Below are 144179 nucleotides of genomic sequence, written 5' to 3'. Positions count from 1 at the left end.
CAGGGTGCCATGTGCCCCCCGGGCCGCAGCGTCATGCAGGCCACGAGCCGCTGGCAGTCTGTGTCACTGTGACACAGACTGCACCGCGCTACCCAGAACAAACACACAGCCGCCAGAGCTGGCAGCTGTGTGTTTGCTTTAGCAGCTGATGAGAGTCAGACAGACTCTCATCGGCTGCTGCTCCCACTGCCAGAGCCGGACATCTTCCGGCTCCCGCAGTGGGTAATGGGAGTGACGCGTCACTCCCATGACGCGTCACTCCAATAATGCAAAGCGGCGGACAGAGGAGCTGATCTCGGCGGCGGGACCAGGAGCAGGAGCGGGTGTCAGGTAAGTGTTTTTTTTTTTTTAATATTATTTGTGTCTACTGCGGGGGGTCTGGCACTATAAGGAGGAGACCACTACTGGGGGCACTACAAAGGGGGGGACTACTACCACTGGGGGCGCTACAAGGGGGGGCTACTACTACTGGGGGCACTACAAGGGGGGGACTACTACTACTGGGGGCACTACAAGGGGGGGACTACTACTACTGGGGGCACTACAAGGTGGGGACTACTACTACTGGGGGCACTACAAGGGGGGGACTACTACTAGGGGCACTACAAGGGGGTACTACTACTGGGGGGAACTACTACTAGGGGCACTACAAGGGGACTACTACTAGGGGCATTGCATAGGGGGGAGGGGACTACTACTAGGGGCACTACATAGGGGGGAGAGGACTACCACTGGGGGCACTGCATCGAGGGACAACTGCTGGGGGCTCTATATAAAGGGCAATAGTGGGGGTACTGCATAGGGGGAAGACTACAACTGGGGCCACTATTTAAGGGGCACTGCATAAGGGTTACCACTACTGGGGGCACTATATAAGGGGCTTACTACTGGGGGCGCAAGGGGCACCGCAGTAGCACGCACGTTCTTTCGGGCACCCTGGCTACACGCTACTCCTCTGCCAGGGCCGCCTGCATGCATTTGCCCCCCAGGCTAAAAGTTGCCAGCCAGTCCCTGCTGTAACCTATAGGCTACCCTTCACAATATTCACCGGGAGAGGATTCCTCCAGAACACTCCCCGGCAATGACTGCCGCACATGCGTGGTCAGTAGACCATGCGTGCGCAGTGTTCCCAATAGAAGAGTGAATAGACCCCCTGATGCGGTCTTTTCACGCCGAGCACATGGCAGGGACGGGATCCTTTCCGAGACCCCGTCCCTGCATGTGCTATTGAATGCATTCCGGTGGTATAATAACATACTTCAATGTGATTTTGGGTGCTAAATAAAATGGGCCCCATTGTCCCTATTTAGGGACAGTTGGTAGGTGGGTTGGACTGGCCAACAGGGGTACAGGGGAAATCCCCGGTGGGCCCCACTGCCTGTGGGCCTATCCTCCTCTTCTAGGTGTTACTCTAGTAGACAGTCAGTTACCTGGTAAAGCAGGACCAGTGATCAGCATGGGGGCTTGGTTCTCTTCTATAGAAATTACACCAAGTTATGCCTAATGGTTAGCCAAGCGTCTGTGGTGGCTGGCCACACCCCCTCTGGAGGGTGACCACACCCCTTAAGCAAGGGCCCCTACCACTGCATTCCCCCGGTGGGCCCTTCATGTCCCAGTCCAACACTGGTTAGTAGGTATGTACCGCTTCAAACAGCTCAGTACATGAAAGGGGATCTGTGTGCACCTAACAGTGGTGCAGTATTGTTGAAGGTCCCCTTCAACAAAAAATGAAGGCCACGCCCTTTGCATACTGACCGTACCTGCTCCAGTAAATGCGTACATCGCCATTCCCATCTACATGAGGTCACTCACACTGCAAAATATTTTCCTGGGTCACTTTTAAATATTTTGATCATCAGAATTCTTAGTGCTTTGAGTGTGCACCTGCATTTTCCTTTTTTACACTTTTAAATACCCGGGACATCTAACTATCTTAGAGTACTTAAAAGCGCACCAGTGTATGTCCTTAGTAATCCAATAAAAATAACTCATTCTACGCACCTATCTATGCAACCATGTACCCAGCCAATGGTGGTCTCTCTGGCTGTCAGACAAGAGACCGGGAATACGTGGCAGTAAGGGACCCAGACAGCGAGAGGGCTTATTTTTATGCTAAGTAAAGAAAGAACAAAATTAATGGCAATGCAGCTATTGAGTGTGACTTAAGAAGCATGACAGTAAAACGATTTCTAATGGTGTCCCGTCACCCAACATGCTGAGTCTAAAGCCACCCCATGTCACGGAGGAAAACTCCGGAGCTGCTCACCATTCTAAGCCAGAATGGGGCCTTTTGTTAAACCCAGCAAATACAGTTTTAGTGAAGATGGATTCTCACTTCTTTCCTTTGAACTTTGCAGCCTGAAAGTCTCTTATATCCTCGCTCCATGGAAAGAAGATGGCTTTGCCCCCTCTCCCTCTCTCCCTGGCTTGAAGAAATCCAGGCTTCAGGGCGAAAATCTGTAAACACAGCAAGTCATTAAAAAGATATTAGTTCAAGTGGGAAGGCCCATCAGACGGTATTGATCCGTAATACGGGGACACGGCCAGAGCAAAGGATTGTAACACTCCCAAGAACTGGGAGTAGGACAGTTGACTTTTAATTAAAGGGAAAGTACAACCATTCATTCTAATGATGATTGATCTGCCAGACTGAATTGTAATACTATTATTATTAGTAATTTTTTTTTTACCATTTTAATAAATTTTTAAATATTTCACTCATAAACTATTCCAATTTTAATTTTTTTTCAAAGTAAAAAAAAAAAAAAAAAATGCAAACCCAAAGTGCAGACTAATCGCATTTAACTTACCAAATCTGGACTTTTTTTTTAAAGTTACAACATATATATATATATATATATATATATATATATATTCTTAGTTTGTACTTTACTTTGTGTATTATTTTACTTCTAGATCACTTTCAATCAACAGAGGAACTTGACATAGAAAAAAAAAATGTTTAGCCTAAATGTGTCTTCTGTAAGTCCGAGCATTGGTTCGTTAGCACAATGAAGGGAAGGTGATGTGGGGGGGGGGGCGATGTTGCTTTTATAATGGGGAAAAAAAAGAGCTCAGAGACCCCCTGGACAAAGAGATCTGCAAATGTTTTCAATAGATTTACTCAATGAGGAGTACATTTTCCAAAGTTTAAAAGAAGAAGAAGAAAAAAAAAATCCTGATTGAATGCTAAGTGGGTTTTTTTTCTCCCCCCTGAAAGGCTCGGCTGAATTTAATGGGGATTTGCGAATTTATTTGTTGGGAATCAAATTTAATTAGCTTAGTACAACTCTTCAGAGACAAAGGCGCCTCAATCTGCACCCAATCTAAACCTCGTTTCTAAACCAAGGCTTCGTAAAAGTCAAAAGAAAAAGGGAAGAGAAAAGGAAAAGCTTGAAAAGAGACCCTAGGGTCCACGGGAGGGGACTGCAGGTGACTGGCACGCGTAAAAACAAGGGGCACTATTTGGCACAAAGCTCAATTGAAAGAGAATGGAAACAAATGGGGCTTTCCTCAGGTCTTACCTCCTTAAAGCCTCTGAAAGACAAAAGAGTGAAGAGGGGAATCTTCAAGCTACAAAGCAAACAGAAGTCATTAAGAAGGCGTTGGAACAGGAGGCAGACAGCGGGGCCATGGTTGGTTATGGGAATGCGTACAAATGGTACCTGAAGTGGTATTTGTGTGGCTACACTTAGTCCTGCACTCGCAGGTTCTTGCCACTGCTGAATGGGGGGATATTGGGCTTGTTGCCATTCTCTTTGTGCTCCCAGGGATGCACAGAATCCTAAGGGGCTCAATATATAGGTTCTAATTATAGGCCAGGCAGCTGGGGATCTTACCGAATCGATGTAACAAAAAAGGTTTTCTCATTCCCGTATCTAACTTGGCTCAATGCTCCAACTTCCCTATTTCAAGGTAATGTATAGTCAATATATTGTGGGATCATGATGTAACATCAGGTCCGGGTGGGATGATCTAGAGAGCCATGGCCAGAGGCGTGGGGGTCCGTGTGCGAATGTTTGACAAATATGGCCCATGTGCAGACGAGATATGGCAAAGAAGCTGGCACAGTGGGCATCGCAGGCCACATTGCACCCGGGTCCCATGTGCGCTGCACACCCTGCACCCATTATAGATACGTTACTGTAAGTGGCGTGATTTTTATCTGGACGTGTCGGAGCGGGCCTGATATAAATGAAGCCTGATCGGGTTCATCTGCTGAGCAAATTGTTAAATTTTATCGGCTGCCTCGAGAGACCGTCCTCTGATTTGGCGCTCACTGTATGGCTTTGCTACAGGTGACGGATTCATTTTAATAACATTAAAGGTCCTAGTGGAGACAGATATGTTGTAAACTGAACTAATATCCCTAAGACTATGACACTCTGGGAGCTGGTGACACCACGGAGACATAATGAAGACACGAGAAGATAGCCCTGACGTCCTACTTGGCGATCTGGCCCAATGGTCTGGTCTTATTTGTTGGCTATAATTTGTATAGCTGTCAACAGGTCTAATTAGAGTTGCTTGTTCTCCCGAGCTTTAGCCTCTAGTACTATGGACCTTGCCACCATCAAATTTCCTCTAATGTTTTATAATAAGGAAGCTACATTATGGACAGTGTCGGACTGGGGCATGAAGGGCCCACCGGGGGGATTGCAGTGGTAGGGGCCCATACTTAAGTGTTGTGGTCATGCACCAGTGCCACCATAGATGCTTGGCTAGCCATTAGGAAAATCTTGGTGTAGTTTCAAGCCCCCATGTTGATCAGTGGTCCTGCTCCTTACGGTAACTGAAAGTCTAATAGAGTAACAATCTATAATTTGAGGGAGGGGGTTGGGGCACAGAGACAGTGGGGCCCACCGGGGATTACCCCTGTGAGCCAGTCCAACCTTGATTATGGTATCTGTTTAAGTTACTCTTCAGCCTGCAGGGTGGAATCAGCTGATGAGTATGGGAAGCTCGGGGCACTGAATTCAGGAATCTCGCCGTCATCAGAGGCCGGAATGGGAGGTTTGACCAGAAACAAGGACCCTGAGGCCGGTATATTATCTGTAGTGATCTAATGTAGTGGCTCTACCTTTCTCCTGTTGACTTGACCCCAGGGACCTTGAGGCATTTGATTAAATCTAATGATCTTTGATCTTTTCCATCACTGGCATAACATGGACAATACTGGGTGATGACTATAAGGTGCTAACGTGTTTATTGAATTGTGTATCAACTTTTAGATGACTCTAGACTGCAGTTAGAAATTGTAGACCAAATGGATGCCTCAAACAGGAGAAGCAGTCCGACAAGGGACAGGAGTAATGCAAATAGGTACAGCACTACGGAATATGGTAGTGCTATAGAAAAAATATTAATGATAATAACGATGGAGGGGTATATTTACCAACGGGCGTTTGCATGGGCTTCCCCCGAGTGCTCCAGTTTCCTCCCACAATCCAAAAATATACTGGTAGGTTAACGAAAAAAAATTAACCCCAGTGTGTATATGTGTGTGTACATGTGGTAGGGAATATAGAGTGTAAGCTCCACTGGGGAAGGGACTTTTGTGAATGGCCAAATATGCTCTCTAAAGCGCTGCGCAATATTTTTGCTCTCTATAAAAAACTGTTATTATTAATGATAATAAAAATGATTGGCAGCTTTAACAAGCCGCACAAGTAACAAGTAAATATACCCCAGAGTGAAAAGGGTGCGAATCATGCAAACTAAGGCCCTGATTCAGAGCCGGACGCTCTGACCAGAGCGCTCGCTCTGAATCAGGGCCCACCTCCATAATTATGGAGCGTCCTCCTGGACGCTCGTATAGCTGTGGGTCACCACCCACAGCCTATACGAGCGTGCAGGATGATGGTCGCAATGGTCTTGACCATCGCGACCATCGCCACTGAGAGCCGAAGCCTGCTGTTGACCGCAAGGCCCGGAGTGATTTTGGCTCTATCAGAGCCAAAATCACTCCCACTGACATCACTAGTGATGTCAGTGGGGCCGGCTTCTGACGGTAGGCGTTCCCTTGGGAACGCCTCCATCTGGCAGGCACGCCCCCGGAACGCCCACCAAAGGGGGCGTGCTGTCAATCAACATCGACAGCACGCCCCCTTTGTTCAGACACAACGAGCGAAGGAAAGTGCTTCGCTCGTCGCGTCTCGCGCATGCGCACGACGGAGCTCCCTCCATCGTGCGCATGCGCAGTGCACACCATCGACCCACTTGCGAGTGGACAGCCGCTCGCGAGTGGGTCTGAATCAGGCCCTAAGTTTAGATGTTTTCACCATATGCTGGGCACACACTGAGGGCCTAATTCAGAGGCAGCTACGTCGTGCCCATGCGCGAAACCCGAATAACGACAGCCAAGCCGTCGTTATGGGTCTCGCACCAAAGTGGGCGTGCTGTCGATGGTGATTGGCAGCACGCCCCCTTTGGTGGGCGTGCCGGAGGCGTGGCTGCCCAAACGGAGGCGTTCCCATGGGAACGCCTACCGTCTGGGGCCGGCCCCACTGACATCACGAGTGATGTCAGTGGGAGTGCTTTTGGCCGGGAGGCCACTCCAAAAGGTAGGAGGGACGGCCCTGATTCAGAGCGAGCGCTCTCTCAGAGCGTCCGGCTCTGAATCAGGGTCTGAGACCAATTGGCCGATTTGGTAATTTATACACACTTACCAACTGGCTGCTCAATATGTCTCGGCTGACATCACAACTGGGTGGGCATTTAAATTTCCCCGCCCAGTTGAGATGTCCGTGTCGGCGGTCCCTGAAGTCAGTGTATGGGTAGTTTGCGGGTCCCCTCGTACACACAAGTGTCGGCTGTGCTGCACAGCCGACCTGATATGTCTGTGAACTGTGTCGTTCACAGACATATCTCCTGTACACGCCTGCCGATGAGCTACCGATATATCGTTCATCGACCGAACGATATATCTACATGAGTGAACTCTGCATTAGGGTTTGTTGACACTACGGGGGAAATGGATCACAACTTTAGACTAAAGATTGGAGAAGTTGCCCATGGCAACCAATCCGCTCCTAGCTAGCATTAATCAAGTACATTCTATAAAATGATAGGTAGTAGCTGATTCGTCGCTGTGGGCAATTCTTCACTTGGCCACTCTTTAGAAGGTTTGATCATCTTTCCCTGTTTTGGGGGGCAGAGAACTTAGGACCTCATTCAGAGCCGCTCGCAAAAAGCCGCCTGCTAACATGTGGGTGACCACCCACAGCTTTTGCGAGCGGCCAGGTGATGGTCGCGATGGTCGCGACCATCTGGCTTGCGACGAGACCCTTGTGGTAGGGTCTCGTCTGCCGTAAACCCCAGTGAACTTCCGGCTCTGATAGAGCCAGAAGCTCACTACTGACATCACTGGTGATGTCAGTAGGGCCGCCCCCAAACGGCGATGTTCCTTCAGGAACGCCTCCATTTGTCCAACCATCCCCCCCACCCGCCTACAAAACGGGGCGAGCTGTCGATCAACATCGACAGCCGCCCCGATTTTAACGAGCCCCAGAGCGAGTGAATTTCTCAATTGCACAACCACCGACCCGCTTGCGAGCGGGTCTGAATGAGGTCCTTAGACACTAAGGCTTGCTCGGTCATCATAAAATGGATGGTTACTTTCATTAGCAATTCATCTAAATGCACAATAAATCTGGATCCTGGAAAACCAACATACAAAAGTATTGGCCCCCTCGAAATGCGTTATAATTACACTAACATCCAGGCTGAACCGCTGCTTGCTATTGAGAAGAGCACTTGTAAATTCATGCGCTGTTATTCTTCCAAATTGTAAGTACATATTGCATTTGATCTACTGGAAACTCCATCCTTTATTCCAGTTTTCCCCAGCTGCCGGGGCCAGTGAAGCTGTGCCCAAGGGTGAAGCCACTGGCTTTAGCACGCCCAGAAAATGGGGCTGACACACCTTTGCACATTTGCAGTGCGGCTCGTATACATGCGCAGATTATTAAACAACATAGATTAGCGTATATATCGGATTTACGTGAATCGGGCCCTTAGTCCGCACCTGCAAATTTGCGCCCAGCGTTCGTGCAAAAATATGAGAATGTTGCAGCCGGGGGGATTTGTATGGAAACGACCACCTGCGGCTTCGCGAATCCAAGCGACTGCGTACAAATTCGCAGCTCAGAAGCAGAACAGTTGATTATCAGACTTCTGAGTAACCCTATGGACGTGTAGAATGGCCGCGGAAACTGAGACGCCGGAACCATTTTCACTGCGTTCCTGATCGCAGTTGCAGGCTGAGACATGCTTCGAAAACAGTCGCGTTTGCGTCTGCGTTTGAGTCGCCACCTCCCCATTGCCGCCCACAAATGGTCCCTGCCCATTAATCGCTTTGCAAATAAATCCTCTCCGTGAGCGAAAACTGAAATGAAGCTTGGCGCATGCGAAGATTACTGATTATATCTCAAACCGCGTAAACGTTGTCACTGCGGCCATCTCTGAATCAGACCCTTAGTAAGGAACAACGTGTATAAGGCCAGAGGTCTCGTCGGCAAATTGAAGGAGAGCGCTGCAAAATGTTTCATAGAGCAGTCGCTCTGCATTAGACCATTGTGGTCTGTGTACACAGCCGGCGCACACTCATCTGGCCTGCTCAATGTAATAACGCTTGTATTAACCGGCTTAATATCCCGCTGTGAAAAGGCAAAACAAGGATCCCAGACGATCATGATGTGTCCAGCAGGGTATCTGACAAGTGACTGACACAAGGAACAATGGGAAAGGGACAAGATAATCTTTGCTGCAAGAGACATCTGCAACAGATTAATCTTCCAGTATGGCGCACACACATCACAGCACTCCCAGTAATGTCATGCTGCCACACTCAGGGCCTGATTCTGACCCGGTCGCGAGCGCTGTGCGCTCGCAACCGGGTCGATGGTGGGGCATGCGCGAGACCCAGATAGCGACGGGGCAATCCGTTGCTCCGGGTCTCATACCAAAGGGGACGTGCTGTCGATGTTGAGTGACAGCACGCCCCCTTTGGTGGGCGGGCCGGGGGAGTGGCAGCCCAAACGGAACGCCTCCGTTTGGGGCCGGCCCTACTGACATCACGAGTGATGTCAGTGGGAGAGATTTCGGCTCTGTTAGAGCCGAAAGCTCTCTGGGGCTTGCGGCAACGAGACCCTACCACAAGGGTCTCGTCGCAAGCCCGATGGTCGCGATGGTCTTGACCATCGCGACCATCATCATGGCCGCTCGCTATAGCTGTGGGTGGTCACCCACAGTTATGCGAGCGACCAGGAGGCCGTTCTGAATAAAAAATGCCCGGCCCTGATTCAGAATGAGCGCTCTGTCAGAGCGCTCGCTCTGAATCAGACCACCCACAGCTATAGCGAGCGGCCATGATGATAGCTTGCGACGAGACCCTTGTGGTAGGGTCTCGTTGCTGCAAGACCCAGAGAGCTTTCGGCTCTAACAGAGCCGAAAGCTCACCCACTGACATCACTTGCGATGTCAGTGGGGTCCGGTCCCAGACGGAAGGTGTTCCCATGGGAACGCCTCCGTCTGGGCAGCCACGCCCCCGGCCCACCCTCAACATCGACAGCACGCCCCCTTTGGTACGAGACCCGGAGCGACGGATTGCCCGTCGCTATCCGGGTCTCGCGCATGCGCACGACGGAGCCGGCTCCGTCGTGCGCATGCGCACTGACCTACCATCGACCCAGTTGCGAACGCACAGCGCTCACGACCGGGTCTGAATCAGGCCCTCAGCAGATTATTTCTGCGTTCCCTGATTTGGATCGTCGACTTATATCTTTAAATCTCCTGTGCTGAGTGCATCATCCAATGGTGCACCATGTCAGGTAATAGGGGGAGTACCGTTAGTCTGTGATGATCAATCAAGCTTGGCCTTCTACAATGGAGGCGCCCTGATGGATCATTTATTTCAGTAAGGAAGATGTAATAAGCATTACTGAATGTATTAGAGCACCACATGAGGACAGGAAGTAAGTGCTGCCACACATGCTGCTGCCTCCTCAACCTGTCATACAGCTTCTATAGACGAAAATAGTGGTACTAGTGCCTCTGCCTCCGATATCGAGGGGTACTACTTAGGAGTTGTGTGAAGGTGGAGATAGGTGACAAAAACAGAATTATAGGTTGCAAAACTAACTGTTAGAGTCATATCCAATTAGCCCAAAACACTGTTCGGGCGATAATTGATCCCCGCGATCGGCGAAAAACGGTTATTTCTTTCGCCGATAATCAACGATTTTTGCCGATGTTTTTTTCATCCCTATCCTATTAATTAAGATGAATTAATAGGATAGTTCGCCCGCTAACACATAGGAGCCGCGATAAGCTCGCGGCCCTATGCGTTGTCGCCTTTTTCTGGCCGAAAAAACTGCACTTATCGTGGATTATTTTTCAGGACACATCAGGTCCCGAAACCCCCCCCCCCCGATAAGTGTCATCGTCATGCCGACTACGGGGCTAATTGGATAGCCCCGAGGGAGCCCCGGACGAGCTAATTAGCCACGTTAATTTACCGCGGCTAATTGGATATGGCCCTAATAGGTATATTTGCTAAAGTGTGGGTTTTTAGAAGTGGAGATGTTAGCCAAGCAATCAGATTCTACTTAACATTTATCTAGCACCTTCTAGAAGATAATAGATACAATTTATGGGCAACATCTCTACTTCTGAAAACCCGCACTGTAGAAAATATACCCCTAATACTTAATCTGGGTCCTGGATGAAAAATACGGAACTTGGTAATATAGTGCTTCTTTCATAACATTCGTAAGGCCCCTGGGAATAGATGCTCGAAAGTGGGAATTGGGGGGAACTGGTGTCCGACGCATCATCCTGTTTTGGAAAATATAGAGAAGCTGAGGTATGCACAACTTAGGGCCTGATTCAGACCCGGTCGCAAGTGCTGTGCGCTCACAACCGGGTCGATGGTAGGCCAGTGCGCATGCGTACGACGGAGCCGGCTCCGTCGTGCGCATGCGTGAGACCCGGATAGTGATGGGCACTCCATCGCTCCGGGTCTCGAACCAAAGGGGGCGTGCTGTTGATGTTGAGTGACAGCACGCCCCCTTTGGTGGGTGGGCTGGGGACGTGGCTGCCCAGACGGAGGCGTTCCCATGTGAACGCCTACCGTCTGGGGCCGGCCCCACTGACATCACAAGTGATATCAGTGGGAGAGCTTTCGGATCTGTTAGAGCCGAAAGTTCTCTGGGGCTTGCGGCAACGAGACCCTACCACAAGGGCCTCGTCGCAAGCCCAATGGTCGCGATGGTCTTGACCATCGCGACCATCATCATGGCCGCTCGCTATAGCTGTGGGTGGTCACCCACAGCTATGCGAGCGGCCAGGAGGCCATTCTGAAAAAAAAATGCCCAGCCCTGATTCAGAGCGAGCGCTCTGTCAGAGCGTCCGGCTCTGAATCAGGCCCACAGAGCGTTACCTGTCACCTGTGCAAAGCGAAAGCAGCCATTTTGTGGCTTCAGCCATAATCCATTTTCTCAATTTACTAGGAACTGGCGACCTCGCTGAGGCGAGAAGCACATTTTGCATCTCTAGACAAAGAGCCAAAATAATGTCACAAATTCACAGTCAATGGTTAGACTGCATTCCCACGAATACTGGTTCAGCCCACAAAATGGCTGCCTTCCATTCTCTTTATGACCAACACTTTACAAGCAAGAAGTGCAATCTATTATTCTGCATTAAGAAGAACATAAGGCCGCAAGGGTGACTTAAAAAAGAAAAAAAAAACCCTCTTTGCTGCTAAAAGGGTAAGCAACACTTTGCAGAAACAATAGTGTGAGCTCTTTTTTTATTCGATTGGCCCCTACTCCCCTCTTAGACTATAAAAATCGTCTACTGATAGCAGGTAATGGACGCGCCACTAAGGCGCCCAAGTGCCATCCTAATAGCTATATGCATATGGAAGTCAGGCATAGTGGGTCGTAGTAGTAATATCTCGCCCCCGCCCCACCCCTGATAAAAGCTTAAGAGTCCTAATGAGGGATTTCTATAATTCATAGTATGGGAATACCACAGGGGAACATTGCTAAGCTGTACTTACAGATATATTTAAAAGATTGCATCCGCCCGCAAATTCTTAAGCATTTATGGTCTTGGCAATGGTTTGCAATGCTCAGTCCTCAATTATAGGACACCTCAGAGTTCATTATTGCTCAATTACTCCCTCTGAACCATGCCAAATGTGATTTTGGCACAGAGCTCGAAAGATAAATTAGAAGCAAATGTTTGCAGTAATTCTCCACTTTCAATTCCCATCCCAATACTCAGCATTAAAGGCTGTCTCAGCAAGTCACTAGCTGTCAGTCGGAGTACCCATGACACTCCCCATCTATCTGCTTCTCCACCTGTGCATCCACGGCCTGTCTCTGGCTGGGAGGACTGTGTCTATGTATCATCCCATTATTCCGAGCATCTTCTAAGGAACAGCCTTGTACACGGTTTTGGTTTTTGACCTTACACTGCTTTAAAACTGCATGAACCCTTGTGAGTGTCAGTGGGACGTTTTGCTAAAAAGTTCCAACATTTCCCTACATTTAAGATCATATGTTGTCGCCTTGTCGGTGATATATATGTTAGGAGGAATGTACATTCGTACCACTTACATAGGATTTCTACCTCCAGAGGCATTTACTTAAGGCCTCATTCAGCAGTGCACCACCTGACAGTCGGGATTCTGCGCATGTGCAGGACAGGTCTTGCGTGATCGAACGCAGAGCAGCAGCAGACTATTAGTGTTGATAATTGGCTGCGGTTTGGGGGCGGCCTGTCTCCGCCATTGTGGGGGAGAGGCCAGGATCTCTGTCAGCACACGGAGGTTTCCTGGCCTCTTTTGGACATCTGCAATTGCCGGCCTGCATGACCCCGTGGTCACTCAGCCGGCCACGGATCACGCAATGTTGCATCCGTCATTAATGCATGCAGGAGGCATGACACCTCCTGATGCATTAACATAATAGCAAGGACGGAATTGCAAAGCTGCTTGTATGACGCTTTGCAATTCCGTCCAGTGCTGAATCACCCTCTTTGTTGGTTTGGGGAAGTTTGCCTTTTAAATTTGCTAAATTCATTGCTTTATTTTTCTTGTTTATGTCTGTGCTCTTCACTAGGACCTTTCTAATGTCATTAAAGAATATCCTCGCTGCCCTTGGATATGATACAGAGCTTCTCTACAAATGTATGTATAGCACAGAGTTCTGCTGAACCGTGTCGTATACAAGGGCAAGGAAAATGAACAACTCTGCCTAAAAGGTAATCAGGACTTGGTACAGAGACGGTGCTACCATTAGTCACACCTAAGCGGTCTCCCAGGGTGCCAATAGATAGGGGGGATATAAAAGACTGAAAGAATTACATAATATTTCTCATCCAGTGATTTTAATGCCCGTGCCGCCCTTAAGTGGAGCGCTGTTTCCTGGGCGTGCATAAATTAGCCACTGCGACGGCATTAGCAGCTTGAGTACTCGCTGCGTGCGACGAGATGTGCAATTTCTGAGACAGGTCTGACCTGCCGTAATTCTGAGTGAGGGTCCGATGTTACCGATGTATACGCAGGACTGCGAGGTATTACGGATGTGAGAAAGCGGTAGTAGGCGTCTCTACGCTGGCAGAGCAGATGCAAACATTAGCATATTTTTGCAGCAGAACTGTGTGCGCAATCGCAGCTGCTATCGCAATAGCGATCCGTGATGAATGAGGCCCTAAGTTCCATGTTCCTTGTACAATGTATTTTAATCATGGAAGGGATACATCAGAGTGGTGCAAGAAAAGGAGAGGAAAGTTTAATATAGATTGTAAGCTCCCCTGGGGAGGGGAATATCCTTTGTAAAGCGCTGCTGTATATGTGCGCGCGATATAAATAACTGGTAATAAATAATATATAATTTAGAAGCAGGTAAAAGTTCCATTCAATTGACTTTATGGTTGTCTCAATCAACGCCTACAAATCCACGTTTTCACCGGAAGCAAATGACACCGGTATATTCAGGAATGGCAGGGAAATATTTTGTAATTTTTTAGCAGTAGCAAAATTATGTATTACTATTATGTGTCTCGAAGTAACTAAACATTTACTATCGCCTGTTGATGTTCAATTTATTATTGCCTTACAAACATTCATACTTATGCTCTTAATTGTTTCTTTCATACTCTTGTGGAATTATGCCACTAATATATAAGTCACCCTGTGGTTTGTTTTTTTTAGCTCCCCTACATATTTATTTATTACAAGTTATTTATATAGCGCACACATATTCCGCAGCGCTTTACAGAGAATATTTTGGCCATTCACATCAGTCCCTGCCCCAGTGGAGCTTACAATCTATATTCCCTATCACATGCGCACACACATACACACTAGTGTTAATTTGTGTTGGGAGCTAATTAACCTACCAGTATATTTTTGGAGTGAGGGAGGAAACCGGAGTACCCGGAGGAAACCCACGCAAGCACAGGGAGAATATACAAACTCCGCACAGGTAGGGCCGTGGTGGGAATCGAACCATTACACCGTCTGTGCTGCCTAGCAGTTCAGGAAATAAAGAAAAATGAATAATAATACTTAGAATAAATTATTGTTTGTCCCCACTTCCCTATTCAGTTACAGTTGTGTTAGATCCACAAGCAAATAAATGATATTTTGTGCTACTTATATCTATGTTCTGTATAATTGTTTTTTTTTATGTGTTTTAGTAATATAAAAAAATTGCATTTATTGTTGTCTTCATTGTACTATAAAAAAAAAACCATAATATTATTTATTTATTTATTTTTATTTTACAAGGGTCCATTCCAATGAGCAGCACAGGGCCCCAGCAAACTACAGGACGGCACTGATAATAACTGAGTGTCTGCAAAAGAATAATCAGAGAAGGGAGTTGTCCCTGGATGCATGCTTTACGGTACTGCAAAATGTATAGAAAATGTTAAAATAAGAATTTTCTTGCTGCAAAGGCCATAATTGTGGTTTCTCTCTAGTTTGTAGATAATGGGGAGTATTACAATATTTGTGTTTTATGGTATTATAATATTGAGTATTTTATAATATATTTATAATATTGTAGGAAATTGAATATTCCCATATGTTCTCATGCTGGGATTTTTTTTTATAAACTAGGAAAACATATACTGTCTACAATTGTAACTACTCTAACCATAATTACCTCTATTGTCCCAAATGCCCATAATTTTATATAAGGCAATGATGAAAATTGTTTGATTGTATCATCAATAAACTGTAAATAAATTATTTCAACAAATTTCAATAAGCTTTTATTGAAAAAAAAGCAATGGTTATTATATATTAATATCAATATTATAATACCATAAAACACATATATATATATACAGGTTGAGTCTCCCATATCCAAATATTCCAAAATACGGAATATTCCGAAATACAGAATTTCTTAACTGAGATAATAAAACATTTGATTTTTGATGGTTCAATGTATCTGTGTATAAGGTGTATATGAAACATAACTGAATTTTATGTATGTACACAAACTTTGTTTGAGCCACAAACTTATTGAAAATGTTATACAAAATTACCTGCAGGCTGTGTGTATAAGGTGTATATACTGTAATACATAAATGCATTCTGTGTGTATATTTGGGTCCCATTCCCAACAAATTTCATTATGATATGCAAATATTTAAAAAATACATAATATTCAGTTTTCCAAAATATCCCCGGTCCCAAGTATTTTGGATATCGGAGACTCAACATGTATACACATATACAGTATATATATATATATATATATATATATAAATATATCAAAAGGCAGCAGCAATAAAATTGTTGTTCCTAGAACCCCAACGTTTCAAGGCTCTATCACCCTTTTATCAAAGCAATACAAGCAACTTTTTTACTATTTCTTGATGTTTAACAAGACCGCTGCCATGTCCTCTGTATTTTCCTAAATAAGTAATGAAAAAATTAAATTTTATCTGGGCTTTCCAATTATAAAAATAAAATATTGTTTTATTTTACAAAATTGCCGTACGGCCCCTTTGGCATGTTCTCCATGCAGTTTCTAATATAAGAATGGACTCCTTGCACCAAATATAAAAACCAATACTTCTGAAAATCATTTTAGATATTAATTTAGACATCTTTGATGATAGCTGGAGATACTACAACCTCAGCCATCCCAAGCTGTTAGAAGTGGTAGTTGAAGTTCAGCTACAGTTTTTGAAGTGAAAATTCTCTATTGCTATTTGGGGTTTTATCATCAGCAAATAAGAATTAATTTACAATTAATTTTTCTGAAATTATTGAGCAGATTTACTATGAACAGAACGGTGGCACAGTGGTTAGCATGTTGCCTTCACAGAACTGAAGTCTTGGGTTCTATTCCCACCAAGGCCCTATATGTCTGGAGTTTGTATGTTCTCCCTTTGTTTGGCGGGTTCCCTCTGGTTACTCCAATAAATTTGCTTCTCATAAACAAAATCTGTAATCCTAGTGTGTTCATATAAGATTCACTGGGGCAGGGACTGATGTGGATGGCTAAATATCAGTTCTGTGGAATATGTGTTTGCTATATATAAATATCTGTTAAAAATTAAATAAATAAATGTATTGATTAGGAAGATCTGTTTAACTGACAAAGGGGGGAAACAAATAGTATTTATAACTGAGACCGTCAGTTCTCTGGTAAAATCACCTAAGTCCACCCCGTACAGTATCCGTGCTTTGTCTTCTTAAAGCCATATCTATAGGCGGTCAGGCCAGTCCAGCCTTTTTATTCATGACCTTGAGCATGCTGGGGTGATATCCGCTTCATTAGCGCACGAGCCACGTCCTTGAGGAAACCCTTGCTTTCAATATACTTGATGTCCCTCATTTACACAGGTGTCTCCAATTTTTTCGTCCACCAACCCGAATGTGCGTCCACGCATAGTAAGACGAAGGGATGATTAATAAAAAAAAATCTACATTCCCGTTCCGCCATATCCTTGTTTGCTTGGTCATGCCAACAAAAAGTTTTGAAGGAAACAAAAAAAAAAATATTCTACAAATAACGGGCTTACAACAGGAAGGGACAGTGGGCCTGATTCAGATACGTTCGCAAGCGCTAGCGGGTTGGTTTGGCCACTGCGCATGCGCACGCCTGAGCCGGCTCCGACATGCGCATGCGCAAGACCCGGCTAGCGACGGGCAATCCGTCGCTCCGGGTTTCGCACCAAAAGGGGACGGCTGTCGATTTTGATCAACAGCTCGCAGCATGTTGGAGGCGGGCAGGAGGCGTGGCTGGCCAAAGGGAGGTGGTCCCGACGGAACGCCTGCCGTTTGGGGGCAGCCCCACTGACATCATGAGTGATGTCAGTGGTGAGCTTCCAGCTCTATTAAGAGTCAGAAGCTCACTGGGGCTTGCGGGAACGAGACCCTACCGCAAGACCATCGCGACCATCACCTGGCCGCTCACAATAGCTGTGGGTGGTCATCCACAGCTATGCGAGCGGCCTGGAGGCCGCACCAAAAAACCCCCAAAAAAGTCCTGATTCAGAGCGAGCGCTCTTTCAGAGCGTTCGGCTCTGAATCAGGCCCTATACCCCATGAATGTCCAGGAGGAGAGCCCTACCCTCAAACAACAAACAACACAATCTACAATTATGTCATGGCTTGATACAAAAAAACAGAGTTGACAGCCTGCACTTGGTAGGGGAATGATGGACGCTGCAGTACAGGGGAGCCATTGGATCTGCTGTAATATTGATAACAACTGTAAATGACTGGAATAATCCCCCTTCCCCAGCCCTGTGCTCTAATAATGGACCATACGAGCATTAAGTGAGATTCACTCTTTCTCCCTATAGTCCATTTATTAGTGACAGCCAGGATCATGTCAAGTTGCAAAGAGAGATATATGTAAGTATGTGAATTTAAAAGGTGATATCATAGCCCACAAGAGCAGGGATCAGCCATATGATGTCACCTCGGCTACTCGCAGTCACTCGCCTCCAAAGCTACTGACAGATGAGTAAACAAGAGCAAAATTAAACCGAGACAGCTTGATAGGTTGTGGCAGGGGAAGGACTGTAGTGTCCTATTTATCATTGCTTGGCAGGACATCTTTCAGCAACTAAAATAATTTTGAAGCCGCCCGTTGCCTAAGGGCTTGATTCAGAGACGTACACTAATGCATTCGCAGCTGCAATCCCGTGTGCCGCTGCTGTGCGGAAATTATGCTACCGGCAGCTGCGCAGATCCAAGCAAATGCGTACTTACAAGCAGCCGCTGTCGCAGATCATTTGATGATTCGCCATCTGTAAAGCCCTATGGGCACTCTGAACTGAGCCGTCGGGACCACTTCATCTGCATACGGGATCGCATACGTAGGCTACGGTATGCCCCAAAAATGGGGGGGACACACCTTTTTGCCACCACTCCCCGCTACCTCCCCCAAATGGCCCCTCACGGCCGATCACATTGCAAAGAAATCCTCTCTGTGAGCGGCACTGCTAAGGTACCTTGGCGTGTGCTCAGTGCGACCGTGACACATGCATAGTCAACCGATAAACGCTCAATTGCGTAAATATCGGAATAGCGTACATCTCTGAATCAGGTTCTAAGGGGCATATTCAATTGGGGGCGAGAATATCAAAAATCCCATCCCTGCAAGGTCTTTCCTGCACCTGCGAGGTCTTTCCTGCACCTGCGAGGTTTTTCCTGCACCTGCGAGGTCTTTCCTGCAATTGCAAGGTCTTTCCTGCACCTGCGAGGTTTTTCCTGCACCTGCGAGGTCTTTCCTGCACCTGCAAGGTTTTTCCTACACCTGCGAGGTCTTTCCTGCACCTGCGAGGTCTTTCCTGCACCTGCAAGATTTTTCCTGCACCTGCGAGGTCTTTCCTGCAATTGCAAGGTCTTTCCTGCACCTGCGAGGTCTTTCCTGCACCTGCAAAATTTTTCCTGCACCTGCGAGGTCTTTCCTGCACCTGCAAGGTTTTTCCTGCACCTGCGAGGTCTTTCCTGCACCTGCGAGGTTTTTCCTACACCTGCGAGATCTTTCCTGCACCTGCCAGGTTTTTCCTGCACCTGCGAGGTCTTTCCTGCACCTGCGAGGTTTTTCCTGCACCTGCGAGGTCTTTCCTGCACCTGCAAGGTTTTTCCTCCACCTGCGAGGTCTTTCCTGCACCTGCCAGGTTTTTCCTACACCTGCGAGGTCTTTCCTGCAGGTGCAGGATTTTTGCTATTCAATCAGTTTTTTTCTATTTTGGGCCCCGGGAGGTTTCTATTCTCGCATCTCCAGAGCAAGTCTGATTTTTTTTTCTAAATTCATTAATTTTAGGAAAAATCAGTGGGACTTGCTCTGGGACCCCGGCGGAACCCCCCCCAAGGACTAATTAAGCAATTGGAAGTTTCCAATTAGCTTAATTAGTCCTTAATTACTTACCTTCTGCATCGCTGTCTTCTGCATCCAGCGTCGGGTCTGCAGCAGCGGTGAGTATGTCAGTGTGTGACTGTGTGTGTGTGAACCCCCGTAGTGGGAGAACTACACCTCCCAGCAGCCCTTTTGCCTCCCTGCAACCTACCAGCAGCCCCCAGGACTCCCAGCAGCCCCCTCCCCAGTGAGAAGATGGAGGGGAGGCCACCGGGAGCCCTGGAGACCACCGGAGACCACCGGAGACCCCGGGACAGGTAAGTGTAATTTTTTATTATATTTTTTTTATGCGACCACTTTTTTTTGTATTGGTTACTGCGGGTATTGGGAGCGCGCATACCCACAGTAATCCAAAATTGGGCGCGAGGTTTGGCGACTGGCGAGGAATCCAATATGCTCCTATGTCCTACATTCCTACATGTGTGTGGAAGTCCATCGTCCCATTTGAGGTCCCCGCTCTAAATGAATACTCTGCAGAAATGTACGATATAGTAGACTCCAATTCCTTACAAACGTTGAAAGAATAAAAGTCAGAATTGAGAATATTAATTGTTATATCAATTCCTTAGTAAAAACAGCAAATCACTGTCCACTTAGACAGACAAAATCATTAAACGCTTCAGTCGCTGGGGGGCAGACACTATAGTAGTAACCAGGGGCGTATTAAGAGAGGAGGAGGACCATTTGAAGTCTCTGTCCGGGACCCCCTCCTCTCTCCCTGGTGGCTGGAAGCACACTAGCGCAGCAGTAGATTCTGGGCACGGGCAGGTCACCGGGGATATGGCACGGCAGCCATTTTCCTGATGATTTCCCTACTGCAAATGCGCAAAACGCCTGGAAAATGGACGCGACGCCCCATTTTACAAGCAATTTGTACAGCGCTGCTACCGCCGATACTGGATTCCAGAGAGGTAAGTATTAAAAATGTGGATGCAAGGTGTGTGGTGTGGGTCCCCCAGAACCAGTGTCAAACACACACCCATTATAGATATGCCCCTGGTACAAACTGAAATTGGCATATTTATAATTTTCACGTTTTTGTACATGCAGATATATAGAGAGTTTACATTTCCGGGTCAATGCAATTATAAAATATTAGTTGATCCAATATCAAACAGCATCAACCTACTGCTAAATATAGATTGCTTATTTTACCATGAAATACTTTTGCTGTGCAGCGCTTCCCTGAGAAGCCCTGCTGGGGAAATATTTTCCAAATGCTAGCTTGATGCCCTTCTGTAAGACTATGTTTTCGAACAATGGGTCTTCAGCAAGGATGGCAAATGCAAAGCTGCACGCAGGTTATAGATGTGATGTATGCACACGGGCAGCTTTGCAATTCCGTCCTTGCAATAATGCAAATGCGGCAGGAGGTATATGACTCCCCCTGTTGCATTTGCGATCCCAGCACTGTGACGGAGGTCGCAGGCTGGGATCACCATTGCGACTATCGGTGGTCGATGGTGGACGGCGCCGGGCGGCCGGCCAGCTGAGTAAGCCTCAGCTTACTCAGGCTGGCCGGCTTACGAGCCCAGCAGACTGCTTACGTCCATGCAGTCTATGGGCTGGCCACTTCCGGAAAATGGGACGGACACACCCCGTTTCCGGGAACAGGGGCCGACCCCGCACCAGCTCTTAAATGCCTCTGCCTGTCAATCAGGCAGAGGCATTCAAGGGCTTGCGTGCCTCTTAGCAGGACACAATCGCAGAATGGGTCCTGCGCACGTGCATGTTCCTGTTAAACGGGAATCTGCGTTCAGCAGTGCACGCTGAATCGGGCCCCATATACATTTTCATGATAGGACGAAGCAGACAGAGGACATAGAAATACTTTGAGTGTTTCCTAAGCAGCATTTACACAATCTAACCGTCGAACCCCAGATTTGACCCTGCCACTTGTATCCTCCAAAACGATTTGTTTTATTTTAATTGGGGAGCGCCCAAGCGCTGTATTAGAGCATGGTCACATACGTTCTACAACTAGGATTCCAGTAGGGGAGCTGCTGAGGTCTTATCAGAGTTTCCCCTAATGTTGTATAATGGAAGGATCGGCCTTGATATTATGCATTAATGTTGTATCAACATCTGCTCATCGATGACAGGCGGCAGGAAGATGCCGAGATTTTTTCGGCATATCGCTGAGCTGTACAAGCGCAATGTGAGCAGCCTGGGAAGAAATTGTGGTGTGGGGTTACTATCTAAGCCAGCAAGCAGGGCATGCTGGGAAACGTGAAAAAACACCAGGGATCACACTCTAGTCCAGTGGTTCTCAGGCTTGGTCTTCTAGGCAACCTAACAGTCCAGGTTTTAAGGATATACATGTTTGAGCACAGATGGTTTAGTAAAACGGAGGTACTAATTAAGTCTCCTGTGTTCAAGCATGGATATCCTTAAAAACCTTGATTGTTAAGGGGTCCTGAGGACTGAGCTTAGGAAACTCTGCTCTAGTCGAAGCGGGTTCCGGATGAAAGATCAACAGTAAAAAAAGGTTGTCAATCAATAGGTCGACACCAGATGGTCGACAATCAGTAGGTCAACAGGGACAGTAGGTCAACATGGGAATGGTCGATACAAAAATGGTCGACACATTGTTGTTTTTTTTAGGGCTAGGCACTTACCGGTACTCCCGCGTCTAGGAGGGATTAAAGATCATCCCACCCAGAGCCAGATCAGCCATGGTCTCCAATCCACTGTAAACCAGACACGCCTGGGGACTTCACATCACTGCCACACAGCACCCCAAAATCCAGTCTGGCACCCCCAGCACCATAATAAAGTTGGGAAATAACATGGATATCAATATTGGGGCAAAGATAATTGAGAGAAGAAATATTGGACTCTGGGCCTGATTCTGGGCCTGATTCAGACTCGCTCGCGAACGCTATGCGCTCGCAAGCGGGTCAATGGTGGTCCAGTGCGCATGCGTGAGACCCGGATAGCGACGGGCAAACCGTCGCTCCGGGTCTCATACCAAAGGGGGCGTGCTGTCGATGTTGAGTGACAGCACGCCCCCTTTGGTGGGCGGGCCGGGGGAGTGGCTACCCAAACGGAGGCGTTCACATGTGAACGCCTCTGTTTGGGGGAGGCCCCACTGACATCGCAAATGATGTCAGTGGGAGAGATTTCGGCTCTGTTTGAGCCGAAATCTCTGTTGGGCTTGCGGCAACGAGACCCTACCACAAGGGTCTCAGCGCAAGCCCGATGGTCGCGATGGTCTTGAGCATCGCGACCATCTTCCTGGCTGCTCGCTATAGCTATATGGTCACCCACAGCTATGCGATCTGCCAGGAGGCCGCTCTAAAAAACAAGAACGCCGGCCCTGATTCAGAGCGAGCACTCTGTCAGAGCATCCGAATCAGGCCCTCAGACGAGCGACATGCGCTCGCAAGCAGGTCGATGGTGGCCCAGTGCGCATGCGTACGATGGAGCCGGCTCCGTCGTGCGCATTCGCGAGACCCGGATAGCGACGGGCAAACCGTCGCTCCGGGTCTCGTACCCGGTGGGGGCATGCTGTTGAGTGACAGCACGCCCCCTTTGGTGGGCGGGCCGGGGGCGTAGCTGCCTAGACTGAGGTGTTCCCATGGGTCTAGACCATCGCGACCATCATTATGGCCGCTCGCTATAGCTGTGGGTGGTCACCCACAGCTATGCAAGCGGCCAGGAGGCCGCTCTAAAAAACCAGAAGGCTGGCCCTGATTCAGAGCGAGCGCTCTGTCAGAGCGTCCGGCTCTGAATCAGGGCCTCTGGTCCATCCATCAAAATATCAATTGATGAACCTGGAGCATCGATTATCATTATGCATCAATGCCCATCACTAGTCTCTCTTCTTGCAGGGATACACAAGTGATGGCATACACAGGGGTAGGTTTATTGACCATCTATTTCTAATAAATTCTAAATCAGGCTTAGTAAATCTACTTTATAGACCACTTTGTGTTGACCGAGATTACTGGTAACAATGGTCTACCATTTCCAGACTGAGAGCACCAAATGGGTGTCACATTCACAGTCGCAGTTCTCAGAAAGTGGACAGCTGCAGACTTCAGCAAAGATCGTAACTACGATTACGCACACAATCGGGCCAGATTGTTGCATTCTGCGCTCGCAGCGCAGGGCGCGTTTGCGAACCAGCCACTGTGATCAGGACAGCGATTACAGTGACTATGCAGACCCATCGCAGAGTGATTGACAGGAATTGGCGTTTGGGGGAGGTGAAACGCAGGCGTGCCAGTGCGTTTGTACGCCGTTGCATGGGCGTAAATAAATTATCCACTGCGATGCCGTACGCAGCCTGAGGACTCATAGCGTGCGACGAAGTTAGTAATTCCTGAGTAAGGCGAGAGCTTGTGCAAGTGTGCGTGACTGTACCGATGGTTTCGCAGTCTTGCTAAACATTACGGATGTGTGTAAGGTAAAGTGGGCGTCCTTATGTAGTGCTGCGATGGCAATGGATTAGCATATAATCGCAGTGAAAATGCGCGCGTAATCACTATTGCAATCGCAGTTGCGATCCTTGCTGAATTAGGCCCAAACACTTTACATCTCCAGTGCTGAACGTAGTAAATTAACAGTACAGGAAGCGATTGACAACTCAATTATTATTCTGTTACAGTCTAGCAGTGGTGAAATTATCTGTTAAGTTTAATATTGTACTTAACATTACTGTCTACCTTTACCCTTCAAACCTTTCCCATTGCTAATTGTAGCATGTGGAAGGACGACTTCGCAATGGCTCATCTTATCCCCATGCTCACGCTCATTGTTGTGCTCGCAAAGAAACTCCTCCGTAAACGGATCAAGAAAACGACACCTTTGATCGGCATGAACCAAGATGTCCTCCTAGTCCAGGCCTGGCCAACCAGAGGCTCTCCAGCTGTTGTCAAACTACAAATCCTAGCATGCCTTGCCACAGTTTTGCTATTAGGGAACGCTAAAACTCTGGCAAGGCATGCTGGGGACTTGTAGTTTCACAACAGCTGGAGAGCCACAGGTTGGCCAGACCTGTCCTAGTCCTTGTTTATTTTGTTCGAAGTGATTCCTTCCCCGATGTAGAGTGCGGGGAACAGCGTTTCTACAAAAAATGGGAACCATACATCACCACACTCCCAAAATATGTCCAATCTCAGATCCCTAGGGCCTCTGAAGCCACCACATGGTATCTGCTGTGCCAAAATGTCTGATGTTATGTTCTCAATCCCTTACTTCTTTCTATTCTCCTCTTTCCTAAGCGCGTTTTATCCTTTTGTTATTGTATTGCAAAGTACCTTGAGTGTTGTTTTTAAAGTCTTATTATTGTTGAAATGTGAGTTCTCACTAGGGACCATCGATGATTCGAAATAATCCATTGTTTATGGCTGATGTTGAATATTTTTACCATTACTGTCTAAGAGCCAATAGTTCGAGTGGGAGCCGCTAAGCCCCGCCCCTGTATTTTCAGCAGCCCAACGTTCTCCCCCACAGCGGTGGCCATCGCTTTTTATTGGCGCAGATTCTACAAATAGAGTCGATCACTTCTTATAAATGGCTTCAAATGTATTTAAAGTTCATTGCAGTTAGTTCAAACAGCCCACAGGTGTCAGGGAAAACAACGTCTTGCATATGGAAGATTAGCATAAACTGGTTACGCGTTACACTACTCGCTTCAGATTTGTGACAATTTTTCCCAAATAACGTCCTTTAGGTGCAATAGAACCATGAAAGCAGAGCTGCAGCATTCCGTTAGTGTCTAAATTACAAGCCAAAAGACATAGGGGCATATGCAGTTAGCGCTAATTATCGCGCTGGCCGAAATTCAATTAGTGGGGAAAGCATGCGCGGGTGTCCCAGAGACCCCGCGCGCAAGTCCCCACTGTCAGGTTTTACCTCGCACCTCATGTTGGTGCGAGGTAAAATCTGTGTGAAGCCGCCCTAATCGGCCTCGCGCGAGAGGCAATAACACAGTTTCCGCACTTCTCGTGGAAATAGTGTGTTCTCGCACGCGAGAGCCGATTTAACGGTGCAGGGAAAAAGCTATTTTATTGAATAGCTTAACCCCGCGTCGCAGGACTTTCAAGCCTCAATTACTCGGGGGAGAAGTCCCGCGGGTAATTGGATATACCCCTTAGAATGAGACTCTAATGAGAAGTTGCACACAGGTTGCTAAGCAAAGTAAAAAATATTACTGAACGCAAACATCTCAAAGGACTCGATTCAATTGAACGCAAATTAAATAGCGCCAGGAGGGAGCTCCCGAAGCTATTCAATTCAGTGCGCTGTTAGGTCAGAGAATGCCCATTCTCCCACCTTAAACAGGGTGTTTAATCGCGAGAACGGGCATTCTCCAGCTTTACTTCCCGGCGCGATGCAGTTTCCGCGGTGGTAAGGGCAGAAAACAGCACCGCGCCTGTACTTTTGCACCCTAGAGGGGTGCGAGAAGGAATCCTTAACAGCGCGCTGAATTGAATAGGTCCAGGCGCTCCCTCCTGGCGCTAATTAATACGCATTCTATTGAATCAAGCCCATTGGTTGGTTGCAGCTATTTTTTTTTCCACAGATGCCCCAAAGTTTATCTTTTGTTTTACTCAAACACGGTCTGTGCAAAAAAAAGTACAGCAAGCAGCCTTCACGCTCTCTGCTACAATGATCAAGTATTGTTAAGGCATTTATCACTGGGGTCAGGGATCACTATATTTTAAAGTTTTTCTCAGAGACTTTCAAGTTGCAGTCATCGCAGATGAGCCCACTGTATGAGTGATGCCTGTGGGGTCTCTGTGGTGTCCTTTCATAGGGTACGGACAGGAAGTCTGCTGGGAACAGAAAGAAAGCATCACCCAAAAATCAAAGCTTCTCTCAAATACCTTACTGATAGGACGCTCCAAGATAGTTTTTTTTGTTTTGCATGCATAAAAGTGACTTTCATTAGTGGCCTTTTACATACGAGCAATATTTCCTCTGGTAAGGACCACTCAGCATAGGGCCGGCCGGTCAGGCTAGAGGTCACACTTGAATCACCCCTTGTGAATGCCTAGGAAGGTGCCCATATTTGTAAACGACAAAATGCTATGTAAATTTAATTAACGCAGTGTAGTAATATGCCACAAAGATTAGGAAAAAATAAATAAAAATAAGACCGCAGATTAAATCATTGTAGGATGTGGTATAAAAGATAGACAGTAATTAGTTAGACAATGTCTAGACAGACAGTAAAGTTAGACATGTAAAAAGTTCAACAAGTACAAAAGGTCGACAGGGTCAAAAGTTCGACATGAAAATGATCGACACAAAAATGGTCGACAATTTTTTGTTTGTTTGTTTTTTAGCCCTAATCTTCACCCTAACCCTCCCTTTGGTGCTTAACCCTTCCTCCTGGTGCCTAACCTCTAACCCTAAAAAAATAATAAAAAAATGTGTCAACCATTTTTGTGTCGATCATTTTCATGTTGACCTTTTCGACCTTTTGTACCTGTCAAACTTTTTACATGTCTAACTTTAGAGTGTCAAACTTTTATCCTTGTCTAACTATTGACTGTCTAACATTTGGTGTCTATCTAGACATTGTCTAACTAATTACTGTCTATCTATAGTCGGGAAGCCTATGCACCTAGGCCAGTGATGGGCCCTATACAGCCCTCAAATGTATTATAAAGTGTAACACCTGTGTAAAATGTTGATCTGTTACTACAGTCCTCCGTCATGAAGTGTATTGTTTTAACTTATTCTGGAGATTAAGGCTAATGTGAGTCCTTCTTGGTGGATAAAGGGGTCGTCTACCTTTTCTAATTGGTAACAGAATGAGCATCCTATACAATGAAGATAAAGGGGCCTATTTATCATTAAATATTTACGGCATATTCCTAGAAAATAGACATTTTTGGGGGATACCGGCAAATATTTATTATCTCCCAGATGTCTTATGGAGGGATTGCAGCAGAGATCTCCGATATCTTCTGCGGTCCCTCTATTTCCGACAGCAGCTGAAGCCCCCCTCCCCCCGCATAGGTTTCTATGGGGGATGCGAAGCAGTCAGATTTACAAAGCATTCGGGAGTTTGGCCCCTGCAGCTAACGCCATCCGAAGATGGCGTAATGGTGCATACATCGTTCAATCATTCATATCTGAAGGAAAATCTGACATGTCTGAATGATGAACGATGCGCGTTCCCGATGGTCAGATAACGATATCTGACATCTGATGTGTTTGCAGTGAGATTTGGATGATTCCATTCATTTTAATGCAGTCAAAAATCTTTCATAGTTCAAATCGTTCAATCCTTCATCTGACCGTGTGTATGCTCCATAAGCCGCTGTAGCCTGTGGGTTACTTTTTGCTAAATTTACTGGGAGAGGGATCCTCTGAAACCCTCCCCGGCAATGGCTGCCGGCCATGCACGCGCAGGAATCACGACGGATGCGGAGACATACGCCATTTGATACATTCCGGCGGTATTATCACCAACTGCAATGCGACACGATTTGGGGCGCTAATAGCAGGGTCAGATTACATTGAGAATGTGATTATTGATAAATGGGAACCTAAGGGGGTTGAGGTGGACACTTTTTAAAAACATTGAGAAGGTGAAATTGGCCTATTCAGATCAAGGGCCATATTCAATTAGCTGCCATAATTTCGCAGCAGTCAGCGGAATGTACTTTTCGCCGACTTTGCGTGTTTTGTGCGCGGTCCCGCTTTTCGCCCTATTAGATTCCAAAGGACGCGAAAACGGGTCCCGGCGAAATGCAAACAGGTGAAAAGTGCTGTCAGATTTGGGGAAGTCAGCCTGACACCCCCCAAAAGATGTACTAACATTGAGAATCAATCTAGTAGTCCCTGATTAGCACCACTGAAGCTATTTGGGGTACTTAAGTGCTGTCAATTACTCCAAAATAGCATCTTTACACAAGTGGTGAAGAATAGCATTAAGCAGTTTTTTTGGTGAAAATAAAGTAGTCCTGTCAAATTTGGGGTACTTGAAAATGGGTGCAAGCATGGTTACAAACCGCTAAAGTCAAGTTTTAAGTGCTGCAAAAACGCACCTTCAGCAAACACCTGCAATAAAAAAAAAAAAACCTCCCCCATACTTGCAGACGCTTAACAAGTCTATTTCGCTAGTTTTTGCATTTGTACCCCCATTTTGTACTTTTTCAAAGTGCTTTTTTGAGGTGCTCCTTTTTTTGACAGTTATCCTTTGGGGGGCTGTCCCAAGGGTGCAGAGTGGTTTCCGCACCTTTGCACCCCAAAACCGCAATTCTGCACTTTTTTCCGCCAGGTATTCATAGGCAAAACTTTTTTGCCTATTACATTGCATTTACTTTCCGCATACGCAAAAAATGTCTTTGCAATTGAATACGGCAAATAGTTTCCGCCTGGTGAAAATAAGCAATCGACAATACTTTTTCACCGATGACGGCTTTTCACACCTAACTGAATATGGCCCCAAGTTTGGACAATTAAGAAAACAATGGGAAAAGCATCTTGACCTTCTATAAATGTAGACTATCTAAATGTTTGATGTATCTAAGTGTCAGTATCAGGCAAATGAAAGACGACCGGACATATTTAATAAAATATGAGCCAAGAGGCGCCTTACAATAGACTTTAGTAGCGAAGATTAAGAAATACTCACTAGATGCAAGTATACAAATAAAGTACCGGACAACCACCTTGGATAAAATAAAAGTCAACGTCTACCTATGACCAAAACAAGAGATGCAGCCATTGTAGACATAACCTTCTTGCTTCAATGGTGTCACTCGTTCCCAAAGAATGACGAAGCTGAATTAGTTCAGACCATAAGATTGATCTTCAATAAATGGAAGTAACCAACGCACTAATGGGACTTTAAGATGGATAGCCAAAATATCACCACAGTATGTAATACTGTCATAGGGTTTATGGCCCTGATTCAGAGCCGGACGCTCTAACCAGAGCGCTCGCTCTGATTCAGGGCCCACCTCCATAATTATGGAGCGTCCTCCTGGACGCTCATATAGCTGTGGGTCACCACCCACAGCATATACGAGCGTGCAGGATGATGGTCGCGATGGTCTTGACCATCGCCACTGCGAGCCGAAGCCTGCGGTTGAGTTTCTCAACCGCAAGGCCCGGAGTGATTTTGGCTCTATCAGAGCCAAAATCACTCCCACTGACATCACTAGTGACATCACTAGTGATGTCAGCGGGGCCGGCTTCTGACGGGAGGCGTTCCCTTGGGAACGCCTCCGTCTGGGAGGCATGCCCCCGGCACGCCCACCAAAGGGGGCGTGCTGTCAATCAACATCGACAGCACGCCCCCTTTGATCAGACACTACGAGCGAAGGAAAGTCCTTCACTCGTCGCGTCTCGCGCATGCGCACGACGGAGCTCCCTCTGTCGTGCACATGCGCAGTGCACACCATCGACCCACTTGCGAGCGGACAGCCGCTCGCGAGTGGGTCTGAATCAGGCCCTATGTCTTTACACAGAGTCCTACATGGCTGCTCTAAAATGGCATTCATTACCGAAATGTGCAATGTCCAGTCGCCATTAAGTGACCTAATTCTGATAAGTTGTACAACCTAGCTATGGGTAATGCTGGACTACAGCGTTGGACAGCTGGCACAGGAGAGCAACGTTTGGAGACAGCACTGAGCCGAAGTTTATAAATGTTAGGACTCTAATGAGGAAGTAGCAGAGGTATCTCATTGGACAGAAGTTGTGGCATCCAATCAGATGGCACATTCAACCAAAGCCTTCATCTAAGTAGCCAATCTCTAACACTACCAGCATAATGGATCGGTATCTAGGAGAGCAAGACGGGGAGGTATGCAGATGATAGGTCGACAGTCAAAAGGTCGAAATATTTTTTTTTTTTTGCTTTTTCAAAATTTATAAAGGTTAGGCACTTGAAGGACGCCGGAGGAGTCTATTAGGGTTAGGCACTAGGGAGAGGGTTAGAGTTTGGCTTAAAATACAAAAAAATTAAATGTGTCGACCTATACATTATTGACCTAATACCTGACAATCTCTTAAACCACACCCAGAGGATGAGCACCCCATTGAAGTAATTTATTCCAAAGTGAACTCCTTTAAGATTTTTAAATTAGCTTTTTGCACACACTCTAAATTGTATGTAATTTTGGAACCCATGGTTAGCTATGAAACTTCTATAAAGTTACTTCTCTTAAATAATAAAAACAACTAAAAAAAAAAGAAACTAAAAAAAAAAAAAAAAAACCTGGGCATTACATAAACAAGGAAAAAACACAATTCTGGTGCCTCTATCCGTTGAAAAATAAATCTTATCAGATAAATATAGAACTGCAGCAGATGAACAAACTGTGTGTTTGTAATTTATAGACCAAAAAGAAACAAAAATCCACACTGTCTCTATATTAAATCATTAAAACCATTTACATGTAAATAATGGATGGAATTATAAGAATAATAAATATAAACTTACTACTAAATATAGCACATAAAAAAAGAAAAATGACATACATATAACAATATAAATAAAAACAAGAATCAGTAATAAAAATACATTGATACTATGGTAGCATAAATGATTACAAATGTTGCTAATCACTGTGTTCTTCTCACAGCTGGGAACAATAAATGAGCAATAGATGGTGCAATTGTCCACAATAACGGACTGTTAGAGCTATTAAGTTTAGCAGGTGGAAGAGCAAGAAAACACAGTGTATATTATAGTCACGTATAATGATCAATAATAGCTCATACGCTTTAGATGTTTGATATACACAAAGGAACTTTTTACAGTACCGTGCTGTAATACAGGTACTTGGTTAATTCCCAGCTTTGATTATCCTTGCGTTGAAAGGTATATGTTATGGAGACATGCATTAATCCAGGTATTATTCCAATACAATAATATGAGAGTGGACGCAGTCTCTGTAATAGTGAAACATGAAGCAACCACTATGCCGGGAATTTGCGCAGCCAGGCCAGGTATAGCTGGTATAAATCTCAAACAGCAAGGTCCTGGGTAAAGACGTCTCTCACGCGTCAATCCAATACAAGAGATACACTGTTGCCTCCTGTATTGGATTGACGCCTTACCGACATCTTTACCCAGGACCTTGCTGTTTGAGATTTACACCAGCTACACCCGGCCTGGCTGCGCAAATTCCCGGCTTGAACATACGGGATACTGGACTACTGAGCTAAGGGGGGCCCCCATGTTGCTGTATCTTTAGTCCGTGAGTACAAGAAGCGCACACACAGTGTGAGCGCCGGGCGGCATATTGTTAATAGATTTGCCTCCGGCTGTGATAGATTCTGTGCCCGGCGTAACGGTTGCTTCATGTTTCAGTATTACAGAGGCTGCGTCCACTCTCATATTATGGTATTGGAATCATACCTGGATTAATGCATGTCTCCATGACCTATACCCTTCAACGCAACGATAATCAAACCTGGGAATTAATCAAGTACCTGTATTACAGCACGGTACTGTAAAAAGTTCCTTTGTGTATATCAAACATCTAAAGCGTATGAGCTATTATTGATCATTATATGTGACTATAATTTACACTGAGGATCAGTGTTTTCTTACATTACATAAACAATCCTGCTATTATTGCGGAGTTTTGCAATGCGGACATTTTTACCAAACAAAAGATTTTTGAGCAACTTCGCATTACGAAAACCACTGTGGGTTAAGAAACTAGTTTTGAGATGCGATATTTACTTAATCGCAAATGTGTTGACCAACACACTGGCATCTGAAGCATTTTGCGCATGTGCTAGGAAAGACGTGTTGAATGCGCATTCATCACAAACCATTCCCTTGTGACGTTGTTCCGTGGAAGAGTAGCTTCATTTAATTACTGGATGATGTAATGGTTAGCATTACTGCCTCACAGCACTGAGATCCTGGGTTCGATTCCCACCACGACCCTAACTGTGTGGACTTAGTATATTCTCCCCATTTTTGGATGGGTTTTACTAGGGCACTCAGTTTCGGTATACAAATCGGGAAATCGGCTGCCTTAATACCGGCAGCCGGCTTCCCGACTGTCATATCCCGGCGAGGGTGTAATGCCGGGCATCTAGATGTAGACGCCTGACATTTCCCCGACGCCGGGAGACCGGCATCCCTTAGATCCCGAACGGACAGCCGCGCGGGGGGAGGGTTAGGTTTAGGGGGAGGGAGGGTTAGGCACCCCCGGGGGGGACTTAGGGTTAGGCACCCCCCTGGGGGACTTAGGTTTAGGCAGGGGGAAGGGGGGGGGGGGGGTTTAGGCACTTGGGGGGGAGGTTAGGCACCCCTGAGGGGGGTTAGGTTAGTAAGTACTTACCTTAGTGACGATCGGGATTTCCAGCGCTGTCGAGCTTCCCGCTGCCGGGCTCTGCTCATCTGTCGGCCAGGCGCTGCCGGGAATCGAACCGCCGGCCATGTGGCCGGCGATATTTCATACCGATTCCCTCAGTTTGCCCCCACAGTCCAAAAATATACTGATAATTCTTGTTGGAAGCCAAGCAATCTAACCTTAGTGTGTATTCATGTGGTAGGGAACAGATTGTAAGTTCCACTGGGGCATGGACTGATGTGAATGGCCAAATATTTGCTATAAAGCACTGCTGAACATGTGTGAGCTACAGAAACTGGAAGTAAATAATAAACTAATCAATTAAAATATATTATATTGTGGATCCATGCACTTACGTATCAAATAATTATAATTATGGGTTCAATTGAAGAAGTGGACTGTGGTTTAGGCTCCTGCTCACTAGTAACAAGTAGGCCAAGGAATAGGAGGAGCTGGAAAATGTGGGAGGTATTCTCATATTCATGGGCTCTCCGATTCCACTCTCCTAAACCACCTTCTTATGAAAAAGCTATTGCTACGCCATCTGATGCATGCGATAAACAGGAGCAAAAACATCTGATAAATATTTGCGAAATTTGAATGAAAATATTGCATTTCTAGGATTTTTCAATAGCAAGACAGAGGTTATGTAATCTTCAAGAAATAGAAAATTATCACAATCTTCGATTAAAAATATTAATTCCCTGCTTGATACATAGGACTGATACTTCATTATGGCATTTATCATGCAATCATTTAAGCGCATTATTTATGCGATATCCAGCTTGATACATCGGCCCTGATATGGGGCCATATTTTTCTTTTTGGTTACAAGCCATTCTCTATGTAGCAACCTGAAATATATCACTCTCAAATTCTATGAATAAAGCAAACACCAAGTAAACAGACGGAAGGACATTTTCATCCACAAGAGGCCTTGTGTCATTTTTATTATATAGAGTGTAAAATGCAATTGTCAGATAAGACATCTCTCTGTAACATACTGAATATCATCCAATTGTGATTTTATTTTAACAGTTAAACATTTTAGGAATAAAAGAAAAGTTAAATTCACCCCCACTCTTAAACAAAAAAAAAACAAAAAAAAAACGGAATGTTCCCAAGGATTAAATTGTAAATTCACACACACACAAATTAGCTTTAATTCCGTTTTCTTAAAAAAAAAAAAAAAATAAGGGGGGAAATGAAAAAAGTAATCTGTACAAGAGGGGGAAAAGAAGGACTACAAACATTCAAAATCATATCCCTTTTATTAAATCAAAAGTTTTGTTTAGCACATACTGTGGTTAATACTAGTTTTTATTTATTTTCTATGATAAATTTGACAATTAGATAAGAAAATATTTAAAACAAAACAAGCAGAAAAAACAACAAACAAAAACCATCAAGAACAAACCCTGGAGTTAAAAAATAGTTATTACGATTCTTTTTTAAACTTTTTCATACTGTTAAATGTTCCACAGTGTTTGCATTAAAGATTCTAACAGCTGAATTTTCATATTAAAAAATAATAGTATTTATTTCTGACAGCACAAAAAGTAATTTCCTGTTATAGCTTGGAAGTCTGATATACAGAGGCAACTGAATAACTGATAAACATTGCTTTATAAAATGTGCCCCTGACCTGCCAGAGAGACTTGAATCACATTGCACTGCGATGCATTACACTGCCCTCTGGAAGGACGGGGGTTAACAATCATTTGTTTTTATATTAACCCTTCAAAACCCTAGGTATTATACAAAGCCTACAAAATATGTCCCTGCACCCCCCCTCCCCCTTTTATCCCTTACGCACACTTGTCTCAAGAAATGGATTCAAATATCGCTTTTCAGAATGAGCAATCATTTCCAAGTAACACAGATTGATAATTCTCTTAAAAAAATAACAAAAAATGCAATAAAATCAAATACAGTCATAATACCAGAAAATTAGACGTAAAACATTTAATGAATTTACAGTTAAGAATATTTAAATACACATTTAAAAATTTTTTAGGAGCTGTGTACATAATTTTTTTTTGTAAATTTTAGTTTTATCGTTGTGATAAGACCTCCAAGCTGCATTGTCCAATAGACAAAATGCTACAAAAAATAAAAATAAAATATTGAGACAAATATGTTGCAATATCAGCACCAAGGGGGGGAGCAGGGGCTACACAGTGGAGGAATATACATATATCATTTTTTTTCTTTTTTTTTGGTTTCTTTTTTATATTTGTATCCTTTCTTCAATAAGTCTGATCGGTTCCAAAAAGAATTCATGTTAACACTTTTTTTTTTCAAGGGTAAGAAACAATATAAAGTAAAAAGGGGGGGGGGAAAAAAAAAAAACGAAAAAATTAATAATAATAAAAAAAAAAACTCCCAGCACATTTCTATCTTTAGTATATTATAGAAACCTGATTCTTAGCAAAGTTCAGTATGGATTTAACCCTATCACTAGTGTTTTACAAACAGAAAGAAAAAGTCTTCATCAAAACGTAGGCAAATCTAGAAACTGGTTACAAATTAAGGTGGTTCTTCTGCAATGATTCCAAGGGAAAAACAAAAAAAATATATATATTGCCATCAACGGGACAATTGTTCTACTGCTCCTGAAAGGTAAAGAGAATAGGTGTGAGAGGCAGAAGAGCAATTCAAGACTGCAGTTACATTGCACTTTTTCCAATCATATTTAGACAATTAATAGTTTAGTAACAGCCACCAAGCAGTGCTAGAATACATTATTATGCTGGGACAGAATGTGCGACAAAACAAATAGTTCAGTACTTGTGTCCTTTATTAAGAAATAAACATTTAAGAATATTCTGTATGAAGTGCAGGATTGATTATACAGCCTATTTATGTCACTATTTAATGGAAGCTCTAGATTTTATTAACAGGTTAATTCTCCAGCGCCTCCCTGGGTATCAGAGTATCCAGGCATAGAGAACATCCCCTTAGCACTTTAAGCCATATCTAATTCAATTCTCTTATACAAAACTAGTTAAGTGAGAAACAGACTTGCTTTATCAATAATGTAAAACTGATATTTTCTCAGTCCCTTAACTGAAATGACCGGGAAGGAAAGAACATGACCGATGACTTGCTGAAAAGACGACTGTCATAAGACAGACGAGAAAAACGTACTTCCTGCCCAGGGATAATAAAAATATATAGACCAGCACAACGGTCTGCTCATGTTATATCTGCCCCATCCAAGCGACAATCATTGCTGAGATATACAGACGCTAAGCAGGATTAGGAAATTTGGGTGCTACCTACCTGGCTGTGGGTTTGCGTCTGTCCCAATGACTGTCCATAATAAGCAGCTTGCTGTCTGTAATACTCTGCCCATGCCATCGTGTAGTCTGGTTGAGAGCTTGGCTGAGAGCTGGCGCTGGCAGCTTGATCTGCAGTTACGGAAGTGCAGAGAGTAAAAGAGGGGAAGAGATATATATAGCTAGAAAACCTAGAGAGTGGCATCACTACATATACTATGGACCAAAAAGGATGTGGTGTGTGTGTGTGTAGTGGGGGGTGTATGGAACAAACAAAAAAAAAAAACCCAGTCCATAGTAACACTATCAGGGCCGTAGCTAGGGTAGTGCGGCTGGTGCCATCGCACAGGGCACCACAGGTCAGGGGGCGCTGTTTGGGCCTGTAAAATATCTGTTTATTATCATTCTTGCTTGTAGCTTCCTCTTATTTCATCCCCAGCATCTCCTGGCCTCTCCTATCTCTTCCCTGGCCCTTCCCCATGAAGCCATGGCCCTTCTTGAGTGCATTATGTCCCTTTGAAAAGTGAGGCGGGCGCCAATGCTCTTTCTGGCACAGGGCACCAAAAAGTCTAGTTACGGCTCTGAACACTATAATAGCCCATCTTGCAAGATAAACCTTTATACAGAATGAGGCCCTACCCCACAACTCTAAACACTACTCCACAACTCTAAACAAACACTCACTCTGCTTCTTGTAATACTCCTCCCATGCCTTGCTGTAATCTGGCTGAGCGTTCTGCTGCTGGCTCTGCTGACCTGGTGGGAAAGAAAATAAGGAATAAGCATAAGAAAAAAAAAAGGCAGCCATTAAAAAAAACAAAAAAACCAGTGTAAGGCAACCTATAATTCGAATGATAGTTAATAACCCCATATGAAACCTGGCCTGTCCTTCACATACTGTACAGCCAGACAGATAAAGTTAGCAGTACAAAGTCAGATCGCACACAACCTGCTTGTGTAGCTTCTCTTGCTCAGCCCACACGATTTCACAATTGTCAGTATGCTGAAAACTTTACATGATCACGAATGAACAGATGGGCATTAACTGCAGTCTGGGCAGAAAAAAAAAAAACACAAGCCCGGCTCACGTGACGGCAACTGGTCCTAACAGTGTTCCCACCCATTTCAGCAGCCTCTCTATCGGACTGGTAGTTAGGTGCGGACGGAAGATGATGTGGTGCCATGGGCCATCTTTCTTTATAAATTGCTCTGTTTTATATAATAGGGCAAGGACCGAGATGTAACAATGTGTTGAGTAGTTAAATACAAGTAACAAATGGATGCAAATAATTATATCCGTTATGCATGGGAACCATTCTGCAATGGAGCAGAAGAAAAGATTCTGCAGGCTGATGGTGATCCGAGCCTTGGAGCAGAGCTGAACAGAGAGGAGGCGGGTTAAGAGTTGACCACTGCCACAAGTCAGGCGCTGTCCCCTTAATGAATGACTTCGGGTCACAAAGTGTCCACCTGCTAATTCTCACATAAAGGAACTCTATCAATGGCCTTTCTTTGGGAAGTCATTGAGGGATACGCCAATTAATGGACTGCAAACCGGCGTGTTTTACCTCATTGGACACTTTATGTCTGAGAAAGGGGGGGGGTGTTTGTTAGAGGCAATAAAACTGAAAATGTTTAGATCATTTATTAGGACGGGAGGGGGAGGAGTCCGGACTCGCTGAATTTGTTCACCAGTTGGGGTATGAATGGCTGCTTGCATACAAAACGATGGGACAATAGAGCTGGAAATGGGACTCTTTCAAACAACATAGTGGGGAAAAGGATTACACCACCGTGCGCGAATTTATCCCAGCTTGCTCCCTGTGTCCTTCTCTGCTGGAAACCACTTGCTGGATCAATATTGAATACTATATTCACACAATGTGTAAGTGATTGCTTGCTTGTGTGGGGCAGAGGCAGTAATTCCGTGGGTTAAGCCAATATTTAGCCTATCCGTTTCAGGACCTAGCAAGCTACACGGCTGCCTCCACTTTGCACCCGGCACGGTCCAAACCGACCACTGCACAGCAATTTGTGCGGGCAATTTGGCCCTACCCTCTACTCCAATAAACCCTGCATTTGCCAGCGTTACACAAGCAAGTAGCTTGGCGTGGGGAGGACCATGTGCGCTCTTATGTGCTGTGGGAGTGGTTCCCAAACTGGGTACCGTGGGGCACGTGCAGGGGGTGCCACGGGTTGGTGGATCCGGGACCAAAATCAATTGTTTTATGGTCCATGTGATCGGCAGTGGCCCGCACTGGTTTTGCCTATCGTAAAATGTGAGCACACCACGTAACGTAAAGGCTGGCCGGTAAAACAAAATTGTTTTAATTTAATAATGATTATAATAAAAAAACAAAACAAAACAAAAAAACCTTCTGCCTATGGGGGGGGGGGGGGGGACATGGGAAAACAACGCTGGGGCTCTAGGGTGCAGCGATTCATGAAAGATTGGGAACCACTGTGCGGTAATAATATCCCTCCAGCATTATTCTGCTGCAAGTCTGGTCTCAAGAATAGCAGCAACACCTAATTGTAATCTCTCTATTAGAGTGAGTACCACTGCGTAGGAGTAAGGAGAAGGGGGGGGGAGGCAAGCATATATGATAATTTCACCTTGAACAGAGAAAGAAAAGGAAAAGAGACAAGTTAGGAGATGTATGACCACGTATGTCTCAGTCTAGGATATTTCCTTGTGCTCCGGCAGACAGCCATCGGCATTCAGATAGCCTAGAGAACAGAACAAGCCTTGAGAAGCAGCCAGAACACTGCAACAAGGCTGGTGAAGTCTCTCAACCTATAGCTGAATGCTAGCGCAATGGGCTTTTAAAACAAGAAAAAAAAAAAATATTCTGGCTAACGTTGGCTCGTGTTCAAGCTGGTGCGGAACAGATCCCAGCATGTCCTGTCAGCCAAAGACTTGTAGCTCTGCACCACTCGGCTAAAGAATGCTGGACGTTGCAGCTGAGGAGCTGGAAAGTCATAGGCTGCACTACAAATGACAGAAAGCCTATGCCTTACAAATCAGATTACTTCCTGTGGGGCTGTTATGTGTTTGTTTATTGTTCTTTATTTTCTTTAATTCAAAGCAAAGACCCACCTAAGAGCATGTACGGGCAAAGTCTCCACTCACCTGGAAGTTGCTGGGCAGGCTGCTGCCATGCCTGGTAAGTGCTGCCCCAACCCTGTGTTACAAACGCCTGAGGACCGCTGGAAAGGACAAGAAAACCAATGTAATTGCAGTATCTGGTAAGGAGTCTGCGCTATACTGTAGATAGCAGAGGCAGATGTAATCTGATTGACACCATTAACATCTAAATAAAATTAAATAAAGGATGAAAACATTATATTATATTACTTTTATATATATATATTTTAGACTCAACACTTCAGCAACGCAATCTATTGGGTGGTGGAGCACTTATTGAATCATTTTATGCTGGTCCTTATTAGGCGTCAGCTAAGGTCCCTTTCACTTTATTCACCATCATGGGGGCAGCACGGTGTCATAGCGGTTAGCATTACTGCCTCAGTCCTGAGGTCAAGAGCTCGGTTCCTGATGAAGCCACTACATGTGTTGAGTTTGTATGTACTTCCCATGGGCTTCCTACCGGTGCTTCGGTTTCCCTTTGCACTCTAAATAACAAGCTGGTAGGTTCACTCGGGCAGGGACTGATGTGTGCGACTAAATATTCTATCTACAGCATCTGCTATATAAATAAATGTTTCATTCCTCCAGGTCTGTTCTAATGCAATTCACACTTTACATACACAAGCGACATGAATTTTCCTATATAAACCCAGTCAGTCAGAGGAAGAAGAAGAAATTCTCCCAATGTGACAGACAGACGCCAGAATACAAGATACAGCCACTTACTTTTGATGAGGTGTCGCGTGCGCCTGGTTGAAAGGACTCTGGCCAAAGCTGCTTGGAGCGCCTATTGCGGTGCCCTGGACAAGAACAGAACACAGGAAGGTCAATAAATCCTTGACGATATCCGTAGCACTTTCCACACACTAGGTACCATTTTAAAGGGCAGGTGTGCGGAACCTTTTTTCTGCAGAGGGCCATTTTGATATATATAACATTATTTACTGGCCCAGTGCAGGCCACGCCCCCAGTGTGATGTCACATGGGGGCGGGGCTACAATCAGTGAGTACAGCAATGCCCGGAGGATGCTCCGGGAAGCTGTAAGGGCAGCGGTGTGACCATCTGAAGCGTCCTAAGGACGCTTCAGGCGGCACTGCTGTATAGATTCTGGCTGCAGGGTGACATTCTAGGCACCCTGCTAGCCAGATGAGGCGAGTAGTAAAAAGCTCAGAAGGGCCAAAAGAAATGATTCCACATGATTCCTGGGCCTGAGGTTCCCCATCCCTGTTATAGGGGGAAGTGACCAAATGGTGGATATACTACACCCCAACGTCTGCCATAACGCACCAACAAGTGGGATCATTTTGTCATAATTTAGAAACAGAAAAAAACGAGCAAACTTCTGACAAATTGCTAAATCCTTACAACAAAAAAGAAAAAAAAACCTGGTAAATAATCTTAGCTGCCAAATTAAAATAATCAGCGAGTACAAAATCTAATAAATATGTTCCCCCTAGGGACATAACAGACATGATTAGTTATCTGGCCCATGAGCGAGCGAGCGACCCTACCACCCCCAGCTGGCTCACCTAGATTATCGCACTGCTGTGTAGATCTGCCCCTTCCCTTACAAACCTACCCCAACTTTCTCATCAATGAGATGCCTGGCCAGCTCAATCTGCTGTGGGACGCCGCGGATGGTGAATATCCGAACACTTGGGTCTGTGTTGGGCGGCGGATTCCTCTGAAGCTCCACGTGGGCCCCCGACTGCTGGTTTATACTTTTGATATTTTCTCCTCCTGGGAGGAAGAAGAGGAGGAGCGGTTACAGACTGGCTTCGGTGCAGATCATTACACATTTTTTCCCTGAACAGATCTATACAGGGACCAGGGGCATTTTGGATATCGGAATATTCCGTATTTTGGAATATTTGCATAAAATTACTATTAAATATCTTGGGAATGGGACCCAAATCTAAACACAGAATGCATTTATGTGTTATATACACCTTGTACACACAGCCTGAAGGTCATTTTATATATTTTTAATAATTTTGTGCGTCAAAAAAAGTTTGTGTACATACATGAAATTAATTTGTGTCATATATATATACCCTTATACACACAACCTGAAGGTTATTTTATACTATATTTTTTTAATAATTTGTGCTTTAAAACAAAGTTTGTGTACATTGACCCATCAGAAAGCAAAGGTTTCACTTTCTCAGCATTGCTAAAAATATTCCGTATTTCGGGAATATTTGGATATGGGAGACTCAACCTGTAGCATACGTTTATTTAGTAAACTGCAAAAATACATTACGTATAGTCAGACAGATTAAAAAGAAATGAGCAAGTAATGGGAACCTATTTCTTCGGATAACTCGCTCGCTATCTCCAGTTCACTGCCTTAAGCTCTCACGGGCAGGGCCCTTCACCCTCCCGATTCTCACCATGCACTACGCTACTCTCCAGTGCTCCACCACTCACAGTCAGCGACTCTGACCTGATCAGTCTGCAAGTCCAATGGCGCAAAGACATTGAGAGCTTTAGATTTTCTTTAAACAGATGCTCACTCTTCACTGATGTTTTTTCCCACTTGCCTGTTTGAACTATTATTACATGGAGTTGTCTGTGTATCATTATAATTTTGCCTGTATGACACTATAGACATAAAAATATTTTTGAAACATCGCCGTCATGGCTCCTTCCCACCGCCGTTAGCGGGCGGTGGGGATAAACAAACCTTTGTATAAATCGGATACGCAAGACACAGCAGGGGGCGCGCTGTATGCCAACTGATATGGTCTATTCATTGCAGACCAATCCCATCAGAGAACTTATTTTTGTAGCCGTTTCTGCAGTTGGCGCTGTACTATGAAGTCCTAGCAAAAGTGCCGTTCTGAAGTACCCTAACTTCCCCAGAAGCCCGATCCCAGCTATACTATAAAGACAAAACAGCATCGGATATTTTCACTATTAACTGCCAAGTGTGACGACCGCCGCAGCCTGCAGAACGACCTGTAGCGGAAAAGTATCCTTACAAAAAACCTCCAAGCTGTACTAGAGCGGAGTGCGAGGGTCAATTTTCCGATGAGCGTTACAATGGCAGACATCTAAAGAAGATAACTTGCCCAATTTTATTTCTAATTTAAACAACACTTTCAAACATCCAATTAGATCAACACGGCAGCCGTATCACCTGAACAAGCGTTATTGGTTGCTTAATCACTATAGCAATGAGCTTAATACATAAAAACATCAAAAACAAACAGCTAAAAAAACACACAACAGAGTCGCTGGTGCCAGGCCAGGTATAAAGCTTGTGGAACACAATACTGGTGGTAACACTATAGGCTTCCTGAAAACAGCACATGTAACAAGGAGATTTAAAAAAAATATATATATAAAAAAAAAAATATATAACAAAAAAAGAAAAAAAAGATTTATTTTTGTATATTTATTAAAAACAGAAACCAATCAGGCTGCTTCCACAAAGCCTCCGGTTTCCCCGTTTCACTACGTTTAGTGAGGCCTACAACAGAGTAATTACATCAAATGAGTTCAGAGCAAAACGCACAAAAGAGAAAGGCCATAAAATATGGCCCAAAACATCGCAAGTATGTAATATTTCCCATGTAGATACAAAGACATTCTCTATCCTGACTGCATACAAGGAAACCCCTGAGGTACAGCCTCCCCGTTATTAGGAGAGGATAAAGGCACCAGAGACCACTCTCCCAATCAATTAAAGGAGAACAGAGCACAGCAGGGGCACCCATGTAATCACCTCTAACCTCCAATTTGTTGAGCCTTTCAGTACGTGAGGCCTTATCAGCATTTCAGTGAAAGCTGGTTTAACAAACTAAGATCGGGTGAATGAGGATAGGGAAGTGACTGCAATTTCACTTACAACATTTAAATAATAGATCCAGTTGAGCACCCCGTCAGTTTGTACCGTCAGCTGTAACGGCATCACTAATAAGGGGCGATTCAATTATATTTTGGGTGCCCGGCGGAGCTATTAAATTGTTGCTCGCACCCTCCTGAGGTGGCTAGCAGAAATGAGCGAAAAGTCGGCCGTTTGGGCGCCCAATTGAGGTTCCAGCAAGCAACGCGCCCAATAGTTTAAACGGATTGAGCTACTTTACCCGGCTACACATGGTGCATTTGGGCGCCAAAAGCGTGATAAGTAGCGGGCGCTTGTGACATAATTGAACAGCTCCGTCGGCCGCTCATTACTTTTGAGCTCTCCCCTACACAGCTAAAGGAGGGGGATCACTTCTCCAGTGTAAATCATTTGTGATCATATAGAAAACTGAACAGTTTACAAAAACAAGCAGCAAAGACGTCTGCCCCCCAAGTTATATGGTAACCGGGATCTATAATGGCGCGCTCATACATTGGGGGCTCGTAGTGCAATACAGAGTATAGGGTTTGCATTCTGAGTGCCACACAGCCCACAATGCGGCAGGGGTTGCCCGGGTAAGCCTATTTTCAGTGCCAGCACAGACTTCATCTATTATTACGGAGAGAAGACACCGTGACGTGAAACAGAACAAATCTATTTAATTGAATATGAGCTATATACAGATAATTTATGAACATCGATATACATTACTGTAACCAAGACTCCCCCATATACCAGGCTGGATTTTTCCCCTATTAGGAGGGAAGAGCTCGCTTGTGTTAGATTCTCCATACAAGGAGTTTTATCCATGGAAATACCTTCTGTTGTTCCTATGTGGGCTGTGGCCCCAATCCCATGATGGTCAGCAGAGTTGTCCCAATTTGTCCCTGCAGTCTGCGGAGTCTTTTCACTCCCACCTCCCCTCCCCTTCTATTTACAGGCACAGCCAGGGAAGGAGGTGAGAGGGGGGCAATCAGGGGCCCCCCAGCTGGGTGGCAAATTGTAAAGCAATTAATCATGGCAGTTAAAAAGCAGAGTGGACAGGCTGGGACGGCCAGGACCTGAATGCCCGTGACAGGGCGTTTATCATGGAAATGGGCCGGGGCCTGGGGGGGCGTGTTTCCTGCATGCTTTCATGCAGACATTTCAGTGGGGACTTCCGCACAAACACACGTCCACGGCGTTGGCAAAGGCATGCGGTATACATTTAAGGGCTCTATGGAGGAAAATGTACTGCTTTATCTAGCTGGAGCTAAGGTCTAATATACACAGTGAGAGGTTGGCAGCAGATGCAGGATGAGTTTCCTACATCACATTTACTCCAGAAAAGCCAAACTCAAATGAGACTTGCGGCAATCGCGGTTGGCTGCGTTCGTATTTTCGAGAGGAGGAAGACACGCTAGATTATTGTAGGGATTAACAATAATATAATTAGCTTTTCAGATTTTTTTTTTTTTTTTAATTTTACAAAACAGGCGTTCATAAATTGCACTGTAATGCACGATCATTGTTTATTAAGCTTGAAAAAAATAAAATAAAAATACAACACAAACATCTCCCCATTTCGGCTCTGCCAAAATCAGGAAGGGAGACTCCAAATCGTCCAAATCGCCGTCTCACAAGATGATGATAGAACGAGGACAGAACCACTATCAGGAAGTACCTTCCACAGCATTGGTGAGAGAGATTCTCCTACCCCGATTTAGAACATGGAAAACATTTATTCATCGAACGCTCAGCATAATCTGCCAACCCAACCAGTTAGGGATGTACAAATAAGTTGGTTAACGCAAGACTCCACGGCAACTGCTGGTTACAATCACCCAATATCAGAGAAATATTCAAAACAGGTCCTGGTCTGACCTCAAGGCCTAGTAATTAGTAAATGGAGAACAAGTCAATTTCACAGGGAGACTGTTCGGTCACAACCAGGGTCATGGCTATAAACCAGGATAAAATGACAAATTTGCCAAAACAAAGGCCACCATGATTTGATTGACAAATGAACGCACACGGCTTTGCCCCAAACATTTACTATCATCAAATAGCTGATCGTGACGGATTCAGACAAGATGCAGGATGCCGCTACACTACCTGCCAGTACACAAAATGACTTCAGAAAACTCCATTACTGTGTGGCTGACTTAATATTGATTGCTTTTACTCATAAGGCTCACACACCTTGTTCCTGGAAAGGTTTCCCCATTGCTGGGGAGCCTACCCTACAACAAAGGAACCATGCACAGCTATACCGCACGCTGTGATAACTGATATCTACAGCATAGCGCTAATTTGCAGCACGTACGAAGAGTTGGCCAACGTGGGCACTATACACGAGTGCCCAAGCTGCCAAACGTTGTGTGATCATTGAATTACGCATCCGTGCTTCGCCAGGCAATAGAAGCAAGGGTAGGGGGATTAAAGAACGCCAACTACCGTAAATTACTTATCGTGCCGCTATAGCTAGTATCGAGGAGAAGCAGGAAGCAATAAAGCCAATAAATATTAACATCTGGGCCCCCGGAGTGGGGGAAAGATACGCCCACTCCCTCCAGCAAACCGCGCTGGCTGGCCCAATGCGCATGGTCTCGTATGCAGCCGGACCCCCACATAAGTCGTCCGCAGGTTAGCATACAACGGCAGGTAATCCTTCCGAGATGTTAATAAAATCAATAAGCCACAAACGTGCATTTTTTTTTTTATTTTTTTTTAAAACATCTGAATGATTTTCCGTCCCATAAAACGACGCAGGATACATACCGAGGTTCATTGCGAGTATGAAACAGCGCAGGTTATAGTGCATTGGGCACTTAGCACCTTTTCTTACACCTCCCCTTTGCTCCTTAAAATGCTGAGCGCGACGGATATGGATTGACCTTTAACCTTTTAACTGCTGAGGGTTCACTGGACCCCTGCGCAGTTGGCGCTCGTCACATTCCAGTGTAAATGCCAATGATTTGTTTTTTATGAGTTACCCACATAATTCATATCTTTTATAAAAAAAAAAAAAAAAATTGTATTTTTGCTCATTTGAACATGTCCAAAAATGGGCAAAATACCGGTAAGTATTTTCTATTGAAATTTCCAGAGTGGACAGAAGGCAAATAAAATAAATAAATAAATAATATATATATATATATATATATATATATATATATATATATATATATAGCAAACAGCAGGATTGTGTTTGAATGTTTTTACACAAAAAATAAAATGAAGTAAACAAATAAATAAATATGTACACTTGAAAATAATAGAATAATTTTTTTATTTTTTTTTAGCTGTTTGGATTCAATCACTAACCATGTGTAGGGATCATTATGCAGCCCAACAAGGCCACCATTTTTTAAACTAGGCAACCAACCGCATTAAAAGGAGGGGATCCCTTAATTTGAAACGATTTGGGGAAAATGAGGCCTTGAGACACCGCGCCCCCTCCATGCTTGGAAACTTTTTGTACCTGTGCAGCTTAGGTCATTGTCTGGAGATTAATAGACAATAACTACTAAAGAGGGCTAAGGGGAGACTCCCTTTCAAACAAAAAAGTCCCCATATGCGTGCGGGCCAGTATAGGAGACAGAGGGCAGATTGTGCCCTCACCCCCATCTATAGAAAAACAATTTGTCTGTAGCGTTGGGCGTTATGGCCTGATGATCGATCACAGGTGACCACCAGGCAATACCTGAAAAGTGGACTCACTGCTTTCAAATATGGATGCACCCACATGTACAGGTGCAATTGTGAGATCAGAGGGTACGTAGCACCCTACCGCCTACATACGGAAAACTTATGTTTCACTAGACAACACACACAAAAGGGGCCACATCATTTGAAAAGTGGGGATTGACCTCTTTCTAAAGTGAGAGCCCATTATTGGATGCCAGGTTGGAGGGAGATCTTCCTCCATCTCTGGACTCCATGATACATCTGTAGTGCAGGGGGTTAATGCCTGATGATCACAATGACAGTCTTGTTTCATAGCGACACCTTCCAAATGAGGGAGGGGGGGGGGGGGTCTTCCATCTTTCTAGATGCTGTGGTTTGGGAGAGAGAGGGATCCAAAGTCTTGGGTGCGAATGATATCTCGCGATGTTTGCCATGTTGAAGCGCTGGCGAATCTTTTACGGATCGCCAGAGGAGGGGTGAGTTTTCCCTACCCCTTTGCAGTGGCCGAGGTGTAAGTTGCCTCGGCCTCAATAAGAGGCTGAGCAGGAAAAGCTATAGCGGCACGAGTCAGACACGTCCTTAGCAGTGAAGTAGTTAACTGACATTCTCTTACACGGGTTGGTTACACGTCACTACTAAACCCTTAACTACAAACAAAACAGATACCTCAGGGGGGAAGCGGTGGAGAACCAATTCGTTCCTTTGTACAAGCAACGTTTATTAAGTACAGTCGAACCTGGATAAATGGGACCTGGATAAGTAGGAACCCTCTATTAATGGGACTTATTGTGAGGTCCCGGCATTTTTGCACCAAAATTCCTCCGTAAGTGAGACTGTCAAACCTCTTTAACCGATACTGATTTTTCGCGATTATTAGGAATAATCACCTGTATAACCGAGACGATTGCTCTTAGGGCCTCTAAGTGAGATTAGTGCAGTTTATTAACCACTATAATTGAGACGACCGCCTTTACAACCTCTGTAACTGGGATTTGTACAGGTTTTGACAAGTCTCTATGTCTGTACCTGGACTTACAGGGGTGAGAACCTCTATAATACCCCTTTTACACCGGAGCTAAAACCCGGGTTATTGCAGGATTAACCCGGGTAGCGCCTTGGTGTAAAAGGGTAAAGGGGTTGGATTGCCAGGTCGAGTGTCCCGGCAATCTAACCCAGGTAACTTGCAAGGTTTAACACGGGAATAACCCGTGAAACCCTGCTTTGTAAACGGTGCGATCCGGGTCACGATGACCTGGAACACGCCGCATGCCGGCCGATTGGTCCAGCTTCAGTGGCGCTTGGAGATGTCATCTCCAAGCATCCACTTCAATGCTGGAAAAGCCGGGTCTATGCAGACCTGGCTCCGGTGTGAACGGCGCCAACACAGGAATATCCTGGGTCAGCACCGGGGAAATTCCGGGTCTGATCTGCATTGGAACCCTGTTCCAGCTCCGGGTCAGACCCGGAATTTGGGTGTAAAAGCGGTATAAGTGAGACAAACGCCTCTTAAACCAGGATAAGCGAGACACCTCTGTAAGTGAGACTACACGTGCCGTCCCTTGAGACCCCACATATCCAGGTTCGACTTTACATTGCTTTATCCTTAGGCGTTTTTCAATTACCTATTTACTTCTTTAACAATTAAAACTTGTTCACAGAGCTCTATAAATGAAACAACGCAGCTTGCGTGCATACATAAAACCTCTCTAACGTATTTTGATGCCAAAATATAATTTTTGCAGATGGACACACACATTAGTACATGCACATTCTGAGGAATATTCGCTTTGTGTCATTTTTGTCACTGCCTGCAGCGTTCACAACTGTTAATGACAGTGGTGGTCTAGGGGGGGGGTGGACTCATTAAGTGCAATGGGGTTTATGTATCAAGCATTGAAAAGCAGACTAGTGGAGAAATTGCCCATAGCAACCAATCAGATCCTCCCTGTTATGTTACAGACTGTAGTTGATAAATGCTGCTTCATACCCGATTGGTTGCTATGGGCAACTTCTCCCCTCGATACATAAAGCCCACTGTACACTATGCTGCAAGGAAGCTTTCATGAACAGATTCTAACTTTCTTAAAGCGCGAGACATTAACTAAGGCATTTAAAGTCTGTGTGAGCAAGAGACATCGGATATTTCCGCAGCCCATGGATATAACACAGAGCTCCTTCACCCTCTGCTTTGGGGACAACGGTAACTGAAGCGTTTTGTAATATGTAGAAACCCAACTCCCATGCTTGCCGCCTGTACAGTAAATTTCAGCTTCTTTGATATCTATATTTTGCTCATTACAGTGCTGGATAAAAGGCTTTCTGGCCTTCGCTGGATGATCTTATAGGAGATCCATACAGAGGGTTAATACAGTGCTCATCCTGTGCGTGACCAGAGCGCCTGGCCGACTCCAACTGGCCCAAATATAAGCAGCTTCATACACAGGTAACCAGTATTTATCGGCTATCTGTTGCGCCTCGGTCTACCTTTGCCGATAACCAGTCCGCATTTGTCTGCTGGCACAGTGTACGTGATCTCTTGCATTCCTCCTGGAGTACCAATGTTCCAATCGCCACGAGTGCGTCCTCTTCCCCGGGTCATGGCTAGGCTTCCAAAGCCGTCCCTTTCCTGCAGAGGAGAGGAAGGAGATGCTGAAAATAACAATGGCCACCTTTATTCACCAGGGGGGGGGGGGGGGGGATTTAAATTCAGAGTGATTTACGTTATGCACTGTCGGGACAGCGTTTGAGTGTGACGTTGGGCTACCGTATGTATAGGGTAGTGTGTGTTGAGAGGTGTAACATCACTCCGAATTGAATCGCTAGACAGAGGACGACGTCCCGAGTAGTCACACTTTCATGCTCTTCCAAGTACTGATCTGACCATCCCTACTAGCTGGGAGTACTCCTGTTTAGTGTCCCTATAATTCCAAAACCACTCCGTATAATTTCTGCATTGCCAGGCTGCATTCTATGAAGCCCTGTAGTTCAATATTTACACAAGTCTCATCTAGATCAACTAGTTACAGGGGAATGCAATGACATTAAATCAAATCACAATACGTACCTTACGAGACTCCTACTTTAGTACATCTAACCTTCAGTGAGCGTTTATTATAGGAGAGGCCCTATGGAAGGACCCCATCTAAGCCCAATTGTGAGTTCTAAGACTACCCCTGTACAATATTCTGCTCCAACAAGGCGTTGGGCGGTGTAAGTCTGGGTACACACTAGACTGTGTACCCAGCCCAACGTCGGCAGCAACGGGACCTGGCATCGGCACGCTTTCTAATGCGGGCAGCGACGGCAGGAGCCATGCTACATTCGGCGGCACGCCCCTCGTTAAAGACATCCCCCGTCGGCCCTGCATGTCGGGCCAAAGGAGGTTGTCGCTGGCAACCCGCAGTGGTGTGCTTTGCCAGCGACATAGTCGGTACACACTAGACATTGTGCCAGAGATGTCTGTCTGATCCGCCAGATCGGACGGCAAATCGTCTAGTGTGTACCCACCTTAACTGTGATAGCGATGGACAATCAATCTTTCTTGGTAGAACATCCCGGGCAGTTGAATGTAATAAGCGATGGCGTGTCTATGTTACAACTGAGGCCCTCGGTGTAGAGGTGGGGTGTGAAGGCGGCTCAGGCTCATCATAGCAGAGATTCCCATTAAGGGTGCAGTCATCCTATATTTTTAATTCCCTTATCAATTACCTACTGTAAAAAAAAAAAAAAAAAAGCAGATAATTTGTTCCTAGCTACATAAAAAGTTAGGGATCAATATATAGAGTTTGCACTAAGCTACAACCAACCTACAATTCTTCTCATTATTAAATATTTTATTAAGTTTACTTACAATTTTTTTTTCTTATAACAAAAGAGAAAAACAATAAAACAAAAAATTATTTTCATTATTTAACTAGCATCAGACCCTATAAAAGCTAACTGCTGATTGGCTATGGTGGTTAGACTACACTGTCTTTTGTCCCGCAGACCCGTATCTTCTCCAATAACCCTCCCGTCAGTTTTATTCTTGTACATTGGCAAGAGGGTGGCTATGAGAGAGTCAGGGACGTGGCAGTGCAGAAACTATGACACACCAACCCGTGGGCTGGCCTTAGCCTGTGCAGTGATAAAAGTTACTACGCCTAGCACATCGCGTTCATTCTAGCACCCTGCACCAGTCACAACCCGTGCAGTTCCTCTTTCCTGTCTGGGGTGTGTCTCCCTGCTCTGGTGCTTCTAGCACACAATGGTCTGTATCTCAGTTTGTCGCATCAGCTGAGTGTGCTAGAAGCACCAGAGCAGAAAGCGACACCCCAGGCAGGACTGAGGAACTGCACAGGCTGTGACAGGTGCAGGGTGCTAGAATGAACACCATATACATCTCTCTGCACCAAACGGAATTAATCATATTTTTGAAGCGCGTCCCTTTATGCCAAGCCTACGATTGGGCATGGTGTGATCTCAATATTTCCACAACAGATAAAAGGATAAAACTAGTCACCAATTCCAAATGCGGTAAATATCATAATCACGTTCCAGGATTACCAGCTACAGTGAGCCCAGAGTTCTCCCAGAGAGGGGTGGATTAAGCCCTCAGTGTGACATGCCTGCATAAAGTCCACTGCTTTTAAGAAGCTCTCACCTGTGCCGTCAGGATGAGCTCATTGATGATGTGCACGGCGTGCTGACACCGGTCAGGGAGGCCCATTATTTGCGCCACTCGCTCAGGGCTAATTCCATCATCTGCAGGAGGCAAACAAAACGAAAGCAAAGCATTTAGCCACATGTACCAGGGGGGGGAGCAGCTGCCATGCCCCTTCAAGCAGAAACAGACCAGCGTATGCCAGACTGACACAAGTATGACACACAGCATCTCTGCCTGCAGGCTAAAGGATAGGTAAAAACTAGGTGTTCTTAAGCCAGTGTTGGCTAACCTTGACACTCCAGCTGTTATGGAACTACATAACCCAGCATGCACTGCTACAGTTTTGCTATTAGGGTATGCTAAAACTGTGGCAGGGCATGCTGGGATATATAGTTCCACAACAGCTGGAGTGTCAAGGTTAGCCAACACTGTTTTAGGCAGACCTACGGCCATCAGAACTAAACAGGGGAGCAGCACAAGTAAGCAGCACTGGTGAGTATGGTGTTTAACCCCTTCCGCAATGGCGAGTAATCACCCACAGTCACCTAACGGGCACCAGAGGGATAGAAAATTACAGGAAGGTGATGCAGAGTTCTCCAAATAACAGAGACTGGTTATTCTGCAGGCAGCAGGAGCCCAGCTGTTAGATTACAGGACCACCAGGATGTCCACATTGCCGCGCTAACATTCGGCACGGTCAGTCCTTTTGTTAGCGTTGTACAATGAACTCTCGGCTATAATTGCCCCCATGATGGAACGTCCTCTTTCGCACAATATAAAGCATGAAGGCTACGTAAAGACTTCATTGTGTAACGCAACACTGTGAACGATGCGTTACCTAAATGCCCGTGCAGACCGCTAGTGACTTTCACATAAAGCAGCCTAGATATACACGGAAACTAAATCCAACCCCCAAACACACTGGAAAAACATGGTATACAGCAGAGATGAGCAAACTCTGTCCTCAGGGACCCCTAACAGTTCATGTTTTCCAGACTACCTTGGGTCTTTTTAAATATATCAAGCTAGCACCAGCTAGGAGATTTGGAAAACATGAACTGTTAATGGGTTCACACCTCGTACAGAAGGTGAACCACCTTAGCCTTTCCTTGTATGTACATTAATTAATTCATGATTCTAATGTTGCCCCCTACATGCTTCTATATTTCAAAGAAAGGTCATGGCACAACCCAAGTTACTGACAGTTAGCAGCTGTGTATAGCAACATACATTTTTACCACCTATACCACGTACAGAATGACTAAAATACAATAATAAAGAGCAGAGAATCAGACTTGATTACATGAAGCAGCTATTAGTAACATTAATACAGAGATATAGGACAAATCCAGTCCATTGACGGAACTGGAGAGGTCTCACATTGCATTGTACACCTGATGTCTGACCAGTGGAGGGGAGGCAGATTGCAGCGTCCTACACTGGAATGACTGATAAGAAGTCTGCTGTGCGTGGGAAAATATCTTCCCCCTCCATCACAAATATTGCCCCCTAAGTGCACATATATGGGACATTATCAGTAGCTACTTTATAGTAAGCTTGTGTTTTAGGTATGAATACACAACACAGTGCTCCCAACAATGAGAGAGATTGTAACGGCCACATCGGTAAAGGGTGATGGTGCGTACACACTAGACGATAGAGAAACGACTGTACAATTAGGACATTGTAATCGTACAACCGTTCATCTTCCTGTGTAGTGGGATAATGTGTCTACACTGAGCAATATGTCGTTCAGTGCAGGCACCCTCTCTCATCCCCTAACATGCCCAACCTGTCGTTACCGGCATGTTCAGGCGATGATCGATGTCTAAAACGACCAGCGGGAGCGCGCATCGCTGGTCGTCTTCGACATTCTAATGGGCGATTTATGAACGTTTAATGAGCGATTTAATGATTACGATTTTAATCGTCTAGTGTGTACGCAGCTTGAGAGTGTAGAAGTGATGAACGTCATACAACAGTCACATGCCTGCACGGCGGCCTACAGTGTTATAAGCACATAAAGGAGTAGGCCTTACAGTACCCTACAGAAGGCTGAAGACTCAACTAACCTGGTTTAAACTGAATCCTTACACCGGCGTCATTCTGAATCCTTTTGATCATCTCCCCGTTTCGTCCTATTACAATTCCCACTGCACACCTTGGTACAGATACCTAGACCGGAGAGGAGAAAGAGGGGGGCACACATGAGGAACACAGCATCAGGGGCTCAGACACAGGTCATCACATACCGCACCTATATACCGCCAGTCTCTTACCAGGCGTGACTGTACAATCACTTTCGGACCCCAGGCATGAACTCGGCTACATGCTTCAATCCACACAACAGCAGTCTGGCATTACGACTGAACAAGTTTATTGGCATCTACGTTAATAAAGGTTATGGTTTCCGGATTAATGCAATAGTATAAAACCACTTCCGAAGGGGAGACTGTAATCCCTGCAGCTCTCATGCAGTAACAGGTGGTGGTGCGGGATTTGGCCAGTACAGAGCATGTGGCCTTTGTAAGGAAACCTCTTTGTTGCACTGGATCACAAAGAAGAGCACCAGGAATACAAGGTAATGCACAAGTCCTTAGGCAACTTGCTCCAATTTAGAATGATGGTATAAGCTCTCCAGAGTTTGGACAGGAAGCTCGAGACGTTGGGTGCCCGGCATACGGCTGTGTAGACAGGGAATGATCAAGGGCTACTAGTGATACCACGACTGCAGTCCAGGGTCAGGACCTCCGTAAAAGGTCCACAAAGCTGATGACAGCCTAAAGGGGGAGGGCTTAACACTGGAAGTACGCGCCCCAAGAACGCAAAGCTTGCCTCAGCTACCCCTACTACACATGCCAGGTATTCCAGCTTGTCCCGTGGCCTGGAACACTGAGGGGAGCCACGCCAAAATGAATGACCCCAGTTGAGAGTTTAAAGGCTTTTAGAGAAAGAAAAAAAAAAAAAAAAAAAAAAAATGGAGGCAAGTGTATCATTCCTCTTTGGCACCAGTTAGAGACTAGAATAAAATCCTGGCCCCCTATAGTGCATTGGAATGGGATGGATGACTACTGGGTTCAGCAGTCCTGAATTCCATTCCTCAATCACAGGATGGAAAGAGCTACTGCACTCCAAGGTCAGTGGAAACCCAGGAGGGGGGGGGGAGAAGAGGAAAAGAAAACTAACAGGAACCATATATTCTTCTCTGGTATCCTCTATGGATGGCCCTAGTAAGCATCCAGGGACTGTACCACAAGGCAAGCCCTCAAGGCCCAGTCCTCAGTAAGGAAGACTTGCTGGGCTCTGTGGCATTGGAACCTGTCCATCGTGATAGCCAGTGGGGGGCTTATTTACTAAGCGTCAGGATCTACAACCTGGTTTATGCTCGAAAGCAGAATTTATAAAGGTTAATTATTTTACCAGCAAAACACGGCTAGCAAGAGCATTGCACTTTTAAATGACCCCAGCGAGGTGTGCCGGCATTGCTGAACACCGTCACCATGCTGCATAATCTCTCTTTGAAAAGTTCTCTTGCAGCAATTTCAGCCACTGAACCCTGAATGCCACCACGTTAGCCGAGGGTATTGGCGTTCGTAGGACTGTGCCCAAGGTCTTGGGTGTAGGACACATGCTGGATAGAAGAATCCCAGGTGCACAAGACCAGTCTGGGGTTTGCAGTTCTGCAACTATTCTGGGAGTTGCATCACCCAATTGAAGGTCACCTTAGTAACCCCAGCAGTCCTTGTAGATCCCGAGGTTGAAGGCTTTAAGAAGGCCCTGAAATCACTTGTCCAGGAGAGTCCTTGAAGGATACCCAATATGGGAGAACTCAGCGGAGAGACCACTTTCTCTGGAAGTTTCCCATTACTCTGGGTCACCCACATCTGTGTATTTGGCAGTTCGGCAGCTCACCGAGTAAGACTGGCTGTGTATGTCATGGCCACCACTATGTCACATGAGCAAGACCCTCATTAGTCCGTCACCACTCTGCCATCGCTGCTCAATCTTGGGAAGTCACAGGTTTCCACGGCTATCCCGGAAAGGAGAACTGTAACTGCACAGCACAAGGCTTCACAAACGCCTATACATACACAGTACAGGTCGAGTCTCCCATATCCAAAATGCTTGGAACCAGGGGTATTTTGGATAATGGAATATTCCGTATTTTGGAATAATTGCATACCATAAAGAGATATCTTGGGAATAGGACCCAAATATACACACAGAATGCATTTATGTGTTATATACACCTTATACACACAGACTGCAGGTAATTTTATACAATACTTTCAATAATTTTGTGGCTCAAACAAAGTTTCATATACCCCATATACACAAAGCCTGAAGGTAAGTTTATACAATATTTTTAATAATTTGTGCCTTAGACAAAGTTTGTGTACATTTAACCATCAAAAATCAAAGGTTTAATTATCTCAGTCATGCCAAAAAAATTCAGTATTTCGGAATATTCCGTATTTCAGAATATTTGGATATGGGAAACTCAACCTGTACAATACCCGTCCATGGTAACCAGCATACGACAACTTCCAGGCATGTGTATACACCGATTGCAGGACAGTAGTAACACAAATGCACGTAAGATTCTAACTTACCTCTACACTGCCGCCACCCATCCTGGAGCTGAAGTCACTGCGTACCCCTCGGAAATCCGCCTGGTCCTTTTCTCTTATGATCTCTAGGACCATATCTCTTGCTTGCTAAAACCCAATAAAAAAAAAAATGTCAATGAGAAGCAGCCCCTTACAATAACAGACCCTCCAACATGACCCGTTCCATTAGGTACAAAATGCTCTGCTCCTGGACTTCCCTTTTGATTCATGATTGCAGCCACCTGTGCTAAAACACCTGTCTCATCAATTACCTAGTTCAACACAGGTGATTGCAATCATTAATTAGATGGGAAATCCAGGAGCAGAGTGTTTTGTACCTAATGGAACGGGTCATGTTGGAGGGTAGGCAATAATGACACAGTGAGATGCTATACATTCATACAGCGGATATTTTGGGCTGTAGCTGTGATGGAGCTGCTCAGTAGGTCTATGGTCACTGACAGCAGGCATTATAAAGGTTCCTACAGTTACAGTAGGCAGCGACCTTTCCCCCTCCCTACCCTGCCATCTATTCCCCCTACTGTGCCCTAGTATTTAACCTGAATGCCCTCACAGTGCACCAGGACAGAGATTATATACAGCGCACTTTCCTGCCTATGGGGACAGTAATTCACCGTAAACACCCAACTCGCACAGTCGTCAGTAAGGCTTTCCTAAGTGTTGCTTACCTGTACTTTGTATGGGTCTCCCGTGAGCCGAAGAGGCTTGTCTGCACCGGTTGGCAATGGGCCTTCTTGTATCATGATCATTTTAACACCGGTTCTCTCCTGACACAAAAAAAACAGCAGATTTTTTTTTATTTTTTTTTTACTATTTCAGAACATGATAAAAAAAAGACTTTTTCCCAAAGAGCATACGTGCAGCAGTTAATTTTTAGCAAGTGATCAGTAAAGTATTAAGAGGAAAGTGCATATGAGCCAAAAAATCAAGTCATCTGATAATCTAAATACACTTATCCTTCTGGCTTTTTGTGCTTTTCAGCCATGTCTTTATATCAGCTTGTGAAATTACAGTTGCACAGTAGATTACAGCTGATACAGTACAACTGCTGCACCCAAGAGGTCAGCCTTAATGTGAAACTATGTTGTGCTCAAGTATTAAACACTTAGGGCCTGATTCAGAGCCGGACGCTCTGACCAGAGCGCTCGCACTGTATCGGTGCCCTCCTCCATGAAAATGGAGCGGCCTCCTGGCCGCTCGTATAGCTGTGGGTGACCACCCACAGCTATAGCGAGCGGCCATGATGATGGTCGCGATGGTCTTGACCATCGGACTTGCAACGGAGACCCTGCGGTAGGGTCTCCCTGCCACAAGCCCTCGAGTGATTTTGGCTCTATCAGAGCCAAAATCACTCCCACTGACATCACTAGTGATGTCAGTGGGGCCGGCTTCAGACGGTAGGCATTCCCATGGGAACGCCTCCGTCTGGCAGGCACGCCCCCGGCACGCCCACCAAAGGGGGTGTGCTGTCAATCAACATCGACAGCAAGCCCCCTTTGGTGCGAGACCCGGAGCGATGGAAAGCCAATCGCTCCCCAAGTCTCGCGCATGCGCACGACGGAGCTCCCTCCGTCGTGCGCATGCGCAGTGGGGAACAGCGACCCGCTTGCGAGCGTACTGCTGCTCGCGATCGGGTCTGAATGACCCCCTTATGCCCACCACTTTAAAATGGCTGGAAAAGGAGGAGGTGGTGGAGGAGGGAGAGGAAGGTGGAGGAGGGAGAGGTAGGTGGAGGAGGGAGAGGAAGGTGGAGGAGGTCCAACCAGATGCTGCAATTTATGCGATTTAGGCTTCTGATTGGTCTTCTCACTCCCTCCCCTACCTGCAGGTGTCTTTGATGAACAAATGAAACACAGAGAAGAATTATAGCAGGGCTACGAGGAAGGGGAGGTTCTATTTAAGCTCCATGTAGTGATGGAGCATTCTGGAGTATCATTTTATGGGCAGTTACTTGTATGTTTAGAAGTCTTCCCAATGAACAGTAAACTTTTGGGGACGAATTAAGCGACCTTGCTATTTCCAGCCCAGAACACTACACTGAACACTGGGCAGAACTTTCAGCTAGGTAGCAACCGTGTTGAATCCTGGCCATTACCCATTGTGACTCCTGGCCATTACGACATGGGTGAAAATCCAGATCGTCCCTAAAATAAGTATTCACTAACCTAATTCCCCCCCTTAAGCCTAACCCTCCTTAGGGGTGCCTAACCCTAACCTTCCCCCCAGTGCCTAACCCTAATCCCCCCTCTAAGTGCCTAAACCTAACCACCCTTCCCCGCCGCCTAAACCTAAGTCCCGCATAACCCTAAGTCTCCCCTCCCCCCCCCCCCCGGGGGTGCCAAACCCCAACCCTTCCTCCCCCTAGCCTAACCCTAACCTCCCGGGGGGTGCCTAACCTTAAGTCCCCCTCGGGAGCCCTAAACCCAACAAACTGCGGTTGTCCGCGCTGGTCATCACTTCAATCGGGATGCCGGGCGCCGGTCTCCCGGCGTCGGTAAAATGACAGGCGTCTAGATTTAGACACCCGTCATTTAACCCTCGTCGGGGTAAAGCCAGCCGTCGGGATTAGGTCCACCGGCTTCCCGACTGTATACCCCCATGGACCAGCAGCTGTCACCAACAGGCCAGTTCCTAAGTGGGAGACGCTTGCTGTAACGCTCCTAGCAAAATTCATTAGGACAGAACAGCACTGCTTGGTGGGCAGTAAGGTTATTCTGTATAAATGCGGCCATTACACCTTATATAGGCATTATTAGTACTGACGGACTGAACTCTTTAAGGGCTGCATCATATAAGCAGCCAGTCAGAATATTCCATACATTTGGGCGAGAGATGTCATCCATTGCAGGAACTTGCCAACAGTGACTGAACCGACAAGGCAAAGAGCACTTTTATGGAGATCCTTGTTTTTGCTCTCAAAAAGCCAATGTGTTTCTTATGCACTGTAGGTAAAAATGAAATCTACTGCACTCTTCCCAGCAATAACATTGCGGTGATCAACCCTTCATCGCACGCCCTGATAAGCCATACGCTGCTGGCATTAATGAAAGCAGTGACATTTCCAGTAGCTGTCAAATGTGCATCTAAAAGTGAGTACCGCTGGCTTATTTTCCACATTGCTCATTAAGTAACTGCAACCAGCCATTAACATCAGTCACTGTCTCGCACAGAAATCACTTTTAAGGCATAAAAAAAAAAAAAAAGTGTAAAATTGCACGTTTTAATTTTTCTGATAAATTCTATTTTAGTTGCTCTTGGTTTTAAGAAGGATAGAATATATATATATATATATATATATATAACATATATACACACACTGTTTTTTTTGTTTTTTTTTAAAGGTACTGGAGTACCAGGAATTAAGTGCTAATTAGCAGCAGACTGCACTCTTCAAAATTAACATCCTACAAAGCAGGTTCCACACTGGGCATAATTACACACTCATACCTGCTGCCTTGCAAAACTATTAGCAGAATGGTGTGGATGGAAAAAGAACAAAGTATATAGTACTGGGGGGATAATGAGGATGAAAAGGGGCCTTAGGAAGTATCAGATTAACTCATGCAGTGCCAGTGATTCCCACCAAAAAAAAAACTCAGGGCACGGGGGGGCATTTACCTGCAGCTGTTTGATGGTCTCCCCTCCTTTGCCAATGACCAAGCCAACTTTGGAAGCTGGAATGAGGATTTCCTGGACGGTGCTATTTCCGTCCATGTCGTTATGAAAACCCGGCCCATTCCGACAGCGGTCCACGATTTGACCTAGGAGGCGCTTGGCTTGCCTGCAGGGGATAAAGGCCACAAAAGGACATATAAACTCCATTAAGTATTTTTCAATATCCAGCTTGAGTAGGGACAGAAGGCCCCTGTTGTTGGAGCCAGGCCACCCTGCAACTTAATAGCTGTACATGCAATTCCTTCTGCCATCTCATACACCCCATAGTCAAAGCTCATCCAAATTGCACTTTACAGGAATCATGGTTTAGCGATGTTGAGTTTAAACATATGAAGGTTTCCATACATCTGCCATGGACTAGGTCAATTCTCCGATCCCCAGACACCGAGAGTTCTGTGAAATCCAACATGTTTGATTTCCCCGATTTGCCGATCCCAACCAAAGAATTATCGGGATCAGCAAATCAGGAATTTTTAACATGAAGAATTTCACCAATTCCCCGATGGTTAGGCGATCATTATTGGCCACCGGTCGGTGGTTGGGCTGTTCCGGTCCGATCGGGGAATCAGCGAAATAGCCGACTGATGCGTCAGGCTACACACCACTCCTCGCGAACGTCAAGGGGCTATTTTTATCGCCAGCATCTCGCTGGCCGTGAAGGGGTTAAACAGACACTAAATAAGACAACCTTAGCCTACATGATCTACGGTGACTTTACTGCATAGAGACAACGGCCATGCTATCGGTATATTATAGAAAAAAAAAAACACGGAACAAAGCAGAAACTCTAGCGCTTGCTGTGTAATATGCAGTTGCCAATAACACTTATTCCAGATCAGCGGTCACAGCAGCCTGGCACAAATGAGGGGGCTTTTGAAACGCCCTTAAAACTCCTGAGACTTGCTGGGGTGCAGTGGAACCAGTTATCTTTGCCGAGACTGGGGACAGGGAGGATTGGCTGCCTAATGCCAGCTCTGAGCTCGTGATGGGGTGTAAAAGAAAAAAAAAAAATAAGACATACAAGAATCACCTCGGCCTGCTGTGATACCTTTAAGGACTTTTGTGTTGGCTCGCCAAGCGAAAAAAAAGAAAGCACAGCAATTGTGGAAGGGAAATTGTAGCGATTGGGAATGTAAAGGGGGGGGGGGGGGGGTGAGGATGAGGAAAGAGATTATGATTCACAACATGACAGTTTGTATCAAGCCTCCGCCAACACAAAAGGAGAGAGACTACTTGTGCCGGTTACTGCTGCAGCTATTACAGAACCTTGTGGGGACAGTGTTGCACACAGCACTCACTCTATGCTCTCCGGTGCTCCCGTTAGTACGCAGGGTCTCTCGGGCATTCCACCGCTATCTGCAAGACAATAACAGCTCGTTAGAAGCTTTGCCAATTATATATATTAACAGCATTTACCAACACTTTGCTCTGTCACCATTTGCTGGATAATGTAAATGTCCCGTAAGTAAAAGGTTGGCGTCTCTTGCTGCCAAATAGGGAAACCCACCTTCAGGTGACTTGAACATTACTTCCTGTAACTTTAACCAACTACACCATGTTCTCTAGGCTATTGAACGATGTATTTAGATAATCATAGTTATCCACTTTTTGTTGCCATGAGGAGGAACACAAACCTGTTCCTGATGCAACAGTATCAAGCGCACAGCGGAACCACGTAGGGGACACGCACTCTGCTGCCGATAGAAATACATCGCTGGGTGAGCCAGAAGGGAACAGCAAACATTAAACAACGCTTTTCGCAAAAGCGGTAAAAGTTACCTGAGCGTGCGCGAGCCTTCTAAATAAATGCCGCACAAGTGTAGGCTGAGGTAGCGTCCTGCGAAAATCTAAAGTTCCAAACCAGTACCCAACCCCCTACCGTTACCCAGATCCTAACTCAGGAGAGGGGTTCTAACCTTCATAATGAAAAGCACATTGTAGCTTACAGGACCATTAATCCCACAACTGGCATTGCCAGATCTAAACTAGGAAATGTAATTATACATTGGTTCAGAGTTCAAATGGATATTCTCCGGTATATCTGTAAAAAGCACAGCCTGGACCTGGTCCTGATCCGGTGTATGGAGCAAATCCATCCACACAATGAGTTCAGCCAATCAGGTCTGCACCATATTGCACCTTCATGGTGGTCACTGCACCCGAAAGGTTACATTTTAGTTTTGGATAGAGCTACAATATAATACAGAATATTACGGAGGGGTGATTCTGCGCCGCACGGATCTCTCATCACAGAAGCAAACGTTGAGTTTCTGCATGCGCGTAGGGAGAATGGAAGCCAGTCTCTGATCGGTCTCTTGTACCCAGCCTTCCCCACCTCTCCACAATTAGTTGAACGGTTACTTGCATTAGCACGTGGTTTTAAATCAGGCTTCTGTGGCTGCCCACAACTGCAGCCACTGTGTGCATCTCAGACCCTGCCCCCTAGTGTCTCCTTACCTCCCCCAGATCTGGCAGGTTCCCTGGGGACACCACGGTCTAGTGATGCCCCCCTTCACCTACCAGGTCAGACGACTTAAAAAAAATAAATAAATAAATATTTTTACAACCCTGCCCCCAATCCCCAACAGAGCCTGAGGAACCATCAGACCCCTGGTAAGTTGTATTGTCATGTTTATCACAACTTATTGGCTAGCCCCCAAAACAAAAAGAGCAGTTTTGATTAAAAAGCTGAATTCATCACACTGGGTTGCTATACGCATCTAAGTTTACAGACAAATGGAAATTTAAAAGGCTGCGGATCTCCTGAGTTAAAAGTTAAACCGGACACTGAAATTTTGCATCTAGAAGTAAAGTGTTAATGCATGGGGGTAAACTACAGCCCTAAGAGAATACAATCTTTCATTGCCTCTAGATCCAATATAACAGGGCACTACCACACAGGAAATGCACGGCTCTGGCAGACAAAGGGACCGGACACGTGTGTGTTGCGTCACACAACTACATTACAAGCGCACGTACCAAGTGTGCCGGATACAAAACACAAACTATTTTGCGCAGTCTCAGAGCTAGATTGCAAGCTCTTTGGGCTGCACAGTTTGCGCCTGCTCAGTTTCATACTCCTGGCTCAGGTCTCCTTTTTCCTGTGTCTACACAAACAATGGCCAAACCTGCGACAAACAAGCATCTTGCTATTTAATGGATACTTTCATATGTACTAAGCCCTGTAACAAATCTTTTATCAGCCATTATAAATCTTTTTCAGCATGTTACACAGTTCACAACCTGCTGGTTAATGACCAGTTACGCAGAGATTACAAAAGTTTGTTTCTTCAACATGACTAGCACTACGAGGGAACAGGTTTCTTGCACACCTATGTTTATTATTTACTAAGCAGCGGCTTTCGCAAGCTGACACTTTATTGGCGGGTATCACCCCAAAATTTAATGCAGCGCAAATATAAAGCACAAAACCCGGCGTGATTTGCACTTAATATTAGTGACGCTATAAATTTAAAGGTTAAATCTACTTTCTAAATATATTACTTGTCTTTAAGGGGGAATTCAATTGTTTTTGGGCACCCATGACGTGATCTATTCAATTGAATGCGCCGCTGAACATGAGTGCCGCATTCTCGCGCTAAAATGCATTGGGATTAGCCACATAAAGCGACTTTTCCTGAGCAAACTACGGAGTCAAGGAGCCCAAAAGCTCTAGATGGATTCCTGCTCGCACCTCAGGAGTGATGGGCGCCCGTGGCACACTCGCCCAGCGGCACAAACAATTGTATAAGCCCCTATCATGTTAGACAGTAGCTACAGGCGCCCAAAAACAATTGTATTCCCCCTTAAAGTGGCGATGTAATCCTCTGTCAGGGGGGCCCTAAACCAATGGACACCTGACGGAGCAGTTCAATTGTTGCTCTATTCACGCCCGACAGCACAGAGTTTAGCTGTGCAAAGTGATTAAACCCGTCTAAAAAAAACTGTTTTGGGCGCCCAAACTTCCGTTTGACCGCCCTAAGTGCCAACTTCCCGCACATTTCTGATTGCTACCTCAAGAGGCAGCGAGCAGAAATCTGTCTACCCGCTTTAAGGTGCCCAATAAAAATATTGAATTGCCCCAGTGTCTATTCAAAAAAATAAAAACCTCTAAAAAAAAATTAAAAAAAATTCACGCAGACTGGACTACAGGGAACATTACATATCAAGCCAAAAATCGATAACAGAAGGCCGCACGCCACGTATTATTTACCAGGAGCAATCTGAATCTTGCATCCGGATTCCGTCTGAATTCGTGAAATCTGTTCCCCGCCCCGTCCGATTACTGGAAGAGAGAAGAAAAAGAAGCAGCTGGTTACAACAGGAGACAGAAAGCCGCAGAGTGCGACAAAACGTAGCGCAAACCCAGCAAAAACAGGAAACAGCGGACTTACTGAATCCCACCATCTTGTCAGGCACTTTATATTCTTCTGTCATCACAGTCCTGAATAGAAAACAATAATGCATAGGTCATTAAATAAAATAAATAGATATTGCCGGCGGTCATTAAAGTAACATGAAAATGACTGAGCACAATTAAATGGGGGAGGGGGGGGGGGGGGGGACAGTTTGATTCGACAGCGGACCACCAGAAACTATTACTATACTAGTTTCCCGACATCATCAAGGGAATGTAATTCAAGAGGCGCAGTTTCAATATTGCTGACGCATTCAATTTAAATCATTGCAGTATCGTTTCCATTTTACCTTTTTAGGTTGACTTACGCACGAGTGTGTACATAAACATGACAGAGGATTGCAGGTACACGTGTGCGCTACCAATACAGTCTACTAGGCCGGGGTAACGTGAAATGTAAGCACTAAAGTGGCAAGGCCCTATAGAATGGTAACCTGCAGACCAACCACAGCACAGATACTGTGTAACTTAATGTCGTTGGGATGCACTTGTTAAATAAAGCTATAACCAAAATATTTTGTTTTCTTTCAAGATATATAATATTTGGATTCGGTACCACTTTAAATCTAGTAGGACTGTTTATGTACATTAGAAACATAATAATAAATGGAGACCACTCCAACACAGAGCTGATTTTTTTATTTATTTATTTATTTTTATACCCAAATGTAATTTTTTTTCTCTCTTTTTTTTTTTTTACAGAGGGCATTTTTTTTATTTTTTAAACAAAATACAAAAAAATAAATAAATGCATTACATCATCGTGTATGGCCTCTTTGCTCTAACAGGACCTTCGCTTTGGTGAAATGAACCCTAGTCCATAAATCAAAAATGTTATTGACCGTTCCCCATTTCTGCAAGTGCTAAACATTAGCTGTGCAAAATCCTCCTATTTGCCCCCTACCTCTCAATCCGCTGCCTGTCTCATAGTAGAGTACAGATGGCCGATCAATAAACAATTAGATTTTGATCAATAAATAATAAAACCGAGCCTACAGCTTACCTTTGATGTACTAGGGCCCCTAGCTGGTTGCCAACTGTGGTAGAGAAAAAAGGAAAAGAGAGGGGGGAAAACAAGAAAAAAGAAAAGAAAAATAGTATTATTTTAGAAAAGCAAACTTGATTTCGCTAGAAAATAATTCACTGTCCGTCAGGGAAGGAAAGGGGGGTGCAGACATTTAGGCTCTGTGATAGGAATGTGGTATGAAATATGTCACAGAAGAGGGGGGGGGGGTTTACTTATGGAACAGACATTCTATAAATTGCACGGACCAGCTGGGCGAGAGCTGTGACATTGATCGCATGCTCTCATGCGGGGGGGGGGAATCAGGAAAACATACTGGTAGCCCCCTCCGTGTGTCCCATACTGCCTGGGAATATAAAACACACACACAATAAAAAAAAAAAAAAAAAAATCTTTAAATCCTCCCCACTGGCCACCAAATTAAACATGATGTAAAGATTAGGCAGAATGGTGTACACATTAATACTGGCCAACAGAGGCTCTCAAGACATATGTCTGGTCTCATAAACGCAGATCAATAGCCCCAAATAACAAGCACGAATGTTGCTCTCTATACGTAAACGCGACCCGCTGGGAGTTTAGTTTGGTTAGAGGGCTCCCCGGTTATGTAGGAAACCCTATTTATAGAGTGGTCTACACAGAAAGTGACTTCCTGGGCAGCCACTATCAGCACTAGGATACAAGCCAACAGGTGTCGTAGTTAGGAGTAATGTAGTGTAGAGAACTATCCAAACACAGGGTGTTCACACCATCAAGCAAACATCTGCAGAGCTGAAGTCTGCTGGCCAGACTTACTACAGTCATTCGGCTAGCGTCTGTACTCCATAATGGGAAGGGAGAAAATGCACACTGCTTTCTATATATCTCTGGCGTGTAACAGAGGCATCAATAGGCAAACTACAGGTCTGCAGCAATATCTGCACAGTTACACTGCATGAGGCTGTACAGGGCACTGGGTGCCGTCACATGGTAGCAGGTCTGTGTTTAGTAGAACAGGGTATGGAAGCAGGGCACTAAGCAGGGGGAGCTGTCAAGTCAATAAGGAGCTAGCACTGCCCTGCCCCTACTGGCTGGCATGTAACACTCCGTACTATCCCCATGCAGCAGAGGTGGCAAAGGCACAGTCAGCTTCCTATTGCACTGCCTTCTCTGGGTTTTGTCTTCCCTCCAGGTATTTCGGAGCTGTAAGTGATGCTACAGTTTTATTATTAGGGGGTCACTGGCGGCAGTGGGATCATTCCACGTCAACCAGGTGTGTCCATCACCAATCACAGATTTTTAAGTTTTTTTTTTTTAATTTGAGAATGTAAAAAAATAAAAATAATTTCTGCCAAATATCTCGACTGTCTGACTGTTCGTTTCCAAAATCTAGATTTTTTTTTTAATGTATTAAACTATTTACTAATCGCAGCTTATGTATTCCAGTTTATTTAAAGTATCATGGGTGTTTATTAAAGAATCGCCACGAAATTTGGAGCCTCCCGAATCCAAAAAAATTCAACCCAAACGACTATCTGCCTTATGTTTCGAGTTACAGCAAAAAATGCAAGCTTTTGGAACAAAATTAAAAACGCCAGGTTAAATCAACATTAGAGGATATCCCAATATTTTTTAGGTGCTTAACAAAGCTATATATTACTCCCACAAAAAAAAAAAAATTTTTTGAAAAATCTGCATTTTTTTTTCATAGTGGAGAAAAAAAAAGTTAGTTTTTTCAAAGAATGTTAAAAAAAAAAAAATCATCAAAAATCAGACTGGTGGACTATTTTTTTTTTTTTTCCCGGGGTGATCTGATGTGGAATGACCCATTGGTAAATGGCACATCAATTGGAAACAGCAACTAAATGGTTGTGTGTGTATATATATATATATATATATATATATATACATATACACAGCTCAATAACTTGTGTGATTACCTGTGGGGGATATGTATCAAGCAGGGAAAAGAGGGAAGAATCGATTAAACCAGTGGAGAAGTTTCCCATGGCAAACAATCAACTACTATCATTTTATAACATGTTCTTGACAAATGATAGCTCAAAACTCAACCCCCCCCCCCCCCCCCCCCCACTCCATGTTTTTTTAGCACTGGACTAAAAGAGGGCAGGTTTTGTTTTTGTTGCATTACTATATGGCAGTAGTTCTCAAACTCGGTTCTCAGGACCCCACACAGTTCACGTTTTGCAGGTCACCCGGGAGATGCACAGGTGTAATCATTACTGAATGACACGTTTTAAAAGGTCCGCAGGTGGAGCTAATTATTTCACTTGATTCAGTGATTAGACCTGGAAAACATGCACTGTTTGGGGTCCTGAAGACAGAGTTTGAGAACCTGTGCTATATGGCAATAGTTATCATTCTAGCACCCTGCACCTGTCGCTAGCCGTGCAGTTCCTCTTTCCTGCCTGGGGTGTCGCTCTCTGCTCTGGTGCTTCTAGCACACTCAGCTGATGCAACAAACTACTCAGATGCAGACCAGAGCACAAACTGACACCCCAGGCAGGAAAAAGGAACTGCACGAGTTGTGACAGGTGCAGGGTGCTAGAATGAACACTAGGCAATATTGTATACAGACATCACAATTACCCATGACAGGGAGATGAATATACATCATACAATATATACATTGGATAGAGTGGTTAAAACTTCTTTTTATAGGGTTGGTGACAAAAGTGGACTCAACGGCAATCCAGGAACAAACTGAAATACAAACAGGTAATGATTAATGTAACGCAGACTGGAAGTATGGAAAGGACCTTTAATGTTACCACCCCAGAACCCAATCAATGGTGCAATATATAACCAGCAGGTAAGGACTGGGTGTTGATGCAGGGGTGTATCTACCCATTTGCCAGGATGGCACTCGCCAGGAGCGGCAGCTAAAGGGGGGGCGCCGCCCGGTGGCGTCACCCGCAGCTACGGGGTAGATACGCCCCTGAGTGTGACCACCCCCCCTGGGCAGAGTCCTCCCTTCATTGAAGTCTCATGTAGAGTTGCTGTCTGCCGCCTATGCTGCCAGCTTATCGTCAGTGTGACCACCCCCATTCAGGTGATCATATCTCTGCAGCCAATCAGCGCCGAGCTGACAGTGGTAGCATTATTCATGTGGCTGCCTGGACTCTCTGATACAGCCAACAGCTGTAGCAGTGTCCATTAAAGTAGGTCAGGCAAAGCTGTATAAGGCGGAGGTGGGGGGGGGGCGAGTACCCATTCTGAGAGGGCCCCCCCGGTCCCCAACGCAGATCGGATCTTAATAACTGATCGGATCCAAAGTGACGTGCTGCTGCTGCTGAAGAGACAGAGACCTTGGATCACCAGTGCGACCGTGGAGCGCGCAGAGTATCTGGAAGTGTGCTGTGCCCTTATTGGAGCTCAGAAAAATGCTCCATTGACCCCTTCTAAAGATAAGGCGCCCAGGCTGGCATGCCGTTTTGCAACTAAGGAGTGAGTGCCGGCCTATCTTATGTGGTGGGAAAGGGGGCAACTGTCAAATTTTTTTTATTTTTCCAAAAATATCGGGGAGGAAGGGCCAGACCCCTATATACACCCCTGGTTGCATGGAACACGCTCTAGGTGCCAGCTACTGCTAGAGAACATACAGGTGCAATGTTCACTTCAATTAAGAAAAAAAAAAAGAGGGCATGAAGCTTCTGGGATTCAAGTGCCCGCGCTGTAAACACACTTGAGATACAGTTTACCGTGACTAATGCCCGGGGGATTAGTCGTGATGAACTGCATCTTCCAACCTAAGCGCAGGGAGCGATGGTGTTACTGCAGGCTGTAACACCGCGACTTGGTTCAGGTATTAATTAGCACAAATTGCTGCTCGCACCTCGGGAGGGTGCGAGCAGAAATCCGCAAGTCGTGGAATTACAGCGCAAGCCATTGCATAGCTCCAGGCACTCATCCCATCGCTTAGAATTTAATTCCCCCTTAGTTACAAGCATGTACTAAAAGGAGAGTCCACGAGCTTTAATTGACAACACACGGTGACATTGGCCATTAGACGCCATACTGCAACATGTACAGCCCCAGAATAGGAGGCACGCGCCACAGTGCAAGAACCGAAATCATGTTGGATAATTAATGGGTTAGCTGCTCAGTTAAATAACAAAATACTAGTGTAAAATAAACAGGCGGTATTAAAAAGGCACAAATGAATAAATAAAATTCTCTTGTTTTAAATTATATATAGGATTGTAATGATTATAGCCTTTTTAGGACAGGTTAGCAGGTGCATGGTAGGTCACTTAGAAAAGGCAGATGTTAATCCAGTCAATGCTGCCGTGAACGTGTGTCCACAAACCACTACCTTGCCCTCACTGGTCCTCCGGGTGAGTTGGTGGTCTTCAGTCCCTTCAGTCTAACTTTTACAGCCGCAGCAGTCACATCCGGCTCGCTGCGGCCAGTAATGACATCACTCAGTACTGGGCACTTCCCCACTTTGAACACCAGATGGTTCCAACTGTTTTCCTGCTGTAGCACATTTGTATTTTACCCAACGCGTTTCATACCACTATGGTACTTTTCCAAGGAGCAAAAGGACTGAAGACCATCAACTCACCAGAGGACCAAGTAGGGACAGTGAGGGCAAAACAGTGATCTGTGGGCCTGATTCAATAGTGCACTGCTGAACGTAGATTCCCGATGTTCGGGAATCTGCACAGGCACGTGACCCATTCTGCGCATAAACGGGTATGCGATCCCGCTCGCAGACTGGCAGTGATTGACAGTCTGCTGCAGTTTATGGGCGGAGAGGGGGCGGACACTAGAGTGTGCCCAGAGTCTATAACGCATGGGCAGGTCCATGGGAAAGTGGCCATGGCAGCCATTTTCCCTGTACTGCTCACAACGGCGGGAAAATGGCCGCGGCGGCCATTTTCCATCCGTTCTTACAGCGCTGACACTGGCGCCGACGTGGGACTGCGGAAAGGTAAATAAAATATGGGTGCAGGGTGTGTGAGGTGCGGGCCCCCCCTGGACTTAGGGGCCTGTGTGCACCACACACCCTGCACCCATTATAAATACGCCCCTGTATACACCACAACACTTTCAGGGGGAGAGTGAGTGAAGAAATTACCCATAGCGACCATTTTGTAGAATGCACTTGATAGATGCTAGCTAGAAGCAAGTTCTGCACCTTTAAGAAGGCCAGACCTGATATATGTGGACAATTGAGCAAGTGCAGAAAATAAATTATACCTGATACCCAAATGATGACCGAACAAAGTGACCAAATTTGGACAATCATATTGGACAATCATATTGGACAATCATATTGGACAATCATATTGGACAATCATATTGGACAATCATATTGGACAATCATATTGGACAATCATATTGGACAATCATATTGGACAATCATATTGGACAATCATATTGGACAATCATATTGGACAATCATATTGGACAATCATATTGGACAATCATATTGGACAATCATATTGGCTTGCACTTTTTTTTTTTTTTTTTTTTAGAACATTTATATACTGTTCAAGAATTGTACAACCTCAACAGTAATAAATGTAACTCCCTCACTGGAAACTGTAGGTGCATCCTGTGTGCAACGCGGCTAACTGACCTGTGGTAGAAGTTATAAAAAAAACGACCCTTTGTCCCCATAATACTTTGTATGCCAGATGCCCTTCCTAGCGGAAATATGACTTGCAGTGTAAAAATTCTCTCATCAGAAAGAAAGCCCGCTGCCCCCCCCCCCCCCAACCGCCACCCCCTTAAACCACAGCATGACGTGGCTGGCACTAGACCTTCCCAAGTAATGCTATGGGCAAAGATGTCCCCTCAAAGCTTTGCACCAAATATAAAACACAACCTATACACTTTCCTCCTGCCACACGCAGCGCATCCATCTAGCAGTGTAATCATGAAGGGGGACGGTTGGGGGGGGGTCTCCTCTGCCCGCAGTGGCACGAGCATGCAGTGTGTACCACAGAAGACCCCATTGAAGGTACGAAATGCGTTAAATGTTTCTCTTTTTGGACTCCAGGATATGTCATCCACCCGCTTGCCGCTTACTCCCAGAGCTCTGGAACGACGCACTCACATTACCACTTTTGGATACATTAACAGCCCCTTAGGTCGAGGTTGAGATCGTACTAAAACTGCTATTTGAGACATCAAATTAATACATTCACCTCCTTCAACTATAATATTAGCTTGGAACTAGAACAAGAATTCATTTTAAATATTTGATGTGTGTAATATTTTTTATTGAATCCATGGAGTTTTTCTATGTGTAATGTTCAATCTGTTATTTCTGTTCACCGTTAGAGTATATGTGAGATAACTGTGTTATTATTTATATATAAAAAATTATTTGCTATGAAAACTGAAGAATGGTACGATCTGTTATATATCAGCGCAAGGGTGTTTTCTTAGTGTTTTTAAGTGTGACACCTATCTTTTAGGTGTACTTATATATGTGCAACCGCAAGCACATTGACTCTCTGCTGCTGAAGTTAATGCAGTGGTTCCCAAAGCTTCCTGCCCAGGACGACTCCGGATAAGACCCAGGTAGAGGAGCTGTGACCGTCAGAGAGGGGGACATCACTGAGGACTTGCCGCCGATGCCCCGACCCAGTCTTGTGGAGAAGCCTGCCTATCGCTGAGGAAAAAGACACGTGGACCCGGACAGCCCCAGCAGTGTATTTGACAGACCCAACCAGCGCCTGGCCCAGCGAGGACCCCTGGAGACAAAACAGGGCACTGGGAGGGAATAGAGTCCCCAGAGTGGAGGATTTTCCCTGTTGTGCCCGGACGGAGACAGCACCGGAGTGGAGGGAGAGAGCATCAGTGGACCACTATCTGCATCGTGCTTTGCATCCCAGTGTCTGGATATCGGAGGAGGCAGAAGAGCCACAGCTTGGGGGTGAGACATCTGGTGCCCTTCCTGTATCCTGACTCAAGGGGGTATATATTTACTAAAGTGCAGGTTTTTAGAAGTAGCGATGTTGCTCATAGCAACCAGATTCTAGCTATTATCTTCCAGAAGGTGCTAAATAAATAAAGTATAATCTGATTGGTTGCTATGGACATCTCCACTTCTAAAAACTTGCACTTCAGTAAATACCCCTTAGTTGTACTTCTAGAACATAAAGAGAACTTAAACTACAATAATATTCATGCTACAGTACTTTACCTACCAATTACTAAGCTTGCATGCAGACCTCAACATACAATAGAGCCACGGCTTATTGCACTGTCCATAATTCCCATCTGCCTTACCTAAACCCTCCTGTCATTGTAACCCATGTGCTATAATCATTGCACAACATAACAGCTTAGGAGAGGGGGTCTTGCTTCATTTCCAGGCAGAAGTCTTGGGGTCGATGCAACTCAACGCGAAGTGTGTGATGTACAGTTCCAGAAAGCACGCGGCCGCCGCCACCTCGCGCCCCATAGGAAAATTGGCGGTATTGGGCTACCATACTAGACTGTAATGTGTGCGTCCACACATCGCGCTGAGCTGAATAAGTCCCCATAACGACATAGGAGGCAGGGACTCAACCCTCTATGTTTGCTCGCAGCCTGTACAGAGAGATAATTATAACATAGGCTTTACCCTGCATTATACACAAATGAAGAGCTACAGATTGTGAGGTTAGAATGCAAATGAAAGACAGAAATTAGACATCGAAGGACAGGCAGCACCAATACATGGGAGGTCATCTCGGCAAGACATGCAAAGGCCTGGGACAGAACACTAGTTTTTGCTTAAATAAGGACCAACAATCCTGTAGTAGAAGTCTTATATAACTAGAGCTACTCATAACATTGGTGGGTTCATAACACTGCAGCCATAGGGGCCCTAACCCTCAAAATACATATTATGCCATCCGGAAGTAGAAATGCAGCCAAAAAATATAAAACCCTCACCTACTCCTGCGGCATGCCAAGTGTCCTGCTCGGGGCCCCAGACACGGCTGACCGAAGCCGAGGTTATTACACAAGAGCGCGCCTATTGCACCCTGCATTTCAGGCTACAAGAGTCTGAAGCCAGGGCAAACAGACCAGCGATATCCAAATCTGGATCTCACCCCCCCCAACAGCTCATGTATTCAGGATTTCTTTAACCGTGCACAGGTGTCTTTAGGTCTACATGGCTGTGCCAGCACTGCAGCTGTGGCACTCAGCAGCCGTGTAGGGGCAAATAGGAGTTGAGGTGCAGTAACAGATAAGGTAAAAAGTTATAAACATTACATATGGTATAGCGGCTGCCTAACAATGGTAAATTATGTATTTTGTGCGGGCAACCCCTAGTGTTCATTCTAGCACCCTGAACCTGGCACAACCAGTGCAATTCCTCTTTCCTGCCAGGGCTGTCGCTCTCTGCTCTGGTGCTTCTAGCACCCTCAGATAATGCCCCAAGCTGTGAAGCACCAGAACAGAGCGACACCCCAGGCAGGAAAGAGGAACTGCACGGGCTGTGACAGGTGCTAGAATGAACGCTAATTATCATTAGACATGAGAACGTAATCTGCACTGCAGTCAGGTCTCTCAGCTAGCCAGGGCTGATCAGGTGCTTAGCAAGCAACTACAATATCACATAACCAAGGTTTCAGGACCACAGATACATGTGAATGTTATTAGTAGCTCTTTGATATAAAACAACTCTGACGGAAATGACTACAATCCATGCTGTACCCTCCCGGAAAAGTGCCTCGCCAGACATGTTTGCTAACGAGAAATAGAAGACCTTCATCCGCCACATGCAAATAGACAAGAGGGTGCGAGTGCAAAGGAGGGGACGGAAGACTAATCCGGTCATAAAAAACGGCTGGGGTTTGTCCCTTTCTAGCTTCAGACAGTGCTGCAACATGCAGAGAGTTCAGACATCAGACAGCAAACAGACAACCCCGCGCAGGCCAGGAGGGGCTACTTACGATCATTCACAGGTGCCAGTTTTTTACAATCCGGCTGTTCTGTCACACAGAGAAGAGACGGAGGGGGGGGGGGGGGGAAGAAAAAGAAGGAACACACAGGACTCTTATTGAAAGATAAATTAGTGAGGCATGCGATAAGCACTACAGGTAATAAGAAAGTCAGGTTAGGGTGTTTATGGTGGAAATCACAAATGAAACCAGTAGAGCTAAAATCTCTGATTGGTAGAAAGTTGCCGCTGTCCAAAGTATAAAACGCTCTCCAGTGGTTTGAATGATGCTGTTGCCTAGAGGCAGCAATTCTGTACAGGGAACCAGTATTCATGAGACTGCAGCCTTTCAATACAAGAAAAACCATCAACATCGATAAAGCAGGACGTTAATAAGGAAACATCGATATGCTGCGCTCTCTAATGGTTCAGAACACACAACTGCTACCTTTACTGTGTGCAAATGAAGGATGAACTACAACTCCGAGCTAGCTAGGATGATTGCTTTGGTATACAAGTAATGAGTAAAGTTTATCTGTCATTTGGAACTATACAAGTCATTGGGGGTAGTAAAATGGTTTTATCGTGCCTGATCTTCCGTCTATAGTGATAGGAGATCTGGGAGTGATAGTGAACGGTCTTTGGATACTCATGCATTTTCATGGATAATGCGCCCAAGCAGATAGGGTTTAGCCACATAAAATGGATAAACCCATCTAGAGTCCTACTTATCGTGCCCAAAAAGCAGTTTGGGCACCCGAAACCAGGACTTTTTGTCGATTTCTGCTCGCCACCTCAGGAGGGTGCGAGCAGAATTCTGTGCGCCTGTGCTATTTGTACCCGATCAGAACAACAATTGAATTGCTACGTCGGGGCACCCATTAGTAACAGACGTGGGTGCAAACAATTGAAATCACCCCCTTTATAATAAACGAGTAATACTTATTCAAGCAAAACACCGTAATATTGCAGATAAGGACTGAGCAGCATTTTAAGGCACTAAAATGAGCCCTACCGTAACCCTATCCATTCACAGGATCATTGTTGGGTATGTTGGAAAATTAGCCTATTGCCCCCTGCTTGCCGTCATTTCATACCACAGTACTAGGTCGCAGTGATGTCAGAAGCGACGCGGCCGCTGAACCAGAATAGCTGTCTCTAGTCCGGTCTTATATACGGTCTGGCTGAGCGACAATCCTGCCACTCAGCTGTAGGTCCAGCTGCGAGATGACCCCGTGTGTGGCCAGCTGTATTCTACAACCGCAGCTTTGCAGATATATAGTGGCTGCATAAGAATCCTGCTTAAAAAGTACAAGATGCTGAGCAGGCCATATACATTCATTTGCTTCGGTTGACTTTTGTTACAGGGCTGTAACACACAAAGTTAACATTGCAGTGTATACACATAACCACAGTCAGCGAGCGGCACAGGCTTTTTCAGAGACGTGACAGTAATCTGCAAGCGCTAATGAGTTTGTCTTCGTTCATCTCTAATAGCTGGAGAACAACCTACTGATTGCACCTGAATGCAAAACAACCCAGGACGAGGAGACAATGAGCAGGTAGCACCGGAGACAGACACAGAACGGTGACTTCTCAGATATTTTCCAGCCATTCTGAGACCACAAAGGAAGCAGCTAACATTCTGCAGAGTTAAGGTGAAGGTCCTCTCTGCCTCGCCAAGGCCTCATTTGGAAGATAGTGACATTTGCAGAGCAATCAGTTTGCTTCTGATAAACGTCTTATTTATATTACAAGTACCAGCTGTTCCGTAGACGCGTTCACCCGCCACGGGCTTGGGCCTCGGAGCTGCATGAGACTTCCCCGGTGCCACGCGGCTGTGTAAACCCACAAACTCAAAAATCTGCATAAAGATATAATGGGATCAAATGACAGAGCAGATGTTATTTATACACCACTGCAAGCAGCAGCCAGGGGCCAAAAGGTGAGTAAACAGCAGCACAGGCTCCCAGTGTGACGGAAATGCTTCAACCTCATCCAAGGCAGGGAAATTGTAGCTGCACACCAGCCTAGCTCTTTGGAGGCTCTACAGCTACTTCACTACAGCCTGTGGCTGGCAGGCCATGCTTTGTCTTGTAGTTCAAGACCGTTCATTTATAAAGGTGCCACGGCGCCCCGCAGCGGCAGACGGCAGGGCGGCGCCCCGCGACGGCGCCCCGCAGCGGCAGGGACGGCGCCCCGCAGCGGCAGGGACGGCGCCCCGCAGCGGCAGGGACGGCGCCCCGCAGCGGCAGGGACGGCGCCCCGCAGCGGCAGGGACGGCGCCCCGCAGCGGCAGGGACGGCGCCCCGCAGCGGCAGGGACGGCGCCCCGCAGCGGCAGGGACGGCAGGGACGGCGCCCCGCAGCGGCAGACGGCAGGGACGGCGCCCCGCAGCGGCAGACGGCAGGGACGGCGCCCCGCAGCGGCAGACGGCAGGGACGGCGCCCCGCAGCGGCAGACGGCAGGGACGGCGCCCCGCAGCGGCAGACGGCAGGGACGGCGCCCCGCAGCGTCAGGGACATACAGGACACACACAGGTAGACAAAATAACTGCAGACAAGAGAACAGTAGAGATGGCTCTGATCATGAAGAGCTTACATTCTAATGGGACAATGGTACAGCTGAAACAGAGGAAGCCTGGGACAGCTGTGAGGATACATTAGTGTGGGCTGTATAGTTTATAGCATATAAGACCTGTCCCGGCAAGTCCTCTTTATTAGATACCATTAAAATTGAACTATAGTGATGTTTGAGTAAAGAAGTACATACTAAGAGACGTCTGATCCGAGGAAGACACAAGGATGTCTCTTTGCCCAAACACAAAAATATTCCACAATAAAATTGCTGTGTTTTTGTCCCTTAGCGCAATAAAAGTTTGTAGAATGAGCCCCTCCAGCTGTTCCAAGTTACAGCCATGTTGTTGGCTATCAATTCACTAGGATCACCAGCGAGGCAAATAACACAAATGATAAGAAAAGATATAGTGGAATATTCCACCTTAGGGAGCGCATTTAATATCAACCATCATACCATGTATCAAGGATATTACATTTATTAACACTACAAGCATAAATAAAATCACTGTACAATCACACACATAATATTACCACTACTTGTCACCTATTAATTGTGATTATTTGGACAGAGCTTCCAGGTATTATGTGAATTGGAACTTCAATATATATGTCCCTTTAGATTTTAAATGGAAGTCTCTTTTTTTCGCTGCATGCTTTATACAGGGGAGACGCTGCTCCTGCCTGCGCTATATGCTCGATATCACAAAACGGCCCGGCACTATAATGCTCGACCTCTTATATGTTTCTTTTGCCGAGTAACCGCAGTTGAAATTAGGGCTTGTACGGGGGGGTGGGGGGGATGTTTGCGCTCTTACCCCGATGCCATGCGTCTTCATGAAGTGCGGCAATGGTGTCACTCAGCCAATATCCACGTTTTTTCCCCTGTCTTGGAAAGCACCCCAGTCGTAAGTGTGTACAGATGGTGACCAGAAGTGAAGTCCAAGCCGCGGGATTAGTGAGTCCTTATGCGTTTCTCCGTCGACAGTAAATATGACTCATCAGAGAAAAGAACCTCTGAGCAGGTGCTCTCCCTCTTATTAACAGCACGGACAGGTTACTGAACGGCGCCAGCAATAATTGGATGTTAAGGTGCATACACACGGTCAGATGAACGATTTGCAAACGATTGAACGATTTCAGCCTGTATTAAAATGAATGAATGAAATCGACCAAATTTGACTGCAAACACATCAGATCGTTATCTGACACACGGGAACGCGCATCGTTCATTCTTACCCACGTTACAGATATTTCTTTCAGGTACGAACGATTTTTAAAATCGTTATTGTTCAGATCTGAAGAAAAATCTGACCGTGAGTATGCACCTTAAGGGTCGAGCATAGCGCAGGCAGGAGCAGCGCTCTCCCCTGTATACAGCATTCAGCGAAAAGAGAGAAACTTTCATTTAAAATATAAAGGAACATACAAATATATTTTGAAGTCCCAATTCACATAATACCTGGAAGCTCTGCCCGTATAATTTCTACTAAGGACTATAACAGTTAATATGTGAAGGGTCGGTGACAAGTAGTGGTAATAGATGTGTGAGTGTACAGTGATTTTATTTAGGCTTGTGGTTTTAATAAATGTGATATCCTTGATACAGGGTATGATGGTTGATATTAAATGCGCTCCTTAAGGTGGAATATTCCACTATATCTTTTCTTGTATTCTTGTTCAAGTTAATCCAGAATTAATGAAAAGGGTAGCAGCAGAAATATATGTATAAATATTCCCAGATCAGAAAGTAAAAAAATAAAATAAAAATAATTTTTTTTTATACAAATTAATAGCGCCTGAGAAATTGTTTTTGTTTTGTGTGTTAAATAGCACAAATTGCTTTTCGATTTGAAAAGCAGACCCCTCCCATACACCAGCCACACTTCTAGAAAGCAGTCACATATATAACTATACGCCATGGAGCAGTGATCAAGTTATCACCCACCAAACAACTTTGGCCTCTGATTACAAGGTGTAGATTACTGCAATATGTAAAGCAGGACATATCTTGGCCATTGCTTTACCTGGATGAATGCTAAAAATGTACCTAACAATCAGGAATAGCATTCTGTAAAGCAAAGTAAAAAATGACCATACAAACAAGGGAAACGGGAAATGGGGAAACACAGTTGCACAGGAGTAATAAATACCATGTAGTGTCTCCAGAATAGGGATGAAGAAAATCAGGGGGTGCTCCCTGGAGTATATATAATGATATATAAAAAAATAAAGACAAAAAGAACTCCTTGTATGAGGCACACTCCTGATACTACAGAAAAAAGAAAACAAAAGAATATCAAATATGTAGAAAAGGAATTATATTAAAATATAACCTTTATTGATCCAATTTTAAGACCTAATATAGACCAATAGGCAATCAACAACCAAACAATACTGAGACAGTATTAAACCTGCAGATTTAGCTGCACATTAAATCTTTTTGTACATGTACCAAAAACCAGCCCATATTATAATATTCCCTGAGCCAATATTCTAGCTACAGCGGCCGGTTATTAAGGCATGAATAGTAAGCATACATAGAATTGAGTTGATAACCTTCAATAGTTCATAGGGGTATGCATCCTCTTATACCTTGGCGAAAATGACAAAACAAATATGACAATACAGTGTAAACACAACACATAATTAAAAGCTGTACACCAAACCCATATATCACCTTATATCAATTCAATGGTATTAGATAATAAGAGGCGTCCCTCTATTTGGAAGGTATGGAGAATATGCAATAATATCTATATAGATGTGAAAGGTAAAGTGTGTGTACTTATGGGTCAGATTCTGCTGTTCCACGTCATATAAACGACGCGCGTTTCGCCAGAAGCGGGCTGTCCCCTTGAGAAAGCCCGCTTCTGGTGAAACGCGCGACGGCCTGTCAGCTGGGGGATCCCAGTGCGCACTGAGGACCACTTCACCGTATACCCATTTGGAGAATATTCTTGCCAGGTACTGTTCTTTAATCCTCTTTCCCTGCTCTCTCATTAGATGTCTATGCTGCGAGTTCCTGCTCTGCTTGGAGCAACAGGTTTCTCACAGTAGGATTGACACTAACAGTAGAAGCAGGCTGCACTGTTTCCATGTGTGCCAGTGAAACTCATTCCACGTCCTCTATATTTATATGACGTGGAACAGCAGAATCTGACCCATGCAAGTACACACACTTTACCTTTCACATCTATATAGATTATTGCATATTCTCCATACCTTCCAAATAGAGGGACGCCTCTTATTATCTAATACCATTGAATTGATATAAGGTGATATATGGGTTTGGTGTACAGCTTTTTAATTATGTGTTGTGTTTACACTGTATTGTCATATTTGTTTTGTCATTTTCGCCAAGGTATAAGAGGATGCATACCCCTATGAACTATTGAAGGTTATCAACTCAATTCTATGTATGCTTACTATTCATGCCTTATTAACCGGCCGCTGTAGCTAGAATATTGGCTCAGGGAATATTATAATATGGGCTGGTTTTTGGTACATGTACAAAAAGATTTAATGTGCAGTTAAATCTGCAGGTTTAATACTGTCTCAGTATTGTTTGGTTGCTGATTGCCTATTGGTCTATATTAGGTTTTAAAATTGGATCAATAAAAGGTTATATTTTAATATAATTCCTTTTCTACATATTTGATATTCTTTTGTTTTCTTTTTTTCTGTAGTATCAGGAGTGTGCCTCATACAAGGAGTTCTTTTTGTCTTTATTTTTTTATATATCAAAGTAAAAAATTGTCAGAGTGGGCGGAAACTGAAACAAACTATGTTTGGGGAGCGTCACAAACAGAACAGGTCATTTGGGGAAATGAAGTCAGACGGCACAGACCTACAGCAAATAAATTCCATGTTCTGCCTTTCATACCTTCCGGATATTTGCAATCACAGTATATGTCAGATGTCTCGCTTTGGGTTACGCAGCATGAAGCCTAATTAGCATAAAGGTCTCACCCATACAAGTAGATATATATATTTTATTGATTTCCAGAAACTGGAAGGAGGGCACTCACCACGTACTTAAAAAGGTACATAAGCTTATTTATTTAAGCATTATAAATAAATCACTGGTGATTTATTGTTCTTGCGACGATGTACGTTTGGCCGTCCGGACGTAGATTTGCATAGAATGGAAAGGCTGAATTTGACGGCTGACATTTGAACAATACTTAAATAAATAAGCTTACTGTACACATTTCACTACCCGGTGCGTGCCCTCCTCCTAGTCTCTGGTTTCCGTGTTCATGTGTCGGCTGCTACTTTTGGCATCTACTGAGAAGCACCCCTGGTGACATTTGCAGATGAGTGCGCAAAAAAAAAAAAAAAAAAATCAAAAAAAAATCGAAGTACCCAAAAAAAGAAATAACCGATTCTCAACGGAGAATCACTGCTACATATGCAGGAGGCCTCAATGGCAGGAGAAGTTAAGATTTACGGCATGATAACGTAGGCTAACAGCAATGGAATGTAGAATTATGCAGAAGTCAGTCACACTTGGATTCTGCAAGTCACCAGGGCAAATATCTACTCACTGACATACACAGAAGGAGCTCCCAAGTCAGCCACCCAGTGAATCTGTAGAATGCCTGCTGGGGCCGACCTGGTTACTGGAATTCGCCCAGTTGTAATATTTTTAATGGACATTTTTTGTCTCTCTAATTCAGCTCTAAAGGCCCCTCTACAAACTAGATGTTATCTTGAATGATTTGGCCGATTCTGACATATTGTAACGACAACTCGTTCATATCGTCCAGTGTGTACGCGCGATGCCGATGTGCACTCCCGAGGGTCGTCCGTCGCATCCTCAGATCTTTTGTACATGCAGAAAGATCCGAGGATGTTGCTAGCGATGCCATGCTGCCGAATGTAGCATGGCCCCCGCTCCCCCCCCCCCCCTGCCATCATCGGCAAGTGTGTATACCATCCGTCGGGTCCAGTCACTCACGAGACCCTGCTGGGTTCATTGTCTAATGTCTACCCAGCTTAAGACTTCTTATAATCAAACTGGATAAAAATGTTTTAGAACAAAACACCTGCTCACCTTTAAAGCCCACCCGCCACTTCCACACAGTGGAGGCAGACATTTTGTTTGTGGAACAATCATTTATCAGAACGCACCCCCTCGACTAGCGAAGGACCAGTCACACCAATGAGACAGATTAGTGGCCATTTTGTGGGCGGAACCAATCTGCACAGGAATGCAGCCTATCCTTTCACTACCTCATATAAAATGGTTCAGCTACAAAATGGCTGCCATTGATAGGTTCTTCTTAACAAGTTGTAACTCAAATATGGCCACACAGCATATGAAGGAGACTTGCATACTGGCAGAACACGGCACATAAATCACACTCAAAAACGAGTTGCACAGTCAGAGTATGAATGCGGGGAACATTCCTTATAAAACCTTGAACCATGCAGATACTGAAAAAAAAAAAAAAGCGCAAAGTAGTTTTTTTAAAATGCTTTGTAGAGGTAGACTGTTAAGGTGCCCATCCACTAGAACAGGGGTCTTCAAACTTGGCCCTCCAGCTGCTGTGGAACTACACATCCCAGCATGCACTGCCACCTTTTTGATATAACAGCATGCTAAAACTATGTGCAGTGCATGCTGGAATGTGTAGTTCCACAGCATCTGGAGGGCCAAGTTTGAAGACCCCTGCACCAGAAGATTAAACTGAGCGATTGAACAATAACATTAAACCGTTCATATATCGTTTGCAAAAATGTCTAAAACGACCAGCGATGCGCGCCCCCGCTGGTCGTTTAGACATCGATCATCGGGCAAACATGCTGGACAACCTGATGATAACGTCAGGTTGAGCATGTTTGCAGATGATTGATGAGCCTGCACTGAACGACTGCTCGTTCAGTGCAGGCTCATCACAGACTGACAAACGACTGCACGATTACAATGTCGTGATCGTGCAGTCTTTTGCCTGTCTTCTAGTGGATGGGCAGCATCACATGTGAAAACTAAAGGCTTGTGTCCTTAAAGAAAAAACTGCCCGTTGCACCGTTATGAAAAAGTGATGTGACGTTACAGCTGCAGTGAGACTAGACCTGACCTTTGAGCCAGCACATATCCACAGCTCCAGGGCCAGCAGCAGGTTACATAGAAATCTGTCCTTTATTCCTCACAAAAGTGTCAGCCACAGTGACAGGCCCACGAAGACTCCTCTGCCGAAGCGCTGATCGCTGCGGCTTGTCATTGGCTTACCCTGAATGCTGCGGAATCAGTTACAGGCGCAGATGGGTATTGCAGATGATTCAACCGTCAGTTTTAAGTGCCCAGAGGAGGATCGTTTGCAAAAGCAAAGATCTGACTGAAGTTTAACTTGATACAGGTCTCATTACCTGCATCCCAACACGATTATACTAAGATGTACAGAAGACAACAGATGAACGTTTGTTCCATACTTAGATTTCATACCTGTTGCTTTTAGGAGTTACGTTCCAAAAATGAAACACCAGAGTTTAAATCTGTGCACGTTACTGGCGGTTTGGCCCGCAACACAATTTATATGTAAAACGTGCGTGTTTGTCCCTCATAATTTGTAACTTTATTAATTAAACATATTTACAGCTTCATAGACTTTCCTTAGTAACGTGTGTCTAAAAACTGGGGCAGATGTGACCTGGATCATGTGACCTGGGGGGGGGATTCACCCACGTCAACTCTCTCATACAGGAAATACCAGGGTTCACGTCCCTTTCTGTAGTCTCTGGTCTCCCTATGCCCGTGTGTCCAATTACCAGATGTGCAAGGTGACACCTGATTTCTATATACAGGTAGGATGGCCGCCTGCTGGCTGAAGGAGTACCATACGCTGTGGGATTCACATTGATAAGTCCAAGAGAATGGGACAGCGACTGAAGAGACATATACTCCAATAGCAGCAAAAGATTAAAACAGATTTTCAGAACACTCCCCTCATGCCCCCGTAACAGACCATGGGGTATATTTACTAAAGTGAGTTTTTAGAATTTGAGATGTTGCCCATAGCAACCAGATTCTAGCTATTATCTTCTAGAAGGTGCTAGTTAAATGTCAAGTAGAATCTGATTTGGTTGCTATGGGCGACATCTCCACTTCAGTAAATATACCCCCGTGTCTTGGATATTTCCTTAGGCACACGTGTAAAAAAAAATAAAATTACGGAATCCCCCAAAACATTACACTGTGGTATAAACTTATTTCTACATCCCTTTGTACAAATAAAACATTATTATAGCCTACACTGAATTGAATCAGCCGTACAAAACTGCTTTCACTGAATTGTTTTATATATTAATACAGTTCTCAGTATTGATAGCATACAAAACGGGACATGGGAGAAACCGTTTAAATCCCAGAATGAAAATCTTTAGGTATGAAAACAAAATACATTCACATTATAGTGCAACAGCCCTCCCTTTTTTTTATTACAGACAAATGAAGCCACATCTTTAGGTAAAAGTCTTAATGGAATTTGATACCAAAAAAGGGAAGGTTTTACACTTCTAGGGGCGGAATTCAATTGATTTCGCGGCCCGCATATCCCGTCTAAAGTGACAGGAGATCGCGGGCCGCTATTCAATTGTGCCAGCGTTTCACGCTGATCACACCCAAAGTGGTCAGGTTTAGCCGCGTAAAACGGCTAACCCCGACCAAAGTGCTGGGCGCGATCGCGAAAAGTGCCGTTTGGGCGCCCAAACAGGACACTTTTCGCCGATTTCAGCCCGCACCCCTCTGGGGCTGCGAGCTGAAATTGAGCACTAGCAGCTGATCGCACCCGACAGGAGCAACAATAGAATAGCTCCGTCGGGTGCGAAGGGGGGAATAATCAATTGAATTCCGCCCTAGAAGTGTCCGGGTCTCTGGTCTACCAATTCACGCAGTGCACCGATGCTTAGCAAGTCTACAAGCTTGTCACTCACACCCTGCAGGCTCAAATACATTAGGATAGTGAAACACTAGTTTCCAACAAAGCAACATGTTACAAGTGGCTGAAAGGCAGCATTATGGGGCCTAGTTATATAAAATATTTGGTTGTTTTGAGTACATTAGCGCCAGACGTACATACATAGCAGTCTTGCACGCACTAAGATCGGACGTTGCAAAGGATAACACAAAGCCAAGTAAAAACAACAACGGTAGAAAAGGCATACTAAACAACATATCATATATAAAAGAATAAAAGTACATCGGACAGATTTACCTCCATCATCAAGCGGTCTTTTCTGGACTCCATATCCATACACTGTAGGGTCAACGAGAGATCCGGAATTATTCAAGTGTGGGATCCCATCAATCTTAGCAGCTATCTGTAAGGGAGTAAAGTACAAATTGCATTGGCCCAACGCCTGCCAATATGCGGTAATCTGAAAATGAAAAGGTAACGATAGGAGCCTTTGGTTTAAGTCAAGTTTCTAAAGGAAGGGCCTTTTTATTGAGCCTGTCAGAACCAACACGCTTGCACAGGAGATCCAACAGGCCGATTTGCTCCATTGCAACCAATCTATAGACTGTACTGTATTTCAGGAAGCAGCACCCTGGCTGCGACTAGAGTAACAGCTGCTACTATCATTACTGGGGCCAGGGAGTACTCTGATGGCAGAAGGGATATTGTTTTGATTGACAAGTAGCAGTGGTCATTCCAATGAGAATCACAGCGCAACACAAAAAACCCGGACGGTGCTAACGTTGCAATGATTAGAAGTACAGGTAGATGTAAGCCTGTGTGACACACCAGGGGATCTAAGTAACACTAGTCCGCTCTCCACGTTAATCTTATTGTGTGACCTTCAAGCCAGATACTAGGTTCTCTCTCAGGGAACAGACAACCACAGCAGCAAGGCTACACTGCCAGACATAGGCTGTGCACTGCGGCATTACTGGCCCGGCTTTAGGTCCCAGTGAGACGAGCAATGTAAATGTATAACTATGCATACTGTGCAACTTTAACATTTATAAACCTCTGCATGGGCTGAAAAAAGAAAAAATTATTAAACCACAGGAACTTGGTGGAGTTTTCAGTGCTAGGAACCCTGTGTTACTGCCCACATTTATTTCTAATTCTTGAAAAAAAATCAATTTATTGTAACCTATGCATAAAGTACATCATTTTGTAATCGCATTAATGACGCAGGATCTGTTCCAGTATACAGAAAACACCTCCACGTGTATTATAATGGAGAAGATAAAACAAACACACAAAGGGGCCTGTGGGCTTCAAGGATCTAGCTTTTTTCTAACTATGTTTCGTTCGTTCAGACATAGAGGCGTCAACAGACCGCAAAGAGCGAGCGCTCTATTTAAATATCCGGCCCCTTTTTCTGAACGAGCGAGTGCAAATAGCGTCCGGCTCTGAATCAGGCCCTCTGTCCCAAAACAATCTGGCAGCAGTAAGAGGCCTATTCATCATCAACTGTCCCCTACTTGCAGTAATGAGGTTTTTTTTTTTTAGCTCATTAAGTGCAGCAATATATAATCCCCTATTGCCGCAATTTATCAAAAACAGTAGACGAATGATTGTCGGCTGCCCCAGCAAAATAGGACCAGGACTGGTAAGTGTTCACGCACCGCCTCACCGGGCCAGTCTCTGCATGAGTGATCCGGCTAACTAATTTTCGGCGGCAGTAGGGATTTTCGCCTTTGCATAAATGGGCCTCTAAGGCACCACCAATAAAAGTGTCTACAATATGCAGAAGCACCATAGTGGAAGGGGTATGTTTAGTCCTCCAGGCAACCTAAGCAGAACACTTTCCTCGTAGGTTAGGTATTATGGCTCCCTGCGCTAATAATCATCATTGCAAGTAACCTGTGTGTGTTAACAGATCAGTGATCCCTATTCTTTTAATGACACGTGTTAAGCGTAGGTAAACTCACAAATGCCAACTACACCCATGGGTCCAAGACCTAAGTTATGCTTTACTCCAGGCTACCCTTACAGGAGCCATTTTAAAGTTTGTTTTATCTTGGTCACAGTTGTAAGACTGGATAAATACACACTGTAGTTAATGTAAGTCAGGGATGGCACAGGCAAACCTAAATGGCTAATTCTACTTAAAGAAGTTGAGAACTTTTGCAACTATGAACTAAACTGATCAGAAGTGTCAGCAATACCTGCTTGTGACGCCAATTTTGTGCCTTGGATGAGATTATGGGGGATCAATTCAATTAGGAGCAATGCAATAAAACGTTCATTGCGGCACCATGCCCGGTGCGCACAAACCTGTACATATGGTAGACTTAGTTTGTGCATTATAATAGGCACCCCTTTTGGGCTGCAAAGTACAATGCATGAAGCAGGGCAATGTTCGGGCGAATTAGGGGTGATGATCTAGAGAGCGGACACACGGAACGGTAAGGGGAAAGTAGTAATAGGATCTGTCTTTTAGTTGGCGACTACCTAAAACTTAACCTCAACCAGTATAAATTGGGACGATATAAAGTATGAGGTTAGTTTTACTATAGCTAATTTGATAACATTTATAAAACTACCAATGGTGCGAATTCAATTCAGCATGAGGTGCCGCCGGGCATTGCCACTGTGCCCGGCTGCGCAGATTGGCCACATAGACCTCTAGGTGGTACGAGAGAAAACTTGCGATGCAGGCGGGCGCGATGTGCCATTTCGGCACACTGCTTCAAATTGATTTCCCCTCAATGAGAATTCTGCCCCATCAAAATCTTAATGGAGCTTGACATTAAAACTTGGAAAGTCACGCCAGCTGATAATGGATAGGTAAATGCATAGTGAGACAAGGGGCAATAGAAACAGCTAGGGCCCTAGCAATAAGGTCGTTCATCACGACCACCACTTGAAAAGTAGGGTAATCTGTTTTGAGGGGGACAACATGGCGTACAACTGATGGTTTGGGGAGGGGGATTAGATAAAACATATAGAACGCACCCTGAGTGGCTACATATAAATAATGATACAAAAAATGTACATAAGAATCGCACACACCTTCAAGACAAATTGCTGGGTGCAAGGTTAAAGCATAAGCAATATAGGAATCTCTTTACTACTGCAGCCAGCCCGTGACGGACTGCACTACCAGGAATACACCAGCACTCATGTGTAATGCGAAAATCCATTATTACTGTGCCACCAAAAAAATAGCCATAACCATGTGCCAATAAAATCAGTATAATGATAATTTTCAGTATTCATGAGATCTGTAAAGAAGCCAGCTGATTAAAAGCCATAACAGAGACATAGGGCCTCATTCAGAGGCGGTCGGAGGATGCAAGCGGTCACTCAGAAACTGGGCGGCCGCTTGCATCATGACCGCCCGCCTCTGTTTCGGTCGTTAGGCTGTGGGTTTACACCCACAGCTCTAACGACCGCTCGGGTGATGGTCACGATGGTCAGAGACCATTGCGACCATCGGGGCTTACGACGAGACCCTAGGGTAGGGTCTCACTTGTCGTAAGCCCCGGAGAGCTTCTGGCTCTGTCAGAGCCGGAAGCTCTCCACTGACATCACTATAGTGATGTCAGTGGGGCCTCCCCCAAACGGTAGGCGTTCCCATGGGAACGCCTCCATTTTGGCTGCCACCCCCCCCGGCCCGCCTTCCAAACGGGGCGAGCTGTCAATCAACATCGACAGCTCGCCCCCTTTGGAAAGAGACCCGCTACGACCGGCGCTGTCAGTCGTAGCGGGTCTCACGCATGCGCACGAGGGAGCCGGCTCCCTCGTGCGCATGCGCACTGGCCAAACATCGTGGCGGCCGTGCGGTCTGAGACCGTACGGCCGCCTCTGAATTAAGCCCATAGTCCCGACAGTTATTTCGGTGTGAAAACACGTTTCTCAAGATGATATCATGAAGACTGATAAGTCTCATTATACTGATTTTATTGGCACATGGTTCTGGCTATTATTTGGACGGCACAGTAACATTTTGCACTACACGTGGAGTGCTGGTGTATTTCTAGAAGTGCTGTCTGTCACAAACTGCTGTAGTGGAGAGATTACGATAATGTTACCAGGATATGACCAATGAGAGTTCATGCCTTTAGTAGGGGGTTTTGTATTTTTGGGAAGGAAAGTTAATCAAGATAAAAAACTATTTTTTCTTTATTCTGAACTCAAATGTTAACGCATTGGTTGACATTTTGTTTTGGGCGGGCACTGAAAATAGGAGCAAAATGCTGAATTTAACAGCAGGAACTGCTAGATTCAGGTCATGTGATGGTAAACAAACCTCAGGTCTAAAAATCTAGCTGGTGTAGCAGAACCGGTCGAAATCCTGACGCCAGCAGGCCGAACAGCGCAGATCCCGACGGAGGTGAGTAAACTACCTAAACCTCCCCTCCCTAGCCCTCCTTTAGGGGTGCCTAACCCTAACCTCCCCCCTGGAGGGCCTAAACCTAACCCTCCCCTTCCCCTAGCCTAACTCTAAATCCCTGCGGGGTACCCTAAACCCCGCAGGTATGAGGACGCGTGGACCGTACTTACCTGGTTTGGTCCTGCGTCGTTCTAATTCCGGCGCCAGGATTATTCTGCCGTCGGGATTGTGACCAGTGGCCGCATGGCTGCATCCCGGTGTAGCCATTCATATAACATGATAAGAATTTGGAACATAATAGCCCCATACACGGTGCGATATGCACCTTGCGATGCGAAGGCCAATCAGATGGCCGACATATTGGGCGGTCCCCCCACCCGATCGGGTGGCCGCCCGCCCGATACGCCGGAACCCCCCTCCCCCACAGAGCTGCATGGGTTCGTACATTGCTTCCCCAGATTAATTGAACATGCAGAAAGATCTGGAGAAGCGATCTACAATCCCACGGGAGCGCGCACTGGCCGATATCATACCCCCACACGGAACAATACAGCAGCGATATCGTTCCAATCCGTCGGATCGGCTGCTATATCGCACCTTAATTCTGCCATTCAAAAACAGTGGGGAGCTATTCAATCCATAGTGATGTTAAGTCGGGGAAGGCTCGTTCTCGCGCCTTAAACAGGGTGTTTAGGCACGAGAACGGGTATTCCCCGACCTAACTTCCCGGCGCGATGCTGTTTTCCAGGCGCTAAGGGCAGAAAACAGCCTCGTGCTGGAACTTTTGTCAGATTTCTGCTCGCATCCCCGGAGGGGTGCGAGAAGAAATCCTTAGTCAGGCTTAGCTGCGTGGTGTATTGATTAGCTCCGGGAGCCGATTCCCGGTGCTATTCACTTCGCGCAGAACAGAATCGTGCCCATTGTTACATTTCGTTGCCTACAGTAAAAAGGGCTTAGACGATGACATGTGACGCAATGGGGGCGATTCAATTCAGCACGATGATTAGTCAAGATTAGAACCACTTAAGTCGGAGAATGCTGGTCACCATGCCTTAACTTGGGTGTTCTGTCGTGGTTACTGGCATTCTCCAACTCAAGTGTCGGCTGCGAGGCTATTAGCACCGCGCTAAGCATCGCGGCCAACACAAGTCAGATTTCTGCTCACACCGCATGAAAGCAGAAATCCTGTAGTCAGACTTAAGTGTGATCAATTTATTAGCCCCGAGAAGGTTCCCGGGGGTATTTAACATCGCTCTGAATTGAATGGCCCCCTATGGGAGGTGCCAACAGCAATGGTAGATATAATAAAGATTTTTTTTCAAATTAAAGTGGCTATCAGAAAATATCTGTGCCTGAGGAGCCACATATGAGACTCACTAAGATGTTTTGGAGAGCCCAAACAAGTCACTTTTTCCATTCTTTTTTTTTTTTTTTTTTAACAGGATCCATTATAGATTGTAGGCTGTACAATGTATTATATAGGACTTTGTGTCAGTCTCTACGCTTATATTAATTTGCACATTTATGTTAGTTGGTCTACGTTTAAACGCTCGACTTTCCCATATAAAGGGCAGATACAATAAGTTTAGCAACCCATTACGGTAGGGATTCTGCTCGCATCTACATAGGCTGCAAGCATAGTCAGCCATGTTACAATACGTGTAGCGTTACCGATCTAATATGAATCTGCTCTTTAATGAGGGGGAAGGGGGGGCGGTATTAAATTCTAAGCGAAGAACGCGATTTGCCATTACGGAATTGCACATCTCCCCCACTAGCATTGAAAGTTTCTTTTGGTGCGAGGCAAAACTTGCGATGTACAGCCTACATCAGTGTTGGCTAACCTTGACACTCCAGCTGTTGTGGAACTATATATCCCAGCATGCCCTGCCACAGTTTTAGCATGCCCTAATAGCAAAACTGTAGCAGTGCATGCTGGGTTATGTAGTTCCATAACAGCTGGAGTGTCAAGGTTAGCCAACACTGGCCTACATCAACGGGCTAATGTGTGCAGCCGGGAATTGTGGCTTTGCCCATCCGGCACATCGTAAGGAGCTCAATCCCCACTTTGGCATCACTGAAACAGAAAAACTGGCAGCGAAAACAAGTAGCAAGTCTGCAGTCCCATAGTTTCTCTACTGCTAGGATACATTCCCAACACACTTATTGCTTAACGGTCCAGCCATGATGTACCCCAACCCTACACAGGACAGGATTGTGTGTAAGCAGACTGAACTACAGGACATACAGCCAGAAGAAAGCTGAATAGACATTGACATTTACACGTCTTTATTGCTTAAAGAGCTGCTAGATTAGAATGATCAGTATAAAAAAATAAAATAGGAAAAATGTCAGAAGACGCAAGATCCCCACCAGGGCCTTATCTGTGCAGCGTTTTTACCTCCTCCCCGTGTCCGTTTCCTCCCACAATGCAAAAACATACTGGTAGCTAAACTGGTATCTGACGAAAATAAAACAGTAACCCGCGTCTCCCCTCATGTGATGGGGAATAATACACTGTAAGCTCCATCGGGGCAGGGACTGAGGTTACTGACAAGAACATTCTGCGTGAAGCGTTGCGGGATGTGTGTGCACGCCGTATATATAGCTGTAAAAGGACTATAAGTGCCCAGATAGTTACCAAGAAAAGGGTAAGTGCAGAGGTTAGTGCTTAAAAACATGGCGGGGTTGCCAAATAGCTGCTGTAGAACTGTAAGTCCCAGCAAGCCATTGTGGCCTATAACTGGGGGAGAGAGAGATGCTGAGCCTTGTAGTTCCCCCAGCTTGTGGCCAGGCTTGAATGACGGAATAAGAGGAAGCTGCAGAAACCACATGCGGGGTAGGAGAGGGGCAGATGGGGAAAGAGTGTGAGCTCGGAGGGTCAGGCACTGGCCATGATGGGGGGGATGGGGTCCAGGATGAGGCCTCAGGCCTGGCTCTCCATGGCACGGTGATTTACTGAGGCCACAGGCCAGCTCCCCCCCCCCCTCAAACATCCCGGCCTCTCTCCAGCAATCCCCCTCCAAACCCCCCGTCCTCCCTCCTAGGCCGGGATGCGGCCTGCTCCCCCCTCCCGGGCACGGGCCTGGCCTCACCTGCCGGACCCTGTGGTGCAGCGCTTCCGCGAAGCCCTCAGACTTCATCCCCACGGGGACCGCGCCCTGTCCCTGCACCAGCTCCGCCATGGCACCCGCGGGAGGAGGCCGCCGCTTCCCCGACCTCACTCACTGCGCCCGGGGACCCAGAAACGGAAGCTCGGACGGAGCGACGACAGCGCGGACTGCTTCCGCCGGAAGACGGGCCGGCAGCAGGAGGGATAGGGCGATCTCACGATGACGTCACCCCGACTCATGCGCGAGGCTGCGGCACGGCCCGGAACTAGCCGGCGGTGGGGACATGTGTGTGAGGGGGCGTCATAATATTTCTCCAGCTCTAGGTGCTGCTGATCTGGGCAGTGGGGACGTTTATCATCACCCACTGTCCGGCGGGTTCTTCTCTCCCGGTGTCAGCGCTGCACAGGCCGGCGTATCCCCCGGAGCATAGTCACACAATACTATCCTGTAGCCACCATGCTGCCGCCAGACCCTCAAAGGGGTCCACATGCTGCCCTGCCACGTGTACCACCACCACTGTGCCACATGTCTGTACACATACAGCTTGCTCATGTATATATATATATATATATATATATATATATATATATATAATTATATATATATATATAATTATAAACAAGGGACACACCAGTTTTAGCACATAAAAAATATCAAATTATAATCCTCACATATTCCATGAGAAAACATGATTTCAGTCTTGTCTCAACGTTTCGGTCCTACACGGACCATCATCAGGAGATACCGCAGTACAACACGTGCATCAGCAACCAACCAATCCTTAGAGATCCTATATCCATAATATAGGATCCATAATATAGAGGGTTTCATTCAGACCCGGTCGTAAGCACTGAGCGCTCTCAACCGGGTCGATGTTAAGGCCCTGCGCACGCGCAGCTGCCGCACTATGTGTGCGCAAGCCTTGGAGCGAGATAGAATTTCTCTCGCTCTGGAGCTCAGAATACGGAAGAGACAGGTGAGTGGGAGCTAGGGGGGCCGGAGAGGCCCCCCAAAGGAGGGGGGGGGAGCCGTATTGGACACCCGCGGGGGAGGGATTGATCGGACGCAGGGGGAGGGTGGGGGGCCGTTTTGGAAACCGAAGGCTGCGGGGAGGGGGAGGTGAGAGACAGTGGAGGAATAAGACATACAGCACTGAGGAAATACTTATGGATGCCTCAGCTGCATGGGGAAAAGTATCACTTTTCCGAATAGCCGACTCCGCAAAAAGAGCAGTTGTTCGGAAGCGATACTTTTGTTAGAGATGAATGGCTCCGAACGAGTCTTTGAACTCGCAGTGAGTTCAAACCATAATTGTCACATGCGGTAATTATGTTTTGATGCATAGGCTCCTCAGTCTGCAGGATGTACGTGTAGAACAGCCCTTTTTGATTTTGCACGTAAATGAATCTGCCTCAGCATGACGCTAGTGGTGCTATTGAGACATGCTACGTAAGCACATTGAGCAGTTCAGTTGCAAACAGTATTTTTACTCAAACTAGATATTCGGGCTGCGAGGGGGACTCCACAGTGGGTGGCGTTTCTGCACCAACCTGCACCCCTTGTGTCTATTCAAATTGATTCCTTAGATTTTATTGACCTGATTCAGAGGTGGACGCTAATCGCATTACGGTTTTGAGCAGATGCGCAAATGTCGCAGCAACCACCTTTTATTTAGAGACATCCACCGTTGGCTTCTCAGATCCACAGCTTGCGTACAAAGGCGCAGTATCGGTCGCACTATCGGGCCTCTCGGCTCAGAATGTCTTTCGCATCTAAGACGCCAGGGCCAGTAGCACTGAGTACGAGGGCGCAGTCACTGGCTGTGACGTGCTCTCAAAACTTTTTTTTTTTGTATTCGTCACTCCCCATTATCGCCCCCAAAAAGGTTGCTGTCTGTTATTCACCCTGCGTCCTAATCCACACTACGACCGCCATTGCAAGACCGGCACGGCGACTTAGACGCATGCGCAGTACAAAAAACATTGGATATTTACAAAAACCATCATAATTGCAGCTAACTCAGTACTAGGATCTATATTTGAAGTAATTTTATTCAGATACTGAAATAAACTTTATATATACTAGTTTATTATGTTGGTGCCGGGTCACCTCACCCACCCCGGCCCCCCACTACGCATTCCACTCTGGCCCCAGCCCCCCCCCCCGTTCTGTTCTGACCCCGACTTCGTCAAGGAGTATATTTATATTCTATACGTTTGAATGTTTATAGGTATGATTATAATCAAATATTGGATCCCTGTGGGAGGGACACCTGCTTTATGTTTTACTTATATGGTATACCGTATGAATTTAGTCCCTCATTCAGAGCCGTACGCTCTGAGCAGAGCGCACGCTCTGAATGAGGGCCGCCCTCCATAATTATGGAGCGTCCTCCTGGTCGCTCGTATAGCTGTGGGTCACCACCCACAGCCTATACGAGCGTGCAGTTTGATGGCCGTCTTGACCATCGCCACTGCGAGCCGGAGCCTGCAGTTGAGGTTTTCAACCGCAAGGCCCGGAGTGATTTTGGCTCTATCAGAGCCAAAATCACTCCCACTGACATCACTAGTGATGTCAGTGGGCCGGCTTCTGACGGTAGGCGTTCCCTTGGGAACGCCCCCGTCAGGGAGGCACGCCCACCAAAGGGGGCGTGCTGTCAATCAACATCGACAGCACGCCCCCTTTGATCAGACACAACGAGCGAAGGAAAGTCCTTCGCTCGTCGCGTCTGGCGCATGCGCACGACGGAGCTCCCGCCGTCGTGCGCATGCGCAGTGCACAACATCGACCCACTTGCGAGCGGACAGCCGCTCGCGAGTGGGTCTGAAACAGGCCCTTAGTTTTAAGATGTTTTTATACAGTATGTTAATTGAATGATCATGTGACCCAGGAAATGGGTATAAAAGACCATGGTGGTTTGTCACACTTCACACCCTGAGGAAGTATTTACATCTGAAATGCGTTAGTGAAAGAAAGGGACACCCCAGGACCTAGGACCTCATTCAGAGCCGGTCGCACAGAGCGTGCGGTAGGTCTGAATGAGGGGAGGACGTCTTGAATTTTCAAGACGTCCTCCTTTGCGGTGGTAAGGCTGTGGGTTAACACCCACAGACTTACGACCGCCTAAGGTGATGGTCAAGACCATCGGGGCTTACGACGAGACCCTAGGGTAGGGTCTCCCTTGTCGTAAGCCCCGGAGAGCTTTCGGCTCTGTCTGAGCCGGAAGCTCTCCACTGACATCACCAGTGGGGCCGCCCCCGTTTGGGCTGCCACCCCCCCGGCCCGCCTTCCAAACGGGGCGAGCTGTCAATCAACATCGACAGCTCGCCCCCTTTGGATCGAGACCCACTATGACCAGCGCTGTCGGTCGTAGCGGGTCTCACGCATGCGTGCACCGGCGCCGTCGTGCGCATGCTCTGTGGGGGGCCATCGACCCGGTCCGAGCGCAACGGCGCTAACGACCGGGTCTGAATGACCCCCCTAGTTCCATCTGTATGGTAGTGTACCGATTTGACCACCTATCCAAATTGACCCATATGCCCTAAAATATTATTTTCCTGGGATTAGATGTGGGAGGAAGGTCTTTTCTGGACTTTTTTCGGTGTGGTTTGAATTGGAATAAACCATCTGGTCTGGAGTGCTTCCTTAAATGTTTTGTTTTTAATGTTTGTCTTTGTGGACTATGTTACATGAAGATTGTTTTTTAAAAAAAATTTAACCCTTGGAAATAAATGTTATTGTTTTGCCTGGACCCATTGGAGTGATCCTTCTCTTGGTTTCCTACTTGGGATATCTGACATCAAAAGATACCTTTATGGGAACAGATTTACGCGATATTAGGTGAGTGCCATTCCAATGTGGTTTACATAGATAAGAAATAAGTAAGCATATGACTGCCAAAGAAACCTTTTGATGAACACATTTTGTTTCATCTGGGTGAGTCCAAAGGTTTCCTTGAAATTTTTGGAAGTCTGGCTCCTGTATATGACTGATAGTGTCTCTTCTTGAATTTCCTTGGAAGTTGTAGGACGTCCGTATATGACCATCTATAAAAAAAAAAGGAAAAAAGAAAGGGACAACGTCTGATCTAATTTCTAACAGCGCTTGTGGACCACTCCATATATGTGTTACCCGACTCTCTCACCCGGCACTCAATTTGTGGCCTATCAATATGTTAGTGACAAGTGACATCGCTGCCATTTGTGTGCTTAACCAATATTCACCTGAATTCAGTTCATCAGTTCACTAGTAACCGGTGACTGAAGTTGCATATCATGAATATGATTATTAAGATGGCTGCCTCCATTGTGGTAACACTGGTTCCTACTGAATTGCCAGACTACATGTATATTGGTTCAACCTACAAGATGGTGCCTCTATTTTGTGTTGGTGTTGGCTGTACATTGTAGGTGTATTTACTTTTTGCTTTAGGGTAGGGCGAAATGTCACCCAGCTGAGGACGCCCCTTAATGAAAGTCAGGGCTGTGATGGTGCAACAATGCAGCCATTTTAAAGTAGGGACTGAAAAATATATGCAGATGCTACAATCACAACATAGAGGAGCACCGGGAACAACCTTGAGCATGCAGGTTGAATTTACAGCTTTAGCTCAAAATAACGCCATCTTGTATACTCACAATAGTGTATTTGCACAAATAATAAAGCTGATAATTGGAATGGCTAACTAGCATTTAGGCCCTCATTCAGAGGCGGTCGGAGGATGCAAGCGGTCGCTCAGAAACTGGGCAGCCGCTTGCATCCTGACCGGCTGCCTCTGTTTCGGTCGTTAGGCTGTGGGTTTACACCCACAGCTCTAACGACCGCTAGGGTGATGGTCGCGATGGTCATAGACCATTGCGACCATCGGGGCTTACGACGAGACCCTAGGGTAGGGTCTCACTTGTCGTAAGACCCGGAGAGCTTCTGGCTCTGTCAGAGCCGGAAGCTCTCCACTGACATAACTAGCGTTCCCGTGGGAACGCCTCCGTTTGGGCTGCCACCCCCCAGCCCGCTTTCCAAACGGGGCGAGCTGTCAATCAACATCGACAGCTCGCCCCCTTTGGAAAGAGACCAGCTACGACCGACAGCGTCGGTCATAGCGGGTCTCACGCATGCACACGAAGGAGCCGGCTCCCTCGTGCACATGCGCAGTGGACAAACATCGAGGCGGCCGTGCGGTCGCAGACCGTACGGCCGCCTCTGAATGAAGTCCTTAGTGCCTACTGGCACATCTTTAGAGTGCTGGGTATAGGGATACCATCCAGAGCATACCTTCAGTACAGAAGAAGAGGGATGGATGGCATCTCTTCTGGTTGTCAATGGCCATTTTGTTGTCATCATCGTGACCAGCCTAGGATCCATATCTTTCTTATGTGCACTAATTTCCATAAGTGTCCCATATATTTTACTTATAATAATGCCGAACAGTGCCATAACAAGGCGATTCAGGCTGCGCCCCCAAATGTGACTTAATGATGTCACAATGAGGGGGTAGGCACGTCAGGACCAGTAGACCTGACATAGGGATAGCCAACGGTGGGGTGTGCATCGATGGTTACCATCAATGGGCCCATCGGTGTTTGCCATCGTTTGCACACAAACCATCGATGGTTTGCACCCCCTCGATGGTCACCTCTGCCGTGGATACGTTGGGCCGCAGGCCCATCAAAAATGGGGGTGGAGCTTAGCCGATTCCAGGGGCGGGGCTAACCTCCATCCTGCCAGTAAAAGGACCAAAAAAGCATTGGCTCCAACCTATCCATCGATGGCAAAACTAGTTAACATCGCCCGGCAACCATCGATGTCTTGAAAACAATGGTCCATGGCCATCCCTAACCGGACGGCTTGCTGCCAGCACTAGGCACAATAGGCAGAAGCTAAGTTTCCCAAGGGTGCAGCAGGTGGCTATGTGGCAGCTTGCCATTAGGACTAGGCAGAAGCTGAGCGCTTGGTACGTCCAGACGGTGGCTTTCTAGGCTGCAGGATGCTGTTCCAGGCACCCTGCATGCCAAGTACAGGTGCATCGGGGAAGCAACAGTGTTGATCCCTAGGCAGTGGCACAGTTCGCCTACCCGTGGTTACGGCCCGATGCCAAATTGTAACAAATAATACAGTCATTAAACTTCTGCATGAATCTAGATAATGTTTTATAGTTTGTTTGCTTGGAGAAGGGGGAAGTATTTAGTATTACTTGGTGTCCTAATTATAGCTCAGCTTTCGCTTCTGTTTAGAGAAGTCCTATATTTTAGTATCTGATTAAGACTCACATGACGCACATTAACACATCTCTGAGCTGTAACTCAGCTGATGGCGCATGCCACGGCGACTGGGAAAAATGACGGCTCTGATTAGTAAACTCTTAATACAGCAGCAATTACTTTCCTGATAGCGGAAGAAGCTGGCAAGACATTGCTAGAGATCGTACATGGGAAAGATGCCATGAAACTCTGCCAAGACCTCATCTAGAAGCTGATTCATGGAAAAGGCGGAGGAGATACCAGCTATAAACAAGGACTGGCACAGAACTACTGCTTCAAGTCATCCTCGCGATACCTGTCCCTGAAGCAGAAGGTGATAAACTCAATCAGACATCCTCAGATTATTATTGTGACTGTGTGGGAGCTATTGTCATGCTTCATGTATCTAATCAGTCAATCAGGTAGTAGTAACTCAATGCATAAACACATAATGGCATGGTCATGAGGTTAAGTTGTTGCTCTGTCCAAATGCCAGAATGGGGAAGAAGTGCGATCTAAGGGACTTTGGAGTCTATTTACTAAGCCTTGGAGAGAGAGAAAGTGGATGGGAGATAAAGTACCGACCAATCCTGTTTGACATTTTTCAAACACAACCTGTAAAGTGACTGGAGCTGATTGGTTGGTACTTTAGCTCTCTCCAAGGCTTAGTACATAGACCCCTTTGGGCCTGATACAGCAGAGGATGGAATTGCAAAGCCGCCCACAAGCAGCTTGTGCAATTCCGTCCTTGTTAAAATGCAAACTAAGCAGGGAGTGTCTGACGCCTCATCTGCTGCATTTGCATTTTGAGGTCCCGATGGTTGACCCTCTGGTCATGCTGCGGTAGCTGAAGCTTATCGCAGCCTGGCCGGGTCCTGTCAGCCTGCAAAGCCAGGAAGTCTGCATTTGTGGATGCAGATCCTGGCCTTACCACTCACGAAAAATTGGGGCGACAAGCCCCCGTTTCTGGGAATGCAGGCCATCTCCGCAAATACCTCTGCCTGTCAATCAGACAGAGGCATAGCGGGGCCTGCATGCAATATTGCATGACCCGTTCTGCACATGTGCAGAATGGATCCTGCGCATGCATAGATTCCCAAACCAGAACCGCAATCAGCTGAATCAGAGGGATGCAATCGGGAAGCCGGCTGACATTATACCAAACAGCCGGCTTCCCGACTGTCATATCCCAGCAAGGGTGAAATGACCGGCGTCTAGATATAGACGCCTGTCATTTTACCGACGCCGGGAGACCGGCGCCCGGCATCCCAATCGAAGTGATGACAGGCGCCGCTGCGGAAAAGCTGCGGGGGGAGAGGGTTAGGTTTAGGGCTCGGGGGGACAGAGTTAGACACCCCCTGGGAGGTTAGGGTTAGGCACCCCCGGGGGAGACTTGGGGTTAGACACCTCCCCGGTGGACTTAGGTTTAGGCGGCGGGGAAGCGGGGGTTAGGTTTAGGCACTTAGAGGGGGGATTAGGGTTAGGCACACTGAAGGAGGGTTAGGGGGTTAGAATTAGGTTAGTGTATACTTACCTTAGATGATCGGGATTTCCTCCTCTGCCGGCCTTCTGGTGTCGGGATTCCAAGCGTCGACCAGGGGACCGGCGGTAATTCGTATGTATTACGAATCAGACCCTTTGTGGAATGATTGTTGGTGCCTGACTGGCTGGTTTGAGTATTGCAGAAAGGGACTGTTCTGGGGGAAAATTGGAGTTCTTCCCAGTGCTAGACAGGTGTACCACTGAGTGTATTCATGCCACAAAAACTGACATATAATACTGTGCAAAAGTTTTAGGCAGGTGTGGGAAAAATGCTGCAAAGTAAGAGTGCTTTCAAAAATGTGTTAGTAGTTTAATTTTATCAATTAACAAAATGCAAAGTGAATGAACAGGAGTGAAATCTAAATCAAATTAATATTTGGTGTGACCACCTTTTGCCTTCAAAATAGCATCAATTTTTCTGGGTACACTTGTACAAAGTCAGAGATTTTGTAGGATTATAGTCAGGTGTGTGATTAACCAATCATACCAAACAGGTGACAGTGATCATCATTTTCATATGTAGGTTGAAACACAGTCATTAACTGACATAGAAACAGCTGTGTAGGAGGCTTAAAACTGGGTGAGGAACAGCCAAACTCTGCTACAAAGGTGAGGTTGTGAAAGTCTGTTTCATGTCATAGGGCATATACCATGTGTCACTAGCCACCGCACTGTGAATGCTATGCAAAGTGAACACCGGGCGAGCATTCGCTGAAACTCCGCCTACCTCCTGTCCATCATTCTAGGATCGATCCGGATTGGCTCCTGCGTCCATGTCCTACTGCTGTGAACGTTGCTCCGATGCCGTTGATAGCGTTTCACGTGTGACCGGTTCTGACATTGTCTCCTGTAAGCAGTCAAGTTTCCAGTCCTCCTGCTTGTTTAGTATTCCTGCTGTATGTGTCATCCCGGCGGCACGGTCCTCACTTCAGCGTCCTCAGTACGCAAGCCAGCATACTCGCACTTATGTTAACCCAGCAGCACATGCCGCACTACAGCGTCCTCAGTACGCAAGCCAGCGCACTCGCGGTTGTGTCAACCCGGCGGCACAGGCCGCACTACAGCGTCCTCAGTACGCATGCCAGCGTATTAGCGCTTGTGTCAACCCAGCACCACAGGCCGCACTATAGCGACCTCAGTACGGAAGCCAGTGTAGTCGCGCTTTTGTGAACCCGGCGGCACAGGCCGCACTACAGGGTCCGCAGCACGCAAGCCAGAGTACTCGCGCTTATGTCAACCCCGCGGCACAGGCCGCATTCTAGCGTCAGCTGCTTGTGTCAACTTGGCGATACAGGCCGCAATCCAGCGTCCTTAGTACGCAGGCCAGCATACTTTCTGCAGTCTTCAGTTACAGCAGCCAGCCAAGTCACTTCTAGCCCTCAAGGCTGCTACCGCCTCAAAGGCCGCATCTCATCCTTAAAGCCCACAGCCAACCAAGTGACTTCCAGCCCTCAAGGCTTCTACCGCCTCAAAGGCCGCATCTCATCTTTAAAGCCCACAGGCCACAGCCAGCCAAGTCACTTCCAGCCCTCAAGGCTGCTACCTCCCCAAAGGTCGCATCTCATCTTAAGGCCCACAGGCCACAGCCAGCCAAGTCACTTCCAGCCCTCAAGGCTGCTACCTCCCCAAAGGCCGCATCTCATCTTAAGGCCCACAACTAGTCAAGTTACTTCCAGCTCCAAGGCTGCTACCGGCCCACAGGCCGCATCTCATCTTACTGGCTCACAGGCCACAGCAAGCCAAGATATTTCCAGCCTTCAAGGTTGCTGCACGGCCAAAGGCCACACAACATCTTACAGGCCAGCAGGCCTCAGCCACTTGTCATCTCAGCTCTTAAAGCTGCTCCACGGCTGCATCTTGCCAAGATCCTACCAGCCCTCAAGGCAGTTGTGGGGCAATACACTACAGAATCATATCTGAGGCTTAACACCATGGCAAGTCTGAGCACAGCAACAAGACACCAGGTAGTTATACTGCATCAGCAAGGTCTCTCTCAGGCACAGATTTCAAACCAGACTGGGGTTTCAGGATGTGCTGTTCAAGCTCTATTAAAGAAGCACAAAGAAACGGGCAACGTTGAGGACCGTAGAAGCAGTGGTCGGCCAAAGAAACTTTGTGCATTAGATGAAAGAAACATCATGCTGACTTCCCTTCGAAATCGGAAGATGTCCAGCAGTGCCATCAGCTCAGAACTGGCAGGAACCAGTGGGACCCAGGTACATCCTACTGTTCGGAGAAGTCTGGCCAGAAGTGGTCTTCATGGAAGAATTGCAGCCAAAAAGCCATACCTTTGAGGTGGAAACAAGGCCAAGCGACTCAACTATGCACAAAAACATAGGAACTGGGGTGCAGAAAATGGCAGCAGGTGCTCTGGACTGATGAGTCAAAATTTGAAATATTTGGCTATAACAAAAGGCAGTTTGTTCGCCGAAGGGCTGGAGAATGGTATAATAATAATATATAATAGTGTCTGCAGGCAACAGGGAAATGCAGCCCCAACTTGCAAGGAACCTTCACCATGCTTCACTGTTGCCTGCAGACATTCATTATTGTACCGCTCTCCAGCACTTCGGCAAATAAACTGATAATAATGAAATTCCACAGAAAATAAGCAAAGAGTTGCCTTGAAAACCACAGAAAAGGAGCGTACCCAACTCACAAGAATCAGGGTGGTGATGTACAAGTAAAGGTTTCTGTCTCAGACCCCCTCCGTTCACCGTATATAATTGTGCGCACACCGGATGGACAAATAGAAGGTAAGCGTACCCTACTCACAATGAGCAGTCTCTATATATATACGTAATGGTTTTTTCTGGGGCTTCTACTCCATTTCATCTAGTGTTCTTTCCTCCAAATCACAAGTGGAATACAGGAAATGTGGAAGTGAAAAATGATACATATGTTAAAAGAACATGGCAACATAAGTCCCAATGGCATAGATGGAAAGTATAGTAATATGACCTGTATTTAGTTGAAAATCAGGACTCCAGGTCAGCTACCGCCTCAGGAACAAATGCTGGTCTGTATAAATCCATCCATAAAAAAACCTCCCTCTACCGACGCGTTTCACTTTCTATACAATAGTATCTTCATCAAGACACCTTATAGGACCTGATAGCTCAGATGGGCATCTAAATACAAGTCCCGACCGCGGTTGCATCAGCAAGTATTTGCACATCCACAGCTGCGAAAATCACAGCAGCGGCAGCCTTAAGGCCCCCATACACGGTGAGATTCAATTTAGTAAGATCAGTTGTACGATTTCCCTTGAAATTCTTCATAAGTTGTGGTCAAATGGTGTACGATTGATCAGTAAGATCATAGGATAAGATGCATAGAAGTGTATCACATCGTACACGATCAGTTGAGATCTCTCTGCAAAACCATCTGATCTGCGGTCCAACTAGACAACGGCGGGGACGCGCATCGGGGGTCGCAGAAAACTCAAAATACAACTATTTGCAAATGATTGGTCTGACCAACCTGTAGAAAATTCCAAAATTGTGTTCAAAATCGTTCCGTGTATGGCCAGTATTAGGGGTAAATTTACTAAGATGGGAGTTCTATTAAGAAGTGATGTTGCCTATAGCAACCAATCAGATTCTACTTCTCATTTATCTAGCACCTTCTAGAAGATAATTACTGGAATCTGGTTGCTATAGGCAACATCACTTCTTAAAAGAACTCCCATCTTAGTAAATTTACCCCTTAGTGTCCAGCCGAATCAGACTTGGGGGCAAGATGCATGACGCATCAAATTCAGGTTGCGATGAATCCCGCCACTCTTGCCATGCATGTCTGCGTTAATTACACCTGTATGCAAACGCAAAGGACTGCTCTCTCGGTAAGATCTGTTGTTTGCGAGTGAGGTTCTTCCAGGTCTATAACCCAGAAGTCTCTCTGGCATCCTGGGACGCACGGGACGGATGGTGCTGAGAGGGATCCCATTAGATCCCTCCCGGGAAAGGGGGGGGGCGTCACAAATAGAACAATTTTCAAGGGGTTTAACCGAATTTCTTGCTTTACTGCATCCCACCCCCTATGGCCACAATTAGCAACAATTTGGCAGAACATGATATTTTGCACACGCGTGGAGGCAGCCCTGAATTTGTGTTGCCACAGAACCTTAAAGCTGCACTAAATAACCAGAATAGGTGAAGAAAAATAGTACATACAATTATATTATAAGCTGCACAATATGCTTCTACATTCCTATGTAAAACAATGTATCATACAGAAGGAAATTATTATTAATATTCGCCCTTAAAATAAGGGCAGCCCTAATGTCCTTATTTATTAGCAGTTATATGATATATGAACTTGGAGAAAGCCTGCATTATAACTGGACTTAGGCAAAATGAACAAACTCTGCTAGCAGAAAACACACAAGCAGAAGAGCAGACCTGACAAGGGGCCTGATTCAGAGCCAGACGCAATTTGCGGACGGTCGTTCAGGAAAAGGGGGTGGCTATTCAAATGAACCGTCCGCTCCTTGCGGTCTGTTCACGCCTCTATGTCTGAACGAGTGAACAAAACTTGCGGTCATTTTTTAAAAAAATACGCCCCCTGGTCGCTCGCATCCTACGTCATGTCCGCTATTTATTAGATTAATCGAGTACATCGACCAGCGTATGAACTGCTCGCTATTCTTGTGGTTGGTTTTTGCTACCACAATCTTGCGAGCAGTTCTGGCTATAAAATAACCCAGTGACGTGGTCAATGACGCTGCTGTATTAATTATGCACACCCTTAAAACGCCCGTTTTGACCTTTAAGCACGCCTGCGTTCGGATCTCCACCCCCCTTTTCAAGCACCTTCCCCTGTTACCACCCACATACGCCTCATTCTGTCATTCAAAATAGCAGGCATTCGCTATTTAGCGAACAAACGATTTTCGGCCGCACTGACTGGTTCGCGCATGCGTATTAAAATCCGTACGCATGCGCAGTTGGGCAAACATCGCTCAGAGCGAACGAGCGGCCGCTTACGAGCGGCTCTGAATAAGGCCCAAGGACCGCTGTAGGCCGCATAGGACCTGCTGCATATGGGGAGAGGGAGTCATTCACATTTCCAGTTTCATTGATCTCACCTAAACCCACCCAAATCTACATTTTTGTTATTGGTCACAGTGGCGATACAATAATAAAGCTACCTCTAAGAGGTTTCCATAGACTTTATCCAAACATGAATGTGTAGGAATAAGAAAGATGACATATTTTCTCCAATATTATAATGTAATGCAGTATCGTATACAAATGGAAGAATATTGGAATTAATAAATAGGAGTCGCATCTTCAATATAAAATGCAGTGAAATACAGTCCTACCCTCAATTTACTCAGGGCCATGCTTTAACCTAACCAGCCGCACACACAATGACCACACCCAGAGCTGGCTCTTGGGGCGTTCGACCAGTGCGGTCGAACAGGGGCACCACCCTCCCAACCATCTCAATTTCAGCCGGAAAGTCATGTTTTTTCGGGCAGTGTCCCGCTGTTCCACACGTGGGCTGAAGTTGGGGACCCTCCCCGCCGCAGCTGCGCGTCACTGCCGGGCTTCGGAGAAGCTGAATGGATGCCAAGCGCATGCGCGCGTCATCCATTTAGTGCAGGGAGAAGAATGGGGGCAGCCCAACTACTGATGGAGTGCTGGGCTCACCCCCAGCCTAATGTTAAACGGGAGGCATGGCATATGGGTACACCCCCCAATAACGACATTTAGGGGGCGTGGCATATGGTAATTAGGCCATGGACCCTTTCGGTCACGCACAGCTTCTCTGAGTGTGGGATTAGGGGCCAATCTGTTCCCACTGCACAGGGCATGGCTCCTCCTGGAGCCGGCCCTGACCACATCCTCTTGTCCACAGATGTTCTGGACTGTTCCTTCAGAGACAGGACTGCTAAACAAGTTCAACTGGTTTCATGAGTGATGTCAAACATCTTCGACACAAAAAGTCAAATCTACACTAAATCACACAAAAACAGGATCCACACTAAATCTACAAAAAAAGCTGCAACCACACAAAAATCTGGATCCACATTAATTTCAAACAAAAAGCCTGAACCGCATCAAAAGCCGATTCCACCAAAAATGTACACAAAGACCCACATCCACATACAATTCACACCAAAAGCAGGATCCACACTAAGGGCAAAATGTACTAAGCGGTGGTTTGACTGAGTTTATATTCTATTCTAAACCCCGGGGGTTTGGTGGTGGTTTTGCAGCAGTTTCTAAATTACAGCCCTGTTCTATTCTATTCTAAAATGTGTTTTGACTATGGTTTGGCGACGGTTTTACTTTCTGAAGATTTACTAAGGCCAAAACCGCTGCAAAATTGCCATCAAAACACATTTTAGAATAGAATAGAACAGGGCTGTCATTTAGAAACCACTGCAAAACCGCCACCAAACCCCCGAGGTTTAGAATAGAATACAAACCGCCACCAAACCGCCGGGGTTTAGAATAGAATACAAACCGCCGCTTAGTAAATTTTGCCCTAAAACTACACAAAATGTCCGATCCGCCTGAAATTCATGCAAAAAGTTAATTCCACACTAAAATCACACAAAAAGCCTTATCTCGTTGGTCTTTCACCTACAGACTGTATTTAACATGTTTATAGTTCTATTAATATATAACTTGTATACAATGAGATAACTGTCACGAGTTGAACAAAGTGATAAAAAAACAAATACTAAATGTTAAATGCGTATTGCTTGATATAAAAGTGTTACTCAGACATTCATATATGTATGTGCCCCTACTGCTTTACCTGTGCCAGAAGGAGCAGTAATTTACAGGGAGGTCTCCCTGTGGGCGGTGTTAGGCGTTCTGATGATGTGCCCTTATGTGATTGGTTGCTGGGAGTATATCTGCCAATGGCATAAGAGACTGGCTGCTGTCACTATGGAGCCCTCATACATGCCCCTGCAGAGCTGCATCTCGCTCTATCTGGCAGACCAGCAAAGGGGGAAGGTGCAGCGTGAGAGCCGCACTGTAACAGATCAATACGCTGGACGTGATATATACACGAGATTGTTAGGAACTTTTTTTTTTTTTGTCAGTGCTTAATGGCTGACCTTAGGGGTTAATCCAGATACTGATCCAGTGCTAACCTAGCTTGGTTTATTTTGAGGTAACACTAGAGAGAGTTTATCCTGAGTCAAACTCAGTATTTGATTTTTACCTTTAGCTGAAGTGTGTTAATGGATTAGGTGCATCATAGAGACGTTAATATTAAACAAGTGTTCAAGGACTGAGGGCCTGATTCACTATGGATCGCTATTCTGCTTATACACACACAGCGCAGTTGCTATAATCAGCGGTGATATGTAAATGTTTGCATTCGCATTGCGATCACAGCCTGACATAATGACGCACACTTACCCATACTCACATCCGTATACTTGGCCAACACAGAGAAACAATCGGTAACATCTAGTAACATCGGACAATTAATTAAGCCCAGACTTTACTCAGGAATTGCTTCAGCGCACGCTATGAGGCCTCAGGCGGCGTATGGTATCGCAGTGGCTAATTTATGCAACACCCTTAAAATGCACTGGCACGCCTGCGTTCGCCTGAGCACCCCCAGTTACCACCCACAACAGCACTTCCTGTCAATCACTCTGCCATGGGTCTGCGTATCACGAGCGCAGTGGCTAGTTTGCACAAGCACACTGCGATGCATGCACAGTACGCAACAATCGTTCGATTGCGTGCATATAAGAAACTGCGTTCCTTGTTGACTCAGGCCCAGAGCTGTAACTAGACTTTTTGGTTCCCCTGGGCCTGATTCAGAGACGGTCGTAAGTGGCCGCTCGGTCGTACGCATCCGCTGTTTCCAAACCACGCATGCGTACGGTTAGTTGTGCGCATGTGTGTACGAGACCTTGCGATCCAAAATGCTGTAGATCGTACGGCTTACGAGCAGGAAGTGGCTTCCGAGAGTTGATTGACATGAAAGGCCTTTTGTTTGTGGGTGTTGACGGGGGTGGTGGTCTGAAAACACAGGCGTTCCTCACCGTTTTCAGGGCGTTTCAGGGGCCTACATAAATTTACTGCTACGACCGACATAGAAGGCCGGAAGTAGTAAAACGTCACTCTGCGAGCAGGTTAGAGGCCTGGCTGATCGTACAGCTTGAGGTTGGGTATGTGCTCTCTCAAGCCCCAGAGTACAATCGATACTATCGAATGTGACTGATGTTATGTTTGATGTTTCTATTTTGTGCCACACAATGCAAGCAGCTAATAATCGATTGTTGCTAATAACACTGCTCTTTGGCTTGTAATTGATTCAGTTGCGTTTGCATTAGCGAATAATAATAATAAATAAATGTCAGGGGGATGGCTTATTCTATGCGTTTTTTTGTTAATTTTTGGTGTAATTTGCATACAACACAAGCGGCCGCAACCAGCAGAAGAAAATTAACATATAGCGACAGACAGCGACTGACAACGATCGACTCGATCACTAACTGCTATCACTCGTTAGCTAGAGGAGGTGCTTTGTTCATGTATGGGCGTCACTTTGGTTGCGATCACCCGGCCATGCGATTGTTTTCTTTTCTGATTCTCGATCGTTAGGCGTACGACCGAGCGGCCGCTTACGACCGACTCTGAATGAGGTCCAGAGTGTACATACATATACAGTATATTGGATAAATTAAGATTAATCAGCCAGTCTTACTGCACTGGATTTACTGTAGGTTTTGTTATATACTATTTTGTGACTGTTTTCCCAGTTTACCTTGTTTTCCACAACTGGTTCCACCTGACATTAAATTAATAGCCTCCACATTTAGCAAAGCCCCCGAATAAAATCAATACCCCATCCCCCACCATTTTATCGTAAGTCCCTCCAGAACACACTATGCTGACTCTTGATCGCTATTGGAGACAGTCTGTTCTGTCTTCTACAAAATGGTCTCCGATGTGGGGAGCCGGCACCAGACACATATGCCGATGGGAGGGATGGTGAGGAAATTAAATGTTGATGTCGAGGAGGATATAGAGGGGAGGAACAGATCAGCAGAGGACTTATCCAGGTGTGTCCTGACAGATGGGTTAGTCACCACAATGTGAATTGCTTGGGCCAGACTCAATGACTGGACGAGCCCCCCTTAGGTCAGGCCTAACTTGCCTCTTCTATGATTAAAACAAAAAATGGGGGTGGACGTTGCCTCAGGTGACCAATGATGAGCATCATAGTCTATCTCCCAATATATATCAACTATCCGCAAAATAAGCTGAACCCATGGCCAATGCAAACCACACCCCCAATTTCCCCAAACATGCACGGCTGGTGTAATGGTTAGCATTCCTACCTTACAGCACTGAGGTCCTTGGGTTCAATGCCCACCATGGCCCTAAATTTAGTTTGTATATTCTCCCTGTGCTTGCATGGGTTTCCTCCCACATTCCAAAAATGTACTGATACAGATATGTCCATTTGCATCTTTGCCACTTGTGCGGCAAAGCACGCCACGTATGGCGCGAGTCGCATGCCCGCGAACGGGTATGCGTGCTGCGTTCTCACCCATAGGATTGCATGGTGTGAACATAGCGCACGGTATGGTGTACCACGGCTAATCACGGTGTAATGCGTCACATCTGTAGGATATGTGGTTCCAGACAAAATAAAATAATCCTAGTGTGTATGTGTATCCATGTGATAGGGAATATAGATTGTAACCTGGGATAGGTACTGATGTGAATACGTAAATATTAGCTGCGGTATATGTTAAATAACTGGTAAATAAATAAATGTCACGTCCAATTTCAGTGGAAGCCCCACTCACTTCTTATTTCGGGAACACCGCAGTCTGGATAGTTGGGAGGTATAATATAGGTATTGATCATTTTATTGAGGAACCAGTATTACAGTATGTCATAACTTGTGATCGTAATTAAGTATATTTTTATATATTTATTTTGTCTTAAGCATTCAAGATAATGAGATTTTGTTTTATCCTCCTCTTGTTTATTACCTGTTTTGGGCATTGGGTGGTTATTTTTTATGCAGCTTCTCCACCAGCAGAAAAGCCAATGAGATCACATTACCTGGGATGATCTTGCGGAGATCAAAGCCTTTCTAAATAGAGGTATTTACACTTGTGTGTGTGGAATTTGCCAGTTCCCTTCTGTTCATGCATCAGAGGACGCAGTTGTTTATGTAAAAGAGAAGGGAAGAAGTCCTTAATTGATTAGTAATTGGTTTAGTTAGTCACGGGGCCATTCACCCAGCCTGTGTGTGATTTATCTGTCTGTAACTTATGACTTGCTCTCCAGTTACTGAGGCTTGGAACATAATGCAGGACTATCACCAGTCTTCAGCTATATTGGGCTAAATTAATTTACTGAACTACAAGCTGAAAAATCTTTTCAGTCTTTCTGTAGATTTGTGCCAAAACCAGAGCAAGTTCAAGTGTCCCGATTGCCGAAACTTTTTACTTTTTAGGAACAAGTTTTGGGGTAATTTATCGTTACTCCCAGCCGGTGCAGAGATTAAAGCTGGCCATACACCTGCACGACCAGCATACGTTCCGATTCAACAACCGACTCCCTGGCAGAGCCGGCAGCATGTTTGTTGTTTTTCTTAGCACAGGATCTGTCGTATGATCGATCCTGTGCCTCACGCACTCATTAGGGAAACAGTCATTGAAACGACTTGAATTTCTGCACGATGGATCGCATGAACAAAATAAACGGAACGATCTGCACAAGATACGATGGAACATATGAGCTGCACATCTGATCATAAGATCCGATTATAGGAGCTGCAGGAGTGCACATCGGATCTTATCTTACTAAAAAAATACACGATTTTCACAGGATCCATCATATGACTCATCGAAAATCGGGCAATCGGCCCAAAATCGGGCAGGTGTATAGCCAGCGTAATACTCCTGGCAAATCCTAAGTTTCTACACTTTGCTGCTAATAGTAACGGTAAAAGTTTGAGCTGCTGGCTACCTCTGATCATGCATGTGTGCTGAATACCTCCTACCTCCCAAAATTTGGGAGGCACTAGAGGGGGCGCTTGTACTGGCTGAAACCATTTGCCTGCTGTTACAGAATGCCCAGGGGACTCCTGAAATTTTGCGGAGTTCTCTCGGACTTCCCAGTAAGAATCCCTGATTTACGGAATTGCGTAGCGAGGGAGAGGGGGACCAGGCCGCGATGATCTGAATCCCCCCCACCTCCCACAGTTTACATGGACCTCTCATCCGATATCTCTCCTAGGAGAGGTCCATAAAGTAGGAAAGTATAAATATAGGGCAATTGGCACAACATTGCAGCGTGCATGATACTAAAACGTTTACGACAATACAGTTAAAAGTGATCACAAGCGATCATGTTGGTAAGTGGCTTTCAGAAGATATCCGCAGTGTGTGATGCGCTATAGCCATACCGTGTGCGCTCATCTTCTGACCGTAAAGACAGGCCGCAGTGACTTTTTATTTTTGTCTTTTAACACATAAGGACTGCGGGGCCTGTTTATGAAGATTTGCAATTCTGTCCCGATCATTAAGATTCCTTATCGTCAGGGATTGAGGGCATTTGAAATGTTATTTTGGGGATATTTATCAAGGGCAGTCATTCTTGATAAAAATCACTTTACTTGGACCCAACTGGTGAACCTTTAGGCCGCACGTGTGCCAAGGGAAATCCTTGCAATGGGCATCATGAATAACTGCAGCCCACTGAGGAGGGATCAGAAGATCCTTCTCCAGCTGGCCTGTCCCTGTAGCGGACTAACGCCATCTTCAGATGGTATTAGTTCATTTAAACAAAGTCCGAAAAGCTTAGCATTCCAGGCAGTGACGGACTGGATGGAAGAACTCACCCAGGCATTATAACTGCGCATGAAAAAAAAAATGTCAGGGCCATGCCCCTTGGGGGTGTGCTTCTCGGCATGCCCTGCCTCTCTGATGTCCGCTGAGCAAAGTGCCAGAAGGCGGTTCTGCTCGGCCAGGCTTTCGGGAGGCTAGAACTGGCCATATGACCTTCTGGTATTTGCCAGAAGTGCCATATGGCCAAACCAGTCCTGGGCTTGTTAAATAGCCCCAGTAACCCCATTCCCATAGAAAACTGCTGCTAGCACTGTAGCCACGCCATAACAGGGCTGAAATGCCTCCTGTGCCGGCCCGCCCACTGAGCGCCCGACGTCATGACGTTGCACATAGGGGACGGCAGCATCAGGAAGTGCATCGTTGACCAGAGCGTCCTGAGGATGCTCTGATCAGTTGTACAGGCTGCAGGTTGCCTGTCTGGAGCTTCTAAAGGACACTCCGGCGGCTAGTTAGAAGCAAGGGACGTGGGGCAGCACTGGTTGCACACTCTTAGTTTACGGCCCTGCAGGGTAGTACGGAAAATGCGAGATATCTTCAATATCACCTGCTTTCTAGCCCTCGTAAATTGCTGTTCTACTTAGTTCTGCCTTAAACATACAGAACGGCCTTTTTTGCATGTTTTAATTACTAAAATAGTTTCATGAATAGGCCCCTTATATGAATATATATTTTTTTAGCATTGTATTTTTATTGGGTGAATAGTCGTGAGGGACAATATTTTTATATGGTTATTTTGCTAACCATAAAAAAAAATTAATTTCTTGATACTATATATACAGATAACAGATTGCCTCCTGGGGCAAGGATGTAAAGAATTGGTGGAGTTTTGGACCACTTTGGACCGTTCACTGCTTAATCTGTTAAAAAAAAAAAAAATAGAGCAAGCAAATATGTATAAATTTAGAATTCAAATAATAATTGCACAGGCAAGCTTTATTTTCTATAATTGTGCAGTAAGGGCAAAATGCATGACAGGAGCGCAGCCTGATCACCCCTTAAAATTGTAGCCTGTCATGCTCCAAAGATGGCGCGCGAATGTCTTCAGTTTCAAGAGTTAACGAGTTGGGAAGAATATTAACACCCACCAGAAACATAGGACTGAAAATTAACCAAAAATTGCAGGATCTCAATCTAAACGTCATGAAGACATGATAATTCATTGCGAGAAAATTGCAGCCTTTAAACACTGAAGAAACAAATTTCCGATGTAAATCTATTTTTTTTTCTAAACATAACAACAGAAAATAAAATTAAAACGTCAGCTCTCACTCGTGGCAAATGAAAAATTATAAATTATTTGTACCACGTGCCGTCTTCAGCCGGGTTCCTGACAAAGCGTAAACGACTTGGGAAATAATAAGAAAAAGGAAAGTGGTTTTGGTGATGGGTGTGAGTAATGGGTGAGGAGGGGGGCAGTGGATTTAAAGCAACATATGACATAATTCAAACATCTAGATCACTGTTGCTTTCCTTTACTTCGAGACTGCCGCTAGCTTTATTTGTATCGTAATGGTTCAATTACAGCAAAACCCCACAGAGAAAATTATGGATGTTTGCCTGTATTTTTCTCCCGAGTCTGGACAACTAGAGATATTTTGTTTTCTTTCTTTTATTTTTTCCCTTCTTCATAAGCATAGTGGGGGTGTTGTGATAGCTGCTTAATGACTTTTTTTTTTTTTTTTATTTCACTTGGGTCTAACACTCAGTGTACTGCTCTCTGTCCAACATGGTTCCAGCTATTTCTGTTTTTGTATGCTACAATCTGATGGATAATAGGTCATAACTCACAGGGAAAGGTTAACATTTTGTTGGCCAGCCACTATAAAAAAAAATATTACCATGCTCAGGAAAAAATAAATGTGTGGGGTTTTTTTTTTTTTTTTAATTCTTTTTATTGAATCAGAGACATAAAATTCGACAGTAAATCAAAAATAGCTTTGTGGATACAAAATAGCAAACATCGTCAATTTGGTTTAACAGGATATCAGGGTATATAAGATACAAAATGTAAATATCAAAAAGATGAAAATATAGATATTAGTAGTATCAGTAACTTATGTGAAGGATGCCCCGTGTGGGATACCACTATTGAGCCACTGGGGGATCATTGTCCAACATACGCAGGAGGTACCACGTGGAGGAAGAAAAACATTTAATAAGAAGTTGTTGTGTAGCTACTGGAAGTGTAAAAATATAACTCTCCCATTTTTCAAAAAATTTAGCAATCCTGGATTCTTTGTCCAAAGAAGCCTCCACCCAATCCATTTGGAACAGATAAAATAACTTTTGTTTAAATAATGAAAAGGGGGGAATGCCTGGCTGAATCCAAACCTGTATTATAGTTTTCTTAGCGGCTGCGCTAATTGGCAACAATAATTTACGACAACCCTTTGTGATACGTTGGTCTTGGGGGAGAATACCCAATATTGCCCATATAGGATCAAATGGCACGAAATTAACTAGATTTTCCAGAGCAAATTTATGAACCCTTAGCCAAAAAGCTCTAATCAGGGGGCAGGACCACATACCGTGAAAAATATCTGCGTTGTCTTCTCCACAACGGGGGCATGCATGTGAGGTAGAAGACCCCATCAGGAAGCTACGATGTGGGCTAATATACGTTCTATGATAAACATTTACAAATAGTTCCTGATATGAACTAGCAGTGATAAGTCGACAGGAGTCATATAAGTTCTTGAGCAATATATCAGACGTGAGTTGAGGAAATTGGCGTGACCATAAGGGCAGACCTGTTTGAAGAGTTCCATAATCCAAACTATCTCGTAAAAATAAATAATGGTGGGATATCACCTTGCATGAGGGTGGAGGAACCAATAGTAATGCATCTAAATTGTTAGCCCAGTCTTTATCCGAAAAATATTTAGTGACCTGTCTTATATAATGTTGTACTTGGTAATAAATGTGTTTTTAAAATTTTCTGGACATATTTTTAGTATCCCCCAGTGCTCAGAGTAGCGAATTTTGAACGAGTCATCCTTTCAATCCACTCAGATTCTTCAGACAGCCCACAAAAATTATTCACACAAAAACAAAACCTGTAACATCGTTGTTGGAGGTGTTATTTATTTATTTATTAAGTGATGGACACATAACAGGAGTGTTGTATTAGTGGGGAGGTCACTGCTCTTGAGAGCTTTCTCTTAAGGGTAGGAAGCCAAAAATGGAGGTGGGAGACATAAGGATTGTTATGGGCACACACTCGCCTATTTTTGAAAAGCATTTTAGGGAAATAGTGAAAGCAATGCCAATGCTTGCAACACTGAAGAGGACATGTATACCTTTGTGTGTGAGAAGAGACATAATTGACATGTCCAACTCTAAGCCAAAGTAGCTACATAGTACAGCACCACAAGCTATATAACAGCTTGATAAAGGAAGTCAGGTGCAAATGTGATTTGTTTTTTTTTTGTCAACAATTATGAGTGTTTCAGGAAAATCTATACTATCATGAATAGGATTAGTGTCTGAAAATTTATAATGGAATCATCAGCCCAGTGTGTCTGTAAACTCTGTCAGCAGTGTATGTAGGCAATTAATAAAACATTTTTTTATAAAAATAATAATACTTCAATTGTAAAGCAAATTTCAAATTTATTACTAGTTATTTGTATAGCGCACACATATTCTGCAGCACTTTACAGACTTGGGAATTCAATTTGTTTAGATGATATAGTCACCATGAAAAAATATCATATTTGTGTTTGCATTTTACACTCTTATAAAATTGGAGGTTGATTTTGGAATGCAACGAGAGGGTAATCGGTTCAGGTGCAGCCTCTTATAGGGCTCGCTATAAAGATATAATTCACTACAACGCAATCTTAACCTTTCATCCAATTGTAAAGTATCATAAATATTTGCTCACCTTCAATAAAATGTAATTATATATAATAAAAACAGGCTATTGTATTACATACTGCATACAGAACAGCAGGAGTGTTTTTTTTGTTTAGTGTCCGTATTTACTAAGGGGTTGATGTATTTATGAGCGAGTGGGGCAAATTGCTGCTGCAATCCGGTCGCCCCCATTTCGCACCAGACTTGCAGATTTTACAACAAAAATCTGCTATTTCGGGCTACCATGCGTTTGGCATATGACTGCACTTACTCAGTCCTAGGGGTCATTTACGGATTGCAAAAAATATGGATCTGCACTATGACTGTGTGTAAGTCTGTCTACTTGTCTGGCTAGCGCGTTTCACGATGCACACTCACCTATTGGCCCCTGAAAAATGATTCTATACTGAGCCTTGCAGGTTTTCAGGTAATTCTGAAATTATGCAAGAGGGAAAGAATTAAACATTACTTCAAATCCAAGTTATTAACACTTAAGAACAACCCCTTTAGGCATTTAAACATTTCACTTTTGCTCCGAAAATACTGCCGATTTAGATTAATTCATGGATTAAATAATTTATAATGGGGACAGTATTTATTACATGTCCCTTTCCCACAAAAGTGAAGATAGAGGGTGCAAATAGAAGGTGCAAAATTAGTTCTATTAAAAATATAGGGTGAGATTGAAAATCAAGTCCTATTATGTGACTGTTAACATCTTGTTCCACAAATTTATTCTCTTCCCTGCAAAAACGCGTTTCGCAACTGCTCCTCATGGAATAGTAATAGACGGTGAGATGTGCGCAACTGAGTTATATCTCCACCTGCAGCTAGAGGGACATAACTGCTCGCTACTTGTGCGTATGTGTAATTACGCCCGTGTTCGGACAGGTTGTCACAATCGTGGGATTTGGAAGCTGTGTTCCCGGACTGGGCCTTGGACCTGTATTACTTGGCGCAGACGCTCGCTGGAGGAGACTTGGCTTAATAAAGTTTCTTCGCATGAGAGGGTGCAGCGAACTGATAGGAGTTTGAGGAATGTAGAAGTAGCGTGGTAACTTGGAAGCTACGTGGAGCAGCTGGACAGCCGTGAATAGATGTTGGTAGCTGGGCGGCTACGTGGAGCGGCTGGATAGCCGTGGGTAGATGTTGGTAGCTGGGTGGCTACGTGGAGCGGCTGGATAGCCGTGGGTAGACGTTGGTAGCGGAGTGGCTATGTGGAGCGGCTGGATAGCCGTGGGTAGGCGTTGGTAGCTGAGTGGCTACGTGGAGCAGCTGGATAGTCGTGGGTAGACGTTGGTAGCTGAGTGGCTACATGGAGCGGCTGGAAAGCCGTGTGGAGACGTTGGTAGCTGGGTGGCAACGTGGAGCGGCTGGATAGCCGTGGATAGGCATTGGTAGCTGAGTGGCTACGTGGAGCGGCTGGATAGCCGTGTGGAGACGTTGGTAGCTGAGTGGCTACGTGGAGCGGCTGGATAGCCGTGGGTAGGCGTTGGTAGCTGAGTGGTGAATACTAGCAGGAAACACCTTCGGAGCGCAGTGGGAAGGCTCACTTAGTAGAACTAAGAAAGTAGTTGCACTGGCAACTTGTGTCAGCATTGGGGAACCTTTTATAGTGGACGCTGGGAGCTGACAGGCTGAGAGAGGAGAAGACTCCTCATTGGTGGTAGTTGAGTCACATGGGCAATCCAAGTTGGCCGCGCCCATGGACCGGAGGACAGCGCTTCTCAGAAGAAGTCAGCGGGGACCAGCGACCAGCAGGAGCCAGCGTGGGAGCAGCGGGACCCTCCAGAGGACAGCGGAGACCGGCCAGAGAGAGAAGGAAGCAGCGCACAGCGTGGGAGCCGGAAGACAGCGCGGGTCAGCGCCCGCAAAGGTAAGCGATGGGGTCTCATTCTGGGGTCTCCAGGGCGGCGTGTGACAGGTCTTTTGCATCAGGGATAGGGCTGTTGCAAAGGCGTACTGATATTGCTGCAATGCATCAGCCACAGATGTGTATACGCTTTTAGTCCTGTGCACGCAATGTGGGAGCAATTAGGACTGACTTGCGTTAAATCCTGTGTAAGTCCCAGAGTGCGCAAATTGCAGCTGATCAATATTAAACAACATTTTAATTGTCAGGGACTGCAATGTGGAAACCAGGCCATGCAACGAATGTTTAAATATTCTTACAAACCCTCTAATATTGTAGAGATAAAAATAGTATGTTATTGTCATTTTTACTACCCTCCATTAAATTTGTCTTTGTTTTATTTTGTTCACCATGATGAATACCATTTCGCAGCCATGTTTTTTGGCTCCACCTGTAAAAATACAGATGTGCACTAAATCCTCCCACTAGTGCGTTGTCCTGACAGGTTGTAGCCTCGGGTAAGGGATGTTAATCTTCTGATAACATCAGCTACTCTTTCCCAGCATTCATTCGGGATGAGTGGGGCTGCAGGTGTGGTTCTGCTTGGTGAGCGCGTTGAGCCCTAAGTGAAAGCGATAGGACACTGTCACCCCTGGTCCTTGAATTGGACGAGATAAAGTAGCTGACACTAGAGTAACAATACATTTTGTTTGTGAGATGACAAAGGCAACAACCTACCCTAAGTGTGCAAAAACATTAAAGGAAAGATGTACATATTGTACTATATTGTCACGGTAAATGCATGTCGTAATGGTTAACTGTTCAAAATTGGGTTATAATTAATAATTATGGGCTTTTATATGTATGTGGTGCTATCATTTTCTGATGGCATTTATACAGAATAATGGTCATGCACTTGCATTACCTACTCAGCTACAGAACACTGCCCCCTAATGTCCACTAATTGCAAGAAAAATGGAGAGCTGATGGCTGCTCCTAAGCAATAATGACTGATTTAAATGGCAAAAGAACATAGCGACTTCTGTAGAATTCCACGTCACTGGCAGCCAGTGCACAATGTAGCACAATTCTATATAACCTATATGACAACAAGGCACATTGGGCCTGATTTAGAAGTAGATGCAGTTTTGATGTTTGCGCAGTTGAGCGATTATTTGCTACTGCTGATGCGCAAAAAGTCCTGGAAACCCCTACGGCACCTGTGCTCCTCTGAGTGTACACGGAAAGCGCAACCGCTCGCAGCGGAAAACCATGGGCGTTCCTGACAGGCAGCTTGAAGTGAACGCAGTCTCATGGGCGTGTTATGAGAGTGCCAGGAGCGTGTCAGAGCCGCAGCCACGGATTTGTCAATGGTGATTTCTATATGGGCATCTCAGGGCTTGCAATAAAAACACATATAAAGAATTAGGCACTCCACTGTTGAGAAAAAAAAATCATAGTAGGATTACACAACTTCAAGAAATCAATAGCCCGGATCAGGATGCACTCAGAATGCCGACCGCCGGCTCCCCGACTGTCTAATCTCGGCAGGGGTCTAATGACAGGCATCAAAATCCTGACGCTTGACATTTTACCTACGCCGGGAGCCCGACGCCCCGCATACCGATCGAAGGTAAGCCAGGCGACGGGCGCGGACAGCTACGGGGGGGAGGGTTAGGTTAGGGGCTCCCAGGGGGACTTAGGGTTAGTCACCCCCCCAGGAGGGTTAGAGTTAGGCACCCCCAGGGAGACTTAGGTTTAGGCTGCAGGGAAGGGGGGTTAGGTTTAGACATTTACAGGGGGAGTTAGGGTTAGGCACTTGGGAAGACGTTAGGGTTAGGCACCCCTAAGGGAGGGTTAGGGGGGGGGTAAGGTTAGTGAATATAGAAGATACTTATGTGTCGGGATCTTCACTGCCGGTCTTCCAGCATCGGGATCCGAACCACCGGACATGCGTCCAGCGATATTTCATACCGATCCCTCCGGATCAATGCCTCCAATTCCCAAAGAGATTCTTCTTTCCTTTCTTAGTATCTCCACCCAGTACATATGCATAATCTGTAAGCATCATATAACGGTTTCTTTTCACGCCTTGGATGGACACTATCTGAAGGGTATAGCCACTCCACAAAAAACATGGGTCATCTATAAAAGGATTCTTTATTTTCACAATAAAAAAGGGTATTCTCCTTAAAACAACTCCAGAAACACTATCTCTAATGCCTTTATAATGTCCATATGCACAAAATAACCACTGGGAAAGATGAAAAAAACCAGGTATTCTCACCAGTGGTTTAGTGATGGATCATCAGGATTAGAGGTTAAGTCCACAGCATCTACCACCAACGCGTTTTGACTTGTGCAGTCTTTTTCAAGGTCATGCTGTTTCATCAGTTTTATTTCATGTGATAGCTTTCTGGGCAAGTTGCCCTCTTTATTGAGAACCTGTTTTAACAATGCAAGTGGTTCAGCCGCACTTGCATTAGTGCCCACCTCTGAATCAAGCCCATATTTTTACAATAAAGGCTTGGGGCTTGATTTCACTACCTGACCTGTGATCTGTACATTGTTGCAGGGAAGCTGCCCTCCATTAGATATCTCCAGCTGAGCACAATAAGAAACATCAGGCTGGAAAGATCATCATCTGACCTGAAAACTGAATATACACTATATGGACAGAAGTATTTGGCAACACCTGTTAATTGTTGAAATGAGGTGTTTCAATCAGACCTGTTGCCACAGGTGTATTAAATGACGCACCTAGCCATGCAGTCTCCATTTGCAGGCATTTGTGATACAAAATGGGTCGTTCTGAAGAGCTCAGTGACTTCAAGCGTGGCACTGTGATAGGATGCCACCTTTGCATTAAGACAGTTCGTGAAATGTCATCCCTGCTGGATATTCTACGTTCAACTGTAAGTGATATTATTAGAGAAGCGTTTAGGAACAACAGCAACTCAGCCACAAAGCGGTAGACCACGTAAAATCACAGAGCGGGGTCAATGACTGCTAAGGCGCATGGTGCATTAAAGTCACCAACGCACTGCTGATTCCATAGCTGAAGAGTTCCAAACTACCACTAGCATTAATGTAAGCACAAAAACTGTGCGGCGGGAGCTTAATGGAATGGGTTTCCATGGCCGAGCAGCTGCATGCAAGTCTCACATCACCAGGTCCAATGGCGAGCGTCGGATGGAGTGGTGTAAAGCACACTGACACTGGACTGTGGAGCAGTGGAAACGTGTTCTGTGGAGTGACGAATCACCCTTTGATTGGCAGTCAGATGGGTGAGTCTGGGTTTGGCAGATGCCGGGAGAACATTACCTGCCTGACTGCATTGTGCCAACTGTGAAGTTTAGTGGAGGAGGGATAATGGTATGGGGCTGTTTTTCAGGGTTGGACTAGGCCCCTTATCTCCAGTGAAGGGCAAATTTAATGCTTCAGCATACCAAGACATTTTGAACAATGCTATGCTTCCAACTTTCTGGCAACAGTTTGGGGAAGGCCCTTTTCTATACCAACATGACTGTGCCCCAGTGCACAAAGCAAGGACATGGTTTGATGAGTTCGGTGTGGAAGAACTTGGCTGGCTGCACAGAACCCTGACCTCAACCCAATCAAAGGCATTTGGGATGAACTGGAACGGAGATTGCAAGCTAGGCCTTCTCGTCCAACATCAGTGCCTGACATCATAAATGCTCTACCAAATGATTAGGCACAAATTCCCACAGAAACACTCCAAAATCTTGTGGAAAGCCTTCTAAGAAGGCTGTAAAAGGGGGACCAACACCATATTAAAGTATATGTATTTAAGTACAATGCCATTACAGTGCCTGTTGGTGTAATAGTCAGGCATCTGAATACTTTTCTCCATATAGTGTATATTGTGATAGGAGCAGCCAGTCACCTTAGTCTAAGTGCTTTATAAAGGACATACTAATTGCCATCCTGATTAAGGATTGAAGTTTAGTCTGGAAGGTCATCAATTTTAATTAAACACCCCTGAAGAAGTTATTAGCGAAACGCGTTGGTAAAAAAAATTGACCAAAACGTAGGCTCAATGATATCGCCCCATTAAGGTTTTGATTAATATTAAATGTACTTGTTTTAAATAAAACCAAATGTTAACGAAGCAGGCAGAAACTGATTGTCATTGGGTGTACTCTGGTTGAGTGTCTTATTGTAGAAACTTAAAGTTGATCCCTTTGTCATCTTCATCCCCTTAAAAGGGCATTAAAACAGGAAATGTAAGGGAAAGTTTGAACTTGCAGAATTGGAGTTTGGTGCTCTCCAAGATCACCATTCCATTGATCTATGTTTTTGTTTGCGATATTGGGCCTGGTTCAGATGTACATGTAGTGTTGATGCCACACGCAAGTGGTTGATGTTTTTAGTCTGCACATGCATCTGGGTTGCACCGGCCATAGGTGCCGATGGTTACCGATCTAAGCCGCAGATTGAATTTAGATGCAAGAGCTGGGGATTTTATTAGGCGTTCCTGGAAGGTACCGTGGGTGGCTAACTGGACGCAGACGTGCCGTGGAGAGACGCAAGACGCAACTGCACGGACACCAGGGCCATGTTCAGGATGGGATTTTGTGTCTCTGTAGGGCTGGTGCAATCTCCGATGGTGCGTCTTAATAAGCACAGTGACGGATTAGCCTGTTGGCGTCTCAGTTGGAAGATCATCGGCCACGGTAGTGGCTGCGGCAAAAGGCGCAGTCGCGGCTGAAAGTGCGCTGCCCAATGGCAATATTAAATGATATATAAATTTACGTTTACCCTTCCGAAAGCGATATGGACACTCTTAGTCCAGGAGTTGTAATTATGAGCCTTTATACATGTCCTAGATCTCCAAGACAGCTGTTCTGTATGCTGCTTGTGCAGTGTCTCCATGTTAATGGAGGGAAATACAGCAGTCAGCGATGAGTCCAGCCGCTGTAAATGATCTGTAATGTGAGCTCTGAATTGCACTGTTGATGTGCACCATGAAAACGCAATAGAAATATATGCTTAAAAAAAAATTATGCCAATCATTGAGTCCTCTCAGGCACTTCTACAGTTAGCCGATGAGGGACACTATTCATCATTTTAAAATCTATGCTTTAGATTCTATTATTAGCAAAAAGAATACAGTGATATAATGAATGAAGCAAACAGTCAGACACATGCTCTCACTGTTTGCTTACACTAGACAGATAAAAGCTCACTAATATGGTTGTGATTTGGTGCAAAACTAAATGCAATGTTAGTGTATGTGAGCTACTGCCAGGGAGTAATTAATGTATACCTGCCCTCTCTGCAGAATGGCAGGATTGTGCAGTGTCAGACTGGGGTACGAAAGGCACAACACAACAGGGGAATGCAATAATAATAATATGAAATGGTGGCACTATGTGGCATAATGTGAATTGAGGGCACTGTGTGGCATTATGCAATCTTAAGGCACTGCGTGACATTGTGTGAATTGAGGCACTACAGTGCGGCATTATGTGAACTGGAGGCACTGTGGCATCATAGGAATTAAGAGCTCTGTGATATTATAAGGACTGAATATTGCTGTGGCTTCATGGGAACTGGGGGCACTGTCGCACAGTACACATTATGCATCCCCGCTGCTACTCACCTCCCAGTAGGCGGGATGTACTAAGCATCACATTGGCGATGCAGAACATCCCGCCTCTCATCGGGTACTTACCGCAGTTGATTACAGTGGTAAGTACCTAGAATATCGCAAGGCACCCAGAAGTCCCTCTGGCGTCCTTATGTGCATACACAGAAGGACACGGGCCATGATGGGAGGGATCCGATTGGATCTCTCAGGAGCGTCCAAAAAAGAAGCCTATAGGCTTCTATTGTGTAAGGCCACCTATGAGGCATGCAGTAAAACCCCCTTTAGTACATCCTGCCCTGTGTGTGGTGGGCTCATGCTGACTTGGAAACTGTAGGCTACATCTGCTATGTTCCCGCCTTACCACTGGTGCACCTAGGATCTTTTTGTTCCTCCATTCTCCTTTCACTTGGTTCCCTAACCCACGCTGATAAAGTCTTCTGCCGTTGTATCACTGGTGTCGCTATTTGTGGAACCTCTGGGCGAGCGCCTCGCTGCTAATTCACACTGCCTACCATGTAAGCTGAGACCCTCACCTCACGTTAGTGGGCGGGGTTTTGAGGCAGTGAGGACCCACTAGGGATTACCTCAGCCCCTGCCAGGCCAGTCCAACCCGGCAATTGTGTCACGTCCCAAACTCACCTTGTGGTGGGTAATGTTCCTGGCAGAATTGCCGGGTATTTGGGGAGCTCAGGAGACCTCCCCCAATTTGGGAGCCTCGGGCATTCCGGAGTAGGCATCTGTGTGTGAAGTAGAGGGAGCAGACTATTACTCATCTACTATGTTGAAATACATTTTGCTAAAATTGTAGTGGCTTTTAAGCATATGTTGGACTATATAGAGAGAGTTTACACACATTAATCTTTGTTTAATTGACAATTTATCAAAGTGTGAGGAGCAACATCATATAATGAGAGTAACAGTATCCAGTACACATGACACTGGTGGGTAATTAGGTAGAATAGCATATAAAAGGAACCGTGTAACAGCAGATGGTGACTGCACATTGTATTGATATGACACAGGCAGTTTGCAGCGACTTGGCAGTACATAAAATAAAAAATAAAATACAAAAAAAAACATAAAACAACACGTTCCCTGACAAACTACCAGGAATAAATGTCAATAGCAAGATGAAATCTAGCCAGCAAGAAATCCAATTTATTCAAATGTTTAGAACTTATAAAGACATGAAGAGGAACCAAGGAATTATGTTGAAGGGGCAGACGGAGATAATAGGTGGGCAGAGTGAATTTGATAGGTATCTGGCAAGGGTTGACGAGGGGGTTGTTAAATAAGATTATTGTGGATCAAAGGAAAAACAGACGCAGTTTGGTGACAAATGGTCCCATTAATGATGACAGACATATGATTTCTTTCTTAATAACTAAAACTTAGTGTAGTGCAGAAACCTGATATAGCTAAATAAAATATGCTTGTCACTAAGGAAAATATTTTCCTAATGTATTCCCTCCCCTTAGCCGGAGCCCTGGGGGATGCTGTGTGCAGCCATTTTTTTTCCTGTGACTCTAGTTACTACAGAACTGGCAAATCTATAAAATCCATCTTTAAATGGCGTCCAAGAGAGCACCTGAGTGATTGGACCAACCAGGAACCGCGGGGAGCTCTGCCTACGGGAAAGGAGCAACTTACTGTAGTAAAATGATTCCCTAGACCAGGGATGGGAAACCTCAGCCCCGGGGGCCGTATAAGGCCCATGGAATCATTTGGTCTGGCCCTCTGAGCCTCATCTGGCTAGCAGAGTGCCTTGAGTGGCACCCTGCAGCCAGAATCTTAGCAGCAGTGCCGCCTGGAGCATCCTTAGGACGCTTCAGATGGTCACACCGCTGCCCTTACAGCTCCTGGAGCATCCTCAGGATGCTCCGGGCATTGCTGTAATCACCGGCGATTGTCGCCCTGCCCCGTGTGATGTAACATGGAAGGGGGCGTGGCCTGCACCGGGCCCACAAATAATGTTATATATATCAAAATGGTGCTTGCCAGAAAAAAGTTTCTCGCCTCTGTCCTAGACGGTAGTGTGGCTTTAAAGTGGTCCCACCACATAATTCCCAACTGACCTGCTTTAGGCAGGACAGTATCCTTTTCCCGCTAAGGACTGCTTTTTCCCGACCCAGCTGGCATCTGGGGGGCTATGTCCCACTCACTCTTGCTTTGTATAGCAGTGCAGAGGTGGACAGGTGTGGGCAGCATGCAAATTGTGTTGGGGAACGCGCCAAAGGTTGGTCCAGTGCACCGGAAGCCCTGGTCACAGGTCTGCGACACGTAACCATGCCATTGTGGCGCATGGTCACCCTCATTTTCGGTGGTGTGCCAGCACTTTTCCCCGATTACCAAACTTCAAATGATGGGAGATAGGCCATCATCCTACACACAGGGAAGGCAGCCATTTTGTACCCTGTATACATAAAAATATAATATTTCATTACAGTATTTTACCAGATTCATTGGCGGAAACGAATGGCGTAGGATTATCATGATAAATGTCCAAAGTGGCAGGGATGTTAATGGCAGTTTACCATGGAAATCCAATACGGTACCGGTTTTCATAAGGGACGGAAGCAAACTGATGCACTGTTCATGAAAGTGTGAATGAATGTGTATGAACCTGCTGCCATGGAAACCAGAGTGGACAGGGAGCAGTGCGCTGACATTTTCTGCTTCGTCACGCAACAGCCAGTTATTTTGGCATTCATCTGCAAGACCTGCTTAATTGCATTACAAAACTGACTGTCATCATTTATGGGTTTCTTGGTTGCTTGTTGCATTGTATTCGTGGGTTTTGTAGCTGGCTCATATCAGGCTGCTCTGTAATGTGCTAGCACCACTCTTTAGCTCTATATTATGGGTGCAATGAATGCAGGCTTGACGAGACCATATCAGCTAGGGGGCGGGATGCACCAGTGTCAGAAATGCGCATTTCTCATATGCCACCAAGCCCCGCAATGCCTATGGGCTTCTTTTCGCGGCTCCCCTCTGGAAAGGATCCAATCGTATCCCTCCCCGTACCCCCCACCCTGCGCGGTGCGCGCGTCCTCCTGCGCATGCAATTGTGGTCCTAGATGGTAACTTACTTTCAAAAGTCCTGTGTACTCTCACCTTTAGCCTTTAGAAAGATTATTAAAAGCTCCATGTTCCCACACCATCCACCCCCCAAAAAACCTAAGGGGATCTCAAACTTGAAGCTCATTAAAATATATATTTTTTTCACTACATGAAATCTCATTTTGCATAAAAGAATAATATAAGTTATATGACTAAGGAGAAATCCCCTTACAACAGCACTTGGGCTGCGGGCCTGCAAACTCCAATGAAACAGTGCCCCTAGAGGCCATACGGATAATTGCAAAAAAACATAACTTTTGAATAAAAAGGGAGCACATTAATTAATTCATTAAGAGGAGGTCCACATGTTTTGTTTTTAGAATAATTTAATATTTTAGAGCAATCAGTCTGTACAGTGTTAAAGTGAATAAAATTGTGTATCCTCTGATGTCAGAAAAGGCATTAGCTCACTCGCCTTTGCAAAGTATTTCAAGTTTAACCCGATGTGCCATTTTGGAACGGCATATTGCGCCCGCTGGCATTGCAAGTTTTGCAGGGGCTCTGTGCAGTGGCACACCTTGCACACCCCTAGTTATGACCCCGGCTCATCGCATTTCATTTAGGGATGGACATCGGAAGCCTGGCTTTGAATGGTTGCCGGGCTTCCGACTGCAAACCACCCAATGCTACTAGCCATCGTTTCACAACCATTCGATGGTGGAATCATCGATGGTCTTAGTGTGTGCATGCACAGAAGAATTAAGGGCCACATTTATCAAAGATCATTTGAGGTAAATTCCCCGAAAACACCTGTTTTCGGGGGTTTACCTCAAATACTTAGTATCCCCCGAATGTATGAAGGAGGGACCGCAGCAGGTATCTCCGATACCTGCTGCGATCCCTCCATTGCTGCTGGCAGCCGCCTCCCCCATAGGTTTCTATGGGGGATGCGATGCTGCCAAATGTATCAATATCGGGAATGCTTTGCATTCCCGATATTGACCCCAGCAGCTAACGCCATCTGCAGATAGCGTTAGCCGCTGTGTCCTATGGGCACTTACCGCAATTGAGCCGGCGGAGGGATCTCCCAGATCCCTCCGCCGGCAATGGGCGCCGCTCATGTGCAGTCCGCGGGACTGCGCATGCGCAGCAGCCCGGAATGCGCTCCGGCCACATCGCAGCGACGGGCTCTTTTCGGAGCCCGTCTCCGTGCATGTGCCGGGTCATACATTCGGCCGGTATGATCGCATTTTGCAATGCGATCATGGGCGATACTGCATGCCTTGATCGCATTGCAAAATGCGATCCTTAATAAATGGGCCCCTTAGAGCTTTGTGGATGCGCACATTAGCTGAGCTGCAGACACCACTTACGAGTGGCAGCAGCTGCGCAGAACCAGCCAGTCGGCTGATGGGCATCGGAGAGCTGCATCCAATGGCTGCCAACCATCGAATACCCGCAATTTGATAGGAAAAGTACTTTTATCGAATTGGGAACATTGATGGTTGCTAACGATCGGCTTCCAATTTCCATCCCTAATCCAGCTGAATTGACACAAGGGGCAATTTAATGCCAGTAAGGTGCCAGCGTTCTGTTTCTCTGGGACTTCTTGAATGATTCCTCCTTTCGCCCCATAAAGCCGGGCAGGAAAATCTGTCATGTTGGGAGTACAATAATAAACCGTGATTAGCGCTGATGTGCCCAGCCGCACATCCCGGCCGTATGCTGATGCTAATTGAATTGCCCCTATACCTGCCATTTTATGAAGTAACTGTGCGAGGCCTTGGCTTCTACATGGATAAATACGGTACACGAAATATATGAAATAATTGTAATACAAGTGCAAGCGGGGAAAATACATTCACAGAGGGGACGGGAAAGTTACTTGGCTAATGTTCTCGCTGTACTCAGACATGCATTAACCTGCAGGGGATAAATATGTGTGCTGTATCTTTAAGAAGGAGAAAAAAAAAAAACACACACAGGTCGGAGCTGTGGAAATTGGCCCAGTAGGTAGAACTGCTATTTAAATGCTGTTGGGGATAAAAAGTACAGTGAATTACAGCATAGATGATAGTGCTGACAGCTGCCATTTGCTGCTGCTCCAGTTCCATAATGGAGCTGAAACGCGGCGAGCTCTGTGTACTGACAGCTCTGCCCGTGGAGGGGGGCTGAGGAGACCGGGAGAGGGGTGTGTATATTCCTGTCACCTTGACAGATGGGACTACCCAGCCCTAAAACATGTAATCCTTTGATTTCTGCCTGGCACCTGATGATTTTAAACTGCAGTGCTGCAGGCATCCAACCAAAGAAAATGCCTGTAGAAGGTAAAATGATAGATCCTGTTATCGGTGGTCATGGCACGCTGTTAACCCCGGCGTTGCAGGGAAATAGAGTTGCTGACAGGCTCAGAACCATATACTGTAGTGCTCACCCGACGTTCAACCAGAGCGGATTAAGGGCCTGATTCAGCGAAGTACGCTATTGCCGCTGCAGCTGCGAGTTTCGTAGCTATGGATGTGCGTACATATGCTAATGCAACAGCGAGGGTACTGAGATGCCCACTGAGCCATCGCAGCTGCCTGCCACTGCATACACATACACAACATCGGAAACATTGCCCCCGCCACCCCTACCCCCCACTTCCGCGAAGGGGCCCAACATTTTCAACGTGGCATGGCCATATCCAGGGGCATGTTTAGAGAGGAGGGGGCCCGGGGGCATCCCCCGTCACGGACCTCCTCCTCTCACCCCGGGGGCCGGCAGCCAACTGACACGGTTGGCCAGCCACAGCAGAATCAGTAGACCCTGGGCACTAGAGTGTGCCCGGCGATTTCCTCACAGCGCATGCACAAAACGCCGGAAAAATGTCCGCAGCGGCCATTTTCCGGCGTTTTGAGCAGCGCTGAGAGACCCGACGCGGTACCTCGGAGAGGTAAGGTTTAGATAACATGGGTGCAGGATGTGCGGTAAGGGCCCCCCCTGGACCCGGGGGCCGGTCTGTCCTGCCGAAATCACACATTGGTTCCCACATTAAAAAATTGAACACATTGGCCCCCACAAAACTCACACACACACACAAACACCTACAGCAAAAAAAAACAATTACAATGTCCCCCTCCCCATCTGAGTATTTTTTATTCTCTGCTCCCTCCCCTACAGGAGTTAATTTACCTGTTTTCCTCCTGCAGCGCAGTCTCACTCCTGTCACCGTCGGTCCACCGTCAAACACTGCGACGTCTTACATGATGTCGGCAGAGTTGCCGGCAGTAAGTGGCGCTGGCGGGGGAAAGGGAGCCCCTTTGGGAGGTGGACCAGCCAGGAGCCAACAGGGCAGGGATTCCTGGATGACCGCACTAGTCACATGTCTGGCGACCGGGAGAAATGCAGATACTTTTTTTACAAGGACAATAATCAGCCGCGCACGGTGCAGGTGGCACCCTGCCCCGGGCCCAGCCCATGAGAATCAGCCTGATTCTTATTGGCTATTGCTGTCACAATGACAGCTGACAGAGACATCCGCGGTTTAAGCTAGCCACAGCTTCAGTTCGGCGCAACAGCCAATAAGAGTCACACTGATTCTGCGGTCAACCGCGAATGACGTCTTGCCCACCTCGGTGCCACTGTATAAGACAAATAGTTTATTAGTGCCCAACATAGAAGGTAAATATAGGATTGTGAGGGAAGATTGTTTTGTTACGGGCAATAGACTTCCTGTTAGAGAAGCTAGCAAAAAGCAGGAGATTTTTTTTGGCGCGAGGTCCCGTATAGAATTTTGTACAATATACTTCTGAGTATTTTTAGATATTTTTGACAGTGTAGAAACCATCTATGAGGCATGCCCAAAAATAAGCTATGTTTAGTACGAGGGGTGAATGTTCTCTTTGACCATAGGCAGGGTCAGATTAACAATAGGGTAGATGGGACTACAGCTCCAGGCCCCTACATAAAATAGGCCCATTATCATGACAGCATTACGGTAACCAGCCGCCTAGTTGACCACGTAACTGTATTATTATTTTCCTCACAAAATGATGCAATTTTTCAACTTTTTTAGGCTGATAGTGTTGGATGTACATGCCCACATGGCACTGGGCACACCCACACAGCACATGTCACACCCATATGGTACTGGCTACACCCACACAGCACTAGTCACACCCATATGGTACTGGACACACCAACAGAGCCAGCATTGGGCTCAGCTCCTCCCCTTCTCACAATAGGCCCTTGGTCATTTTCAGCTCCAGGCCCATGTGGCATCAGTAACATACCATGGGCAGGATGCAGGGCCAGATTAACAATGGGGCGGATGGAGCTACAGCTCTAGGCCTCTACATAAAAATAGGCCCATTGTCATGACAACATGATGTTGACTGGCCATCTGCGCTCCACACGCTCAGCCATAGTTCATAAGTAGTACAATTGTATTTCTATTCACCTCACAAAATGAAGCATTTTTTTCTTTTACATATAAAGGGAGACATTGGTGTACACGCCCACATGGCACTGGCCACACCGACACAGCACTGGTCACACCTCCTCTGCTTCTCATAATAGGCCATTGTTCTTTTTCAGCTCCAGGCCCATGTGGCCATCAATTCGGCCCTGGCAGAATGTACTAAGCATAGCATCCGCATCTTCGGGTAGATACCTCGGTTGATTACAGCGGTATGTACCTAGAATATCGCAAAGGACAGCTCTCCCGATAAGAGCTGTCCTTTGCGATGCTCCCGGCTGGAAGGACTTCCGGGTTTGACACCCAGAAGTCCCTCTCGAGCGACCTAGGAACACGGGCTGAGAGTAGCGTGATGGGATCGATCCAATTAAAGCCCTCTCAGAGGAGGTTTTCCCGAAAATAAGCCCATAGGCTTCTATTGGATAGCGCCACCTGAAGATGGCGTTACCCATAGGGACGAAGCTGTTGGGGCTATAGGGCCTCAATTGCTTTCCTAGATTAGGTAGAAGGCCCCCAAAGAGTCTGACCTGTTACCCCATCTAAAGGACAATAAAGTGCCCCTACCCTCCTAAAGTGAGGTGCATAAAACAAAAAAAAATCCTAGTATTTCTAAACAATAACAAAAAAAAGTACAATTTAAACAATTATGCTCCGCTCCCGGTGATGTGGCCCCTACCGAGTAACCAGCCACTCTTGGGGCCTCCTGTGCATGCCAGCTTGCTGATTGGAAGCCCAGAGGATTAATTACTAATAATAAAAAAATAATATTTTTCATTTTGGAACAAATGCTTTATTCACTCCTGGCTATCACTATTCTAAGAGGACAATAGTTATTGGAAGCAGCAGAAGAAGCATGTAAATAAAATAAATGTAGATGACTAAAAAGCAGAGACGGGAGGCAGCAAGAAAACAAAAATGTTTTTGTTTTTTTGTTGTAAAAGTTGCAATTTGGCATGTGCCAGCTGGTACATTAAAGTTATATGAAGGTGGGGGATCCCGTCAAGATACCAACAGTGGGGATACCAGTGCTTAGAATTTGCTTTGGAATCCCGAAACCTGTCAGAATCCTGGTGCCAGCATCCCGACGCTAAGTACTGGGGTTAGGGGAAGAGTTAGGGTTAGAGGTTAGGGTTAGGCACTAAGGGGAAAGGGTTAGATTTAGGGTGCAGGGAGGGGGAGGTTAGGTTTAAGCACCAGGGAGGGAGGGGTAGGGAGAGGGTTAGTATACTTAAGGACAAGTGTCGGTATCCTAACCCTGTCGAGATTCTGACCTTCAGGATCCTGAGCACCGGCATCCCGTACTCAACCCGAAGGTGGACAAAACCTTTAAGCTCTTTAATGCACAGAGCACCAGGGCCGGCTCTAAGAGTGTTCGACCAGTGCAGTCGAACAGGGGCGCCACCCATAGAGGGCGCACCCCTCCCCAACATCCTGATTTCAGCAGGACAGTACTGTCCCGCTGTTCCACCCGTGGGCCGAAGTGGCCCGCGGGTGGTGAAATCGGGAGGTTGGGGGCCCCCACCGCCACAGCTGTGCGGTGGTGCCGGACCCCCGAAGTGTGAGTGGATGCAGCGCGCATGCGCGCTTCATCCATTCACAGATGGGAGAGGGCTGGGGGAAGCCCAGCCAGTGATGGAGGGATGGGCTTTACCCCCAGCCTGACGTTACTTGGAGGCATGCCTCCAAATAACGTCACATAGGGGGCTTGGACTATGGTATGGCCTCACCTCGCGTGATAGCAGGGCGCAGCGTACCGGGCCGGCACAGGGTGCTCAGACCCCTGGAGCCGGCCCTGCAGTGCACACAACATAAACTGAATAAATGTGAACGTTTAAATATTATGTATGTGTATAGCCATCCCTACAATGGCGGTGACTGTAGTAGGCCTATTCAACCAGAAGAATGGGTGAAAAGTTCCCAAATGCCATATATGGCAGCTGAGATACTGCAATACAGGTCTACGTTGCTACTAGGGATGAGCAGTTCGGTTTTACGTTCCACCAAATTAGCGCAAGTTTGGATTTTACTTACTGGCTATCCAAAATACGTGAGATAGCCAATAAGGAGAACCGAACCAATCATCACATAAGCTGCATACACACACAACGATTTTTTTAAACGATATCGTTTAACGATAATTGATGGCAAAAATCGTTCACTTTCTGAGTCAAACGATGAACGATTATCGTTCATACGCGTTCACGTTTGTAGTTTGTCGTTTGTAGTTTGTCGTTCAGTCAGACTTGTCAACTCAACGATTTTCATTAAGGGAATATGCAAAAATCGTTTGTAGTTCATAGAAATCGTTCATTACACTTTAGTAAACGATTTTAGTAAATTTTTTCAAGGGAAAAAATCGTTTACTAAAATCGTTCATTTAAAAAATCGTTGTGTGTGTATGCAGTTTATTTGTTACATATATATACATATATATGTTTGTAGTGTGTCTATATGGGGCTGAGCGTCATGGCCGTAAAATTGCATAAAACCCTCTGAGCATGCTCAGAACAGTGTGCCTGTGTATGACAAATTACAGCTGGCATCTGGATGGTTCGATCAGGGGATCTGTCAGATGCCAAGTGCAGTATAGGTGTGTTCCTGCAATTATTAATGCATACAGACCTGAAAAGAGACGGATCAAGGGCAGGTGCAAATACTGGCTTATTTTGGTGATTGTTTACCCGATAGTTAGCGCACATCTTCGATGTTTTGGGGTCTGTGCATGTGCAGAATGGGTCCGACGATCTCGCTCGCAGACCTCCCTCCCAAGCCGCAGCTGACTGATGACAAGCTGTAGCGTCTTGGGGTCGTGGCTGGCCATCATTCCCAGAAACTCCCCCGTTTTCCCGGAGGGACGAGGCCAGGGTCTGCGTCGGTGGACGCAGATTTCCTTGCCTCGCAAATGATCAGCACCCGGTCAGGCTGCGATGACGTAATCTCGCTGCCACACCCCCGCAAAGCCCACCAAATGCTGCCACCACATCCCCACACTGCCACCATTGCCGCCACTAGCATCGGCTTCTAGGGGCAGCCGGAAAGTCGGTATGTGTGGCAAAAATACGCTAATTTCATATGCCTTTGTTTTATGGTGTAACGTAAGCACGTTTTCCCCCTCACTCTGCATCAGCCGCGGATGTACAAAGCTCTGGAAAGTGATAAATTGGAGAGTGATAAACTACCATCCAATCAGCTCTTGTCATTTTTCAAACACAGCCTGTAACATGACAGTTAGGATCTGAGTGGTTGGTAGTTTATCACTCTGCACTTTATCACAGAGCTTAGTACATCTCCCCTGCTTATGTGAATTGCTGTTCACATTCCCTGTGAGTGTGTGTTTGTTTAGGTGTATGTGTGTTTGTGGAAGCAGGGGAGTTGCAGGTAACCGCACAATTAGCTAACAAGTGGCTGTTTTGTGTAGGATTGTGGCTGATGTGATTTAAGTGTTTTCATGAGTGGAAAATGTCTGTGTGAGCGAGCTAACAGACAAAGGCCGAGTGCATTAGGTTTTATTGGTCTGCTTTGCACACATCTGACGTTAATCTATTAAGCAAGTACTACTCGGCTTTTTGGAAGCAAAGGAAAAAAAAAAAGGCTTAAAAAAATGAAAAGAGGACAAGAATAAAAGGCATAAAAATATTCTAACCGGCTCCGGCGATGGGATAATGGGCTAAGAGAGAGAGCCCTGGAGTCAGCAGATGGGACCCGCCATTTCAGGGATATTTTTATTTTTTTTGTTGAGAGGGACAGCTTTAAATAATATTACAAACACTAAACTGGAATAAAGCAGCATAAAATAATTAGTAAGCTATCATATTGTTAGAGGAATAATGTGGAAAAGACTTTATAGACCCCCTCCCTTCCTCAGCTCTTTTCTCAGAACGCCACTGCGCATCTCTCTGTTGTAGACCTCTCAAGGACACTTCTCGCTGATAAATAAGGAAGTGTGTCTCAACTCGAGAGCGTCGAAAGGCGAAAACCAGAGTGTGTGTCTGACTCAGGTGTACTTTGTGACCCTTCCCTACCATATGCTTATTTCCTGGTTAATTGGATAAAATCATGATGACAGAAGATAACGCATCTACCAGGCGAATACAGGGTTCAGTGAGTTATACGCATGAACCTGGGTATTTATGTCTTACTGTAAACGAGCAAAATGGCTAATACGTGATTAATGGTGATGCTCTTCTGTAAATCACATTGTTAGAAATAATTTTTGAATTGGGACATTGGACCTCATTCAGAGTCGGTCGTAAGCGGCCGCTCGGTCGTACGCATCCGATGTTTCCAAACCACGCATGCGTATGGTTAGTTGTGCGCATGTGCGTACGAGACCTTGTGATCCAAAATGCTGTAGATCGTACGGCTTACGAGCAGGAAGTGGCTTCACAGAGTTGATTGACATGAAAGGCCTTTTGTCGGTGTTGACGGGGGTGGTGGTCTGAAAACGCAAGCGTTCCTCACCGTTTTCAGGACGTTTTAGGGGCGTACATAAATTTCCTGCTACGACCAGCATAGAAGGCCGGAAGTATTAAAACGTCACTCTGCGAGCAGGTTAGAGGCCTGGCTCGTATAGCTTGAGGTTGGGTATGTGCTCTCTCAAGCCCCAGAGTACAATCGATACTATCGAATGTTACTGATGTTAGGATTGATGTTTCTATTTTGAGCCACACAATGCAAGCAGCTAATAATCGTTTGTTGTAGCTAATAACACTGCTAATTGGCTTGTAATTGATTCAGCTGCGTTAGCATTAGAGAATAATAAGAATAAATTTATTTCATGGGTATGGCTTATTCTATGCTTTTCTTTTGTTAATTTTTGGTGTAATTTGCACACAACACAAGCGGCCGCAACCATCAGAAGAAAATTAACATACAGCGACTAACAACGATTGGCTCGATCACAAGCTGCTATCACTCGTTAGCTAGAGGAGGTGCTCTAGGGTGCTCTCTGTATTGTTTGGTGCACACTGTATTTTACATGAGAATGTTCTCTATATTGTATATCGGCCACTAATGCTGTCTATATTGGATTTCACTAGAATATGTTTGGGTACAGGTAGGCAGAGGTAATGTTAGTTATATATTTTTTTTACCATTAACAGGGCAAATGTATCAATCCTGCCTATTATGTATTATGGCTCCACAGTTCATTTGATTCTGCCCACATGAGGCCTCTTTCATTTTCCAGGGCCTCTTTAAGCTCCCAAAATGTTCCTGTTTGGGCACCAGGATGTAGTATTCAAGCTATGATCAGGGGGTTGCATGTGGCCCAGAGGACCACCTATTGCCACCATGAGACTAGGTGGAACACAGTGCAACATAAGACCCATGATGCACACTTAAGGACATCAAGATATTGGGCGGGCCAGTTTACATTACTATGGCAATCGCTTCGATGCACTCTGTATTATATGGCAATAACTGGGATGATCTCTGTATAATATAGCAATCACTGGAATGCTCTCTGTATTGTATTGCACTGTAAAGTGGTCATAAAGACATTGGGGCGGGCCAGTTTACATTACTATGGCAATCGCTGGGATGCACTCTGTATTATATGGCAATAACTGGGATGATCTCTGTATAATATAGCAATCACTGGAATGCTCTCTGTATTGTATTGCACTGTAAAGTGGTCATAAAGACATTGGACGGGCCAGTTTACATTACTATGGTGCGCACCTCGATCACAAAATCAAAAGTGGGCATGAGCGCCCGGGTAATCTGAACACGCGCCCCTTTCCTCTGCAACCCTGTACGCACTGATAATGATGACAGCTATGAAACCAAGATGGCCCAGCCACAAACAAGCGTACAACTACACATACAGTCAAATATATGCATTTATTTCTGTGAGCTCAATGTGTGCCATTAATAACAACATTGTTCAATTCTTCATTGGTGCCATAATGGGAAAGTGACAATATTTTGCATCCCAAATATGTATTGGCCTCTCCAAATAAGTAAAATATTAGTATGCAAATACAATACACATTTTGGATTTTGACCCCTGTTATGGCTTACTTAAACATTACTGTGGAGTTAAAATTTAATGGGTACTTTTCTATTATAGTTACTGTACAAATGTTTGCAACATACTGTAACTGTAATTTTGTCACTTATGTTTACTTTATGTGTCTCAATGTTGTTTTGCCGCCATTCCTTTATATCTGGATTGTTTCCAATTACAGACTGCCAAGAGGCCAATTCATGTATGGTAGATCTGAACTCGCAGATTTTTGTTCATAGTGCTGCATACTAAAATCCCGGGAGAGAAAGGGGTGAGCTGAGGTGCTGGCATTTCCACGTCATTGCAACGGAAAATTGCCCCCAGTTGGATCGCTCTCTGTCGGCCCCCTACTGGCACATGCGAAGACCAACAGTCACACATGCACAATATGTGCACCATGTCCACAAATCTGTAGCTATCACTTTGCGTTTAGGCTCTCACCAGGACGCTTGGATTTGCGAAACTGCCAGTAGGCGTGTCAATGCGAAACCTGGCTGCTGCGACTTTTGGATATTTTTGCACAGCCGCTGCGTACAAATTCTCTGAATCAGGCCCTTTATACTTACTCAAAATCCCTATTTCCAGAAGTTAGCCCCTACAGTGCTAAGGATGATTAGGACTCATCCTTAAAGTATACCTCAAAAGTGCTAAGGACAAGTCCCACTTGGGCAGTAACTAAGGGGTAGATGGTAGTATTTCATCACATCTCATCTCCTGGCAGCTAGCGACTCCGGGGTCATGTGCTTATATATAATTCGGTGCAGGGTGTGCACCCATAGATGATACTAACATGTCCGTTTGCAAAGCAGAAATCACCGGGAGAACTGTGCGCAGTAGAGCTATCACTGGGAAAATGACACAGACCCATGTTCCCATGCATCAGTAGATTGTGCCATAGTGCCAAAGTGTGCTTGGCGAGTTCGCCAACAAGAGAAGGGCAAGTGGCGCATGGAGACTGCACATGGCCCCCTTCCTCTCTTAATCTATCTCTTTGTCCAGGGTACCCTAGTTTGAAAGAGAAGAGTTCCATCCTTCAAGCTTTTGGCCCTCTTAGTAATTATTCACTGTAATAACCCCTACACTTGCTGAAACCATTATAAAGTCCAGGGGTGGGGGAGACTTACCTCAAGTGTATACGCCTTTAGCTCCTTATATATGCATTATGGGAGTAATTAGGGCCAATTTGTGTTCAACTCTGAATCAAAAGTGTAACCCAAGTAAACCAGCAATGCTGTGACTTATTAACTAGTCTCCTAAATCTATACAGTTTACTGCCGAGGTGGTTAATAGTGTTGGTAAACAAAGTCTAGTTGGGATTAAAAGCTCCATAAACAGTAACGTAAAACCTACTAGTTTTCTCCAACTGACGAGTCAATATAAGCTGATAGCACACTTCGACCCAACAGCTCTCTAACCTCCCCACTCCCCCTTGTGCCTTATGGATGTATCGATCCACTCGGGTCCAGCCAGAGACTACTAAGGGTCAGAGGTTTCAGATCACATCTGTCTACTGGCATCCAGGCCTGGGCATCTTGAGAGTTCGGGAGGTGTCCTGAGTGTACTTCGATATGGCTCAGGGGGACCAATGCTGGGGGGCAGAGTGCTTGAGACGAGGGCGGTAAATACAGATCAATAGTGGGATAGGGAGGGATGGCGTAACCCCTGTGACCCGGTGACTCCCAACATGCTTAATGTGTGACAGTAAATCTGTGTTATGATTAGCCTGGGTGAAAAGGGACAGAAACAAAGCATAGATTGTAGAGTCTTTAATAAAAGCATGTTAAATAAGCTCTCTAGTATTTAAGCTGAACATAATGAATTCCCTTCCGTGTTAACCGTACTCACTACTGAAATCGCGCTTGGAGTGTAAGCTCTGCCGGCTAGGGATTTGCTAGACATCTCCATTTTTTTGTGGATAATTGGAAAATAGGAATTTTTTTAAGGGTGTCTTTTAATAATAAGTTGATAGGTCATTACAGATGTCCTAATTGCAAAAATATGGCTGCTGGGCAGATGCACCGTACGTTGTGCCTTCTACGTAGAATGTGCAGCACTACTGTTCCCAGCATGCATAATCACTGAACACAGATATTCTTTTTTCTAGTTACAGTAAATATGAACATATAAAGCTAGGATGTGAGAAATGCAGAGGATATTTATGGACCCCCAAAGTGTAAAACTGCAGAGCAAACGGTGACAGCACACCCCTACAGGTACTGTAAAGCAGTGGCGGACCTCCTGCCAGAGTGAGGGGTCCAGCAGTGAGGGGGGGAGTCCGGCAACACCTCTATTTACCCTCTGAAGAAGGTTTGATATATCTTCCCCTTTAGTGTGGATAAGACACATGACAAGGCTTGTGCTATAGCTCAGTAATTACATTTTATTGTAGATTAGATAAGGGGTGGAGAGGTGTCAATTACAGGGGTGCTTCTTGAGCCAGCAATTACAGGGGTGCTCTTTGAGGCAGTGATTACAGGGGTGCTCCTTGAGGCAGTGATTAGAGATGCCCTTGAGTCGGCAATTACAGGGGTGCTCCTTGAGGTGGTGATTACAGGGGTGCACCTTGAGGGGATGATTACAGGGGTGCTCCTTGAGGTGGTGATTACAGGGGAGCTCCTTGAGGTGATGATTACAGGGGAGCTCCTTGAGGAGATGATTACAGGGGTGCTCCTTGAGGAGATGATTACAGGGGTGCTTCTTGAGGTGATTACAGGGGTGCTCCTTGAGGAGATGATTACAGGGGTGCTCCTTGAGGAGATGATTACAGGGGTGCTTCTTGAGGTGATTACAGGGGAGCTCTTTGAGGTGATGATTACAGGGGAGCTCCTTGAGGTGGTGATTACAGGGGTGCTCCTTGAGGGGATGATTACAGGGGAGCTCCTTGAGGTGGTGATTACAGGGGTGCTACTTGAGGGGATGATTACAGGGGTGCTCCTTGAGGTGGTGATTACAGGGGTGCTCCTTGAGGTGGTGATTACAGGGGTGCTCCTTGAGGTAATTATTGCAGGGGTGCTCCTTGAGGTGGTGATTACAGGGGAGCTCCTTGAGGTGATGATTACAGGGGAGCTCCTTGAGGAGATGATTACAGGGGTGCTCCTTGAGGAGATGATTACAGGGGTGCTTCTTGAAGTGATTACAGGGGAGCTCTTTGAGGTGATGATTACAGGGGAGCTCCTTGAGGTGGTGATTACAGGGGTGCTCCTTGAGGGGATGATTACAGGGGAGCTCCTTGAGGTGGTGATTACAGGGGTGCTACTTGAGGGGATGATTACAGGGGTGCTCCTTGAGGTGGTGATTACAGGGGTGCTCCTTGAGGTAATTATTGCAGGGGTGCTCCTTGATTTGTGTGACCAGGCAAAGCCTTTATCTATTTCCCTAGCAGACACTGAGGAATCACCAAAGTCCCAGAGGTCATGTCTCATTCTTTCATTTGGATGCATATTCCCTAGGCTTCCAGGAGATCCGGCCACTCTTCCGGTGGTGCAGGGAACTACCCAAAATATTGGGAGTCTCCCCGCACATTCCGGGAGAGTAGGCGAGTATTGTATGACTATAATTGCACTGGTTAAAATCTGTGAGTATCCGTGAAAAGAAAGTTATCATATATGTGCTCTGGGCCTGACTGAGAGATGGGTGGTGATGCAGGTGCGCTCGCAGTCACTCTCTCAATAGCAGTTGCAGAAATATGCAAACACTCATCTCAGCCTTCCCTGCGTGCTCCATGGTGCGATGGAGGGTACAAGCGCTGAGACGCCCACTGTCAGGCTGCGCGATCCGTGCATTTGTGATGGAGATTGTAAACACACTAACATCGAAGCAACATCGGTCGCAGCACTAACATTTGCGGTAGCCGAGGGTCTACTCTGGCTACTCTCCTCATATCCAACTGAACCTGGCCTCTGAGGCTATGGATTTGCGATTGAGAATGAAGCAGCGTTCCATGACATGCCCCCTTTTTGCACTTTAGGTCGCCTCCCAGTCTCCACCCTGATACGCCGAGGGATGGCAAAAAACCTTTCTCAAGTGTTAGCGATACCCTATGCAATTGCAAAGGCCAATGGACACTTGGGTTCCAGCGTGCGTAGTAAGTGCTTCCAGGACTTTTCGTGCATGTGCAGTAGCAAAAAAACGCTCAACTGCGGGAACATAGACACCGAGCGAGTCTGTCTGTGAATCACGCCCTCCGACAGCAACAGTTGCTCTTTTATCGAGGGCGTGTTTTTCTATTAATAGTATAATGGGAATCAGTATGTCGTCATTTAGTGATGGCCAATAGCAGATCACCGGTGGAACAGTCCATCCAGGAAAAGCAAGTCAATGAGTAAAAATTATTAGAAAAAGCAGAATATGGATTTACACCGTCAGCAGGTGTGACCACCCTGCAATGCCTGAGTATCCCGTCCCCCACCGGTGCCCACTGCGTTCTCTCATACAAAAGTCACAAAAAGTTACCTGTCTAAAGCTATCTGTAAATCACTCACCTTTTACTCTCTACTTGCCCCTGGGTCAGAAGGGCAGGTGAGAGGGGCTGGGAACTCCCGCAGTGTTTTTTAAGCCCCTCGCACTGAGTGACCAGATGGGCATCTTAGGCTGGATGACTTCTATGAGGTCCTTGTCATCTTTTTACACTGTAACTTTGACTGCTGTCCCCCGAGGCGGGAGCTTTGTGATGTGTGTATGTGTGTGTATTTACCCTGCTAAATCTCTGATCCCACTTAGAAAAAGCACAGCCCTGCTCACCCCCCTTCCCTACCTCCTAGGCGGCCTGTCCCAAAGGCATGCATATAATATCCCCTTTCAGTAGATAGTCAGCAGGGCCTGAGAAGAAAGCTGCAGGCCTCTGCAATGGAATCCAAGCAGGGCCCGTACAAAGCCACCTTGTTACAGCCATTCAGATAGTAGCATGTGACAGCCGTTCTCCTACTTACTCTCTCAACCTTATTGGGGGGGAAAAATATCTCTGGAGCCAAATTTCTGACCAGTCTCCATTACTGTAAGCTTTTACAAGCAGAGACCTCAGAAGCAACCTCCTAGCTGCCAAATGTCCCTGATTTCCGCAAATAGTCCCTGTTGTTTAAAGTGTTGTTCCTGGTAGATTTTGACCGTAACAAAGGGCCTGATTCAGAGCCGGATGCTATTTGCGCTCGCTCGTTCAGAAAAAGGGGCCGGATATTTAAATAGAGCGCTCGCTCTTTGCGGTCTGTTGACGCCTCTATTTCTGAATGAGCGAACGAAACATGCGCTCGCTATTTAAAAAAAAACGCCCCCTGGCCGCTCGCATCCTACGTCATCTCCGCTATTTATTAGATTAATCGAGTACATCGAAAGGCGTATGAACTGCTCGCAGTGCTTGTGTAGGATTTTCCTACCGCAATCATGCGAGCAGTTCAGGCTAAAAGACAACGAAGTGACGTGGTCGATGACGTTGCTTTGTTAATTATGCACACCCTTAAAACGCCCGTTTTGACCGTTTGGCACGCCTGCGTTCGGATCTCCACTCCCCGTTTTCAAGCACCTTCCCCTGTTACCACCCACAAACGCCTCATTCTGTCACTCAAATTAGCAGGCATTCGCTATTTTGCGAGCACACAATTTCCGCCCGCAATGACTGGTTCGCGCATGCGTATTACAACCCATATGCATGCGCAGTTGTGCGAACATCGCTCGGAACGAACGAGCGGCAGCTTACGAGCGGCTCTGAATCAGGCCCAAAGTCCATTTTTATTTTTATCTAAGGGGCATATTTAAAGAGCATTTGAAATGTGGTTGTGGTCAGGGCCGGTTCTACATATACACTGGTTACGCGGTCGAGTTGGGCACCACATTGAGGAGGGCGCCCTGGCCCGGCCACAGCCCTCAACAGGCATATTTCTAAATACACAGTGGCTGCAGGTGCAGCTAAGCTCGGGCAGACTGTTTAACTGTGACACAGCTGTCTGTTCTGAGAGTCAGAAGGGGCGGCCGCGGGTCCTTTGGTTGGATTGGGCCAGGCGACGTGACGTCATGTTACAATGGCAACGAGGGCTGGGGCTGGCTAGACACCGCACGCATGGAGTCCAGAACCAGAGGAGACCGCATCTCTGCTAACTACGACGAGTGGCGTGCGGCGGCCATCGGCAGGCTCCTCGCAAAGTAAGTCCTGAGTCTCCTGACACCAAAATAAATCTTCCCACACACAATAAAAATGCGGGCATGGGGTGTGGCGGCCATTGGCAGGCTCTTCACCCTCCTGACTCTTCACCCAAGCAAAAAGTAGCGCTGAGGCGACAGAGCCGGCCTGTTACTTTAAATAACTAAGGGGTCTGTTTACTAAGCAGTGTTAGGAGACAGAGTGAAACGTGATAAGAAAGTGATATGGTGCCAGCCAATCAGCTCCCAACTGTCATTTTTCAAACACAGTGAGATGACAGTTGAGAGCTGATTGGCTGGCACCTTATCACTATCTTATCACTTTTCACTCTGGGCCTGATTCAGACCCGGACGCTATGCTGCGCTCCCTCGCATTGAGCGATTTTTCGCAATCTGCGCATGCGTATGAGTCGCAATGCGCGTGCTCGAACCACTCATTGCAATAGGAAAGTGCTCGCCCGTAGCCCGCAGTGGGGACGCTATTTTGAGTGACAGATAGTGCCGTTTGTGGGTGGTAACGGGAAGGTGCTTGAAAACGGGGGTGTGGATGTGCGAACGCAGGCGTGCCCGACCATCAGAATGGAGTTTAATGGGTGTGCATAATTAGCAAAGTAGCATCATTACACACGTGACTAGGTTGTATTTTAGCCTGAACTGCTCGCAATGTTGTGGTGGGAAAAGGCTACCACAAGCGCTGCGAGCAGCTCCGATGGCTCTCGATGCTCCCGATTAATCCTACAACTGCTGGAGATGACGTGCGTTGCGAGTGGCAAAGGGGCGTCTTTATACAGGTGCGAGAGCATAGTGCGGCCGCTCGCTATCAGTGGGCGGCTTTACACGACGCAGTGCGAGCACATGATTTAAATAGCCGGCCCCTTTTAGCCAGCGAGCGGACGCAAATAGTGTCCGGGTCTGAATCAGGCCCTCTGTCTCCTACCACTGCTTAGTAAATAGACCCCTCAGTCCCTCCTGGCTCCCGGCCTGCCTTGTTATCACTTACACTCAGTGAGTGCAGCACCAGCACCACACTCCCCAGAGCCTCTCGCTGTACTTATTGTGGGCAGCCATAGTGACAGCCCTCCAAACCCGATTTTGTGGGTACATATTTTCCTCCAAGACCACGTCCCCTTAATTTTTTCGGGTACCTCATGGGGCGCTGCAAAAAAAAATTTGCTTACCAAATAAAATTGGTCTCGGGCCGGCTCTAGTATTGGTGTGAGAATATCGACCCAACCCGCAATACGATAATGTACATCACCGCTTGAATTTAACAAAGTTGGGGCGCCAGGACAGCTACCGCTATCACTTTGCTTCTGAGTTTGGACTCGTGACGCTTCGTGCTCATACACTTCCGTTATCAGTCCGACGGGAAGGAATACGAAGGGAAAAAAATGCAAAGGAGTAACCCTAAGGCTTCATTGGGCTAATGCCATAGCTTCTACCGGGGCCAAGCTTGGTAAATCTGAATGTTTGGTGGCCCCCATAGAAAACTGTGGGGGTCTTTTTTAACAGTCAGAATGAAGGGTCCTCAGCAGATATCAGAGATACCTGCTACGGTGTCTCCTTGTTACATTCAGGAGATACTTAGCTTTTGCGTGGATCCCCCAGAAACATCTGCTTTCTGGGGATTTCCCACACAAT

At 45.8% G+C, this 144179-nt stretch overlaps 1 protein-coding gene across 2 annotated transcripts; it reads right to left on the bottom strand.

Moving 5' to 3' along the window:
• Window positions 1–33612: 33612 nt before the first annotated feature.
• Window positions 33613–92118, bottom strand: FUBP3 (far upstream element binding protein 3). 2 transcript variants are annotated; one of them, XM_088453309.1, is made up of 18 exons: window positions 91904–92117; window positions 84731–84836; window positions 65022–65055; window positions 63996–64045; window positions 63815–63886; window positions 60900–60957; window positions 59545–59707; window positions 56595–56693; window positions 55909–56013; window positions 53368–53470; window positions 51293–51393; window positions 49135–49276; window positions 40711–40871; window positions 39857–39930; window positions 39113–39189; window positions 36664–36735; window positions 35984–36111; window positions 33613–35313 (listed from the first exon to the last, which is right to left on the bottom strand). In XM_088453309.1, the coding sequence occupies exons 1-18, from the start codon at window positions 91991–91993 to the stop codon at window positions 35305–35307; spliced, it is 1644 nt and encodes a 547-aa protein (XP_088309435.1). In that variant the 5' UTR covers window positions 91994–92117; the 3' UTR covers window positions 33613–35304. The 2 variants fall into 2 exon arrangements, with proteins under 2 accessions (XP_088309435.1, XP_088309437.1); XM_088453311.1 differs by lacking the exon at window positions 35984–36111 and having other exon boundaries at window positions 91904–92118.
• Window positions 92119–144179: the final 52061 nt, after the last annotated feature.

Source organism: Taudactylus pleione, unplaced genomic scaffold (assembly GCF_031769625.1).
Source record: "Taudactylus pleione unplaced genomic scaffold, aTauple2 ptg000579l, whole genome shotgun sequence".
NCBI lineage: Eukaryota > Metazoa > Chordata > Amphibia > Anura > Myobatrachidae > Taudactylus > Taudactylus pleione.
This window is presented reverse-complemented; position numbering and strand designations above follow the sequence as displayed.

Bases quoted from the DNA above. Each gene is read 5' to 3' on its own strand.
- FUBP3 (XM_088453309.1), bottom strand. From the start codon at position 91,993: ATGGCGGAGCTGGTGCAGGGACAGGGCGCGGTCCCCGTGGGGATGAAG. The intron at 56,694-59,544 runs GTAAATGCCCCC...TTTTTGTGTCAG, and splicing joins AGACCATCAAACAGCTGCAG to GAGAGAACCGGTGTTAAAAT. The intron at 36,736-39,112 runs GTGAGTGGAGAC...CTTTCCCACCAG, and splicing joins GCCTGCCCAGCAACTTCCAG to GTCAGCAGAGCCAGCAGCAG.